The following is a 144,179-nucleotide window of genomic DNA, read 5'->3' as shown; positions in this document are numbered from 1 at the left end:
CAGCCGGTGCTTTGAGCATTCCCTGTGAGACCAGTATTAGTTTCCGATTCACCACTGCAGGTTCAATGTATTCCTTGGACCTCCACATTGACGATGAAACACAGAAATCGCATCGGAATTAAATACAAAAGGCACAATGCCGCATTAAGTACAAGAATAGAGACTCTTCTTACAGTCTGTGCTTTGATCATTTCCTGTGAGACCAGAATTAGTTTCCGATACACCACTGCAGGTTCAATGTATTCCTTGGACCTTCACATTGACGATGAAACACAGAAATCGCATCGGAATGAAATACAAAAGGCAAACTGCCGCGTACGTACATGAATGGAGACTCTTCTTACAGTCGGTGCTTTCAGCATTTCCTTTGAGTCCAGTATTAGTTTCCGATACACCTCAGCAGGTTCAATGTATTCCTAGGACCTTCACATTGACGATGAAACACAGAAATCGCATCGGAATTAAATACAAAAGGCACAATGTCGCCTTAAGTACAAGAATAGAGACTCTTCTTACACTCGGTGCTTTGAGCATTCCCTGTGAGACCAGTATTAGTTTCTGATACACCACTGCAGGTTCAATGTATTCCTTGGACCTTCACATTGACGATGAAACACAGATATCGCATCGGAATTAAATACAAAAGGCGCAATGCCGCCTTAAGTACAAGTATAGAGACTCTTCTTACAGTCGGTGATTTGAGCATTCCCTGTGAGACCAGTATTAGTTTCTGATACACCACTGCAGGTTCAATGTATTGCTTGGACCTTCACATTGACGATGAAACACAGAAATCGCATCCGAGTTAAATACAAAAGGCACAATGCCACCTTAAGTGCAAGAATAGAGACTCTTCTTACTGTCGGTGCTTTAAGAATTCCCTGTGAGACCAGTAACAGTTTCCGATACACCACTGCAAGTTCAATGTATTCCTTGGAGCTTCACATTGACGTTGAAACACAGAAATCGCATCGGAATTAAATACAAAAGGCGCAATGCCGCCTTAAGTAAAAGAATAGAGACTCTTCTTACGGTCGGTGCTTTGAGCATTCCCTGTGAGACCAGTATTAGTTTCTGATACACCACTGCAGGTTCAATGTATTCCTTGGACCTTCACATTGACGATGAAACACAGAAATCGCATCGGAATTGATTACAAAAGGCACAATGCCATCATAAGTACAAGAATAGAGACTCTTCTTGCAGTCTGTGCTTTGAGCATTTCCTGTGAGACCAGTATTAGTTTCCGATACACCACTGCAGGTTCAATGTATTCCTTGGACCATCACATTGACGATGAAACACAGAAATCGCATCGGAATTAAGTACAAAAGGTGCAATGCCGCCTTAAGTACAAGAATAGAGACTCTTCTTACAGTCGGTGCTTTGAGCATTCCCTGTGAGACCAGTAATAGTTTTCGATACACCACTGCAAGTTCAATGTATTCCTAGGACCTTCACATTGACGATGAAACACAGAAATCGCGTCGGAATTAAATACAAAAGGCACAATGCCGCATTAAGTACAAGAATAGAGACTCTTCTTACAGTCGGTGCTTTGATCATTTCCTGTGAGACCAGAATTAGTTTCCGATACACCACTGCAGGTTCAATGTATTCCTTGGACCTTCACATTGACGATGAAACACAGAAATCGCATCGGAATGAAATCCAAAAGGCAAACTGCCGCGTACGTACAAGAATAGAGACTCTTCTTACAGTCGGTGCTTTCAGCATTCCCTGTGAGACCAGTATTAGTTTCCGATACACCTCAGCAGGTTCAATGTATTCCTAGGACCTTCACATTCACGATGAAACACAGAAATCGCATCGGAATTAAATACAAAAGGCACAATGTCGCCTTAAGTACAAGAATAGAGACTCTTCTTACACTCGGTGTTTTGAGCACTCCCTGTGAGACCAGTATTAGTTTCTGATACACCACTGCAGGTTCAATGTATTTCTTGGACCTTCACATTGACGATGAAACACAGATATCGCATCGGAATTAAATATAAAAGGCGCAATGCCGCCTTAAGTACAAGTATAGAGACTCTTCTTACAGTCGGTGATTTGAGCATTCCCTGTGAGACCAGTATTAGCTTCTGATACACCACTGCAGGTTCAATGTATTGCTTGGACCTTCACATTGACGATGAAACACAGAAATCGCATAGGAGTTAAATACAAAAGGCACAATGCCACCTTAAGTGCAAGAATAGAGACTCTTCTTACTGTCGGTGCTTTAAGAATTCCCTGTGAGACCAGTAATAGTTTCCGATACACCACTGCAGGTTCAATGTATTCCTTGGACCTTCACATTGACGTTGAAACACAGAAATCGCATCGGAATTAAATACAAAAGGCGCAATGCCGCCTTAAGTAAAAGAATAGAGACTCTTCTCACGGTCGGTGCTTTGAGCATTCCCTGTGAGACCAGTATTAGTTTCTGATACACCACTGCAGGTTCAATGTATTCCTTGGACCTTCACATTGACGATGAAACACAGAAATTGCATCGGAATTAATTACAAAAGGCACAATGACATCATAAGTTCAAGAATAGAGACTCTTCTTACTGTCTGTGCTTTGAGCATTCCCTGTCAGACCAGTATTAGTTTCCGATACACCACTGCAGGTTCAATGTATTCCTTGGACCATCACATTGACGATGAAACACAGAAATCGCATCGGAATTAAGTACAAAAGGTGCAATGCCGCCTTAAGTACAAGAATAGAGACTCTTCTTACAGTCGGTGATTTGAGCATTCCCTGTGAGACCAGTATTAGTTTCCGATACACCACTCCAGGTTCAATGTATTCCTAGGACCTTCACATTGACGATGAAACACAGAAATCACATCGGAATTAAATACAAAAGGCACAATGTCGCCTTAAGTACAAGAATAGACACTCTTCTTACAGCCGGTGCTTTGAGCATTCCCTGTGAGACCAGTATTAGTTTCCGATACACCACTGCAGGTTCAATGTATTCCTTGGACCTTCACATTGACGATGAAACACAGAAATCGCATCGGAATTAAATACAAAAGGCACAATGCCGCATTAAGTACAAGAATAGAGACTCTTCTTACAGTCGGTGCTTTGAACATTTCCTGTGAGACCAGAATTAGTTTCCGATACACCACTGCAGGTTCAATGTATTCCTTGGACCTTCACATTGACGATGAAACACAGAAATCGCATCGGCATGAAATACAAAAGGCAAACTGCCGCGTACGTACAAGAATTGGGACGCTTCTTACTGTCGGTGCTTTCAGCATTCCCTGTGAGACCAGTATTAGTTTCCGATACACCTCAGCAGGTTCAATGTATTCCTAGGACCTTCACATTCACGATGAAACACAGAAATCGCATCGGAATTAAATACAAAAGGCACAATGTCGCCTTAAGTACAAGAATAGAGACTCTTCTTACACTCGGTGCTTTGAGCACTCCCTGTGAGACCAGTATTAGTTTCTGATACACCACTGCAGGTTCAATGTATTTCTTGGACCTTCACATTGACGATGAAACACAGATATCGCATCGGAATTAAATATAAGAGGCGCAATGCCGCCTTAAGTACAAGTATAGAGACTCTTCTTACAGTCGGTGATTTGAGCATTCCCTGTGAGACCAGTATTAGCTTCTGATACACCACTACAGGTTCAATGTATTGCTTGGACCTTCACATTGACGATGAAACACAGAAATCGCATAGGAGTTAAATACAAAAGGCACAATGCCACCTTAAGTGCAAGAATAGAGACTCTTCTTACTGTCGGTGTTTTAAGAATTCCCTGTGAGACCAGTAATAGTTTCCGATACACCACTGCAGGTTCAATGTATTCCTTGGACCTTCACATTGACGTTGAAACACAGAAATCGCATCGGAATTAAATACAAAAGGCGCAATGCCGCCTTAAGTAAAAGAATAGAGACTCTTCTTACGGTCGGTGCTTTGAGCATTCCCTGTGAGACCAGTATTAGTTTCTGATACACCACTGCAGGTTCAATGTATTCCTTGGACCTTCACATTGACGATGAAACACAGAAATTGCATCGGAATTAATTACAAAAGGCACAATGACAGCATAAGTTCAAGAATAGAGACTCTTCTTACTGTCTGTGCTTTGAGCATTCCCTGTGAGACCAGTATTAGTTTCCGATACACCACTGCAGGTTCAATGTATTCCTTGGACCATCACATTGACGATGAAACACAGAAATCGCATCGGAATTAAGTACAAAAGGTGCAATGCCGCCTTAAGTACAAGAATAGAGACTCTTCTTACAGTCGGTGCTTTGAGCATTCCCTGTGAGACCAGTATTAGTTTCCGATACACCACTCCAGGTTCAATGTATTCCTAGGACCTTCACATTGACGATGAAACACAGAAATCACATCGGAATTAAATACAAAAGGCACAATGTCGCCTTAAGTACAAGAATAGACACTCTTCTTACAGCCGGTGCTTTGAGCATTCCCTGTGAGACCTGTATTAGTTTCCGATAAACCACTGCAGGTTCAATGTATTCCTTGGACCATCACATTGACGATGAAACACAGATATCGCATCAGAATTAAATACAAAAGGTGCAATGCCGCCTTAAGTACAGGAATAGAGACTCTTCTTACAGTCGGTGCTTTGAACATTTCCTGTGAGACCAGAATTAGTTTCCGATACACCACTGCAGGTTCAATGTATTCCTTGGACCTTCACATTGACGATGAAACACAGAAATCGCATCGGCATGAAATACAAAAGGCAAACTGCCGCGTACGTACAAGAATTGGGACTCTTCTTACAGTCGGTGCTTTCAGCATTCCCTGTGAGACCAGTATTAGTTTCCGATACACCTCAGCAGGTTCAATGTATTCCTAGGACCTTCACATTGACGATGAAACACAGAAATTGCCTCGGAATTAAATACAAAAGGCACAATGTCGCCTTAAGTGCAAGAATAGAGACTCTTCTTACACTCGGTGCTTTGAGCACTCCCTGTGAGACCAGTATTACTTTCTGATACACAACTGCAGGTTCAATGTGATCTTTGGACCTTCACATTGACGATGAAACACAGAAATCGCATCGCAATTAAGTACAAAAGGCACAATGCCGTCATCAGTACAAGAATAGAGACTCTTCTTACAGTCGGTGCTTTGAGCATTCCCTGTGAGACTAGAATTAGTTTCCGATACACCACTGCAGGTTCTATGTATTCCTTGGACATTCACATTGACGATGAAACCCAGAAATCGCATCGGAATTAAATACAAAAGGCGCAATGCCACCTTAAGTACAAGCATAGAGACTCTTCTTACAGTCGATGCTTTGAGCATTCTCTGTGAGACCAGTATTAGTTTCCGATACACCACTGCAGGTTCAATGTATTCCTTGGACCTTCACATTGACGATGAAACACAGAGATCGCATCCGAATTAAATACAATTGGCACAATGCCGTCTTAGGTACAAGAATAGAGACTCTTCTTACAGTCGGTGCTATGAGCATTCCCTGTGAGACCTGTATTAGTTTCCGATAAACCACTGCAGGTTCAATGTATTCCTTGGACCTTCACATTGACGATGAAACACAGAAATCGCATCGGAATTAAATACAAAAGGCACAATGCCGCATTAAGTACAAGAATAGAGGCCCTTCTTACAGTCGGTGCTTTTGAGCATTCCCTGTGAGACCAGTATTAGTTTAAGATACACCACTGCAGGTTCAATGTATTCCTTGGACCTTCACATTGACGATGAAACACAGAAATCGCATCGGCATGAAATACAAAAGGCACAATGCCGTCTTAAGTACAAGAATAGAGACTCTTCTTACTGTCGGTGCTTTGAGCATTCCCTGTGGGACCAGTATTAGTTTCCGATACAGCACTGCAGGTTCAATGTATTCCTAGGACCTTCACATTGACGATGAAACACAGTAATCGCATCGGAATTAAATACAAAAGGCACAATGTCGCCTTAAGTACAAGAATAGAGACTCTTCTTACAGTCGGTGCTTTGCGCATTCCCTGTGAGACCAGTATTAGTTTCCGATACACCACTCCAGTTTCAATGTATTCCTAGGACCTTCACATTGACGATGAAACACAGAAATCGCATCTGAATTAAATACAAAAGGCAATATGTCGCCTTATGCACAAGAATAGAGACTCTTCTTACAGTCGGTGCTTTGAGCATTCCCTGTGAGACCAGTATTAATTTCCGATACACCACCCCAGGTTCAATGTATTCCTTGGACGTTCACATTGACGATGAAACACAGAAATCGCATCGGAATGAAATACAAAAGGAAAACTGCCGCGTAAGTACACGAATAGAGACTCTTCTAACAGTCGGTGCTTTCAGCATTCCCTGTGAGACCAGTATTAGTTTCCGATACACATCAGCAGGTTCAATGTATTCCTAGGACCTTCACATTGACGATGAAACACAGAAATCGCATCGGAATTAAATACAAAAGGCACAATGTCGCCTTAAGTACAAGAATAGAGACTCTTCTTACAGTCGGTCCTTTGAGCATTCCCTGTGGGACCACAATTAGTTTCCGATACACCACTCCAGGTTCCATGTATTCCTTGGACCTTCACATTGACGATGAATCACAGAAATCACATCGGAATGAAATACAAAAGGCAAACTGCCGCGTAAGTACAAGAATAGAGACTCTTCTTACAGTCGGTTCTTTCAGCATACCCTGTGAGACCAGTATCAGTTTCCGATACACCTCAGCAGGTTCAATGTATTCCTAGGACCTTCACATTGACGATGAAACACAGAAATGGCATAGGAATTAAATACAAAAGGCACAATGTTGCCTTAAGTACATGAATAGAGACTCTTCTTACACTCGGTGCTTTGAGCATTCCCTGTGAGACCAGCATTAGTTTGCGATACACCTCAATAGGTTCAATGTATTCCTAGGACCTTCACATTGATGATGAAAGACAGAAATCGCATCGGAATTATTTACATAAGGCGCAATGCCGCCTTAAGTACAAGAATAGAGACCCTTCTTACAGTCGGTGCTTTGAGCATTCCCTGTGGGACCAGTATTAGTTTCCGATACAGCACTGCAGGTTCAATGTATTCCTAGGACCTTCACATTGACGATGAAACACAGTAATCGCATCGGAATTAAATACAAAAGGCACAATGTCGCCTTAAGTACAAGAATAGAGACTCTTCTTACAGTCGGTGCTTTGCGCATTCCCTGTGAGACCAGTATTAGTTTCCGATACACCACTCCAGTTTCAATGTATTCCTAGGACCTTCACATTGACGATGAAACACAGAAATCGCATCTGAATTAAATACAAAAGGCAATATGTCGCCTTATGCACAAGAATAGAGACTCTTCTTACAGTCGGTGCTTTGAGCATTCCCTGTGAGACCAGTATTAATTTCCGATACACCACCCCAGGTTCAATGTATTCCTTGGACGTTCACATTGACGATGAAACACAGAAATCGCATCGGAATGAAATACAAAAGGAAAACTGCCGCGTAAGTACACGAATAGAGACTCTTCTAACAGTCGGTGCTTTCAGCATTCCCTGTGAGACCAGTATTAGTTTCCGATACACATCAGCAGGTTCAATGTATTCCTAGGACCTTCACATTGACGATGAAACACAGAAATCGCATCGGAATTAAATACAAAAGGCACAATGTCGCCTTAAGTACAAGAATAGAGACTCTTCTTACAGTCGGTCCTTTGAGCATTCCCTGTGGGACCACAATTAGTTTCCGATACACCACTCCAGGTTCCATGTATTCCTTGGACCTTCACATTGACGATGAATCACAGAAATCACATCGGAATGAAATACAAAAGGCAAACTGCCGCGTAAGTACAAGAATAGAGACTCTTCTTACAGTCGGTTCTTTCAGCATACCCTGTGAGACCAGTATCAGTTTCCGATACACCTCAGCAGGTTCAATGTATTCCTAGGACCTTCACATTCACGATGAAACACAGAAATCGCATCGGAATTAAATACAAAAGGCACAATGTCGCCTTAAGTACAAGAATAGAGACTCTTCTTACACTCGGTGCTTTGAGCACTCCCTGTGAGACCAGTATTAGTTTCTGATACACCACTGCAGGTTCAATGTATTTCTTGGACCTTCAGATTGACGATGAAACACAGATATCGCATCGGAATTAAATATAAGAGGCGCAATGCCGCCTTAAGTACAAGTATAGAGACTCTTCTTACAGTCGGTGATTTGAGCATTCCCTGTGAGACCAGTATTAGCTTCTGATACACCACTACAGGTTCAATGTATTGCTTGGACCTTCACATTGACGATGAAACACAGAAATCGCATAGGAGTTAAATACAAAAGGCACAATGCCACCTTAAGTGCAAGAATAGAGACTCTTCTTACTGTCGGTGCTTTAAGAATTCCCTGTGAGACCAGTAATAGTTTCCGATACACCACTGCAGGTTCAATGTATTCCTTGGACCTTCACATTGACGTTGAAACACAGAAATCGCATCGGAATTAAATACAAAAGGCGCAATGCCGCCTTAAGTAAAAGAATAGAGACTCTTCTTACGGTCGGTGCTTTGAGCATTCCCTGTGAGACCAGTATTAGTTTCTGATACACCACTGCAGGTTCAATGTATTCCTTGGACCTTCACATTGACGATGAAACACAGAAATTGCATCGGAATTAATTACAAAAGGCACAATGACATCATAAGTTCAAGAATAGAGACTCTTCTTACTGTCTGTGCTTTGAGCATTCCCTGTGAGACCAGTATTAGTTTCCGATACAACACTGCAGGTTCAATGTATTCCTTGGACCATCACATTGACGATGAAACACAGAAATCGCATCGGAATTAAGTACAAAAGGTGCAATGCCGCCTTAAGTACAAGAATAGAGACTCTTCTTACAGTCGGTGCTTTGAGCATTCCCTGTGAGACCAGTATTAGTTTCCGATACACCACTCCAGGTTCAATGTATTCCTAGGACCTTCACTATGACGATGAAACACAGAAATCACATCGGAATTAAATACAAAAGGCACAATGTCGCCTTAAGTACAAGAATAGACACTCTTCTTACAGCCGGTGCTTTGAGCATTCCCTGTGAGACCTGTATTAGTTTCCGATAAACCACTGCAGGTTCAATGTATTCCTTGGACCATCACATTGACGATGAAACACAGATATCGCATCAGAATTAAATACAAAAGGTGCAATGCCGCCTTAAGTACAGGAATAGAGACTCTTCTTACAGTCGGTGCTTTGAACATTTCCTGTGAGACCAGAATTAGTTTCCGATACACCACTGCAGGTTCAATGTATTCCTTGGACCTTCACATTGACGATGAAACACAGAAATCGCATCGGCATGAAATACAAAAGGCAAACTGCCGCGTACGTACAAGAATTGGGACTCTTCTTACAGTCGGTGCTTTCAGCATTCCCTGTGAGACCAGTATTAGTTTCCGATACACCTCAGCAGGTTCAATGTATTCCTAGGACCTTCACATTGACGATGAAACACAGAAATTGCCTCGGAATTAAATACAAAAGGCACAATGTCGCCTTAAGTGCAAGAATAGAGACTCTTCTTACACTCGGTGCTTTGAGCACACCCTGTGAGACCAGTATTACTTTCTGATACACAACTGCAGGTTCAATGTGATCTTTGGACCTTCACATTGACGATGAAACACAGAAATCGCATCGCAATTAAGTACAAAAGGCACAATGCCGTCATCAGTACAAGAATAGAGACTCTTCTTACAGTCGGTGCTTTGAGCATTCCCTGTGAGACTAGAATTAGTTTCCGATACACCACTGCAGGTTCTATGTATTCCTTGGACATTCACATTGACGATGAAACCCAGAAATCGCATCGGAATTAAATACAAAAGGCGCAATGCCACCTTAAGTACAAGCATAGAGACTCTTCTTACAGTCGATGCTTTGAGCATTCTCTGTGAGACCAGTATTAGTTTCCGATACACCACTGCAGGTTCAATGTATTCCTTGGACCTTCACATTGACGATGAAACACAGAGATCGCATCCGAATTAAATACAATTGGCACAATGCCGTCTTAGGTACAAGAATAGAGACTCTTCTTACAGTCGGTGCTATGAGCATTCCCTGTGAGACCTGTATTAGTTTCCGATAAACCACTGCAGGTTCAATGTATTCCTTGGACCTTCACATTGACGATGAAACAAAGAAATCGCATCGGAATTAAATACAAAAGGCACAATGCCGCATTAAGTACAAGAATAGAGGCCCTTCTTACAGTCGGTGCTTTTGAGCATTCCCTGTGAGACCAGTATTAGTTTAAGATACACCACTGCAGGTTCAATGTATTCCTTGGACCTTCACATTGACGATGAAACACAGAAATCGCATCGGCATGAAATACAAAAGGCACAATGCCGTCTTAAGTACAAGAATAGAGACTCTTCTTACTGTCGGTGCTTTGAGCATTCCCTGTGGGACCAGTATTAGTTTCCGATACAGCACTGCAGGTTCAATGTATTCCTAGGACCTTCACATTGACGATGAAACACAGTAATCGCATCGGAATTAAATACAAAAGGCACAATGTCGCCTTAAGTACAAGAATAGAGACTCTTCTTACAGTCGGTGCTTTGCGCATTCCCTGTGAGACCAGTATTAGTTTCCGATACACCACTCCAGTTTCAATGTATTCCTAGGACCTTCACATTGACGATGAAACACAGAAATCGCATCTGAATTAAATACAAAAGGCAATATGTCACCTTATGCACAAGAATAGAGACTCTTCTTACAGTCGGTGCTTTGAGCATTCCCTGTGAGACCAGTATTAATTTCCGATACACCACCCCAGGTTCAATGTATTCCTTGGACGTTCACATTGACGATGAAACACAGAAATCGCATCGGAATGAAATACAAAAGGAAAACTGCCGCGTAAGTACACGAATAGAGACTCTTCTAACAGTCGGTGCTTTCAGCATTCCCTGTGAGACCAGTATTAGTTTCCGATACACATCAGCAGGTTCAATGTATTCCTAGGACCTTCACATTGACGATGAAACACAGAAATCGCATCGGAATTAAATACAAAAGGCACAATGTCGCCTTAAGTACAAGAATAGAGACTCTTCTTACAGTCGGTCCTTTGAGCATTCCCTGTGGGACCACAATTAGTTTCCGATACACCACTCCAGGTTCCATGTATTCCTTGGACCTTCACATTGACGATGAATCACAGAAATCACATCGGAATGAAATACAAAAGGCAAACTGCCGCGTAAGTACAAGAATAGAGACTCTTCTTACAGTCGGTTCTTTCAGCATATCCTGTGAGACCAGTATCAGTTTCCGATACACCTCAGCAGGTTCAATGTATTCCTAGGACCTTCACATTGACGATGAAACACAGAAATCGCATAGGAATTAAATACAAAAGGCACAATGTTGCCTTAAGTACATGAATAGAGACTCTTCTTACACTCGGTGCTTTGAGCATTCCCTGTGAGACCAGCATTAGTTTGCGATACACCTCAATAGGTTCAATGTATTCCTAGGACCTTCACATTGATGATGAAAGACAGAAATCGCATCGGAATTATTTACATAAGGCGCAATGCCGCCTTAAGTACAAGAATAGAGACCCTTCTTACAGTCGGTGCTTTGAGCATTCCCTGTGAGGCCAGTATTAGTTTCTGATACACCATTGCAGGTACAATGTATTCCTTGGACCTTCACATTGACGATGAAACACAGAAATCGCATCGGAATTAAATACAAAATGCAGAATGCCGTCATAAGTACAAGAATAGAGACTCTTCTTACAGTCGGTGCTTTGAGCATTTCCTGTGAGACCAGTATTAGTTTCCGATACACCACTGCAGCTTCAATGTATTCCTTGGACCTTCACGTTGACAATGAAACACAGAAATCGCATCGGAAATAAATACAAAAGGCACAATTCAACCTTAAGTACAAGAATAGAGCCTCTTCTTACAGTCGGTGCTTTGAGCATTCCCTGTGAGACCAGTATTAGTTTCCGATACACCACTGCAGGCACAATGTATTCCTTGGTCCTTCACATTGACGATGAAACACAGATATCGCAAGGGAATGAAATACAAAAGGCAAACTGCCGCGTAAGTACAAGAATAGAGACTCTTCTTACAGTCGGTTCTTTCAGCATACCCTGTGAGACCAGTATCAGTTTCCGATACACCTCAGCAGGTTCAATGTATTCCTAGGACCTTCACATTGACGATGAAACACAGTAATCGCATCGGAATTAAATACAAAAGGCACAATGTCGCCTTAAGTACAAGAATAGGGGCTCTTCTTTCAGTCGGTGCTTTGAGCATTCCCTGTGAGACCAGTATTAGTTTCCGATACACCACTCCAGTTTCAATGTATTCCTAGGACCTTCACATTGACGATGAAACACAGAAATCGCATCTGAATTAAATACAAAAGGCACAATGTCGCCTTAAGCACAAGAATAGAGACTCTTCTTACAGTCGGTGCTTTGAGCATTCCCTGTGAGACCAGTATTAATTTCCGATACACCACTCCAGGTTCAAAGTATTCCTTGGACATTCACATTGACGATGAAACACAGAAATCGCGTCTGAATTAAATACACAAGGCCCAATGTCGCCTTAAGCACAAGAATAGAGACTCTTCTTACGGTCGGTGCTTTGAGCATTCCCTGTGAGACCAGTATTAATTTCCGATACACCACTCCAGGTTCAATGTATTCCTTGGACATTCACATTGACGATGAAACACAGAAATCGCATCGGAATGAAATACAAAAGGAAAACTGCCGCGTAAGTACACGAATAGAGACTCTTCTAACAGTCGGTGCTTTCAGCATTCCCTGTGAGACCAGTATTAGTTTCCGATACACATCAGCAGGTTCAATGTATTCCTAGGACCTTCACATTGACGCTGAAACACAGAAATCGCATCGGAATTAAATACAAAAGGCACAATGTCGCCTTAAGTACAAGAATAGAGACTCTTCTTACAGTCGGTCCTTTGAGCATTCCCTGTGAGACCACAATTAGTTTCCGATACACCACTCCAGGTTCCATGTATTCCTTGGACCTTCACATTGACGATGAAACACAGAAATCGCATCGGAATGAAATACAAAAGGCAAACTGCCGCGTAAGTACAAGAATAGAGACTCTTCTTACAGTCGGTTCTTTCAGCATACCCTGTGAGACCAGTATCAGTTTCCGATATACCTCAGCAGGTTCAATGTATTCCTAGGACCTTCACATTGACGATGAAACACAGAAATCGCATAGGAATTAAATACAAAAGGCACAATGTTGCCTTAAGTACAAGAATAGAGACTCTTCTTACACTCGGTGCTTTGAGCATTCCCTGTGAGACCAGTATTAGTTTGCGATACACCTCAATAGGTTCAATGTATTCCTAGGACCTTCACATTGACGATGAAGGACAGAAATCGCATCGGAATTATTTACATAAGGCGCAATGCCGCCTTAAGTACAAGAATAGAGACCCTTCTTACAGTCGGTGCTTTGAGCAATTCCTGTGAGACCAGTATTAGTTTCTGATACACCATTGCAGGTTCAATGTATTCCTTGGACCTTCACATTGACGATGAAACACAGAAATCGCATCGGAATTAAATAGAAAAGGCAGAATGCCGTCATAAGTACAAGAATAGAGACTCTTCTTACAGTCGGTGCTTTGAGCATTCCCTGTGAGACCAGTATTAGTTTCCGATACACCACTGCAGCTTCAATGTATTCCTTGGACCTTCACGTTGACAATGAAACACAGAAATCGCATCAGAAGTAAATACAAAAGGCACAATTCAACCTTAAGTACAAGAATAGAGCCTCTTCTTACAGTCGGTGCTTTGAGTATTCCCTGTGAGACCAGTCTTAGTTTCCGATACACCACTGCAGGCACAATGTATTCCTTGGTCCTTCACATTGACGATGAAACACAGATATCGCATCGGAATGAAATACAAAAGGCCACTGCCGCGTAAGTACAAGAATAGAGACTCTTCTTACAGTCGGTGCTTTCAGCATTCCCTGTGAGACCAGTATTGGTTTCCGATACTCCTCAGCAGGTTCAATGTGTTCTCAGGACCTTCATATTGACGATGAAACACAGAAATCGCATCGGAATTAAATACAAAAGGCACAATGTCGCCTTAAGTACAAGAATAGAGACTCTTCTCACTGTCAGTGCTTTGAGCATTTAGTGTGAGACCAGTATTAGTTTCCGATACACCACTGCAGGTTCAATGTATTCGTAGGACCTTCATATTGACGATGAAACACAGAAATCGCATCGGAATTAAATACAAAAGGCACAATGTCGCCTTAAGTACAAGAATAGAGACTCTTCTTACAGTCGGTGCTTTGAGCATTCCCTGTGAGACCAGTATTAGTTTTCGATACACCACTCCAGGTTCAATGTATTCCTTGGACATTCACATTGACGATGAAACACAGAAATCGCATCGGAATGAAATACAAAAGCCAAACTGCCGCGTAAGTACAAGAATAGAGACTCTTCTTACAGTCGGTGCTTTCAGCATTCCCTGTGAGACCAGTAATAGTATCCGATTCACCTCAGCAGGTTCAATGTATTCCTAGGACCTTCACATTGACGATGAAAGACAGATATCGCATCGGAATTAAATACAAATGCGCAATGCCGAATTAAGTACAAGAATAGAGGCTCTTCTTACAGTCGGTGCTTTCAGCATTCCCTGTGAGACCAGTATTAGGTTCCGAAACACCACTGCAGGTTCAATGCATTCCTAGGACCTTCATATTGACGATGAAACACAGAAATCGCATCGGAATTAAATACAAAAGGCACAATGTCGCCTTAAGTACAAGAATAGAGACTCTTCTTACAGTCGGTGCTTGGAACATTCCCTGTGAGACCAGTATTAGTTTTCGTTACACCACTCCAGGTTCAATGTATTCCTTGGACATTCACATTGACGATGAAACTCAGAAATCGCATCGGAATGAAATACAAAAGGCAAACTGCCGCGTAAGTACAAGAATAGAGACTCTTCTTACAGTCGGTGCTTTCAGGTTTCCCTGTGAGTCTAGTATTAGTTTCCGATACACCTCAGCAGGTTCAATGTATTCCTAGGACCTTCACATTGACGATGAAACACAGAAATAGCATCGGAATTAAATACAATACGCACAATGTCGCCTTAAGTACAAGAATTGAGACTCTTCTTACAGTCGCTGCTTTGAGCATTCCCTGTGAGACCAGAATTAGTTTCCGATATACCACTACAGGTTCAATGTATTCCTTTGACTTTCACATTGACGATGAAACACAGAAATCGCAACGGAATGAAATACAAAAGGCAAACTGCCACGTAAGTACAAGAATAGAGACTCTTCTTACAGTCGGTGTTTTCAGCATTCCCTGTGAGACCAGTATTAGTTTCCGATACACCTCAGCAGTTTCAATGTATTCCTAGGACCTTCAAATTGACGATGAAACACAGAAATCGCATCGGAATTAAATACAAAAAGCACAATGTCGCCTTAGGTACAAGAATTGAGACTCTTCTTACAGTCGGTGCTTTGAGCATTCCCTGTGAGGCCAGAATTAGTTTCCGATATACCACTCCAGGTTCAATGTATTCCTTTCACTTTCACATTGACGATGAAACACAGAAATCGCAACGGAATTAAATACAAAAGGCACAATGTCGCCTTAAGTACAAGAATAGTGACTCTTCTTACTGTCGGTGCTTTGAGCATTCCCTGTGAGACCAGTATTAGCTTCCGATACACCACTGCAGGTTCAATGTATTCCTTGGACCTTCATATTGACGATGAAACACAGAAATCACTTCGGAAAGAAATACAAAAGGCAAACTGCCGCATAAGTACAAGAATAGAGACTCTTCTTACAGTCGGTGCTTTCAGCATTCCCTGTGAGACCAGAATTATTTTCCGATACACCACTCGAGGTTCAATGTATTCCTTGGACCTTCAATTTGACGATGAAACATAGAATTCGCATAGGAATGAAATACAAAAGGCAAACTGCCGCATAACTACAAGAATAGTGACTCTTCTTACAGTCGGTGCTTTGAGCATTCCCTGTGAGACCAGTATTAGTTTCCGATACACCACTGCAGGTTCAATGTATTCCTTGGACCTTCATATTGACGATGAAACACAGAAATCACATCGGAATGAAATACAAAAAGCAAACTGCCGCATAAGTACAAGAATAGAGACTCTTCTTACAGACGGTGCTTTCAGCATTCCCTGTGAGGCCAGTATCAGTTTCCGATACACCTCAGCAGGTTCAATGTATTCCTAGGACCTTCACATTGACGATGAAACACAGAAATCGCATAGGAATTAAATACAAAAGGCACAATGTTGCCTTAAGTACATGAATAGAGACTCTTCTTACACTCGGTGCTTTGAGCATTCCCTGTGAGACCAGCATTAGTTTGCGATACACCTCAATAGGTTCAATGTATTCCTAGGACCTTCACATTGATGATGAAAGACAGAAATCGCATCGGAATTATTTACATAAGGCGCAATGCCGCCTTAAGTACAAGAATAGAGACCCTTCTTACAGTCGGTGCTTTGAGCATTCCCTGTGAGGCCAGTATTAGTTTCTGATACACCATTGCAGGTTCAATGTATTCCTTGGTCCTTCACATTGACGATGAAACACAGATATCGCAAGGGAATGAAATACAAAAGGCAAACTGCCGCGTAAGTACAAGAATAGAGACTCTTCTTACAGTCGGTTGTTTCAGCATACCCTGTGAGACCAGTATCAGTTTCCGATACACCTCAGCAGGTTCAATGTATTCCTAGGACCTTCACATTGACGATTAAACACAGTAATCGCATCGGAATTACATACAAAAGGCACAATGTCGCCTTAAGTACAAGAATAGGGGCTCTTCTTACAGTCGGTGCTTTGAGCATTCCCTGTGAGACCAGTATTAGTTTCCGATACACCACTCCAGTTTCAATGTATTCCTAGGACCTTCACATTGACGATGAAACACAGAAATCGCATCTGAATTAAATACAAAAGGCACAATGTCGCCTTAAGCACAAGAATAGAGACTCTTCTTACAGTCGGTGCTTTGAGCATTCCCTGTGAGACCAGTATTAATTTCCGATACACCACTCCAGGTTCAAAGTATTCCTTGGACATTCACATTGACGATGAAACACAGAAATCGCGTCTGAATTAAATACACAAGGCCCAATGTCGCCTTAAGCACAAGAATAGAGACTCTTCTTACAGTCGGTGCTTTGAGCATTCCCTGTGAGACCAGTATTAATTTCCGATACACCACTCCAGGTTCAATGTATTCCTTGGACATTCACATTGACGATGAAACACAGAAATCGCATCGGAATGAAATACAAAAGGAAAACTGCCGCGTAAGTACACGAATAGAGACTCTTCTAACAGTCGGTGCTTTCAGCATTCCCTGTGAGACCAGTATTAGTTTCCGATACACATCAGCAGGTTCAATGTATTCCTAGGACCTTCACATTGACGCTGAAACACAGAAATCGCATCGGAATTAAATACAAAAGGCGCAATGTCGCCTTAAGTACAAGAATAGAGACTCTTCTTACAGTCGGTCCTTTGAGCATTCCCTGTGAGACCACAATTAGTTTCCGATACACCACTCCAGGTTCCATGTATTCCTTGGACCTTCACATTGACGATGAAACACAGAAATCGCATCGGAATGAAATACAAAAGGCAAACTGCCGCGTAAGTACAAGAATAGAGACTCTTCTTACAGTCGGTTCTTTCAGCATACCCTGTGAGACCAGTATCAGTTTCCGATATACCTCAGCAGGTTCAATGTATTCCTAGGACCTTCACATTGACGATGAAACACAGAAATCGCATAGGAATTAAATACAAAAGGCACAATGTTGCCTTAAGTACAAGAATAGAGACTCTTCTTACACTCGGTGCTTTGAGCATTCCCTGTGAGACCAGTATTAGTTTGCGATACACCTCAATAGGTTCAATGTATTCCTAGGACCTTCACATTGACGATGAAACACAGAAATAGCATCGGAATTAAATACAAAACGCACAATGTCGCCTTAAGTACAAGAATTGAGACTCTTCTTACAGTCGCTGCTTTGAGCATTCCCTGTGAGACCAGAATTAGTTTCCGATATACCACTACAGGTTCAATGTATTCCTTTGACTTTCACATTGACGATGAAACACAGAAATCGCAACGGAATGAAATACAAAAGGCAAACTGCCACGTAAGTACAAGAATTGAGACTCTTCTTACAGTCGGTGTTTTCAGCATTCCCTGTGAGACCAGTATTAGTTTCCGATACACCTCAGCAGGTTCAATGTATTCCTAGGACCTTCAAATTGACGATGAAACACAGAAATCGCATCGGAATTAAATACAAAAAGCACAATGTCGCCTTAGGTACAAGAATTGAGACTCTTCTTACAGTCGGTGCTTTGAGCATTCCCTGTGAGGCCAGAATTAGTTTCCGATATACCACTCCAGGTTCAATGTATTCCTTTCACTTTCACATTGACGATGAAACACAGAAATCGCAACGGAATTAAATACAAAAGGCACAATGTCGCCTTAAGTACAAGAATAGTGACTCTTCTTAAAGTCGGTGCTTTGAGCATTCCCTGTGAGACCAGTATTAGCTTCCGATACACCACTGCAGGTTCAATGTATTCCTTGGACCTTCATATTGACGATGAAACACAGAAATCACTTCGGAAAGAAATACAAAAGGCAAACTGCCGCATAAGTACAAGAATAGAGACTCTTCTTACAGTCGGTGCTTTCAGCATTCCCTGTGAGACCAGAATTATTTTCCGATACACCACTCGAGGTTCAATGTATTCCTTGGACCTTCAATTTGACGATGAAACATAGAATTCGCATAGGAATGAAATACAAAAGGCAAACTGCCGCATAACTACAAGAATAGTGACTCTTCTTACAGTCGGTGCTTTGAGCATTCCCTGTGAGACCAGTATTAGTTTCCGATACACCACTGCAGGTTCAATGTATTCCTTGGACCTTCATATTGACGATGAAACACAGAAATCACATCGGAATGAAATACAAAAAGCAAACTGCCGCATAAGTACAAGAATAGAGACTCTTCTTACAGACGGTGCTTTCAGCATTCCCTGTGAGACCAGTAATAGTTTCCGATACACCTCAGCAGGTTCAATGTATTCCTAGGACCTTCACATTGACGATGAAACACAGAAATCGCATCGGAATTAAATACAAAAGGCGCAATGCCGCCTTAAGTACAAGAATAAAGACTCTTCTTACAATCGGTGCTTTGAGCATTCCCTGTGAGACCGGTATTAGTTTCTGATACACCACTGCAGGTTCAATGTATTCCTCGGACCTTCACATTGACGATGAAACACAGAAATCGCATCGGAATTAAGTACAAAAGGCACAATGTTGCCTTAAGTACAAGAATAGAGACTCTTCTTACTGTCAGTGCTTTGAGCATTTAGTGTGAGACCAGTATTAGTTTCCGATACACCACTGCAGGTTCAATGTATTCGTAGGACCTTCATATTGACGATGAAACACAGAAATCGCATCGGAATTATATACAAAAGGCACAATGTCGCCTTAAGTACAAGAATAGAGACTCTTCTTACAGTCGGTGCTTTGAGCATTCCCTGTGAGACCAGTATTAGTTTTCGATACACCACTCCAGGTTCAATGTATACCTTGGACATTCACATTGACGATGAAACACAGAAATCGCATCGGAATAAAATACAAAAGCCAAACTGCCGCGTAAGTACAAGAATAGAGACTCTTCTTACAGTCGGTGCTTTCAGCATTCCCTGTGAGACCAGTAATAGTATCCGATTCACCTCAGCAGGTTCAATGTATTCCTAGGACCTTCACATTGACGATGAAACACAGAAATCGCATCGGAATTAAATACAAAATGCACAATGTCGCCTTAAGTACAAGAATAGAGACTCTTCTTACAGTCGGTGCTTTGAGCATTCCATGTGAGACCAGTATTAGTTTCCGATATACCACTGCATGCTCAATGTATTCCCTGGACCTTCACATTGACGATGAAACACAGAAATCGCATCGGAATGAAATACAAAAAGCAAACTGCCGCGTAAGTACAAGTATAGAGACTCTTCTTAGAGTCGGTGCTTTCAGCATTATCTGTGAGACCAGTATTAGTTTCCGATACACCTCAGCAGGTTCAATGTATTCCTAGGACCTTCACATTGACGATGAATGACAGAAATCGCATCGCAATTAAATACAAATGCGCAATGCCGAATTAAGTACAAGAATAGAGGCTCTTCTTACAGTCGGTGCTTTCAGCATTCCCTGTGAGACCAGTATTAGTTTCCGAAACACCACTGCAGGTTCAATGTATTCCTAGGACCTTCATATTGACGATGAAACACAGAAATCGCATCGGAATTAAATACAAAAAGCACAATGTCGCCTTAAGTACAAGAATAGAGACTCTTCATACAGTCGGTGCTTTGAACATTCCCTGTGAGACCAGTATTAGTTTTCGATACACCACTCCAGGTTCAATGTATTCCTTGGACATTCACATTGACGATGAAACACAGAAATCGCATCGGAATGAAATACAGAAGGCAAACTGCCGCGTAAGTACAAGAATAGAAACTCTTCTTACAGTCGGTGCTTTCAGGTTTCCCTGTGAGTCTAGTATTAGTTTCCGATACACCTCAGCAGGTTCAATGTATTCCTAGGACCTTCACATTGACGATGAAACACAGAAATCGCATCGGAATTAAATACAAAAAGCACAATGTCGCCTTAAGTACAAGAATTGAGACTCTTCTTACAGTCGGTGCTTTGAGCATTCCCTGTGAGACCAGAATTATTTTCCGATATACCACTACAGGTTCAGTGTATTCCTTTGACTTTCACATTGACGATGAAACGCAGAAATCGCAACGGAATGAAATACAAAAGGCAAACTGCCACGTAAGTACAAGAATAGAGACATTTCTTACAGTCGGTGTTTTCAGCATTCCCTGTGAGACCAGTATTAGTTTCCGATACACCTCAGCAGGTTCAATGTATTCCTAGGACCTTCACATTGACGATGAAACACAGAAATCGCAAAGGAATTAAATACAAAAGGAACAATGTCGCCTTAAGTACAAGAATAGTGACTCTTCTTACAGTCGGTGCTTTGAGCATTCCCTGTGAGACCAGTATTAGCTTCCGATACACCACTGCAGGTTCAATGTATTCCTTGGACCTTCATATTGACGATGAAACACAGAAATCACATCGGAAAGAAATACAAAAGGCAAACTGCCGCATAAGTACAAGAATAGAGACTCTTCTTACAGTCGGTGCTTTCAGCATTCCCTGTGAGACCAGTAATAGTTTCCGATACACCTCAGCAGGTTCAATGTATTCATAGGACCTTCACATTGGCGATGAAACACAGAAATCGCATCGGAATTAAATACAAAAGGCGCAATGCCGCCTGAAGTACAAGAATAGAGACTCTTCTTACGGTCGGTGATTTGAGCATCCCCTGTGAGACCAGTATTAGTTTCCGATACACCACTGCAGGTTTATTGTATTCCTTGGACCTTCACATTGACGATGAACACAGAAATCGCTTCGGAATTAAATACAAAAGGCACAAAGCCGCCTTAAGTACAAGATTATAAACTTTTCTTACAGTCGGTGCTTTGAACATTCCCTGTGAGACTAGTATTAGTTTCCGATACACCACTGCAGGTTCAGTGTATTCCTTGGACCTTCACATTGACGATGAAACACAGTAATCGCATCGAAATTAAATACAAAAGGCACAATGCCACCATAAGTACAAGAATAGAGACTCTTCTTACAGTCGGTGCTTTGAGCATTCCCTGTGAGACCAGTGTTAGTTTCCGATACACCACTGCAGGTTCAATGTATTCCTTGGACATACACATTGACGATGAAACACTGGAATTACATCGAAATTAAATACTAAAGACTCAATGCCGCCTTAAGTACAAGAAGAGTGAGACTTCTTAGAGTCTGTGTTTTTATCCTTTCCTGTGAGACCAGTATTAGTTTCCGATACAACACTGCAAGTTCAATGTATTCCTTGGACATACACATTGACGATGGAACACTGAAATTACATCGGAATTAAATACAAAAGGCACAATGCCGCCTTCATTTCAAGAATAGAGACTCTTCTTACAGTCGGTGCTTTGAGCATTCCCTGTGAGACCAGAATTACTTTCTGATACACCACTCGAGGTTCAATGTATTCCATGGACCTTCAATTTGACGATGAAACATAGAAGTCGCATCGGAATGAAATACAAAAGGCAAACTGCCGCGTAACTACAAGAATAGAGACTCGCCTTACAGTCGGTGTTTTGAGCATTCCCTGTGAGACCAGTATTAGTTTCCGATACACCACTGCAGGTGCAATGTATTCCTCGGACCTTCACATTGACGATGAAACACAGAAATCGCATCGGAATTAAATACAAAAGGCACAAAGCCGCCTTAAGTACAAGATTATAAACTTTTCTTACAGTCGGTGCTTTGAGCATTCCCTGTGAGACTAGTATTAGTTTCCGATACACCACTGCAGGTTCAGTGTATTCCTTGGACCTTCACATTGACGATGAAACACAGTAATCGCATCGAAATGAAATACAAAAGGCACAATGCCACCATAAGTACAAGAATAGAGACTCTTCTTACACTCGGTGCTTTGAGCATTCCCTGTGAGACCAGAATTATTTTCCGATACACCACTCGAGGTTCAATGTATTCCTTGGACCTTCAATTTGAGGATGAAACATAGAATTCGCATAGGAATGAAATACAAAAGGCAAACTGCCGCATAACTACAAGAATAGTGACTCTTCTTACAGTCGGTGCTTTGAGCATTCCCTGTGAGACCAGTATTAGTTTCCGATACACCACTGCAGGTTCAATGTATTCCTTGGACCTTCATATTGACGATGAAACACAGAAATCACATCGGAATGAAATACAAAAGGCAAACTGCCGCATAAGTACAAGAATAGAGACTCTTCTTACAGACGGTGCTTTCAGCATTCCCTGTGAGACCAGTAATAGTTTCCGATACACCTCAGCAGGTTCAATGTATTCCTAGGACCTTCACATTGACGATGAAACACAGAAATCGCATCGGAATTAAATACAAAAGGCGCAATGCCGCCTTAAGTACAAGAATAAAGACTCTTTTTACAATCGGTGCTTTGAGCATTCCCTGTGAGACCGGTATTAGTTTCTGATACACCACTGCAGGTTCAATGTATTCCTCGGACCTTCACAATGACGATGAAACACAGAAATCGCATCGGAATTAAATTCAAAAAGCACAATGTCGTCTTAAATACAAGTATAGAGACTCTTCTTACAGTCGGTGCTTTTAGCATTCCCTGTGAGACCAGTATTAGTTTCCGATACACCTAAGCAGGTTCAATGTATTACTAGGACCATTACATTGACGATGAAACACAGAAATCGCATCGGAATTAAATACAAAATGCACAATGCCGCCATAAGTACAAGAATAGAGACTCCTCTTACGGTCGGTGCTTTGAGCATCCCCTGTGAGACCAGTATTAGTTTCCGATACACCACTGCAGGTTCAATGTATTCCTCGGACGTTCACATTGACGATGAAACACAGAAATCGCATCGGAATTAAATACAAAAGGCACAATGCCGCCTTAAATACAAGAATAGAGACTCTTCTTACAGTCGATATTTTGAGTAATCCCTGTGAGACCAGTATTAGTTTCCGATACACCACTGCAGGTTCAAAGTATTCCTTGGACATACACATTGACGATGAGACACTGAAATTACATTGGAATTAAATAGAAAAGACTCAATGCCGCCTTAAGTACAAGAGGAGTGAGACTTCTTAGAGTCTGTGTTTTTATCCTTTCCTCTGAGACCAGTATTAGTTTCCGATACACCACTGCAAGTTCAATGTATTCCTTGGTCCTTCACATTGACGATGAAATACAGAAATCGAATCGGAATTAAATACAAAAGGCACAATGCCGCCATAGGTACAAGAATATAGACTCATCTTACAGTCGGTGCTTTGAGCATTCCCTGTGAGACCAGTATTAGTTTCCGATACACCACTGCAGGTTCAATGTATTCCTTGGATCTTCACAATGACGATGAAAAAGAGAAATCGCATCGGTAGTCAATACAAAAGGCACAATGCCGCCTCAAGTACAAGAATAGTGACTCTTCGTACAGTCGGTGCTTTGAGCATTCCCTGTGAGACCAGTATTAGTTTCCGATACACCACTGCAGGTTCAATGAATTGACTGGGCATACGCATTTACGATGAAACACTGAAATTACATCGGAATTAAATACAAAAGGCACAATGCCGCCTTAAGTACAAGAATAGAGACTCATCTTACAGTCGGTGCTTTGAGCATTCCCTGTGAGACCAGCATTAGTTTCCAATACACCACTGCAGGTTCAATGTATTTTTTGGACATACACATTGCCGATGAAAAACAGAAATTATATCGGAATTACATACAAAATGGCACAATGCCGCCTTAAGTGCAAGAATAGAGACTCTTCTTACAGTGTGTGCTTTGAGAATTCCCTGTGAGACCAGTATTAGTTTCTTATAGACCACTGCAGGTTCAATGTATTCCTAGTACCTTCACATTGACGAAGAAACACAGAAATCGCTGCGGAATTAAATACAAAAGGGAAAATGCCGCCTTAAGTACAAGAATACAGACTCTTCTTACAGTCGGGGTTTTGCGAATTCCTTGTGAGACCAGTATTAGTTTCCGATACACCAGTGCAGGTTTATTGTATTCCTTGGACCTTCACATTGACGATGAACACAGAAATCGCATCGGAATTAAATACAAAAGGCACAAAGCCGCCTTAAGTACAAGATTATAAACTTTTCTTACAGTCGGTGCTTTGAGCATTCCCTGTGAGACTAGTATTAGTTTCCGATACACCACTCCAGGTTCAGTGTATTCCTTGGACCTTCACATTGACGATGAAACACAGTAATCGCATCGAAATTAAATACAAAAGGCACAATACCACCATAAGTACAGGAATAGAGACTCTTCTTACAGTCGGTGCTTTGAGCATTCCCTGTGAGACCAGCGTTAGTTTCCGATACACCACTGCAGGTTCAATGTGTTCCTTGGACATACACATTGACGATGAAACACTGGAATTACATCGAAAATAAATACAAAAGACTCAATGCCGCCTTAAGTACAAGAAGTGTGAGACTTCTTAGAGTCTGTGTTTTTGTCCTTTCCTGTGAGACCAGTATTAGTTTCCGATACACCACTGCAGGTTCAATGTATTCCTTGGACATACACATTGACGATGGAACACTGAAATTACATCGGAATTAAATAGAAAAGGCACAATGCCGCCTTGATTTCAAGAATAGAGACTCTTCTTACAGTCGGTGCTTTGAGCATTCCCTGTGAGACCAGAATTATTTTCCGATACACCACTCGAGGTTCAATGTATTCCATGGACCTTCAATTTGACGATGAAACATAGAATTCGCATCGGAATGAAATACAAAAGGCAAACTGCCGCGTAACTACAAGAATAGAGACTCGCCGTACAGTCGGTGTTTTGAGCATTCCCTGTGAGACCAGTATTAGTTTCCGATACACCACTGCAGGTGCAATGTATTCCTTGGACCTTCACATTGACGATGAAACACAGAAATCGCATCGGAATTAAATACAAAAGGGAAAATGAGGCCTTATGTACAAGAATACAGACTCTTCTTACAGTCGGGGCTTTGCGAATTCCTTGTGAGACCAGTATTAGTTTCCGATACACCACTGCAGGCATATTGTATTCCTCGGACCTTCACATTGACGATGAACACAGAATTCGCATCGGAATTAAATACAAAATGCACAAAGCCGCCTTAAGTACAAGATTATTAACTTTTCTTACAGTCGGTGCTTTGAGCATTCCCTGTGAGACTGGTATTAGTTTCCGATACACCACTGGAGTTTCAGTGCATTCCTTGGACCTTCACATTGACGATGAAACACAGTAATCGCATCGAAATTAAATACAAAAGGCACAATGCCACCATAAGTACAAGAATAGAGACTCTTCTTACAGTCGGTGCTTTGAGCATTCCCTGTGAGAACAGTGTTAGTTTCCGATACACCACTGCAGGTTCAATGTATTCCTTGGACATACACATTGACGATGAAACACTGGAATTACATCGAAATTAAATACAAAAGACTCAATGCCGCCTTAAGTACTAGAAGAGTGAGACTTCTTAGAGTCTGTGTTTTTATCCTTTCCTGTGAGACCAGTATTAGTTTCCGATACACCACTGCAGGTTCTATGTATTCCTTGGACATACACATTGACGATGGAACACTGAAATTACGTCGGAATTAAATACAAAAGTCACAATACCGCCTTGATTTCAAGAATAGAGACTCTTCTTACAGTCGGTGCTTTGAGCATTCCCTGTGAGACCAGAATTATTTTCCGATACACCACTCGAGGTTCAATGTATTCCTTGGACCTTCAATTTGACGATGAACCACAGAAATCGCATTGGATTTAAGTACAAAAGGCACAATGCCGCCTTATGTAAAAGAATAGAGACTCTTGTTACGGTCGATGCTTTGAGCATTCCCTGTGGGACCAGTATTAGTTTCCGATACACCACTGCAGGTTCAATGTATTCCTTGGACCTTGTCATTGACGATGAACCACAGAAATCGCATCGGATTTAAATACAAAAGGCACAATGCCGCCTTATGTAAAAGAATAGAGACTCTTGTTACGGTCGGTGCTTTGAGCATTCCCTTTGAGACCAGTATTAGTTTCCGATACACCACTGCAGGTACAATGTATTCCATGGAAATTCACATTGACGATGAAAAACAGAAGTCGCATCGGAATGAAATACAAATGGCAAACTGCCGCGTAAGTACAGGAATAGAGACTCGTCTTACAGTCAGTGTTTTGAGCATTCTCTGTGAGACCAGTATTAGTTTCCGGTACACAACTGCAGGTTCAATGTATTCCTCGGAGCTTCACATTGACGATGAAACACAGAAATCGCATCGGAATTAAATACAAAAGGCAAAATGCCGCCTTAAATACAAGAATACAGACTCATCTTACAGTCGGTATTTTGGGTATTCCCTGTGAGACCAGTATTAGTTTCCGATACACCACGGCAAGTTCAATGAATTCCTTGGACATGCACATTGACAATGAAACACAGAAATCGCATCGGAATTAAATACAAAAGGCACAATGCCGCCTTAAGTACAAGTAGAGTGAGACTTCTTAGAGTCAGTGTTTTGACCTTTCCTGTGAGACCAGTATTAGTTTCCAATACACCACTGCAAATTCAATGTATTCCTTGGTCCTTCACATTGACGATGAAATACAGAAATCGCATCGGAATTAAATACAAAAGGCACAATACCACCATAAGTACAGGAATAGAGACTCTTCTTACAGTCGGTGCTTTGAGCATTCCCTGTGAGACCAGCGTTAGTTTCCGATACACCACTGCCGGTTCAATGTGTTCCTTGGACATACACATTGACGATGAAACACTGGAATTACATCGAAATTAAATACAAAAGACTCAAACCGCCTTAAGTACAAGAAGTGTGAGACTTCTTAGAGTCTGTGTTTTTATCCTTTCCTGTGAGACCAGTATTAGTTTCCGATACACCACTGCAGGTTCAATGTATTCCTTGGACATACACATTGACGATGGAACACTGAAATTACATCGGAATTAAATACAAAGGGCACAATGCATCCTTGATTTCAAGAATAGAGACTCTTCTTACAGTCGGTGCTTTGAGCATTCCCTGTGAGACCAGAATTATTTTCCGATACACCACTCGAGGTTCAATGTATTCCATGGACCTTCAATTTGACGATGAAACATAGAATTCCCATCGGAATGAAATACAAAAGGCAAACTGCCGCGTAACTACAAGAATAGAGACTCGCCGTACAGTCGGTGTTTTGAGCATTCCCTGTGAGACCAGTATTAGTTTCCGATACACCACTGCAGGTGCAATGTATTCCTTGGACCTTCACATTGACGATGAAACACAGAAATCGCATCGGAATTAAATACAAAAGGGAAAATGCCGCCTTATGTACAAGAATACAGACTCTTCTTACAGTCGGGGCTTTGCGAATTCCTTGTGAGACCAGTATTAGTTTCCGATACACCACTGCAGGCATATTGTATTCCTCGGACCTTCACATTGACGATGAACACAGAATTCGCATCGGAATTAAATACAAAATGCACAAAGCCGCCTTAAGTACAAGATTATTAACTTTTCTTACAGTCGGTGCTTTGAGCATTCCCTGTGAGACTGGTATTAGTTTCCGATACACCACTGGTGTTTCAGTGCATTCCTTGGACCTTCACATTGACGATGAAACACAGTAATCGCATCGAAATTAAATACAAAAGGCACAATGCCACCATAAGTACAAGAATAGAGACTCTTCTTACAGTCGGTGCTTTGAGCATTCCCTGTGAGAACAGTGTTAGTTTCCGATACACCACTGCAGGTTCAATGTATTCCTTGGACATACACATTGACGATGAAACACTGGAATTACATCGAAATTAAATACAAAAGACTCAATGCCGCCTTAAGTACAAGAAGAGTGAGACTTCTTAGAGTCTGTGTTTTTATCCTTTCCTGTGAGACCAGTATTAGTTTCCGATACACCACTGCAGGTTCTATGTATTCCTTGGACATACACATTGACGATGGAACACTGAAATTACGTCGGAATTAAATACAAAAGTCACAATGCCGCCTTGATTTCAAGAATAGAGACTCTTCTTACAGTCGGTGCTTTGAGCATTCCCTGTGAGACCAGAATTATTTTCCGATACACCACTCGAGGTTCAATGTATTCCTTGGACCTTCAATTTGACGATGAACCACAGAAATCGCATTGGATTTAAGTACAAAAGGCACAATGCCGCCTTATGTAAAAGAATAGAGACTCTTGTTACGGTCGATGCTTTGAGCATTCCCTGTGGGACCAGTATTAGTTTCCGATACACCACTGCAGGTTCAATGTATTCCTTGGACCTTCACATTGACGATGAACCACAGAAATCGCATCGGATTTAAATACAAAAGGCACAATGCCGCCTTATGTAAAAGAATAGAGACTCTTGTTACGGTCGGTGCTTTGAGCATTCCCTTTGAGACCAGTATTAGTTTCCGATACACCACTGCAGGTACAATGTATTCCATGGAAATTCACATTGACGATGAAAAACAGAAGTCGCATCGGAATGAAATACAAATGGCAAAATGCCGCCTTAAATACAAGAATACAGACTCATCTTACAGTCGGTATTTTGGGTATTCCCTGTGAGACCAGTATTAGTTTCCGATACACCACGGCAAGTTCAATGAATTCCTTGGACATGCACATTGACAATGAAACACAGAAATCGCATCGGAATTAAATACAAAAGGCACAATGCCGCCTTAAGTACAAGAAGAGTGAGACTTCTTAGAGTCAGTGTTTTGACCTTTCCTGTGAGACCAGTATTAGTTTCCAATACACCACTGCAAGTTCAATGTATTCCTTGGTCCTTCACATTGACGATGAAATACAGAAATCGCATCGGAATTAAATACAAAAGGCACAATGCCGCCTTAGGTACAAGAATATAGACTCTTCTTACAGTCGGTGCTTTGAGCATTCCCTGTGAGGCCAGTATTAGTTTCCGATACACCACTGCCGATTCAATGTAATGACTTGACATACACATTGACGATGAAACACTGAATTTACATCGGAATTAAATACAAGAGGCACAATGCCGTCTTAAGTGCAAGAATAGAGACTCTTCTTACAGTCGGTGCTTTGAGCATTCCCTGTGAGACCAGTATTAGTTTCCGATACACCACTGCAGGTTCAATGTATTCCTAGGACCTTCACATTGACGAAGAAACACAGAAATCGCATCGGAATTAAATATAAAAGTCAAAATGCCGCCTTAAGTACAAGAATACAGACTCGTCTTACAGTCGGTGCCTTGCGCATTCCCTGTGAGACGAGTATTAGTTTCTGATACACCACTGCAGGTTCAAAGTGTTCCTTGGACATACACATTGACGATGAAACACTGAAATTACATCGGAATTGAATACAAAACGAACAATTCTGCCATAAGTGCAAGAAGAGTGAGACTTCTTAGAGTCTGTGTTTTTATCCATTCCTGTGAGACCAGTATTAGTTTCCGATACACCACTGCAAGTTCAATGTATTCCTTGGTCCTTCACATTGACGATGAAATACAGAAATCGAATCGGAATTAAATACAAAAGGCACAATGCCGCCTTAGGTACAAGAATAGTGACTCTTCTTATAGTCGGTGATTTGAGCATTCCCTGTGAGACCAGTATTAGTTTCCGATACACCACTGCAGGTTCAATGTATTCCTTGGATCTTCACAATGACGATGAAAAAGAGAAATCGCATCGGAATTAAATACAAAAGGCACAATGCCGCCTCAAGTATAAGAATAGTGACTCTTCGTACAGTCGGTGCTTTGAGCATTCCCTGTGAGACCAGTATTAGTTTCCGATACACCACTGCAGGTTCAATGAATTGACTGGACATACGAATTTACGATGAAACATTGAAATTACATCGGAATTAAATACAAAAGGCACAATGCCGCCTTAAGTACAAGAATAGAGACTCATCTTACAGTCGGTGCTGTGAGCATTCCCTGTGAGACCAGTATTAGTTTCCAATACACCACTGCAGGTTCAATGTATTTTTGGGACATACACATTGCCGATGAAAAACAGAAATTATATCGGAATTAAATACAAAAGGCACAATGCCGCCTTAAGTGCAAGAATAGAGACTCTTCTTACAGTCTGTGCTTTGAGCATTCCCTGTGAGACCAGTATTAGCTTCTGATAGACCACTGCATGTTCAATGTATTCCTAGTACCTTCACATTGACGAAGAAACACAGAAATCGCATGGGATTTAAGTACAAAAGGCACAATGCCGCCATATGTACAAGAAAAGAGACTCTTCTTACGGTCGGTGCTTTGAGCATTCCCTGTGAGGCCAGTATTAGTTTCCGATACACCACTGCAGGTTCAATGAATTGACTGGACATACGCATTTACGGTGAAACACTGAAATTACATCGGAATTAAATACAAATGGCACAATGCCGCCTTAAGTACAAGAATACAGACTCATCTTACAGTCGGTGCTTTGAGCATTCCCTGTGAGACCAGTATTAGTTTCCAATACACCATTGCAGTTTTAATGTATTTTTTGGACATACACATTGCCGATGAAAAACAGAAATTATATCGGAATTAAATACAAAAGGGAAAATGCCGCCTTAAGTACAAGAATACAGACTCTTCTTACAGTCGGGGCTTTGCGCATTCCTTGTGAGACCAGTATTAGTTTCCGATACACCACTGCAGGTTTATTGTATTCCTTGGACCTTCACATTGACGATGAACACAGAAATCGCATCGGAATTAAATACAAAAGGCACAAAGCCGCCTTAAGTACAAGATTATAAACTTTTCTTACATTCGGTGCTTTGAGCATTCCCTGTGAGACTAGTATCAGTTTCCGATACACCACTGCAGGTTCAGTGTATTCCTTGGACCTTCACATTGACGATGAAACACAGAAATCGCATCGGAATTAAATACAAAAGGCACAATGCCACCATAAGTACAAGAATAGAGACTCTTCTTACAGTCGGTGCTTTGAGCATTCCCTGTGAGACCAGTGTTAGTTTCCGATACACCACTGCAGGTTCAATGTATTCCTTGGACATACTCATTGACGATGAAACACTGGAATTACATCGAAATTAAATACAAAAGACTCAATGCCGCCTTAAGTACAAGAAGAGTGAGACTTCTTAGAGTCTGTGTTTTTATCCTTTCCTGTGAGACCAGTATTAGTTTCCGATATACCACTGCAGGTTCAATGTATTACTTGGTCCTTCACATTGACTATGAAACACAGAAATCGCATCGGAATTAAATACAAAAGGCACAATGGCGCCTTAAGTACAAGAATAGAGACTCTTCTTACAGTCGGTGCCTTGAGCATTCCCTGTGAGACCAGTATTAGTTACCGATACACCACTGCAGGTTCAATGTATTCCTTGGACATACACATTGACGATGGAACACTGAAATTACATCGGAATTAAATACAAAAGGCACAATGCCGCATTAACTACAAGAATAGAAACTCTTCTTACAGTCGGTGTTTGAGCATTCCCTGTGAGACCAGTATTAGTTTCCGATACACCACTGCAGGCACTATGTATTCCTTGGACCTTCAAATTGACGATGAAACACAAAAATCGCATCGGAATTAAATTCAAAAGGCACAATGCCGCATTAAGTACAAGAATAGAGACCCTTCTTACAGTCGGTGCTTTGAGCATTCCCTGTGGGACCAGTATTAGTTTCCGATACACCACTGCAGGTTCAATGTATTCCTTGGACCTTCACATTGACGATGAACCACAGAAATCGCATCGGATTTAAGTACAGAATGCACAATGCCGCTTTATGTACAAGAATAGAGACTCTTCTTACGGTCGGTGCTTTGAGCATTCCCTGTGAGACCTGTATTAGTTTCCGATACACCACTGCAGGTACAATGTATTCCATGGAAATTCACATTGATGATGAAAAACAGAAATCGCATCGGAACGAAATACAAAAGGCAAACTGCCGCTTAAGTACAGGAATAGAGACTCGTCTTACAGTCAGTGTTTTGAGCATTCTCTGTGAGACCAGTATTAGTTACCGATACACCACTGTGAGTTCAATGTATTCCATGGACCTTCACATTGACGATGAAACACAGAAATCGCATCGGAATTAAATACAAAAGGCACAATGCCGCCTTAAGTACAAGAATGGAGACTCTTCTTACAGTCGGTGCTTAAAGCATTCCCTGTGAGACCAGTATTAGTTTCCAATACACCACTGCAGGTTCAATGTATTCCTTGGACATACACATTGCCGATGAAAATCGGAAATTATATCGGAATTAAATACAAGAGGCACAATGCCATCTTAAGTGCAAGAATAGAGACTCTTCTTACAGTCGGTGCTTTGAGCATTCCCTGTGAGACCAGTATTAGTTTCCGATACACCACTGCAGATTAAATGTATTCCTAGGACCTTCACATTGACGAAGAAACACAGAAATCGCATCGGAATTAAATACAAAAGGCACAATGCCGCCCTAAGTACAAGAATAGAGACTCTTCTTACAGTCGGTGCTTTAAGCCTTCCCTGTGAGACCAGTATTAAGTTCCGATACACCACTGCAAGTTCAATGTATTACTTGGACCATCACATTGACGATGAATCACAGAAATCGCATCGGAATTAAATACTAAAGGCACAATGCCGCCTTAAGTACAAGAATATAGACTCTTCTTACAGTCGGTGCTTTGAGCATTCCGTGTGAGACCAGTACTAGTTTGCGATACACCGCTGCAGGTTCAATGTATACCTTGGATGCTCACATTGACGATGAAACACAGAAATTGCATCGGAATTAAATACAAAAGGCACAATGTCGCCTCAAGTACAAGAATAGTGACTCTTCGTACAGTCGGTGCCTTGAGCATTCCCTGTGAGACCAGTATTAGTTTCCGATACACCAGTGCCGGTTCAATGTATTGCCTGGACATACACATTGACGATGAAACACTGAATTTACATCGGAATTAAATACAAAAGGCACAATGCCGCCTTAAATACAAGAATAACGACTCTTCTTACAGTCGGTGCCTTGCGCATTCCCTGTGAGACCAGTATAAGTTTCCGATACACCACTGCAGGTTTAATGTATTCCTTGGACCTTCTCATTGACGATGAAACACAGAAATCGCATCGGAATTAAAAACAAAGAGCACAAAGCCGCCTCAAGTACAAGATTAGAAACTTTTCTTACAGTTGGTGCTTTGAGCATTCCCTGTGTGAACAGTATTAGTTTCCGATACACCACTGCAGGTTCAGTGTATTTCTTGGACCTTCACATTGACGATGAAACACAGAAATCGCATCGGAATTAAATACAAAAGGCACAATGCCACCATAAGTACAAGAATAGAGACTCTTCTTACAGTCGGTGCTTTCAGCATTCCGGGTGAGACCAGAATTAGTTTCCGATAAACCACTGCAGGTTCAATGTATTCCTAGGGCCTTCACATTGACGAAGAAACATAGAAATCGCATCGGAATTAAATAGAAAAGGCAAAATGCCGCCTTAAGTACAGCAATACAGACTCTTCTTACAGTCGGTGCTTTGCGCATTCCCTGTGAGACCAGTATTAGTTTCCGATACACCACTGCAGGTTCAATGTATTCCTTGGACCTTCACATTGACGATGAAACACAGAAATCGCATCAGAATTGAATACAAAAGGCACAAAGCCGCCGTAAGTACAAGATTAGAAAATTGTCTTCAATCGGTGCTTTGAGCATTCCCTGTGAGACCAGTATTAGTTTCCGATACACCACTGCAGGCTCAGTGTATTCTTCGGACCTTCACATTGACGATGAAACACAGAAATCGCATTGGAATTAAATACAAAAGGCACAATGCCGCCTTAAATACAGGAATAGAGACTCTTCTTACAGTCGGTGCTTTGAGCATTCCCTGTGAGACCAGTATTAGTTCCCGATACACCACTGCAGGATCAGTGTATTCTTTGGACATACACATTGACGATGAAACACTGAAATTACATCGGAATTAAATACAAAACGAACAATTCCGCCATAAGTGCAAGAAGAGTGAGGCTTCTTAGAGTGTGTGCTTTGATCCTTTCCTGTGAGACCGGTATTAGTTTCCGATACACCACTGCAGGTTCAATGTATTCCTTGGTCCTTCACATTGACGATGAAACACTGAAATCGGATCGGAATTAAATACAAAAGGCACAATGCCGCCTTAAGTACAAGAATAGAGACTCTTCTTACAGTCGGTGCTTTGAGGATTCCCTGTGAGACCAGTATTAGTTTCCGATACACCACTGCAGGTTCAATGTATTCCTTGGACATACACATTGACGATGGAACACTGAAATTACATCGAAATTAAATACAAAAGGCACAATGCCGCAAGTGCAAGAAGAGTAACACTTCTTGGAGTCTGTGCTTTGATCCTTTCCTGTGTGACCAGTATTAGTTTCCGACACACCACTGCAGGTTCGATGTATTCCTTGGACCTTCAAATTGACGATAAAACACAGAAATCGCATCGGAATTAAAAACAAAAGGCACAGCGCCGCCTTAAGTACAAGAATAGAGACTCTACTTACAGTCGGTGCTTTGAGCATTCCCTGTGAGACCAGTATTATTTTCCGATACACCACTGCAGGTTCAGTGTATTAACTGGACATACACATTGACGTTGAAACACTGAAATCGCATCGGAATTAAATACAAAATGCACAATGCCGCCTTAAGTACAAGAATAGTGACTCTTCTTACAGTCGGTGTTTTGAGCATACCCAGTGAGACCAGTTTTAGTTTCCGATACACCACTGCAGGTTCAATGTATTCCTTGGACATACACATTGACGATGGAACACTGAAATCACATCGGAACTAAATACAAAAGGCACAATGCAGCCTTAAGTGCAAGAAGAGTGAGACTTCTTAGAGTCTGTGCTTTGATCATTTCCTGTGAGACCAGTATTAGTTTCAGATACACCACTGCAGGTTCAATGTATTCCTTCGATCATCACAGTGACGATAAAACAGGGAAATCGCATCGGAATAAAATACAAATGTCACTATACCGCCTTAAGTACAAGAATAGAGGCTCTTCTTACAGTCGGTGCTTTGAGCATTCCCTGTGGACCAGTATTAGTTTCCGATACACCACTGCAGGTTCAATGTATTCCTTGGACCTTCAAATTGACGATAAAACACCGAAATAGCATCGGAATTAAGTACAATTAGCACAGTGCCGCCTTCAGTACAAGAATAGAGACTCTTCTTACAGTCGGTGCTTTGAGCATTCCGTGTGGACCAGAATAAGTTTCCGATACACCACTGGAGGTTCAATGCATTCCTTGGACATACACATTGACGATGAAACACAGAAATCGCATCGGAATTAAATACAAAAGGCACAATGCCGCCTTAAGTACAGGAATAGAGACACTTCTTACAGTCGGTGCTTTGAGCATTCCCTGTGAGACCAGTATTAGTTTCCGATACACCATTGCAGGTTCAGTGTATTCCTCGGACCTTCACATTCACGATGAAACACAGAAATCGCATCGGAATTAAATACAAAAGGCACAATGCCACCATAAGTACAAGAATAGAGACTGTTCTTACAGTCGGTGCTTTCAGCATTCCCTTTGAGACGAGTATTAGTTTCCGACACAACACAGCAGGTTCAATGTATTGCTTGGACATACACATTGACGATGGAACACAGAAACTACATCGGAATTAAATACAAAAGACTCAATGCCGCCTTATGTACAAGAAGAATGAGTCTTCTTATAGTCTGTGCTTTTATCCTTTCCTGTGAGACAAGAATTAGTTTCCGATACACCACTGCAGGTTCAGTGTATTCCTTGGCCCTTCATATTGACGATGAATTACAGAAATCGATTCGGAATTAAATACAAAAGGCACAATGCCGCCTTAAGTACAAGAATAGAGACTCTTCTTTCAGTCGGTGCTTTGAGCATTCCCTGTGAGACCAGTATTAGTTTCCGATACAATACTGCAGGTTCAATGTATTCCTTGGATCTTCACATTGACGATGAAACAGGGAAATCGCATCGGAATTAAATATAAAAGGCACAATGCCGCCACAAGTACAAGAATAGTGACTCTTCGTACAGTCGGTGCTTAGAGCATTCCCTGTGAGACCAGTGTTAGTTTCCGATACACCACTGCAGGTTCAATGTATTAACTGGACATACACATCGACGATGAAACACTGAAATCGCATCGGACTTAAATACAAAATGTACAATGCCACCTTAAGTACAAGAACAGAGGCTCTTCTTACAGTCGGTGCTTTGAGCATACCCTGTGAGACCAGTATTAGTTTCCGATACACCATTGCAGGTTCAATGTATTCCTTGGACCATCACATTGACGATGAAACACTGAAATCGCATCGGAATTAAATACATAAGGCACAATGCCGCCTTAAGTGCAAGAAGAGTGATACTTCTTAGAGTCTGTGCTTTGATCCTTTCCTGTGAGACCAGTATTAGTTTCCGATACAGCACTGCAGGTTCAATGTATTCCTCGGACTTACCTATTGACGATGAAACACTGTAATCGCATCGGAATTAAATACAACAGGCACAATGCCGCCTTAAGTGCAAGAAGAGTGACAATTCTTGGAGTCTGTGCCTTGATACTTTCCTGTGAGACCAGTATTAGTTTCCGATACACCACTGCAGGTTCAATGTATTCCTTGGTCCCTCGGATTGACGAATAAACACAGAAATCGCATCGGAATTAAATACAAAAGGCACAATGCCGCCTTAAGTACAAGAATAGAGACTCTTCTTACAGTCGGTGCTTTGAGCATTCCCTGTGACACCAGTATTAGTTTCCGTTACACCACTGCCGGTTCAATGTATTCCCTGGACATACACATTGACGATGCAACACTGAAATTACATCGGAATTAAATACAAAAGGTACAATGGCGCCTTGAGTGCAAGAAAAGAGACTCTTCTTACAGTCGGTGATTTGAGCATTCCCTGCGAGACGAGTATTTGTTTCCGATACACCACTGCAGGTTCAATGTATTCCTTGGACCTTCACATTGACGATGAAACACAGAAATCGCATCGGAATTAAATACAAAAGGCACAAAGCCTCTTTATGTACATGATTAGATACTTTCCTTACAGTGGGTGCTTTGAGTATTCCCTGTGAGACCAGTATTAGTTTCCGATACACCATTGCAGGTTCAGTGTATTCCTCGGACCTTCACATTGACGATGAAACATTGAAATCGCATCGGAATTAAATACAAAAGGCACAATGCCACCATAAGTAGAAGAATAGAGACTGTTCTTACAGTCGGTGCTTTGAGCATTCCCTATGAGACCAGTATTAGATTCCGATACACCAATGCAGGTTCAATGTATTCCTTGGATCTTCACATTGACGATGAAACAGGGAAATCGCAACGGAATTAAATACAAAAGGCACAATGCCGCCACAAGTACAAGAATACTGACTCTTCGTACAGTCGGTGCTTTGAGCATTCCCTGTGAGACCAGTATTAGTTTCCGATACACCACTGCAGGTTCAATGTATTAACTGGACATACACATCGACGATGAAACACTGAAATCGCATCGGAAATAAATACAAATTGTACAATGCCACCTTCAGTACAAGAAAAGAGACTCTTCTTACAGTCGGTGCTTTGAGCATACCCTGTGAGACCAGTATTAGTTTCCGATACAACATTGCAGGTTCAATGTATTCCTTGGATCATCACATTGACGATGAAACACAGAAATCGCATCGGAATTAAATACATAAGGCACAATGCCGACTTAAGTACAAGAATAGAGACTCTTCTTACAGTCGGTGCTTTGAGCATTCCCTGTGAGACGAGTATTAGTTTCCGATACACCACTGCAGGTTCAATGTATTCCTTGGACATACACATTGGCGATGGAACACTGAATTTACATCGGAATTAAATTCAAAAGGCACAATTCCGCCTTAAGTGCAAGAAGAGTGAGACATCTTAGAGTCTGTGCTTTGATCCTTTCCTGTGAGACCAGTATTAGTTTCCGATACACCACTGCAGGTTCAGTGTATTCCTTGGCTCTTCATATTGACGATGAAATACAGAAATTAATCGGAATTAAAAACATAAGGCACAATGCCGCCTTAAGTACAAGAATATAGACTCTTCTTACTGTCAGTGATTTGAGCATTCTGTGTGAGACCAATATTAGTTTCTGATACACGACTGCAGGTTCAATGTATTCCTTGGAACTTCACATTGACGATGAAACAGGGAAATCGCATCGGAATTAAAAACATAAGGCACAATGCCGACTTAAGTACAAGAATAGAGACTCTTCTTACAGTCGGTGCTTTGAGCATTCCCTGTGAGACGAGTATTAGTTTCCGAAACACCACTGCAGTTTCAATGTATTCCTTGGACATACACATTGACGATGGAACACTCAAATTACATCGGAATTAAATACAAAAGGCACAATGCCGCCTTAAGTGCAAGAAGAGTGAGACTTCTTAGAGTCTGTGCTTTGATCCTTTCCTGTGAGACCAGTATTAGTTTCCGATACAGCATTGCAGGTTCAATGTATTCCTCGGACTTACACATTGACGATGAAACACTGACATCGCATCGGAATTAAATACATAAGGCACAATGACGCCTTAAGAACAAGAATTGAGATTCTGCTTACAGTCGGTGCTTTGAGCATTCCCTGTGAGACCAGTATTTGTTTCCGATACACCACAGCAAGTTCAATGTATTCCTTGGACCATCACATTGACGATGAAACACAGAAATCGCATCGGAATTAAATACAAAAGGCACAATGCCGACTTAAGTACAAGAATAGAAACTCTTCTAACAGTCGGTGCGTTGAGCATTCCGTGTGAGACCAGTATTAGTTTCCGAAACACCACTGCAGTTTCAATGTATTCCTTGGACATACACATTGACGATGAAACACCGAAATTACATCGGAATTAAATATAAAAGGCACAGTGCCGCCTTAAGTGCAAGAAGAGTGAGATTTCTTATAGTCTGTGCTTTGACTCTTTCCTGTGAGACCAGTATTAGTTTCCGATACCCCACTGTAGGTTCAATGTATTCCTTGGACCTTCACATTGACGATAAAACACAGAAATAGCATCGGAATTAAATACAAAAGGCACAGTGACGCCTTAAGTACAAGAATAGAGACTCTTCTTACAGTAGGTGATTTGAGCATTCCCTGTGAGACCAGTATTAGTTTCCGACACCCCACTGCAGGTTCAGTGTATTCTTTGGACATACACATTGACAATGAAACACTGAAATTACATCGGAATTAAATACAAAACGAACAATTCCGCCGTAAGAGCAAGAAGAGTGAGACTTCTTAGAGTCTGTGCTTTGATCCTTTCCTGTGAGACCAGTATTAGTTTCCGATACACCACTGCAGGTTCAATGTATTCCTTGGACATGCAGATTGACGATGAAACACTGAAATTACATCGGAATTAAATACAAAAGACTAAATGCCGCCTTAAATACAAGAAGAATGAGACTTCTTAGAGTCTGTGCTTTTATCCGTTCCTGTGAGACCAGTATTACTTTCCGATACACCACCGCAGGTTCAATGTATTCCTTGGCCCTTCATATTGACGATGAAATACAGAAATCGCATCGGAATTAAATACAAAAGGCACAATGACGCCTAAGTACAAGAATAGAAATTCTGCTTACAGTCGGTGCTTTGAGCATTCCCTGTGAGACCAGTGTTAGTTTCCGATACACCACTGCAGGTTCAATGTATTCCTTGGAACTTCACATGGACGATGAAACACAGAAATCGCATCGCAATTAAATACAAAAGGCACAAAGCCGCCTTAAGTACAAGATTAGAAACTTTTCTTACAGTGGGTGCTTTGAGCATTGCCTGTGAGACCAGTATTAGTTTCCGATACAGCACTGCAGGTTCAGTGTATTCCTCGGACATTCACATTGACGATGAAACACAGAAATAACATCGGAATAAAATACAAAAGGCACAATGCTACCATAAGTAAAAGAATAGAGACTGTTCTTACAGTCGATGCTTTGAGCATTCCCTGTGAGACCAGTATTAGTTTCCGATACACCACTACAGGTTCAATGTATTCCTTGGACATACATATTGATGATGAAACACTGAAATTCAATCGGAATTAAATACAAAAGACTCAATGCCGCCTTAAATGCAAGAAGAGTGAGACTTCTTAGAGTCTGTGCTTTGATCCTTTCCTGTGAGACCAGTATTAGTTTCCGATACAGCACTGAACGTTCAATGTATTCCTCGGACTTACACATTGACGATGAAACACTGAAATCGCATCATAATTAAATACAAAAGGCACAATGCCGCCTTAAGTGCAAGAAGATGGACTCTTCTTGGAGTCTGTGCTTGGATCCATTCCTGTGAGACCAGTATTAGTTTTCGAAACACCACTGCAGGTTCAATGTATTCCTTGGACCTTCACATTGACGATGAAACACAGAAATCGCATCGGAATAAAATACAAAAGGCACTATGCCACCTTAAGTACAAGAATAGAGAGTCTTCTTACAGTCGGTGCTTTGAGCATTCCCTGTGGACCAGTATTAGTTTCCGATACACCACTGCAGGTTCAATGTATTCCTTGGACCTTTACATTGACGATGAAACACAGAAATCGCATCGCAATTAAATACAAATGGCACAATGACGCCTTAAGTACAAGAATTGAGATTCTGCTTACAGTCGGTGTTTTGAGCATTCCCTGTGAGACCAGTATTAGTTTCCGATACACCACAGCAGGTTCAGTGTATTCCTTGGACATACACAATGACGATGAAACACCGAAATTACATCGGAATTAAATGTAAAAGGCACATTGCCGCCTTAAGTGCAAGAAGAGTGAGACTTCTTAGAGTCTGTGCTTTGATCTTTTCCTGTGAGACGAGAATTACTTTCCGATACATCACTGCAGGTTCAATGTATTCCTTGGACCTTCACATTGACGATAAAACACAGAAATAGCATCGGAAGTAAATACAAAAGGCACAGTGATGCCTTAAGGACAAAAATAGAGACTCTCCTTACAGTCGGTGCTTGGGGCATTCTGTGTGAGACCAGTATTAATTTCCGAAACACCACTGCAGGTTCAATGTATTCCTTGGACATACACATTGACGATGAAACACAGAAATCTCATCGGAATTAAATACAAAAGCCACAATGCCGCCTTAAGTACAAGAATAGAGATTCTGCTTACCGCCGTTGCTTTGACCATTCCCTGTGAGACCAGTATTAGGTTCCGATACATCACAGCAGGTTCAATGTATTCCTTGGACATACACATTGACGATGAAACACCTAAATTACATCGGAATTAAATATAAAAGGCATAATGAAGCCTTAAGTGCAAGAAGAGTGAGACTTCTTAGAGTCTGTGCTTTTATCTTTTCCTGTGAGACCAGTATTAGTTTCCGATACACCACAGCATGTTCTATGTTTCCTTGGACCTTTACATTGCCGATAAAACACAGAAATAGCATCGGAATTAAATACAAAAGGCACAGTGACGCCTTAAGTACAAGAATAGAGACTCTTCTTACAGTAGGTGATTTGAGCATTCCCTGTGGGACCAGTATTAGTTTCCGATACCCCACTGCAGGTTCAGTGTATTCTTTGGACATATACATTGACAATGAAACACTGAAATTACATCGGAATTAAATACAAAACGAACAATTCCGCCGTAAGAGCAAGAAGAGTGAGACTTCTTAGAGTCTGTGCTTTGATCCTTTCCTGTGAGACCAGTATTAGTTTCCGATACACCACAGCAGGTTCAGTGTATTCCTTGGACATACACATTGACGATGAAACACCGAAATTACATCGGAATTAAATGTAAAAGGCACATTGCCGCCTTAAGTGCAAGAAGAGTGAGACTTCTTAGAGTCTGTGCTTTGATCTTTTCCTGTGAGACGAGTATTAGTTTCCGATACATCACTGCAGGTTCAATGTATTCCTTGGACATTCACATTGACGATAAAACACAGAAATAGCATCGGAAGTAAATACAAAAGGCACAGTGATGGTTAAGGACAAAAATAGAGACTCTCCTTACAGTCGGTGCTTGGGGCATTCCGTGTGAGACCAGTATTAATTTCCGAAACACCACTGCAGGTTCAATGTATTCCTTGGACATACACATTGACGATGAAACACAGAAATCTCATCGGAATTAAATACAAAAGGCACAATGCCGCCTTAAGTACAAGAATAAAGATTCTGCTTACCGCCGGTGCTTTGAGCATTCCCTGTGAGACCAGTATTAGGTTCAGATACATCACAGCAGGTTCAATGTATTCCTTGGACATACACAATGACGATGAAACACCTAAATTACATCGGAATTAAATATAAAAGGCATAATGAAGCCTTAAGTGCAAGAAGAGTGAGACTTCTTAGAGTCTGTGCTTTGATCTTTTCCTGTGAGACCAGTATTAGTTTCCGATACACCACAGCATGTTCTATGTATTCCTTGGACCTTTACATTGCCGATAAAACACAGATATAGCATCGGAATTAAATACAAAAGGCACAGTGCCGCCTTAAGTACAAGAGTAGAGACTCTTCTTACAGTCGGTGCTTTGAGCATTCCGAGTGAGACAAGTATTAATTTCCGATACACCACTGCAGGTTCAGTGTATTCCTTGGACCTTCACATTGACGATGAAGCACAGAAATCGCATCGGAATTAAAACCAAAAGGCACAATGCCGCCTTAAGTACAAGAATAGAACTTCTGCTTACAGTCGGATTTTGAGCATTCCCTGTGAGACCAGTATTAGTTTCCGATACACCACAGCAGGTTCAATGTATTCCTTGGACATACACATTGACGAAGAAGCACAGAAACCGTATCGGAATTAAATACAAAAGGCACAATGCCGCCTTAAGTAAAAGAATAGAGACTCTTCCTACAGTCGGTGCTTTGAGCATACCCTGTGAGACCAGTATTAGTTTTCGATACACCACTGCAGGTTCAATGTATTTCCTGGACATACACATTGACGATGAAACACTGAAATTACATCGTAATTAAAGACAAAAGGTACAATGCCGCCTTAAGTACAAGAATAGAGACTCTTCTTACAGTCGGTGCTTTGAGAATTCCCTGTGAGATCAGTATTAGTTTCCGATACCACTGCAGGTTCAATGTATTCCTTGGACATACACATTGACAATGAAACACTGAAATTAAATCCGTCTTAAGTGCAAGAAGAGTGAAACTTCTTAAAATCTGTGCTTTGATCCTTTCCTGTGAGACCAGTATTAGTTACCGATACACAACTACAGGATCAATGTATTCCTTGGACCTTCACATTGACGATGAAACACCGAAGTCGCATCGGAATTAAATACAAAAGGCACAACGCCGACTTAAGTAAATTAATAGAGACTCTTCTTACAGTCGGTGATTTGAGCATTCCCTGTGAGACCAGTATTAGTTTCCGATACAGCACTGCAGGTACAATGTATTCCTTGGACATACACATTGACGATGAAACACTGAAATTACATCGGAATTAAATACAAAAGGCACAATGCCGCCTTAAGTGCAAGAAGAGTGAGTCTTCTTAGAGTCTGTGCTTTGATCCTCTCCTGTGAGACCGGTATTACATTCCGATACACCACGTCAGGTTCAATGTATTCCTAGGACCTTCACATTGACGAAGAAGCTCAGAAACCGTATCGGAATTAAATACAAAATGCACAATGCCGCCTTAGGTAAAAGAATAGAGACTCTTCTTATAGTCGGTGCTTTGAGCATACCCTATGAGACCAGGATTAGTTTTCGATACACCACTGCAGGTTCAATGTATTTCCAGGACATACACATTGACGATGAAACACTGAAATTACATTGTAATTAAAGACAAAAGCACAATGCCGCCTTAAGTACAAGTCTAGAGACTCTTCTTACAGTCGGTGCTTTGAGCATTCCGAGTGAGACAAGTATTAATTTCCGATACACCACTGCAGGTTCAATGTATTCTTTGGATCTTCACATTGACGATGAAGCACAGAAATCGCATCGGAATTAAATACAAAAGTTTCAATGCAGCCTTAAGTACAAGAATGGAGACTCTTCTTACAGTCGGTGCTTTGAGCATACCCTGTGAGACCAGTATTAGTTTTCGATACACCACTGCAGGTTCAATGTATTCCCTGGACATACACATTGACGATGAAACACTGAAATTACATCGTAATTAGAGGCAAAAGATACAATGCCACCTTAAGTACAAGAATAAAGACTCTTCTTACAGTCGGTGCTTTGGGCATTTAGTGTGAGACCAGTATTAATTTCCGATACACCACTGCAGGTTCAATGTATTCCTTGGACCTTCACATTGACGATGAAACACAGAAATCGCTTCGGAATTAAATACAAAAAGCACAATGCCGCCTTAAGTACAAGAATAGAGACTCTTCATAAAGTCGGTGCTTTGAGCATTCCGTGTGAGACCAATATTATTTTCCGATACACCACTGCAGGTTCAATGTATTCCTTGGACATACACATTGACAATGAAACACTGAAATTAAATCCGCCTTAAGTGCAAGAAGAGTGAGTCTTCTTAGAGTCTGTGCTTTGATCCTTTCCTGTGAGAACAGTATTAGTTTCCGATACTCCACAGCAGGTTCAATGTATTCCTTGAACATACACATTGACGATGAAACACAGAAATCGCATCGGAATTAAATACAAAAGGCACAATGCCGCCTTAAGTACAAGAATAGAGACTCTTCTTGAAGTCGGTGCTTTGAGCATTCCGTGTGAGCCCAGTATTAGTTTCCGATACACAACTGCAGATTCAATGTACTCCTTGGACATACACATTGACAATGAAACACTGAAATTACATCGGAAGTATATACAAAAGGAACAATGCCGCCTTAAGTGCAATATATGTGAGACTTCTTAGAGTCTGTGCTTTCATCCTTTCCTGTGAGACCAGTGTTAGTTTCCGATACATCACTGCTGGTTCAATGTGTTCCTTGGACCTTCACATTGACGATGAAACACAGATATCGCATTGTAATTCAATACAAAAGGCTCAATGCCACCCTAAGTACCAGAATAGAGACTCTTCTTACAGTCGGTGTTTGAGCATTCCCTGTGGGACCAGTATTAGTTTCCGATACACCACTGGAGGTTCAATGTATTCCTTGGACTTACACGTTGACGATGAAACACTGAAATAACATCGGAATTAAATACAAAAGCACAATGCCGCCTTAAGTGCAAGAGTAGAGACTCTTCTTACAGTGGGTGTTTGAGCATTCCCTGCGGGACCAGTATTAGTTTCCGATACACCACTGCACGTTCAATTTATTCCTTGGACATACACATTGACGATGAAACACTGAAATTACATCGTAATTAAATACAAAAGGTACAATGCCGCCTTAAGTGCAAGAAGAGAGAGACTTATTAGAGTTTTTGCATTTATCCTTTCCTGCGCGACCAGTATCATTTTCCGATACCCCACTGCAGGTTCAATGTATTCCTTGGACCTTCACATTGACGATGAAACACAGAGACCGCATCGGAATTAAATACAAATGGCACAATGCCGCCTTAAGTACAAGAATAGAGACTCTTCTTGCAGTCGGTGCTTTGAGCATTCACTGTGAGACCAGTATTAGTTTCCGCTACACCACTGCAGGTTCAATGTATTCTTTGGACCTCCACATTGACGATGTAACACAGAAGTCGCATCGGAATTCAATACAAAAGGCACAAAGCCGCCTTAAGTACAAGAATAGAGACTCTTCTTGCAGTCGGTTCTTTGAGCATTCCCTTTGAGGCCAGTATTAGTTTCCGTTACACCATAGCAGGTTCAGTGTATTCCTTGGACCTTCACATTGACGATGTAACACAGGAATCGCATCGGAATTAAATACAAACGGCACAATGCCGCCTTAAGTACAAGAATAGAGACTCTTCTTACAGTCGGTGCTTTGAGCATTCCCCGTGGGACCAGTATTACCTTGAGATACACCACTGGAGGTTCAATGTATTCCTTGGACAAACACATTGACGATGAAACACTGAAATTACACCGGAATTAAACACAAAACGCACAATGCCGCCTTAAGTGCAAGAAGAGTGAGACTTCTTAGAGTCTGTGCTTTGATCCATTCCTGTGAGACCAGTATTAGATTACGATACGCCACTGCAGGTTCAATGTATTCCTTGGACATACACATTGACGATGAAACACAGAAATCGCATCGGAATGAAATACAAAAGGCACAATGCCGCCTTAAGTACAAGAATAGAGACTTTTCTTACAGTCGGTGTTTGAGCATTCCCTGTGAGACCAGTATTTGTTTCCGATACACCACGGCAGGTTCAATGTATTCCTTGGACCTTCACATTGGCGATGAAACACAGAAACGCATCTGTATTAAATACATAAGGCACAATGCCGCCTTAAGTACAAGAATAGAGACTCTTCTTACAGTCGGTGCTTTGAGCATTCCCTGTGAGACCAGTATTAGTTTCCGATACACCACTGCAGGTACAATGTATTCCTTGGACATACACATTGACGATGAAACACTGAAATTACATCGGAATTAAATACAACAGGAACAATGCCGCCTTAAGTGCAAGATATGTGAGACATCTTAGAGTCTGTGCTTTGATCCATTCCTGTGAGACCAGTATTAGTTTCCGATACATCATTGCAGGTTCAATGTGTTCCTTGGACCTTCACATTGACGATGAAACACAGAAATCGCATTGGAATTAAATACAAAAGGCACAATGCCGCCCTAAGTACAAGAATAGAGGCTCTTCTTACAGTCGGTGTTTTCAGCATTCCCTGTGAGACCAGTATTAGTTTCCGATGCACCACTGCAGGTTCAATGTATTCCTTGGACATACACGTTGACGATGAAGCACTGAAATAACATCGGAATTAAATACAAAAGGCACAATGCCGCCTCAAGTGCAAGAGTAGAGACTCTTCTTACAGTCGGTGCTTTGAGCGTTCCCTGTGAGACCAGTATTAGTTTCCGATACTCCACTGCAGGTACAATGTATTCCTTGGACATACACATTGACGATGAAACACTGAAATTACATCGGAATTAAATACAAAGGGCACAATGCCTACTTAAGTGCAAGAAGAGTGAGTCTTCTTAGAGTCTGTGCTTTGATTCTATCCTGTAAGGCCAGTATTAGTTTCCGATACAACACTGCAGATTCAATGTATTCCTTGGACCTTCAGATTGACGATGAAACACAGAAATCGCATCCTAATTAAATACAAAAGTCACAATTAAGCCTTAAGTACAAGAATAGAGACTCCTCTTACAGTCGGGGCTTTGAGCATTAAGTGTGAGTCCAGTATTAGTTTCCGATATACCACTGCCAGTTCAATGTATTCCTTCAACATACACATTGACGACGAAACACTGAAATTACATGGGAATTAAATACAAAAGGAACAATTCCGCCTTAAGTGCAGGAAGAGTGAAACTTCTTGAAATCTGTGCTTTGATCCTTTCCTGTGAGACCAGTATTAGTTCCCGATACACCACTACAGGTTCATTGTATTCTTTGGACCTTTACATTGATGATGTAACACAGAAATCGCATCGGAATTAAATACAAAAGGCACAATGCTGCCCTAAGTGCAAGAATAGAGACTCTTCTTACAGTCGGTTCTTTGAGCATTCCCTTTGAGACCAGTATTAGTTTCCGATGCACCATAGCAGGTTCAGTGTATTCCTTGGACCTTCACATTGACGATGAAACACAGAAATCGCATCGGAATTAAATACAAACGGCACAATGCCGCCTTAAGTACAAGAATAGAGACCCTTCTTACAGTCGGTGCTTTGAACATTCCCCGTGAGACCAGTATTAGCTTGCGATACACCACTGCAGGTTCAATGTATTCCTTGGACATACACATTGACGATGAAACACTGAAATTACATCGGAATTAAATACAAAAGTCACAATGCCGACTTAAGTGCAAGACGAGTGAGTCTTCTTAGAGTCTGTGCTTTGATTCTTTCCTGTGAGACCAGTATTAGTTTCCGATACACCACTGCAGACTCAATGTATTCCTTGGACCTTCACACTGACGAAGAAACACAGAAATCGCATCTGAATTAAATACAAATGTCACAATTAAGCCTTAAGTACAAGAATAGAGACTCTTCTTACAGTCGGGGCTTTGAGCATTCCGTGTGAGACCAGTATTAGTTTCCGATATACCACTGCCAGATCAATGTATTCCTTGAACATACACATTGACGATGAAACACTGAAATTACATGGGAATTAAATACAATAGGCACAATGCCGCCTTAAGTGCAAGAATAGAGACTCCTCTTACAGTCGGTGCTTTGAGCATTCTCTGTGAGACTAGTATTTGTTTCCGATACACCACTGCACGTTCAATGTATTCCTTGGACCTTCACATTGACGATGAAACACAGAAATCGCATCGGAAGAAAATACAAAAGGCACAATGCAGCCTTAAGTACAAGAATACAGAATCTTCTTACAGTCGGTGATTTGAGCATTCCCTGTGAGACCAGTATTAGAGTCCAATACACCACTGCAGGTTCAATGTATTCCTTGGACATACACATTGACGATGAAACACTGAAATTACATTGGAATTAAATACAAAATGTACTATGCCGCCTTAAGTGCAAGAAGAGTGAGACTTCTTAGAGTCTGTGCTTTTATCCTTTCCTGTGCGACCAGTATTAGTTTCCGATACGCCACTGCAGGTTCAATGTATTCCTTGGACCTTCACATTGTCGATGAAACACAGATATCGCATCGGAATTAAATACAAATGGCACAATGCCGCATTAAGTACAAGAAAACAGACTCCTCTTACAGTCGGTGCTTTGAGCATTTCCTGTGACACCAGTATTAGTTTCCGATACACCACTGCAGGTTCAATGTTTCCCTTGGACATACACATTGACGATGAAACACTGAAATTACATCGGAATTAAATACAAAACGAACAATGCCGCCTTAAGTGCAAGAAGAGTGAGACTTCTTAGAGTCTGTGCTTTGATCCATTCCTGTGAGTCCAGTATTAGCATCCGATACGCCACTGCAGGTTCAATGTATTCCTTGGACATACGCATTGACGATGAAACACAGAAATCGCATCGGAATTAAATACAAAGGGCACAATGCCGCCTCAAGTGCAAGAGTAGAGACTCTTCTTACAGTCGGTGCTTTGAGCGTTCCCTGTGAGACCAGTATTAGTTTCCGATACTCCACTGCAGGTACAATGTATTCCTTGGACATACACATTGATGATGAAACACTGAAATTACATCGGAATTAAATACAAAGGGCACAATGCCTACTTAAGTGCAAGAAGAGTGAGTCTTCTTAGAGTCTGTGCTTTGATTCTATCCTGTAAGGCCAGTATTAGTTTCCGATACAACACTGCAGATTCAATGTATTCCTTGGACCTTCAGATTGACGATGAAACACAGAAATCGCATCCTAATTAAATACAAAAGTCACAATTAAGCCTTAAGTACAAGAATAGAGACTCCTCTTACAGTCGGGGCTTTGAGCATTAAGTGTGAGTCCAGTATTAGTTTCCGATATACCACTGCCAGTTCAATGTATTAATTCAACATACACATTGACGACGAAACACTGAAATTACATGGGAATTAAATACAAAAGGAACAATTCCGCCTTAAGTGCAAGAAGAGTGAAACTTCTTAAAATCTGTGCTTTGATCCTTTCCTGTGAGACCAGTATTAGTTCCCGATACACCACTACAGGTTCATTGTATTCTTTGGACCTTTACATTGATGATGTAACACAGAAATCGCATCGGAATTAAATACAAAAGGCACAATGCTGCCCTAAGTGCAAGAATAGAGACTCTTCTTACAGTCGGTTCTTTGAGCATTCCCTTTGAGACCAGTATTAGTTTCCGATACACCATAGCAGGTTCAGTGTATTCCTTGGACCTTCACATTGACGATGAAACACAGAAATCGCATCGGAATTAAATACAAACGGCACAATGCCGCCTTAAGTACAAGAATAGAGACCCTTCTTACAGTCGGTGCTTTGAACATTCCCCGTGAGACCAGTATTAGCTTGCGATACACCACTGCAGGTTCAATGTATTCCTTGGACATACACATTGACGATGAAACACTGAAATTACATCGGAATTAAATACAAAAGTCACAATGCCGACTTAAGTGCAAGACGAGTGAGTCTTCTTAGAGTCTGTGCTTTGATTCTTTCCTGTGAGACCAGTATTAGTTTCCGATACACCACTGCAGACTCAATGTATTCCTTGGACCTTCACACTGACGAAGAAACACAGAAATCGCATCGGAATTAAATACAAATGTCACAATTAAGCCTTAAGTACACGAATAGAGACTCTTCTTACAGTCGGGGTTTTGAGCATTCCGTGTGAGACCAGTATTAGTTTCCGATATACCACTGCCAGATCAATGTATTCCTTGAACATACACATTGACGATGAAACACTGAAATTACATGGGAATTAAATACAATAGGCACAATGCTGCCTTAAGTGCAAGAATAGAGACTCCTCTTACAGTCGGTGCTTTGAGCATTCTCTGTGAGACTAGTATTTGTTTCCGATACACCACTGCACGTTCAATGTATTCCTTGGACCTTCACATTGACGATGAAACACAGAAATCGCATCGGAAGAAAATACAAAAGGCACAATGCAGCCTTAAGTACAAGAATACAGAATCTTCTTACAGTCGGTGCTTTGAGCATTTCCTGTGACACCAGTATTAGTTTCCGATACACCACTGCAGGTTCAATGTTTCCTTTTTACATAAACATTGACGATGAAACACTGAAATTACATCGGAATTAAATACAAAACGCACAATGCCGCCTTAAGTGCAAGAAGAGTGAGACTTCTTAGAGTCTGTGCTTTGATCCATTCCTGTGAGTCCAGTATTAGCATCCGATACGCCACTGCAGGTTCAATGTATTCCTTGGACATACGCATTGACGATGAAACACTGAAATCGCATCGGAATTAAATACAAAGGGCACAATGCCGCCTTAAGTACAAGAATAGAGACTCTTCTTACAGTCGGTGTTTGAGCATTCTCTGTGAGGCCAGTATTAGTTTCCGATACACCACAGCAGGTTCTATGTATTCCTTGGACCTTCAGATTGACGATGAAACACAGAAATGCATCGGTATTAAATACAAAAGGCACAATGCCCCCTTAAGTGCAAGAATAAAGTCTCTTCTTACAGTCGGTGCTTTGAGCATTCCCTGTGATACCAGTATTAGTTTCCGATACACCACTGTAGGTTCAATGTACTCCTTCTACATACACATTGACGATGAAACACCGAAATTACATCGGAATTTTATACAAAAGGCACAATGCCGCCTTAAGTGCAAGAAGAGTGAGACTTCTTAGAGTCTGTGCTTTGATCCTTTCCTGTGAGACCAGTATTAGTTTCCGATACACCACTGCAGGATTAATGTATTTCTTGGACCTTCACATTGACGATGAAACACAGAAATCACATCGGAGTTAAATACAAAGGGCACAATGCCGCCTTAAGTACAAGAATAGAGACTCTTCTTACAGTCGTTGCTTTGAGCATTCCCTTTGAGACCAGTATTAGTTTCCGATACTCCACTGCAGGTTCAATGTATTCCTTGGACACACACATTGACGATGAAACACAGATATCGCATCGGAATTAAATACAAAAGGCCCAATGCCGCCTTACGTACAAGAATAGAGACTCTTCTTACAGTCGGTGCTTTGAGCAGTCCCTATGAGACCAGTATTAGTTTCTGATACACCACTGCAGGTTCAATGTATTCCTCAGAAATACACATTGACGATGAAACACTGAAATTACATCGGAATTAAATACAAAAGGCACAATGCCGCCATAAGTGCAAGAATAGAGACTCTTCTTACAGTTGGTGCTTTGAGCATTCCACTGCAGGTTCAATGTATTCCTTGGACATACACATTGACGAGTAAACACAGATATCGCATCGGAATTAAATACAAAATGCACAATGCCGCCTTAAGTACAAGAATAGAGACTCTTCTTACAGTCGGTGTTTTGAGCATTCCCTGTGACACCAGTATTAGTTTCCGATACACCACTGCAGGTTCAATGTATTCCTTGGACATACACCTTGAAGATGAAACACAGAAATCGCATCGGAATTAAATACAAAAGGCACAATGCTGACTTAAGTACAAGAATAGAGACTCTTCTTACAGTCTTACAGTCGGTGTTTTGAGCATTCCCGGTGAGACCATGAAATAAGTACAAGTATAGCTACTCTTCTTACAGTCGGAGCTTTGAGCATTCCCTGTGAGACCAGTATTAGTTTTCGACACACCACTCCAGGTTCAATGTATTCCTTGGACATACACATTGACGATGAAACACTGAAATTACATCGGAATTAAATACAAAAGGCACAATGCCGCCGTAAGTACAAGAATAGAGACTCTTCATACGGTCGGTACTTAGGCATTCCGTGTGAGACCAGTATTAATTTCCGATACACCACTGCAGGTTCAATGTATTCCTTGGACATACACCTTGACGATGAAGCACAGAAATTGCATCGGAATTAAATACAAAAGTCACAATGCCGCCTTAAGTACAAGAATAGAGACTCTTCTTACAGTCGGTGCTTTGAGCATTCCGTGTGAGACCAGTATTAATTTCCGATACACCACTGCAGGTTCAATGTATTGCTTGGACATACACCTTGACGATGAAGCACAGAAATCGCATCGGAATTGAATACAAACGGCACAATGCCTCCTTAAGTACAAGAATAATGACCCTTCTTACAGTCGGTGCTTTGAACATTCCCCGTGAGACCAGAATTAGCTTGCGATACACCACTGCAGGTTCAATGTATTCCTTGGACATACACGTTGACGATGAAACACTGAAATTACATCGAAATTAAACAAAAAACGCACAATGCCGTCCTAAGTGCAAGAAGAGTGAGTCTTCTTAGAGTCTGTGCTTTGATTCTTTCCTGTGAGACCAGTATTAGTTTCCGATACACCACTGCAGATTCAATGTATTCCTTGGACCTTCACATTGACGATGAAACACAGAAATGCATCGGAACTATATACAAAAATCACAATGCCGACTTAAGTACTAGAATAGATACTCTTCTAACAGTCGGTGCTATGAGCATTCCCTGTGAGACCAGTATTAGTTTCCGATACACCACTGCAGGTTCAATGTATTTCTTGGACGTACACATTGACGATGGAAAACTGAAATTACATCGGAATTAAGTACAAAAGGCACAATGCCGCCTTAAGTGCAAGAAGAGTGAGACTTCTTAGAGTCTGTGCTTTGATCCTTTCCTGTGAGACCAGTATTAGTTTCCGATACAGCACTGCAGGTTCAATGTATTCCACTGACTTTCAAATTGACGATGAAACACTGAAATCGCTTCGGAATTAAATACAAAAGGCACAATACCGCCTTAAGTGCAAGAAGAGTGACACTTCTTACAGTCGGTGCTTTGAGCATTACCTGTGAGACCAGTATTAGTTTCCTATACACCACTGCAGGTTCAATGTATTCCATGGAAATTCACATTGACGATGAGACACAGAAATCGGATCGGAATTAAATACAAAAGACACAATGCCCCCTTAAGCACAAGAATAGAGACTCTTTTTACAGTCGGTGCTTTGAGCATTCCCTGTGAGACCAGTATTAGTTTCCGATATACCGCAGCAGGTTCAATGTATTCCTTGGACATACACATTGACGATCAACCACTGAAATTACATCGGAATTAAATACAAAAGGGACAATGCCGCCTTAAGTGGAAGATGGGTCAGGCTTCTTAGAGTCCGTGCTTTAATCCTTTCCTGTGAGACCAGTATTAGTTTCCGATACATCACTGCAGGTTCAATGTGTTCCTTGGACCTTCACATTGACGATGATACACAGAAATCGCATTGGAATTAAATACAAAAGGCACAATGCCGCCTTAAGTACAAGAATAGAGACTCTTCTTACAGTCGGTGTTTTGAGCATTCCCTGTAAGACCAGTATTAGTTTCCGATACACCACTGCAGGTTCAATGTATTCCTTGGATATACACGTTGACGATGAAACACTGAAATTACATCAGAATTAAATACAAAAGGCACAATGCCGCCTTAAGTGCAAGAGTAGAGACTCTTCTTACTGTCGGTGCTTTGAGCATTCCCTGCGGGACCAGTGTTAGTTTCCGATACACCACTGCAGGTTCAGTGTATTCCTTGGACCTTCACATTGACGACGAAACACAGAAATCGCAACGGAATTAAATACAAAAGACACAATGCGGCCTTAAGTATAAGAATAGAGACTCTTCTTACAGTCGGTTCTTTAAGCATTCCCTTTGAGACCAGTATTAATTTCCGATACACCATAGCAGGATCAGTGTAATCCTTGCACCTACACGTTGACGATGAAACACAGAAATCGCATCGGAATTAAATACAAACGGCACAATGCCGCCTTAAGTGCAGGAAGAGTGAGACTTCTTAGAGTCTGTGCTTTGATCCATTTCTGTGAGACCAGTATTAGCTTCCGATACGCCACTGCAGGTTCAATGTATTCCTTGGACATACACGTTGACGATGAACCACAGAAATCGCATCGAAATTAAATACAAAGGGCACAATGCCGCCTTAAGTACAAGAATAGGGACTCTTCTTACAGTCGGTGCTTTGAGCATTCCCTTTGAGGCCAGTATTAGTTTCCGATACTCCACTGCAAGTTCAATGTATTCCTTGGACATACACATTGACGATGAAACACAGATATCGCATCGGAATTAAATACAAAAGGCACAATGCCGCCTTACGGACAAGAATAGAGACTCTTCTTACAGTCGGTGCTTTGAGCAGTCCACTGCAGGTTCAATGTATTCCTTGGACATACACATTGACGATGTAACACAGAAATCGCATCGGAATTAAATACAAAAGTCACAATGCCGCATTAAGTACAAGAATAGAGACTCTTCTTGAAGTCGGTGCCTTGAGCATTCCCTGTGAGACCAGTATTAGTTTCCGATACATCACAGCAGGTTCAATGTATTCCTTGGACATACACATTGACGATCAAACACTTCAATTACATCGGAATTAAATACAAAAGGCACAAAGCCGCTTTAAGTGCGAAAAGAGTGAGACTTCTTAGAGTCTGTGCTTTGATCCTTTCCTGTGAGAACCGTATTAGTTTCCGATACACCACTGCAGGTTTAATGTATTCCTTGGACATAAACATTGACGATGAAACACAGAAATCGCATCGGAATTAAATACAAAAGTCACAATGCCGCATTAGGTACAAGAAAGAGACTCTTCTTAAAGTCGGTGCTTTGAGAATTCCGTGTGAGATCAGTATTAGTTTCCCATACACCACTGCAGGTTCAATGTATTCCTTGGACATACACATTGACGATGAAACACAGAAATCGCATCGGAATTAAATACAAAAGGCACAATGCCCCCTTAAGTACAAGAATAGATACTCTCCTTACAGGCTTACAGTCGGTGTTTTGAGCATGCCCTGTGAGACCATGAAATTAGTACAAGTAAGGAGACTCTTCTTATAGTCGGTACTTTGAGCATTCCCTGTGAAACCAGTATTAGTTTCCGACACAACACTACAGGTTCAATGTATTCCTTGGACATACACATTGACGATGCAACACTGAAAATACATCGGAATTAAATACAAAAGGGACAATGCCGCCTTAAGTGCAAGATGTGTCAGACTTCTTAGAGTCCGTGCTTTAATCCTTTCCTGTGATACCAGTATTAGTTTCCGATACATCACTGCAGGTTCAATGTGTTCCTTGGACCTTCACATTGACGATAATACACAGAAATCGCATTGGAATTAAATACAAAAGGCACAATGCCGCCTTAAGTACAAGAATAGAGACCCTTCTTACAGTCGGTGCGTTGAGCATACCCTGTGAGACCAGTATTAGTTTCCGATACACCACTTCAGGTTCAATGTATTCCTTGGACCTTCACATTGACGATAAAACACAGAAATCGCAACGGAATGAAATACAAAAGACACAATGCGGCTTTAAGTATAAGAATAGAGACTCTTCTTACAGTCGGTTCTTTAAGCATTCCCTATGAGACCAGTATTAGTTTCCGATACACCATAGCAGGTTCAGTGTATTCCTTGGACCTTCACATTGACGATGAAACACAGAAATCGCATCGGAATCAAATACAAAAGGCACAATGCCGCCTTAAGTACAAGAATAGAGACTCTTCTTACAGTCGGTGTTTGAGCATTCCCTGTGAGACCAGTATTAGTTTCCGTAAAACCACAGCAGGTTCAATGTATTCCTTGGACCTTTACATTAACGATGAAACACAGAAACGCATCGGAATTAAATACAAAAGGCACAATGCCGCCTTCAGTGCATGAATAAAGTCTCTTCGTACAGTCGGTGCTTTGAGCATTCCCTGTGAGACCAGTATTAGTTTCCGTTGCACCACTGCAGGTTCAATGTATTCCTTAGACTTACACATTGACGATGAAACACTGAAATTACATCGGAATTAAATACAAAATTCACAATGTCGCCTTAAGTACAAGAAAAGTGAGACTTCTATGAGTCTGTGCTTTGATCCTTTCCTGTGAGACCCGTATTAGTTTCCGAATCACCACTGCAGGTTCAATGTATTCCTTGGACCTTCACATTGACGATGAAACACAGAGGTCACATCGGAATTAAATACAAAAGGCACAATGCCGCCTTAAGTACAAGAATAGAGACTCTTTTTACAGTCGGTGATTTGAGCATTCCCTGTGAGACCAGTATTAGTTTCCGATACACCACTGCAGGTTCAATGTATTCCTTAGACATACACATTGACGATGAAACACTGAAATTACATCGGATTAAATACAAAAGGCACAATGCCGCCATAAGTGCATGAATACAGACTCTTCTTACAGCCGGTGCTTTGAGCATTCCCTGTGAGGCCAGTATTAGTTTCCGATGCACCACTGCAGGTACAATGTATTCCTTGGACCTACAAATTGACGATGAAACACAGAAATCGAATCTGAATTAAATACAAAATGCTCAATGCCACCTTAAGTACAAGAATAGAGACTCTCCTTACAGTCGGAGATTTGAGCATTCCCTTTGAGACCAGTATTGGTTTCCGATGCACCACTGCAGGTTCAATTTATTCCTTGGACATACAAATTGACAATGAAACACAGAAATCGCATCGGAATTAAACACAAAAGGCACAATACCGCCATAAGTGCCAGAATAGAGACCCTTCGTACAGTCGGTGCTTTGAGCATTCCCTGTGAGATCAGTATTGGTTTCCGATACACTACAGCAGGTGCAATGTATTCCTTGGAACTTCCCATTGATGATGAAACACAGAAATCGCATCGGAATTAAATACAAAAGGCACAATGCCACCATAAGTGCAAGAATAGAGGCTCCTCTTACAGTCGGTGCTTTGAGCATTCCCTGTGAGACCAGTATTAGTTTCCGATACACCACTGCAGGTACAATGTATTCCTTGTACCTTCACATTGACGATGAAACACAGAAATCGCATCGGAATTAAATGCAAAATGCACAATGCCGCCTTAAGTACAAGGATAGAGACTCTTCTTACAGTCGATGCTTTGAGCATTCCCTGTGAGACCAGTATTAGTTTCCGATACACAACTGCAGGTTCAGTGTATTCCTTGGACATACACATTGACGATGAAACACAGAAGTCGCATCGGAATTAAATAAAAAAGGCACAACGCCGCCTTACGTACAAGAATAGAGACTCTTCTTACAGTCGGTGCTTTGAGCATTCCCTGTGAGACCAGTATTAGTTTCCGATACACAACTGCAGGTTCAGTGTATTCCTTGGACATACACATTGACGATGAAACACAGAAGTCGCATCGGAATTAAATAAAAAAGGCACAACGCCGCCTTACGTACAAGAATAGAGACTCTTCTTACAGTCGGTGCTTTGAGCATTCCCTGTGAGACCAGTATTAGTTTCCGATACACCACTCCAGGTTCAATGTATTCCTTGGACATACTCATTGACGATGAAACTCTGAAATTACATCGTAATTAAATACAAAAGGGACAATGCCGCCTTAACGGCAATGTGAGTGAGACTTCTTAGAGTCTGTGCTTTGATCCTTTCCTGTGAGACCAGTATTAGTTTCCGATACACCACTGCAGGTTCAATGTATTCCTTGGACCTTCGCATTGATGATGAAACACAGTAATCGAATCGGAACTAAATAGAAAAGGCACAATGCCGGAATAAGTACAAGAATAGAGACTCTCCTTACATTCGGTGCTTTGAACTTTCCGTGTAAGACCAGTATCAGTTTGCGATACACCACTGCAGGTTCAATGTATTCCTTGGACATACACATTGACGATGAAACACAGATATTGCATCGGAATTTAATAAAAAAGGCACAATGCCGATTTTAGTACAAGAATAGAGACCCTTCTTACATTCGGTGTTTGAGCATTCACTGTGAGACCAGTATTAGTTTCCGATACACCACTGCAGGTTCAATATATTCATTGGACCTTCACATTGACGATGAAAAACAGATATCGCATCGGAATTAAATACAAAGGCACAATGCCGCCTTAAGTACACGAATAGAGACTCTTCTTACAGTCGGTGCTATGAGCATTCCCTGTGAGACCAGTATTAGTTTCCTATACACCACTGCAGGTTCAATGTATTCCTTCGACATACACATTGAAGACGAAACACCGAAATTACATCGGAATTAAATACAAAAGGCACAATGCCGCCTTAAGTGCAAGAAGAGTGAGACTTCTTAGAGTCTGTGCTTTGATCCTTTCCTGTGAGACCAGTATTGGTTTCCGATACACCACAGCAGATACGATGTATTGCTTGGAACTTCCCATTGATGATGAAACACAGAAATCGCATCGGAATTAAATACAAAAGGCACAATGCCGCTTTAAGTACAAGAATTGAGACTCTTCCTACAGTCGATGCATTGAGCATTCCCTGTGAGACCGGTATTAGTTTCCGATAAACCACTGCAGGTTCAAAGTATTCCTTGGACCTTTGCATTAACGAAGAAACACAGAAATCGCAGTGGAACTAAATACAAAAGGCACAATGCCGCAATAAGTACAAGAATAGAGACCCTTCTTACAGTCTGTGCTTTGAGCATTCCCTGTGAGACCAGTATTAGTTTCCGATACACCACTGCAGGTTCAATGTATTCCTTGGACCTTCACATTGACGATGAAACACAGAAATCGCAACGGAATGAAATACAAAAGACACAATGCGGCTTTAAGTATAAGAATAGAGACTCTTCTTACAGTCGGTTCTTTGAGCATTCCCTATGAGACCAGTAGTAGCTTCCGATACACCATAGCCGGTTCAGTGTAATCCTTGGACCTTCACATTGACGATGAACACAGAAACCGCATCGGAATTAAATACAAAAGGCACAATGCCGCCTTAAGTACAAGAATAGAGACTCTTCTTACAGTCGGTGTTTGAGCATTCCCTGTGAGACCAGTATTAGTTTCCGTAAAACCACAGCAGGTTCAATGTATTCCTTGGACCTTCACATTGACGATGAAACACAGAAACGCATCGGAATTAAGTGCAAAAGGCACAATGCCGCCTTCAGTGCAAGAATAAAGTCTCTTCTTACAGTCGGTGCTTTGAGCATTCCCTTTGAGACCAGTATTAGTTTCCGTTGCACCACTGCAGCTTCAATGTATTCCTTAGACTTACACATTGACGATGAAATACTGAAATTACATCGGAATTAAATACAAAATTCACAATGTCGCCTTAAGTACAAGAAAAGTGAGACTTCTTTGAGTCTGTGCTTTGATCTTTTCCTGTGAGACCAGTATTAGTTTCCGAATCACCACTGCAGGTTCAATGTATTCCTTGGACCATCACATTGACGATGAAACACAGAAATGCATCGGAACTATATACAAAAATCACAATGCCGACTTAAGTACTAGAATAGATACTCTTCTAACAGTCGGTGCTATGAGCATTCCCTGTGAGACCAGTATTAGTTTCCGATACACCACTGCAGGTTCAATGTATTTCTTGGACGTACACATTGACGATGGAAAACTGAAATTACATCGGAATTAAGTACAAAAGGCACAATGCCGCCTTAAGTGCAAGAAGAGTGAGACTTCTTAGAGTCTGTGCTTTGATCCTTTCCTGTGAGACCAGTATTAGTTTCCGATACAGCACTGCAGGTTCAATGTATTCCACTGACTTTCAAATTGACGATGAAACACTGAAATCGCTTCGGAATTAAATACAAAAGGCACAATACCGCCTTAAGTGCAAGAAGAGTGACACTTCTTACAGTCGGTGCTTTGAGCATTACCTGTGAGACCAGTATTAGTTTCCTATACACCACTGCAGGTTCAATGTATTCCATGGAAATTCACATTGACGATGAGACACAGAAATCGGATCGGAATTAAATACAAAAGACACAATGCCCCCTTAAGCACAAGAATAGAGACTCTTTTTACAGTCGGTGCTTTGAGCATTCCCTGTGAGACCAGTATTAGTTTCCGATATACCGCAGCAGGTTCAATGTATTCCTTGGACATACACATTGACGATCAACCACTGAAATTACATCGGAATTAAATACAAAAGGGACAATGCCGCCTTAAGTGGAAGATGGGTCAGGCTTCTTAGAGTCCGTGCTTTAATCCTTTCCTGTGAGACCAGTATTAGTTTCCGATACATCACTGCAGGTTCAATGTGTTCCTTGGACCTTCACATTGACGATGATACACAGAAATCGCATTGGAATTAAATACAAAAGGCACAATGCCGCCTTAAGTACAAGAATAGAGACTCTTCTTACAGTCGGTGTTTTGAGCATTCCCTGTAAGACCAGTATTAGTTTCCGATACACCACTGCAGGTTCAATGTATTCCTTGGATATACACGTTGACGATGAAACACTGAAATTACATCAGAATTAAATACAAAAGGCACAATGCCGCCTTAAGTGCAAGAGTAGAGACTCTTCTTACTGTCGGTGCTTTGAGCATTCCCTGCGGGACCAGTGTTAGTTTCCGATACACCACTGCAGGTTCAGTGTATTCCTTGGACCTTCACATTGACGACGAAACACAGAAATCGCAACGGAATTAAATACAAAAGACACAATGCGGCCTTAAGTATAAGAATAGAGACTCTTCTTACAGTCGGTTCTTTAAGCATTCCCTTTGAGACCAGTATTAATTTCCGATACACCATAGCAGGATCAGTGTAATCCTTGCACCTACACGTTGACGATGAAACACAGAAATCGCATCGGAATTAAATACAAACGGCACAATGCCGCCTTAAGTGCAGGAAGAGTGAGACTTCTTAGAGTCTGTGCTTTGATCCATTTCTGTGAGACCAGTATTAGCTTCCGATACGCCACTGCAGGTTCAATGTATTCCTTGGACATACACGTTGACGATGAACCACAGAAATCGCATCGAAATTAAATACAAAGGGCACAATGCCGCCTTAAGTACAAGAATAGGGACTCTTCTTACAGTCGGTGCTTTGAGCATTCCCTTTGAGGCCAGTATTAGTTTCCGATACTCCACTGCAAGTTCAATGTATTCCTTGGACATACACATTGACGATGAAACACAGATATCGCATCGGAATTAAATACAAAAGGCACAATGCCGCCTTACGGACAAGAATAGAGACTCTTCTTACAGTCGGTGCTTTGAGCAGTCCACTGCAGGTTCAATGTATTCCTTGGACATACACATTGACGATGTAACACAGAAATCGCATCGGAATTAAATACAAAAGTCACAATGCCGCATTAAGTACAAGAATAGAGACTCTTCTTGAAGTCGGTGCCTTGAGCATTCCCTGTGAGACCAGTATTAGTTTCCGATACATCACAGCAGGTTCAATGTATTCCTTGGACATACACATTGACGATCAAACACTTCAATTACATCGGAATTAAATACAAAAGGCACAAAGCCGCTTTAAGTGCGAAAAGAGTGAGACTTCTTAGAGTCTGTGCTTTGATCCTTTCCTGTGAGAACCGTATTAGTTTCCGATACACCACTGCAGGTTTAATGTATTCCTTGGACATAAACATTGACGATGAAACACAGAAATCGCATCGGAATTAAATACAAAAGTCACAATGCCGCATTAGGTACAAGAAAGAGACTCTTCTTAAAGTCGGTGCTTTGAGAATTCCGTGTGAGATCAGTATTAGTTTCCCATACACCACTGCAGGTTCAATGTATTCCTTGGACATACACATTGACGATGAAACACAGAAATCGCATCGGAATTAAATACAAAAGGCACAATGCCCCCTTAAGTACAAGAATAGATACTCTCCTTACAGGCTTACAGTCGGTGTTTTGAGCATGCCCTGTGAGACCATGAAATTAGTACAAGTAAGGAGACTCTTCTTATAGTCGGTACTTTGAGCATTCCCTGTGAAACCAGTATTAGTTTCCGACACAACACTACAGGTTCAATGTATTCCTTGGACATACACATTGACGATGCAACACTGAAAATACATCGGAATTAAATACAAAAGGGACAATGCCGCCTTAAGTGCAAGATGTGTCAGACTTCTTAGAGTCCGTGCTTTAATCCTTTCCTGTGATACCAGTATTAGTTTCCGATACATCACTGCAGGTTCAATGTGTTCCTTGGACCTTCACATTGACGATAATACACAGAAATCGCATTGGAATTAAATACAAAAGGCACAATGCCGCCTTAAGTACAAGAATAGAGACCCTTCTTACAGTCGGTGCGTTGAGCATACCCTGTGAGACCAGTATTAGTTTCCGATATACCACTTCAGGTTCAATGTATTCCTTGGACCTTCACATTGACGATAAAACACAGAAATCGCAACGGAATGAAATACAAAAGACACAATGCGGCTTTAAGTATAAGAATAGAGACTCTTCTTACAGTCGGTTCTTTAAGCATTCCCTATGAGACCAGTATTAGTTTCCGATACACCATAGCAGGTTCAGTGTATTCCTTGGACCTTCACATTGACGATGAAACACAGAAATCGCATCGGAATTAAATACAAAAGGCACAATGCCGCCTTAAGTACAAGAATAGAGACTCTTCTTACAGTCGGTGTTTGAGCATTCCCTGTGAGACCAGTATTAGTTTCCGTAAAACCACAGCAGGTTCAATGTATTCCTTGGACCTTTACATTAACGATGAAACACAGAAACGCATCGGAATTAAATACAAAAGGCACAATGCCGCCTTCAGTGCATGAATAAAGTCTCTTCGTACAGTCGGTGCTTTGAGCATTCCCTGTGAGACCAGTATTAGTTTCCGTTGCACCACTGCAGGTTCAATGTATTCCTTAGACTTACACATTGACGATGAAACACTGAAATTACATCGGAATTAAATACAAAATTCACAATGTCGCCTTAAGTACAAGAAAAGTGAGACTTCTATGAGTCTGTGCTTTGATCCTTTCCTGTGAGACCCGTATTAGTTTCCGAATCACCACTGCAGGTTCAATGTATTCCTTGGACCTTCACATTGACGATGAAACACAGAGGTCACATCGGAATTAAATACAAAAGGCACAATGCCGCCTTAAGTACAAGAATAGAGACTCTTTTTACAGTCGGTGATTTGAGCATTCCCTGTGAGACCAGTATTAGTTTCCGATACACCACTGCAGGTTCAATGTATTCCTTAGACATACACATTGACGATGAAACACTGAAATTACATCGGATTAAATACAAAAGGCACAATGCCGCCATAAGTGCATGAATACAGACTCTTCTTACAGCCGGTGCTTTGAGCATTCCCTGTGAGGCCAGTATTAGTTTCCGATGCACCACTGCAGGTACAATGTATTCCTTGGACCTACAAATTGACGATGAAACACAGAAATCGAATCTGAATTAAATACAAAATGCTCAATGCCACCTTAAGTACAAGAATAGAGACTCTCCTTACAGTCGGAGCTTTGAGCATTCCCTTTGAGACCAGTATTGGTTTCCGATGCACCACTGCAGGTTCAATTTATTCCTTGGACATACAAATTGACAATGAAACACAGAAATCGCATCGGAATTAAACACAAAAGGCACAATACCGCCATAAGTGCCAGAATAGAGACCCTTCGTACAGTCGGTGCTTTGAGCATTCCCTGTGAGATCAGTATTGGTTTCCGATACACTACAGCAGGTGCAATGTATTCCTTGGAACTTCCCATTGATGATGAAACACAGAAATCGCATCGGAATTAAATACAAAAGGCACAATGCCACCATAAGTGCAAGAATAGAGGCTCCTCTTACAGTCGGTGCTTTGAGCATTCCCTGTGAGACCAGTATTAGTTTCCGATACACCACTGCAGGTACAATGTATTCCTTGTACCTTCACATTGACGATGAAACACAGAAATCGCATCGGAATTAAATGCAAAATGCACAATGCCGCCTTAAGTACAAGGATAGAGACTCTTCTTACAGTCGATGCTTTGAGCATTCCCTGTGAGACCAGTATTAGTTTCCGATACACAACTGCAGGTTCAGTGTATTCCTTGGACATACACATTGACGATGAAACACAGAAGTCGCATCAGAATTAAATAAAAAAGGCACAACGCCGCCTTACGTACAAGAATAGAGACTCTTCTTACAGTCGGTGCTTTGAGCATTCCCTGTGTGTCCAGTATTAGTTTCTGATACACCACTGCAGGTTCAATGTATTCCTTAGACATACACATTGACAATGAAACACTGAAATTACATCGCAATTAAATACAAAAGTCACAATGCCGCCATAAGTGCAAGAACATAGACCCTTCTTACAGTCGGTGCTTTGAGCATTCCCTGCGAGACCAGTACTAGTTTCCGACACACAACTGCAGGTACAATGTATTCCTTGGACCTTCACATTGACGATGGAACACAGAAATGGCATCGGAATTAAATACAAATGGCACAATGCCGCCTTAAGTACAAGAATAGAGAGTCTTCTTACAGTCGGTACTTTGAGCATTCCCTGTGAGACCAGTATTAGTTTCCCATACACCACTGCAGAGTCTATGTATTCCTTGGACCGTCACATTGACGATGAAACACAGAAATCGCATCGGAATTAAATACAAAAGACACAATGCCGCCTTAAGTGCAAGAAGAATGAGACTTCTTAGAGTCTGTGCTTTGGTCCTTCCTGTGAGACCAGTAATTGTATCCGATACACCACTGCAGGTGCAATGTATTCCTTGGACCTTCACATTGACGATGAAACACAGAAATCACATTGGAATTAAATACAAAACTCACAATTCCGCCTTTAGTACAAGAATAGAGACTCTTCTTACAGTCGGTGCTTTGAGCATTCCCTGTGAGACCAGTATTAGTTTCCGATACACCACTCCAGGTTCAATGTATTCCTTGGACATACTCATTGACGATGAAACTCTGAAATTACATCGTAATTAAATACAAAAGGGACAATGCCGCCTTAACGGCAATGTGAGTGAGACTTCTTAGAGTCTGTGCTTTGATCCTTTCCTGTGAGACCAGTATTAGTTTCCGATACACCACTGCAGGTTCAATGTATTCCTTGGACCTTCGCATTGATGATGAAACACAGTAATCGAATCGGAACTAAATAGAAAAGGCACAATGCCGGAATAAGTACAAGAATAGAGACTCTCCTTACATTCGGTGCTTTGAACTTTCCGTGTAAGACCAGTATCAGTTTGCGATACACCACTGCAGGTTCAATGTATTCCTTGGACATACACATTGACGATGAAACACAGATATTGCATCGGAATTTAATAAAAAAGGCACAATGCCGATTTTAGTACAAGAATAGAGACCCTTCTTACATTCGGTGTTTGAGCATTCACTGTGAGACCAGTATTAGTTTCCGATACACCACTGCAGGTTCAATATATTCATTGGACCTTCACATTGACGATGAAAAACAGATATCGCATCGGAATTAAATACAAAGGCACAATGCCGCCTTAAGTACACGAATAGAGACTCTTCTTACAGTCGGTGCTATGAGCATTCCCTGTGAGACCAGTATTAGTTTCCTATACACCACTGCAGGTTCAATGTATTCCTTCGACATACACATTGAAGACGAAACACCGAAATTACATCGGAATTAAATACAAAAGGCACAATGCCGCCTTAAGTGCAAGAAGAGTGAGACTTCTTAGAGTCTGTGCTTTGATCCTTTCCTGTGAGACCAGTATTGGTTTCCGATACACCACAGCAGATACGATGTATTGCTTGGAACTTCCCATTGATGATGAAACACAGAAATCGCATCGGAATTAAATACAAAAGGCACAATGCCGCTTTAAGTACAAGAATTGAGACTCTTCCTACAGTCGATGCATTGAGCATTCCCTGTGAGACCGGTATTAGTTTCCGATAAACCACTGCAGGTTCAAAGTATTCCTTGGACCTTTGCATTAACGAAGAAACACAGAAATCGCAGTGGAACTAAATACAAAAGGCACAATGCCGCAATAAGTACAAGAATAGAGACCCTTCTTACAGTCTGTGCTTTGAGCATTCCCTGTGAGACCAGTATTAGTTTCCGATACACCACTGCAGGTTCAATGTATTCCTTGGACCTTCCCATTGACGATGAAACACAGAAATCGCAACGGAATGAAATACAAAAGACACAATGCGGCTTTAAGTATAAGAATAGAGACTCTTCTTACAGTCGGTTCTTTGAGCATTCCCTATGAGACCAGTAGTAGCTTCCGATACACCATAGCCGGTTCAGTGTAATCCTTGGACCTTCACATTGACGATGAACACAGAAACCGCATCGGAATTAAATACAAAAGGCACAATGCCGCCTTAAGTACAAGAATAGAGACTCTTCTTACAGTCGGTGTTTGAGCATTCCCTGTGAGACCAGTATTAGTTTCCGTAAAACCACAGCAGGTTCAATGTATTCCTTGGACCTTCACATTGACGATGAAACACAGAAACGCATCGGAATTAAATGCAAAAGGCACAATGCCGCCTTCAGTGCAAGAATAAAGTCTCTTCTTACAGTCGGTGCTTTGAGCATTCCCTTTGAGACCAGTATTAGTTTCCGTTGCACCACTGCAGCTTCAATGTATTCCTTAGACTTACACATTGACGATGAAATACTGAAATTACATCGGAATTAAATACAAAATTCACAATGTCGCCTTAAGTACAAGAAAAGTGAGACTTCTTCGAGTCTGTGCTTTGATCTTTTCCTGTGAGACCAGTATTAGTTTCCGAATCACCACTGCAGGTTCAATGTATTCCTTGGACCTTCACATTGACGATGAAACACAGAAATCGCATCGGAATTAAATACAAAAGGCACAATGCCGCCTTAAGTACAAGAATAGAGACTCTTCTTACAGTCGGTGTTTGAGCATTCCCTGTGAGACCAGTGTTAGTTTCCGTAAAACCACAGCAGGTTCAATGTATTCCTTGGACCTTCACATTGACGATGAAACACAGAAACGCATCGGAATTAAATGCAAAAGGCACAACGCCACCTTCAGTGCAAGAATAAAGTCTCTTCTTACAGTCGGTGCTTTGAGCATTCCCTTTGAGACCAGTATTAGTTTCCGTTGCACCACTGCAGCTTCAATGTATTCCTTAGACATACACATTGACAATGAAACACTGAAATTACATCGCAATTAAATACAAAAGTCACAATGCCGCCATAAGTGCAAGAACATAGACCCTTCTTACAGTCGGTGCTTTGAGCATTCCCTGCGAGACCAGTACTAGTTTCCGATACACAACTGCAGGTACAATGTATTCCTTGGACCTTCACATTGACGATGGAACACAGAAATGGCATCGGAATTAAATACAAATGGCACAATGCCGCCTTAAGTACAAGAATAGAGAGTCTTCTTACATTCGGTGCTTTGAGCATTCCCTGTGAGACCAGTATTAGCTTCCGATACACCACTGCAGATTCCATGCATTCCTAGGACATACACATTGACGATGAAACACTGAAATTACATCGGAATTAAATACAAAAGGCACAATGCCGCCTTAAGTGCAAGAAGAATGAGACTTCTTAGAGTCTGTGCTTTGGTCCTTCCTGTGAGACCAGTAATTGTATCCGATACACCACTGCAGGTGCAATGTATTCCTTGGACCTTCACATTGACGATGAAACACAGAAATCACATTGGAATTAAATACAAAAGGCACAATGCCGCCATAAGTGCATGAATACAGACTCTTCTTACAGCCGGTGCTTTGAGCATTCCCTGTGAGGCCAGTATTAGTTTCCGATGCACCACTGCAGGTACAATGTATTCCTTGGACCTTCAAATTGACGATGAAACACAGAAATCGCATCTGAATTAAATACAAAATGCTCAATGCCACCTTAAGTACAAGAATAGAGACTCTCCTTACAGTCGGAGCTTTGAGCATTCCCTTTGAGACCAGTATTGGTTTCCGATGCACCACTGCAGGTTCAATTTATTCCTTGGACATACAAATTGACAATGAAACACAGAAATCGCATCGGAATTAAACACAAAAGGCTCAATACCGCCATAAGTGCCAGAATAGAGACCCTTCTTACAGTCGGTGCTTTGAGCATTCCCTGTGAGATCAGTATTGGTTTCCGATACACTACAGCAGGTGCAATGTATTCCTTGGAACTTCCCATTGATGATGAAACACAGAAATCGCATCGGAATTAAATACAAAAGGCACAATGCCACCATAAGTGCAAGAATAGAGGCTCCTCTTACAGTCGGTGCTTTGAGCATTCCCTGTGAGACCAGTATTAGTTTCCGATACACCACTGCAGGTACAATGTATTCCTTGTACCTTCACATTGACGATGAAACACAGAAATCGCATCGGAATTAAATGCAAAAGGCACAATGCCGCCTTAAGTACAAGGATAGAGACTCTTCTTACAGTCGGTGCTTTGAGCATTCCCTGTGAGACCAGTATTAGTTTCCGATACACAACTGCAGGTTCAGTGTATTCCTTGGACATACACATTGACGATGAAACACAGAAGTCGCATCGGAATTAAATACAAAAGGCACAACGCCGCCTTACGTACAAGAATAGAGACTCTTCTTACAGTCGGTGCCTTGAGCATTCCCTGTGTGACCAGTATTAGTTTCTGATACACCACTGCAGGTTCAATGTATTCCTTAGACATACACATTGACTATGAAACACTGAAATTACATCGCAATTAAATACAAAAGTCACAATGCCGCCATAAGTGCAAGAACATAGACCCTTCTTACAGTCGGTGCTTTGAGCATTCCCTGCGAGACCAGTACTAGTTTCCGATACACAACTGCAGGTACAATATATTCCTTAGACCTTCACATTGACGATGGAACACAGAAATGGCATCGGAATTAAATACAAATGGCACAATGCCGCCTTAAGTACAAGAATAGAGAGTCTTCTTACAGTCGGTACTTTGAGCATTCCCTGTGAGACCAGTATTAGTTTCCCATACACCACTGCAGAGTCTATGTATTCCTTGGACCGTCACAGTGACGATGAAACACAGAAATCGCATCGGAATTAAATACAAAAGACACAATGCCGCCTTAAGTACAAGAATAGAGACTCTTCTTACAGTCGGTGCTTTGAGCATTCCCTGTGAGACCAGTATTAGCTTCCGATACACCACTGCAGATTCCATGTATTCCTAGGACATACACATTGACGATGAAACACTGAAATTACATCGGAATTAAATACAAAAGGCACAATGCCGCCTTAAGTGCAAGAAGAATGAGACTTCTTAGAGTCTGTGCTTTGGTCCTTCCTGTGAGACCAGTAATTGTATCCGATACACCACTGCAGGTGCAATGTATTCCTTGGACCTTCACATTGACGAAGAAACACAGAAATCACATTGGAATTAAATACAAAACTCACAATGCCGCCTTTAGTACAAGAATAGAGACTCTTCTTACAGTCGGTGCTTTGAGCATTCCCTGTGAGACCAGTATTAGTTTCCGATACACCACTCCAGGTTCAATGTATTCCTTGGACATACTCATTGACGATGAAACTCTGAAATTACATCGGAATTAAATACAAAAGGGACAATGCCGCCTTAACGGCAAGATGAGTGAGACTTCTTAGAGTCTGTGCTTTGATCCTTACCTGTGAGACCAGTATTAGTTTCCGATACACCACTGCAGGTTCAATGTATTCCTTGGACCTTCGCATTGACGATGAAACACAGTAATCGAATCGGAACTAAATAGAAAAGGCACAATGCCGCAATAAGTACAAGAATAGAGACTCTCCTTACAGTCGGTGCTTTGAACTTTCCGTGTATGACCAGTATCAGTTTGCGATACACCACTGCAGGTTCAATGTATTCCTTGGACATACACATTGACGATGAAACACAGATATTGCATCGGAATTTAATAAAAAAGGCACAATGCCGATTTTAGTACAAGAATAGAGACCCTTCTTACATTCGGTGTTTGAGCATTCACTGTGAGACCAGTGTTAGTTTCTGATACACCACTGCAGGTTCAATGTATTCCTTGGACCTTCACATTCACGATGAAAAACAGAATTCGCAACGGTATTAAATACTAAAGGCATAATGCCGCTTTCAGTACAAGAATAGAGACTCTTCTTACAGTCGGTGCTTTGAGCATTTCCTGTGTAACCAGTATTAGTTTCCGATACACCACTGCAGGTTCAATGCATTGCTTGGACATACACATTGACGATGAAATACAGAAATCGCATCGGAATTAAATACAAAAGGCACAATTCCGCCTTACGTAAAAGAATAGAGACTCTTCTTACAGTCGGTGCTTTGAGCATTCCCTGTGAGACCAGTATTAGTTTCCGATACACCACTCCAGGTTCAATGTATTCCTTGGACATACTCATTGACGATGAAACTCTGAAATTACATCGGAATTAAATACAAAAGCAAGAATGCCGCCTTAACGGCAAGATGCGTGAGACTTCTTAGAGTCTGTGCTTTGATCTTTTCCTGTGCGACCAGTATAAGTTTCCGATACACCACTGCAGGTTCAATGTATTCATTAGACATACACATTGACGATGAAACACTGAAATTACATCGGAATTAAATACAAATGGCACAATGCCGCCATATGTGCAAGAATAGAGACTCTTCTTACAGTCGGTGCTTTGAGCATTCCCTGTGAGACCAGAATTAGTTTCTGATACACCACTGCAGGTTCAATGTATTCCTTGGACATACACATTGACGATGAAACACAGAAATCGCATCGGAATGAAATACAAAAGGCACAATGCCGCCTTACGTACAAGAATAGAGACTCTTCTTATAGTCGGTGCTTTGAGCATTTCCTGTGAGACAAGTATTAGTTTCCGATAGACCACTCCAGGATCAATGTATTCCATGGACATACTCAATGACGATGAAACACTGAAATTACATCGGAATTAAATACAAAAGCAAGAATGCCGCCTTAACTGCAAGATGAGTGAGACTTCTTAGAGTCTGTGCTTTGATCCTTTTCTGTGAGACCATTTTTAGTTTCCGATTCACCACTGCAGGTTCAATGTATTCCTTCGACCTTCACATTGACTATCAAACACAGATATCGCATCGGAATTAAATACAAAAGGCACAATGCCGCCTTAAGTACAAGATTAGAGACTCATCTTACAGTCGGTGATTTGAGCATTCACTGTGAGACCAGTATTAGATTCCGATACACCACTGCAGGTTCAATATATTCCTTGGACCTTCACATTGACGATGAAAAACAGATATCGCATCGGAATTAAATACAAAGGCACAATGCCGCCTTAAGTACACGAATAGAGACTCTTCTTACAGTCGGTGCTATGAGCATTCCCTGTGAGACCAGTATTAGTTTCCTATACACCACTGCAGGTTCAATGTATTCCTTCGACATACACATTGAAGACGAAACACCGAAATTACATCGGAATTAAATACAAAAGGCACAATGCCGCCTTAAGTGCAAGAAGAGTGAGACTTCTTAGAGTCTGTGCTTTGATCCTTTCCTGTGAGACCAGTATTAGTTTACGGTACACAACTGCAGGTTTAATGTATTCCTTGGACCTTCACATTGACGATGAAACTCAGAAGTCACATCGGAATTAAATACAAAAGGCACAATGCCGCCGTAAGTACAAGAATAGAGACTCTTCTTACAGTCGGTGCTTTGAGCATTCCCTGTGAGACCAGTATTAGTTTCTGATATACCACTGCAGGTTCAATGTATTCCTTGGACATACGCATTGACGATGAAACACAGAAATCGCATTTGAATTAAATACAAAAGGCACAATGCCGCCTTCAGTACAAGAATAGAGACCCTTCTTACAGTCGGTGCTTTGAGCAATCCCTGTGAGACCAGTATTGGTTTCCGATACATCACAGCAGATACAATGTATTGCTTGGAACTTCCCATTGACGATGAAACACAGAAATCGCATCGGAATTAAATACAAAAGGCACAATGCCGCTTTAAGTACAAGAATTGAGACTCCTCCTACAGTCGATGCTTTGAGCATTCCCTGTGAGACCAGTATTAGTTTCCGATAAACCACTGCAGGTTCAATGTATTCCTTGGACCTTTGCATTAACGAAGAAACACAGAAATCGCAGTGGAACTAAATACAAAAGGCACAATGCCGCAATAAGTACAAGAATAGAGACCCTTCTTACAGTCTGTGCTTTGAGCATTCCCTATGAGACCAGTATTAGTTTCCGATACACCACTCCAGGTTCAATGTATTCCTTGGACATACTCATTGACGATGAAACTCTGAAATTACATCGGAATTAAATACAAAAGGGACAATGCCGCCTTAACGGCAAGATGAGTGAGACTTCTTAGAGTCTGTGCTTTGATCCTTTCCTGTGAGACCAGTATTAGTTTCCGATACACCACTGCAGGTTCAATGTATTCCTTGGACCTTCGCATTGACGATGAAACACAGTAATCGAATCGGAACTAAATAGAAAAGGCACAATGCCGCAATAAGTACAAGAATAGAGACTCTCCTTACAGTCGGTGCTTTGAACTTTCCGTGTATGACCAGTATCAGTTTGCGATACACCACTACAGGTTCAATGTATTCCTTGGTCATACACATTGACGATGAAACACAGATATTGCATCGGAATTTAATAAAAAAGGCACAATGCCGATTTTAGTACAAGAATAGAGACCCTTCTTACATTCGGTGTTTGAGCATTCACTGTGAGACCAGTGTTAGTTTCTGATACACCACTGCAGGTTCAATGTATTCCTTGGACCTTCACATTCACGATGAAAAACAGAATTCGCAACGGTATTAAATACTAAAGGCATAATGCCGCCTTCAGTACAAGAATAGAGACTCTTCTTACAGTCGGTGCTTTGAGCATTTCCTGTGAAACCAGTATTAGTTTCCGATACACCACTGCAGGTTCAATGCATTGCTTGGACATAAACATTGACGATGAAATACAGAAATCGCATCGGAATTAAATACAAAAGGCACAATTCCGCCTTACGTAAAAGAATAGAGACTCTTCTTACAGTCGGTGCTTTGAGCATTCCCTGTGAGACCAGTATTAGTTTCCGATACACCACTCCAGGTTCAATGTATTCCTTGGACATACTCATTGACGATGAAACTCTGAAATTACATCGGAATTAAATACAAAAGCAAGAATGCCGCCTTAACGGCAAGATGCGTGAGACTTCTTAGAGTCTGTGATTTGATCTTTTCCTGTGAGACCAGTATAAGTTTCCGATACTCCACTGCAGGTTCAATGTATTCATTAGACATACACATTGACGATGAAACACTGAAATTACATCGGAATTAAATACAAATGGCACAATGCCGCCATATGTGCAAGAATAGAGACTCCTCTTACAGTCGGTGCTTTGAGCATTCCCTGTGAGACCAGTATTAGTTTCCGATACACCACTGCAGGTACAATGTATTCCTTGTACCTTCACATCGACGATGAAACACAGAAATCGCATCGGAATGAAATACAAAAGGCACAATGCCGCCTTACGTACAAGAATAGAGACTCTTCTTATAGTCGGTGCTTTGAGCATTTCCTGTGAGACAAGTATTAGTTTCCGATAGACCACTCCAGGATCAATGTATTCCATGGACATACTCAATGACGATGAAACACTGAAATTACATCGGAATTAAATACAGAAGGAACAATGGCGCCTTAACTGCAAGATAAGTGAGACTTCTTAGAGTCTGTGCTTTGATCCTTTTCTGTGAGACCAGTTTTAGTTTCCGATTCACCACTGCAGGTTCAATGTATTCCTTCGACCTTCACATTGACTATCAAACACAGATATCGCATCGGAATTAAATACAAAAGGCACAATGCCGCCTTAAGTACAAGATTAGAGACTCATCTTACAGTCGGTGATTTGAGCATTCACTGTGAGACCAGTATTAGATTCCGATACACCACTGCAGGTTCAATATATTCCTTGGACCTTCACATTGACGATGAAAAACAGATATCGCATCGGAATTAAATACAAAGGCACAATGCCGCCTTAAGTACACGAATAGAGACTCTTCTTACAGTCGGTGCTATGAGCATTCCCTGTGAGACCAGTATTAGTTTCCTATACACCACTGCAGGTTCAATGTATTCCTTCGACATACACATTGAAGACGAAACACCGAAATTACATCGGAATTAAATACAAAATGCACAATGCCGCCTTAAGTGCAAGAAGAGTGAGACTTCTTAGAGTCTGTGCTTTGATCCTTTCCTGTGAGACCAGTATTAGTTTACGGTACACAACTGCCGGTTTAATGTATTCCTTGGACCTTCACATTGACGATAAAACTCAGAAGTCACATCGGAAATAAATACAAAAGGCACAATGGCGCCGTAAGTACAAGAATAGAGACTCTTCTTACAGTCGGTGCTTTGAGCATTCCCTGTGAGACCAGTATTAGTTTCTGATATACCACTGCAGGTTCAATGTATTCCTTGGACATACGCATTGACGATGAAACACAGAAATCGCATTTGAATTAAATACAAAAGGCACAATGCCGCCTTACGTACAAGAATAGAGACTCTTCTTACAGTCGGTGCTTTGAGCATTCCCTGTGAGACCAGTATTAGTTTCCGATACACCACTGCAGGTTCAATGTATTCCTTAGACATACACATTGACGATGAAACACTGAAATTACATCGGAATTAAATACAAAATGCACAATGCCGCCATAAGTGCATGAATAGAGACTCTTCTTACAGTCGGTGCTTTGAGCATTCCCTGTGAGGCCAGTATTAGTTTCCGATACACCACTGCAGGTACAATGTATTCCTTGGACCTTCAAATTCACGATGAAACACAGTAATCGCATCGGAATTAAATACAAAATGCACAATGCCGCCTTAAGTACAAGAATAGAGACCCTTCTTACAGTCGGTGCTTTGAGCATTCCCTGTGAGACCAGTATTGGTTTCCGATACATCACAGCAGATACAATGTATTGCTTGGAACTTCCCATTGACGATGAAACACAGAAATCGCATCGGAATTAAATACAAAAGGCACAATGCCGCTTTAAGTACAAGAATTGAGACTCCTCCTACAGTCGATGCTTTGAGCATTCCCTGTGAGACCAGTATTAGTTTCCGATAAACCACTGCAGGTTCAATGTATTCCTTGGACCTTTGCATTAACGAAGAAACACAGAAATCACAGAGGAACTAAATACAAAAGGCACAATGCCGCAATAAGTACAAGAATAGAGACCCTTCTTACAGTCTGTGCTTTGAGCATTCCCTGTGAGACCAGTATTAGTTTCCGATACACCACTGCAGGTTCAATGTATTCCTTGGACCTTCACATTGACGATGAAACACAGAAATCGCAACGGAATGAAATACAAAAACAACACTGCGGCTTTAAGTATAAGAATAGAGACTCTTCTTACAGTCGGTTCTTTGAGCATTCCCTATGAGACCAGTAGTAGCTTCCGATACACCATAGCCGGTTCAGTGTAATCCTTGGACCTTCACATTGACGATGAAACACAGAAATCGCATCGGAATTAAATACAAAAGGCACAATGCCGCCTTAAGTACAAGAATAGAGACTCTTCTTACAGTCGGTGTTTGAGCATTCCCTGTGAGACCAGTATTAGTTTCCGTAAAACCACAGCAGGTTCAATGTATTCCTTGGACCTTCACATTGACGATGAAACACAGAAACGCATCGGAATTAAATGCAAAAGGCATAATGCGGCCTTCAGTGCAAGAATAAAGTCTCTTCTTACAGTCGGTGCTTTGAGCATTCCCTTTGAGACCAGTATTAGTTTCCGTTGCACCACTGCAGCTTCAATGTATTCCTTAGACTTACACATTGACGATGAAATACTGAAATTACATCGGAATTAAATACAAAATTCACAATGTCGCCTTAAGTACAAGAAAAGTGAGACTTCTTTGAGTCTGTGCTTTGATCTTTTCCTGTGAGACCAGTATTAGTTTGCGAATCACCACTGCAGGTTCAATGTATTCCCTGGACCTTCACATTGACGATGAAACACAGAAATCGCTTCGGAATTAAATACAAAAGGCACAATGCCGCCTTAAGTACAAGAATAGAGACTCTTCTTACAGTCGGTGTTTGAGCATTCCCTGTGAGACCAGTATTAGTTTCCGTAAAACCACAGCAGGTTCAATGTATTCCTTGGACCTTCACATTGACGATGAAACACAGAAACGCATCGGAATTAAATGCAAAAGGCACAATGCCGCCTTCAGTGCAAGAATAAAGTCTCTTCTTACAGTCGGTGCTTTGAGCATTCCCTTTGAGACCAGTATTAGTTTCCGTTGCACCACTGCAGCTTCAATGTATTCCTTAGACATACACATTGACAATGAAACACTGAAATTACATCGCAATTAAATACAAAAGTCACAATGCCGCCATAAGTGCAAGAACATAGACCCTTCTTACAGTCGGTGCTTTGAGCATTCCCTGCGAGACCAGTACTAGTTTCCGATACACAACTGCAGGTACAATGTATTCCTTGGACCTTCACATTGACGATGGAACACAGAAATGGCATCGGAATTAAATACAAGTGGCACAATGCCGCCTTAAGTACAAGAATAGAGAGTCTTCTTACATTCGGTGCTTTGAGCATTCCCTGTGAGACCAGTATTAGCTTCCGATACACCACTGCAGATTCCATGCATTCCTAGGACATACACATTGACGATGAAACACTGAAATTACATCGGAATTAAATACAAAAGGCAAAATGCCGCCTTAAGTGCAAGAAGAATGAGACTTCTTAGAGTCTGTGCTTTGGTCCTTCCTGTGAGACCAGTAATTGTATCCGATACACCACTGCAGGTGCAATGTATTCCTTGGACCTTCACATTGACGATGAAACACAGAAATCACATTGGAATTAAATACAAAACTCACAATGCCGCCTTTAGTACAAGAATAGAGACTCTTCTTACAGTCGGTGCTTTGAGCATTCCCTGTGAGACCAGTATTAGTTTCCGATACACCACTCCAGGTTCAATGTATTCCTTGGACATACTCATTGACGATGAAACTCTGAAATTACTTCGGAATTAAATACAAAAGGGACAATGCCGCCTTAACGGCAAGATGAGTGAGTCTTCTTAGAGTCTGTGCTTTGATCCTTTCCTGTGAGACCAGTATTAGTTTCCGATACACCACTGCAGGTTCAATGTATACCTTCGACCTTCACATTGACTATCAAACACAGATATCGCATCGGAATTAAATACAAAAGGCACAATGCCGCCTTAAGTACAAGATTAGAGACTCATCTTACAGTCGGTGATTTGAGCATTCACTGTGAGACTAGTATTAGATTCCGATACACCACTGCAGGTTCAATATATTCCTTGGACCTTCACATTGACGATGAAATACAGATATCGCATCGGAATTAAATACAAAGGCACAATGCCGCCTTAAGTACACGAATAGAGACTCTTCTTACAGTCGGTGCTATGAGCATTCCCTGTGAGACCAGTATTAGTTTCCTATACACCACTGCAGGTTCAATGTATTCCTTCGACATACACATTGAAGACGAAACACCGAAATTACATCGGAATTAAATACAAAAGGCACAATGCCGCCTTAAGTGCAAGAAGAGTGAGACTTCTTAGAGTCTGTGCTTTGATCCTTTCCTGTGAGACCAGTATTAGTTTACGGTACACCACTGCAGGTTTAATGTATTCCTTGGACCTTCACATTGACGATTAAACTCAGAAGTCACATCGGAAATAAATACAAAAGGCACAATGCCGCCGTAAGTACAAGAATAGAGACTCTACTTACAGTCGGTGCTTTGAGCATTCCCTGTGAGACCAGTATTAGTTTCTGATATACCACTGCAGGTTCAATGTATTCCTTGGACATACGCATTGACGATGAAACACAGAAATCGCATTTGAATTAAATACAAAAGGCACAATGCCGCCTTACGTACAAGAATAGAGACTCTTCTTACAGTCGGTGCTTTGAGCATTCCCTGTGAGACCAGTATTAGTTTCCGATACACCACTGCAGGTTCAATGTATTCCTTAGACATACACATTGACGATGAAACACTGAAATTACATCGGAATTAAATACAAAATGCACAATGCCGCCATAAGTGCATGAATAGAGACTCTTCTTACAGTCGGTGCTTTGAGCATTCCCTGTGAGGCCAGTATTAGTTTCCGATACACCACTGCAGGTACAATGTATTCCTTGGACCTTCAAATTCACGATGAAACACAGAAATCGCATCGGAATTAAATACAAAATGCACAATGCCGCCTTAAGTACAAGAATAGAGACCCTTCTTACAGTCGGTACTTTGAGCATTCCCTGTGAGACCAGTATTGGTTTCCGATACACCACAGCAGATACAATGTATTGCTTGGAACTTCCCATTGACGATGAAACACAGAAATCGCATCGGAATTAAATACAAAAGGCACAATGCCGCTTTAAGTACAAGAATTGAGACTCTTCCTACAGTCGATGCTTTGAGCATTCCCTGTGAGACCAGTATTAGTTTCCGATAAACCACTGCAGGTTCAATGTATTCCTTGGACCTTTGCATTAACGAAGAAACACAGAAATCGCAGTGGAACTAAATACAAAAGGCACAATGCCGCAATAAGTACAAGAATAGAGACCCTTCTTACAGTCTGTGCTTTGAGCATTCCCTGTGAGACCAGTATTAGTTTCCGATACACCACTGCAGGTTCAATGTATTCCTTGGACCTTCACATTGACGATGAAACACAGAAATCGCAACGGAATGAAATACAAAAGACACAATGCGGCTTTAAATATAAGAATAGAGACTCTTCTTACAGTCGGTTCTTTGAGCATTCCCTATGAGACCAGTAGTAGCTTCCGATACACCATAGCCGGTTCAGTGTAATCCTTGGACCTTCACATTGACGATGAAACACAGAAATCGCATCGGAATTAAATACAAAAGGCACAATGCCGCCTTAAGTACAAGAATAGAGACTCTTCTTACAGTCGGTGTTTGAGCATTCCCTGTGAGACCAGTATTAGTTTCCGTAAAACCACAGCAGGTTCAATGTATTCCTTGGACCTTCACATTGACGATGAAACACAGAAACGCATCGGAATTAAATGCAAAAGGCACAATGCCGCCTTCAGTGCAAGAATAAAGTCTCTTCTTACAGTCGGTGCTTTGAGCATTCCCTTTGAGACCAGTATTAGTTTCCGTTGCACCACTGCAGCTTCAATGTATTCCTTAGACTTACACATTGACGATGAAATACTGAAATTACATCGGAATTAAATACAAAATTCACAATGTCGCCTTAAGTACAAGAAAAGTGAGACTTCTTTGAGTCTGTGCTTTGATCTTTTCCTGTGAGACCAGTATTAGTTTCCGAATCACCACTGCAGGTTCAATGTATTCCTTGGACCTTCACATTGACGATGAAACACAGAAGTCACATCGGAATTAAATACAAAAGGCACAATGCCGCCTTAAGTACAAGAATAGAGACTCTTTTTACGGTCGGTAATTTGAGCATTCCCTGTGAGACCAGTATTAGTTTCCGATACACCACTGCAGGTTCAATGTATTCCTTAGACATACACATTGACGATGAAACACTGAAATTACATCGGAATTAAATACAAAAGGCACAATGCCGCCTTAAGTACAAGAATAGAGACTCTCCTTACAGTCGGAGCTTTGAACATTCCCTTTGAGACCAGTATTGGTTTCCGATGCACCACTGCAGGTACAATGTATTCCTTGTACCTTCACATCGAGGATGAAACACAGAAATCGCATTGGAATTAAATACAAAAGGCACAATCCTGCCTTAAGTACAAGAATAGAGAGTCTTCTTACAGTCGGTACTTTGAGCATTCCCTGTGAGACCAGTATTAGTTTCCCATACACCACTGCAGAGTCTATGTATTCCTTGGACCTTCACATTGACGATGAAACACAGAAATCGCATCGGAATTAAATACAAAAGACACAATGCCGCCTTAAGTACAAGAATAGAGACTCTTCTTACAGTCAATGCTTTGAGCATTCCCTGTGAGACCAGTATTAGCTTCCGATACACCACTGCAGATTCCATGTATTCCTAGGACATACACATTAACGATGAAACACTGAAATTACATCGGAATTAAATACAAAAGGCACAATGCCGCCTTAAGTGCACGAAGAATGAGACTTCTTAGAGTCTGTGCTTTGCTCCTTCCTGTGAGACCAGTAATTGTATCCGATACACCACTGCAGGTGCAATGCATTCCTTGGACCTTCACATTGACGATGAAACACAGAAAGCACATTGGAATTAAATACAAAAGGCACAATGCCACCTTAAGTACAAGAATAGAGACTCTTCCTACAGTCGGTGCTTTGAGCTTTCCCTGTAAGACCAGTATTAGTTTCCGATACACCACTGCAGGTTCAATGTATTCCTTGGACATACAAATTGACGATGAAACACAGATATTGCATCGGAATTTAATAAAAAAGGCACAATGCCGATATTGGTGCAAGATTAGAGACTCTTCTTACAGTCGGTGTTTGAGCATTCACTGTGAGACCAGTATTAGTTTCTGATACACCACTGCAGGTTCAATGTATTCCTTGGACCTTCACATTCACGATGAAACACAGAATTCGCATCGGTATTAAATACTAAAGGCATAATGCCGCCTTCAGTACAAGAATAGAGACTCTTCTTACAGTCGGTGCTTTGAGCATTCCCTGTGAGACCAGTATTAGTTTCCGATACACCACTCCAGGTTCAATGTATTCCTTGGACATACTCATTGACGATGAAACTCTGAAATTACATCGGAATTAAATACAAAAGGTACAATGCCGCCTTAACGGCAAGATGAGTGAGACTTCTTAGAGTCTGTGCTTTGATCCTTTCCTGTGAGACCAGTATTAGTTTCCGATACACCACTGCAGGTTCAATGTATCCCTTGGGCCTTCGCATTGACGATGAAACACAGTAATCGAATCGGAACTAAATAGAAAAGGCACAATGCCGCAATAAGTACAAGAATAGAGACTCTTCTTACAGTCGGTGCTTTGAGCATTCCCTGTGAGACCAGTATTGGATTCCGATACACCACAGCAGGTACAATGTATTCCTTGGAACTTCCCATTGACGATGAAACACAGAAATCGCATCGGAATTAAATGCAAAAGGCACAATTCCGCCTTAACTACAAGGATAGAGACTCTTCTTACAGTCGGTCCTTTGAGCATTCCCTGTGAGACCAGTATTAGTTTCCGATACACCACTGCAGGTTCAGTGTATTCCTTGGACATACACATTGACGATGAAGCACAGAAATCGCATCGGAATTAAATACAAAAGGCACAATGCCGCCTTACGTACAAGAATAGAGACTCTTCTTACAGTCGGTGCTTTGAGCATTCCCTGTGAGACCAGTATTAGTTTCCCATACACCACTGCCGAGTCTATGTATTCCTTGGACCTTCACATTGACGATGAAACACAGAAATCGCATCGGAATTAAATACAAAAGACGCAATGCCGCCTCAAGTACAAGAATAGAGAGTCTTCTTACATCGGTGCTTTGAGCATTCCCTGTGAGACCAGTATTAGCTTCCGATACACCACTGCCGATTCCATGTATTCCTAGGACATACACATTGACGATGAAACACTGAAATTACATCGGAATTAAATACAAAAGGCACAATGCCGCCTTAAGTGCAAGAAGAATGAGACTTCTTAGAGTCTGTGCTTTGATCCATACTGTGAGACCAGTAATTGTTTCCGATACACCACTGCAGGTGCAATGTATTCCTTGGACCTTCACATTGACGATGAAACACAGAAATCGCATCGCAATTAAATACAAAAGGCACAATGCTGCCTTAAGTACAAGAATAGAGACTCTTCTTACAGTCGGTGCTTTGAGCATTCCCTGTGAGACCAGAATTAGTTTCTGATACACCACTGCAGGTTCAATGTATTCCTTGGACATACACATTGACGATGAAACACAGAAATCGCATCGGAATTAAATACAAAAGGCACAATGCCACCTTACGTACAAGAATAGAGACTCTTCTTATAGTCGGTGCTTTGAGCATTTCCTGTGAGACCAGTATTAGTTTCCGATAGACCACTGCAGGTTCAATGTATTCCTTGGACCTTCACATTGACGATGAAACACAGAAGTCACATCGGAAATAAATACAAAAGGCACAATGCCGCCTTAAGTACAAGAATAGAGCCTCTTCTTACAGTCGGTGCTTTGAGCATTCCCTGTGAGACCAGTATTAGTTTCTGATATACCACTGCAGGTTCAATGTATTCCTTGGACATACGCATTGACGATAAAACACAGAAATCGCATTTGAATTAAATACAAAAGGCACAATGCCGCCTTACGTACAAGAATAGAGACTCTTCTTACAGTCGGTGCTTTGAGCATTTCCTGTGGGACCAGTATTAGTTTCCGATACACCACTGCAGGTTCAATGTATTCCTTAGACATACACATTGACGATGAAACACTGAAATTACATCGGAATTAAATACAAAATGCACAATGCCGCCATAAGTGCATGAATAGAGACTCTTCTTACAGTCGATGCTTTGAGCATTCCCTGTGAGGCCAGTATTAGTTTCCGATACACCACTGCAGGTACAATGTATTCCTTGGACCTTCAAATTCACGATGAAACACAGAAATCGCATCGGAATTAAATACAAAATGCACAATGCCGCCTTAAGTACAAGAATAGAGACTCTTCTTACAGTCGGTGCTTTGAGCATTCCCTTTGAGACCAGTATTGGTTTCCGATACACCACTGCAGGTTCAATGTATTCCTTGGACATACACATTGACAATGAAACACAGAAATCGCATCGGAATTAAACACAAAAGGCACAATACCGCCATAAGTGCCAGAATAGAGACTCTCTACCAGTCGGTGCTTTGAGCATTCCCTTTGAGACCAGTATTGGTTTCCGATACACCACAGCAGATACAATGTATTGCTTGGAACTTCCCATTGACGATGAAACACAGAAATCGCATCGGAATTAAATACAAAAGGCACAATGCCGCTTTAAGTACAAGAATTGAGACTCTTCCTACAGTCGATGTTTTGAGCATTCCCTGTGAGACCAGTATTAGTTTCCGATACACCACTGAAGGTTCAATGTATTCCTTGGACCTTCGCATTAACGAAGAAACACAGAAATCGCAGTGGAACTAAATACAAAAGGCACAATGCCGCAATAAGTACAAGAATAGAGACTCTTCTTACAGTCGGTGCTTTGAGCATTCCCTGTGAGACCAGTATTAGTTTCCGATACACCACTGCAGGTTCAATGTATTCCTTGGACATACACATTGACGATGAAACACTGAAATTACATTGGAATTAAATACAAAAGGCACAATGCCACCATAAGTGCAAGAATAGAGACTCCTCTTACAGTCGGTGCTTTGAGCATTCCCTGTGAGACCAGTATTAGTCTCCGATACACCACTGCAGGTACAATGTATTCCTTGTACCTTCACATTGAAGACGAAACACAGAAATCGCATCGGAATTAAATGGAAAAAGCACAATGCCGCCTTAAGTACAAGGATAGAGACTCTTCTTACAGTCGGTGCTTTGAGTATTCCCTGTGAGACCAGTATTTGTGTCCGATACACCACTGCAGGTTCAGTGTTTTCCTTGGACATACACATTGACGATGAAACACAGAAATCGCATCGGAATTAAATACAAAAGGCACAATGCCGCCTTACGTACAAGAATAGAGACTCTTCTTACAGTCGGTGCTTTGAGCATCCCCTGCCAGACCAGTACTAGTTTCCGATACACAACTGCAGGTACAATGTATTCCTTGCACCTTCACATTGACGATGGAACACAGAAATGGCATAGGAATTAAATACAAATGGCAAAATGCCGCCTTAAGTACAAGAATAGAGAGTCTTCTTACAGTCGGTGATTTGAGCTTTCCCTGTGAGACCAGTATTAGTTTCCGATACACCACTGCAGATTCCATGTATTCCTAGGACATACACGTTGACGATGAAACACTGAAATTACATCGGAATTAAATACAACAGGCACAATGCCGCCTTAAGTACAAGAAGAATGAGACTTCTTAGAGTCTGTGCTTTGATCTTTCCTGTGAGACCAGTAATTGTTTCCGATACACCACTGCAGGTTCAATGTATTCCTTCGACCTTCACATTGACTATCAAACACAGAAATCGCATCGGAATTAAATACAAAAGGCACAGTGCCGCCTTAAGTACAAGATTAGAGTCTCTTCTTACAGTCGGTGATTTGAGCATTCCCTGTGAGACCAGTATTAGTTTCCGATAGACCACTGCAGGTTCAATATATTCCTTGGAACTTCACATTGGCGATGAAATACAGATATCGCATCGGAATTAAATACAAAAGGCACAATGCCGCCTTAAGTACAAGAATAGAGACTCTTCTTACAGTCGGTGCTTTGAGCATTCCCTGTGAGACCAGTATTAGTTTCCGATACACCACGGCAAGTTCAATGTATTCCTTCGACATACACATTGAAGACGAAACACCAAAATTACATCGGAATTAAATACAAAAGGCACAATGCCGCCTTAAGTGCAAGAAGAATGAGACTACTTAGAGTCTGTGCTTTGATCCTTCCTGTGAGACCAGTAATTGTTTCCGATACTCCACTGCAGGTGCCATGTATTCCTTGGACCTTCACATTCACGATGAAACACAGAAATCGCAATGGAATTAAATACAAAAGGCATAATGCCGCCTTAAGTACAAGAATAGAGACTCTTCTTCCAGTCGGTGCTTTGAGCTTTCCCTGTGAGACCAGTATTAGTTTCCGATACACCACTGCAGGTTCAATGTATTCCATGGACATACACATTGACGATGAAACACAGATATTGCATCGGAATTTAATAAAAAAGGCACAATGCCGATTTTAGTACAAGAATGGAGACTCTTCTTACAGTCGATGCTTTGAGCATTCACTGTCAGACCAGTATTAGTATCTGATACACCACTGCAGGTTCAATGTATTCCTTGGACCTTCATATTCACGATGAAACACAGAATTCGCATCGGAATGAAATACTAAAGGCATAATACCGCCTTCAGTACAAGAATAGAGACTCTTCTTACAGTCGGTGCTTTGAGCATTTCCTGTGAGACCAGTATTAGATTCCGATACACCACTGCAGGTTCAATGTATTGCTTGGACATACACATTGACGATGAAACACAGATATCGCATCGGAAATAAATACAAAAGGCACAATGCCGCCTTACGTACAAGAATAGAGACTCTTCTTACGGTCGGTGCTTTGAGCATTCCCTGTGAGATAAGTATTAGTTTCCGATACACCACTCCAGGTTCAATGTATACCTTGGACATACTCATTGACGATGAAACACTGAAATTACATCGGAATTAAATACAAAAGGAACAATGCCGCCTTAACGGCAAGATGAGTGAGACTTCTTAGAGTCTGTGCTTTGATCCTTTCCTGTGAGACCAGTATTAGTTTCCGATACACCACTGCAGGTTCAATGTATTCCTTGTACCTTCGCACTGACGATGAAACACAGAAATCGAATCGGACCTAAATACAAAGGGCACAATGCCGCAATAAGTACAAGAATAGAGACTCTTCTTACAGTCGGTGCTTTGAGCATTCCCTGTGTGACCAGAATTAGTTTCCAAAACACCACTGCAGGTTCAATGTATTCCTTAGACATACACATTGACGATGAAACACTGAAATTACATCGGAATTAAATACAAATGGCACAATGCTGCCATAAGTGCAAGAATAGAGACTCCTCTTACAGTCGGTGCTTTGAGCATTCCCTTTGAGACCAATATTAGTTTCCGATACACCTCTGCAGGTACAATGTATTCCTTGTACCTTCACATTGACGATGAAACACAGAAATCGCATCGGAATTAAATACAAAAGGCACAATGCCGCCTTAAGTACAAGAATAGAGACTCTTCTTGCAGTCGGTGCTTTGAGCATTCCCTGTGAGACCAGTATTAGTTTCCGATACACGACTCCAGGTTCAATGTATTCCTTGGACATACTCGTGACGATGAAACACTGAAGTTACATCGGAATTAAATACAAAAGGAACAATGCCGCCTTAACTGCAAGATGAGTGAGACTTCTTACAGTCTGTGTTGTGATCCTTTCCTGTGAGACCAGTATTAGTTTCCGATACACCACTGCAGGTTCAATGTATTCCTTGGACCTTCGCAATGACGATGAAACACAGAAATCGCATCGGAACTAAATACAAAATGCACAATGCCAACTTAAGTACAAGATTAGAGACTCTTCTTACAGTCGGTGCTTTGAGCATTTCCTGTTAAACCAGTATTAGTTTCCGATACACCACTGCAGGTTCAATGTATTGCTTGGACATACACATTGACGATGAAACACAGAAATCGCATCGGAATTAAATACAAAAGGCACAATGCCGCATTACGTACATGAATGGAGACTCTTCTTACAGTCGGTGATTTGAGCATTCCCTGTGAGACCAGTATTTGTTTCCGATACACGACTCCAGGTTCAATGTATTCCTTGGACATACTCGTGACGATGAAACACTGAAGTTACATCGGAATTAAATACAAAAGGAACAATGCCGCCTTAACTGCAAGATGAGTGAGACTTCTTAGAGTCTGTGTTGTGATCCTTTCCTGTGAGACCAGTATTAGTTTCCGATACACCACTGCAGGTTCAATGTATTCCTTGGACCTTCGCATTGACGATGAAACACAGAAATCGCATCGGAACTAAATACAAAATGCACAATGCCAACTTAAGTGCAAGATTAGAGACTCTTCTTACAGTCGGTGCTTTGAGCATTTCCTGTGAAACCAGTATTAGTTTCCGATACACCACTGCAGGTTCAATGTATTGCTTGGACATACACATTGACGATGAAACACAGAAATCGCATCGGAATTAAATACAAAAGGCACAATGCCGCCTTACGTACAAGAATAGATACTCTTCTTACAGTCGGTTCGTTGAGCATTCCCTGTGAGACCAGTATGAGTTTCCGATACACCACTCCAGGTTCAATGTATTTCTTGGACATACTCATTGACGATGAAACTCTGAAATTACATCGGAATTAAATACAAAAGCAACAATGCCGCCTTAACGGCAAGATGCGTGAGACTTCTTAGAGTCTGTGCTTTGATCCTTTCCTGTGAGACCAGTATTAGTTTCCGATACACCACTGCAGGTTCAATGTATTCCTTGGACCTTCGCATTGACGATGAACCACAGTAATCGAATCGGAACTAAATACAATAGGCACAATGCCGCAATAAGTACAAGAATAGAGACTCTTCTTACAGTCGGTACTTTGAGCATTCCCTGTGTGACCAGTATTAGTTTCCGATAGACCACTGCAGGTTCAATGTATTCTTTAGACATACACATTGACGATGAAACACTGAAATTACATCGGAATTAAATACAAATGGCACAATGCCGCCATATGTGCAAGAATAGAGATTCCTCTTACAGTCGGTGGTTTGAGCATTCCCTGTGAGACCAGTATTAGTTTCCGATACACCACTGCAGGTACAATATATTCCTTGTACCTTCACATTGACGATGAAACACAGAAATCGCATCGGAATTAAATACAAAAGGAACAATGCCGCCTTACGTACAAGAATAGAGACTCTTCTTACAGTCGGTGCTTTGTGCATTCCCTGTGAGACCAGTATTAGTGTCCGATACACCACTGCAGGTTCAGTGTTTTCCTTGGACATACACATTGACGATGAAACACAGAAATCGCATCGGAATTAAATACAAAAGGCACAATGCCGCCTTAGGTACAAGAATAGAGACCCTTCTTACAGTCGGTGCTTTGAGCATTCCCTGTGAGACCAGTATTAGTTTCTGATACACCACTGCAGGTTCAATGTATTCCTTAGACATACACATTGACAATGAAACACTGAAATTACATCGGAATTAAATACAAAAGTTACAATGCCGCCATAAGTGCAAGTACATAGACTCTTCTTACAGTCGGTGCTTTGAGCATTCCCTGCCAGACCAGTACTAGTTTCCGATACACAACTGCAGGTACAATGTATTCCTTGGACCTTCACATTGACGATGGAACACTGAAATTACATCGGAATTAAATACAACAGGCACAATGCCGCCTTAAGTGCAAGAAGAATGAGACTTCTTAGAGTCTGTGCTTTGATCTTTCCTGTGAGACCAGTAATTGTTTCCGATACACCACTGCAGGTGCAATGTATTCCTTGGACCTTCACATTGACGATGAAACACAGAAATCGCACTGGAATTAAATACAAAAGGCACAATGCCGCCTTAAGTACAAGAATAGAAACTCTTCTTACTGTCGGTGCTTTGAGCTTTCCCTGTGAGACCAGTATAGGTTTCCGATACACCACTGCAGGTTCAATGTATTCCATGGACATACACATTGACGATGAAACACAGATATTGCATCGGAATTTAATAAAATAGGCACAATGCCGATTTTAGTACAAGAATAGAGTCTCTTCGTACAGTCGGTGCTTTGAGCATTCCCTGTGAGACCAGTATTAGTTTCCGTTGCACCACTGCAGGTTCAATGTATTCCTTAGGCTTACACATTGACGATGAAACACTGAAATTACATCGGAATTAAATACAAAAGGCACAATGCCGCCTTAAGTACAAGAAAAGTGAGCCTTCTTTGAGTCTGTGCTTTGATCCTTTCCTGTGAGACCAGTATTAGTTTCCGATTCACCACTGCAGGTTCAATGTATTCCTGCGACCATCACATTAACTATCAAACACAGAAATCGCATCGGAATTAAATACAAAAGGCACAATGCCGCCTTAAGTACAAGTATAGAGACTCTTCTTACAGTCGATGCTTTTAGCATACACTGTGAGACCAGTATTAGTATCTGATACACCACTGCAGGTTCAATGTATTCCTTGGACCTTCACATTCACGATGAAACACAGAATTCGCATCGGAATAAAATACTAAAGGCATAATGCCGCCTTCAGTACAAGAATAGAGACTCTTCTTACAGTCGGTGCTTTGAGCATTTCCTGTGAGACCAGTATTAGTTTCCGATACACCACTGCAGGTTCAATGTATTGCTTGGACATACACATTAACGATGAAACACAGATATCACATCGGAAATAAATACAAAAGGCACAATGCCGCCTTACGTACAAGAATAGAGACTCTTCTTACAGTCGGTGCTTTGAGCATTCCCTGTGAGACCAGTATGAGTTTCCGATACACCACTCCAGGTTCAATGTATTCCTTGGACATACTCATTGACGATGAAACACTGAAATTACATCGGAATTAAATACAAAAGGAACAATGCCGCCTTAACGGCAAGTAGAGTGAGACTTCTTAGAGTCTGTGCTTTGATCCTTTCCTGTGAGACCAGTATTAGTTTCCGATACACCACTGCAGGTTCAATGTATTCCTTGGACCTTCGCATTGACGATGAAACACAGAAATCGAATCGGACCTAAATACAAAAGGCACAATGCCGCAATAAGTACAAGAATAGAGACTCTTCTTACAGTCGGTGCTTTGAGCATTCCCTGTGTGACCAGAATTAGTTTCCGATACACCACTGCAGGTTCAATGTATTCCTTAGACATACACACTGACGATGAAACACTGAAATTACATCGGAATTAAATACAAATGGCACAATGCCGCCATAAGTGCAAGAATAGGGACTCCTCTTACAGTCGGTGCTTTGAGCGTTCCCTGTGAGACCAGTATTAGTTTCCGATACACCTCTGCAGGTACAATGTATTTCTTGTACCTTCACACTGACGATGAAACACAGAAATCGCATCGGAATTAAATACAAAAGGCACAATGCCGCCTTAAGTACAAGAATAGGGACTCTTCTTACAGTCGGTGCTTTGAGCATTCCCTGTGTGACCAGTATTAGTTTCTGATACACCACTGCAGGTTCAATGTATTGCTTGGACATACACATTGACGATGAAACACAGAAATCGCATCTGAATTAAATACAAAAGGCACAATGCCGCCTTACGTACAAGAATAGAGACTCTTCTTATAGTCGGTGCTTTGAGCATTTCCTGTGAGACCAGTATTAGTTTCCGATAGACCACTCCAGGTTCAATGTATTCCTTGGACATAGTGAATGACGATGATACACTGAAATTACATCGGAATTAAATACAAAAGGAACAATATCGCCTTAACTGCAAGATGATGAGACTTCTTAGAGTCTGTGCTATGATTCTTTCCTGTGAGACCAGTATTAGTTTCCGATACACCACTGCAGGTTCAATATATTCCTTGGACCTTCAGATTGACGATGAAATACAGATATCGCATCGGAATTAAATACAAAGGGCACAATGCCGCCTTAAGTACACGAATAGAGACTCTTCTTACAGTCGGTGCTATGACCATTCCCTGTGAGACCAGTATTAGTTTCCGTTACACCACTGCAGGTTCAATGTATTCCTTCGACATACACATTGAAGACGAAACACCGAAATTACATCGGAACTGAATACAAAAGGCACAATGCCGCCTTAAGTGCGACAAGAGTGAGACTTCTTAGAGTCTGTGCTTTGATCCTTTCCTGTGAGACCAGTATTAGTTTCCGGTACACCACTGCAGGTTCAATGTATTCCTTGGACCTTCACATTGACGATGAAACACAGAAGTCACATCGGAAATAAATACAAAAGGCACAATGCCGCCTTAAGTACAAGAATAGAGACTCTTCTTACAGTCGGTGCTTTGAGCATTCCCTGTGAGACCAGTATTAGTTTGTGATATACCACTGCAGGTTCAATGTATTCCTTGGACATACGCATTGACGATGAAACACAGAAATCGCATTTGAATTAAATACAAAAGGCACAATGGCGCCTTACGTACAAGAATAGAGACTCTTCTTACAGTCGGTGCTTTGAGCATTCCCTGTGAGACCAGTATTAGTTTCCGATACACCACTGCAGGTTCAATGTGTTCCTTAGACATACACATTGACGATGAAACACTGAAATTACATCGGAATTAAATACAAAATGCACAATGCCGCCATAAGTGCATGAATAGAGACTCTTCTTACAGTCGGTGCTTTGAGCATTCCCTGTGAGACCAGTATTAGTTTCCGATACACCACTGCAGGTACAATGTATTCCTTGGACATACACATTGATAATGAAACACAGAAATCGCATCGGAATTTAACACAAAAGGCACAATACAGCCATAAGTGCCAGAATAGAGACCCTTCTTACAGTCGGTGCTTTGAGCATTCCCTGTGAGACCAGTATTGGTTTCCGATACACCACAGCAGATACAATGTATTGCTTGGAACTTCCCATTGACGATGAAACACAGAAATCGCATCGGAATTAAATACAAAAGGCACAATGCCGCTTTAAGTACAAGAATTGAGACTCTTCCTACAGTCGACGCTTTGAGCATTCCCTGTGAGACCAGTATTAGTTTCCGATACACCACTGCAGGTTCAAAGTATTCCTTGGACCTTCGCATTAACGAAGAAACACAGAAATCACAGTGGAACTAAATACAAAAGGCACAATGCCGCAATAAGTACAAGAATAGAGACACTTCTTACAGTCGGTGCTTTGAGCATTCCCTGTGAGACCAGTATTAGTTTCCGAAACACCACTGCAGGTTCAATGTATTCCTTAGATATACACATTGACGATGAAACACTGAAATTACTTTGGAATTAAATACAAAAGGCACAGTGCCACCATAAGTGCAAGAATAGAGACTCCTCTTACAGTCGGTGCTTTGAGCATTCCCTGTGAGACCAGTATTAGTTTCCGATACACCACTGCAGGTACAATGTATTCCTTGTACCTTCACATTAAAGATGAAACATAGAAATCGCATCGGAATTAAATGGAAAAGGCGCAATTCCGCCTTAAGTACAAGAATAGAGACTCTTCCTACAGCCGGTGCTTTGAGCATTCCCTGTGAGACCAGTATTAGTGTCCGATACACCACTGCAGGTTCAGTGTTTTCCTTGGACATACACATTGACGATGAAACACAGAAATCGCATAGGAATTAAATACAAAAGGCACAATGCCGCCTTACGTACAAGAATAGAGACTCTTCTTACAGTCGGTGCTTTGAGCATTCCCTGTGAGACCAGTTTTAGTTTCTGATACACCACTGCAGGTTCAATGTATTCCTTAGACATACACATTGAGAATGAAACACTGAAATTACATCGGAATTAAATACAAAAGTTACAATGCCGGTTTAAGTACAAGAATAGAGACTCTTCATACAGTCGGTGCTATGAGCATTCCCTGTGAGAGCAGTATTAGCTTCCGATACACCACTGCAGATTCCATGTATTCCTAGGACATACACATTGACGATGAAACACAGATATTGCATCGGAATTTAATAAAAAAGGCACAATGCCGATTTTAGTACAAGAATAGAGACCCTTCTTACAGTTGGTGATTTGAGCTTTCCCTGTGAGACCAGTATTAGTTTCCGATACACCACTGCAGGTTCAATGTATTCCATGGACATACACATTGACGATGAAACACAGAAATCGTATTGGAATTAAATACAAAAGGCACAATGCCGCCTTAAGTACAAGAATAGAGACCCTTCTTACAGTCGGTGCTTTGAGCATTCCCTGTGAGACCAGTATTAATTTCCGTTGCACCACTGCAGGTTCAATGTATTCCTTAGGCTTACACATTGACGATGAAACACTGAAATTACATCGGAATTAAATACAAATGGCACAATGCCGCCTTAAGTACAAGAAAAGAGAGACTTCTTTGAGTCTGTGCTTTGATCCTTTCCTGTAAGACCAGTATTAGTTTCCGATTCACCACTGCAGGTTCAATGTATTCCTTCGACCTTCACATTGACTATCAAACACAGAAATCGCATCGGAATTAAATACAAAAGGCACAATGCCGCCTAAAGTACAAGATTAGAGACTCTTCTTACAGTCGGTGATTTGAGCATTCCCTGTGAGACCAGTATTAGTTTCCGAGAGACCACTGCAGGTTCAATATATTCCTTGGACCTTCACATTGACGATGAAATACAGATATCGCATCGGAATTAAATACAAGAGGCACAATGCCGCCTTAAGTACAAGAATAGAGACTCTTCTTACAGTCGGTGCTTTGAGCATTCCCTGTGAGACCAGTAATAGTTTCCGATACACCACGGCAAGTTCAATGTATTCCTTCGACATACACATTGAAGACGAAACACCAAAATTACATCGGAATTAAATACAAAAGGCACAATGCCGCCTTAAGTGCAAGAAGAATGAGACTTCTTAGAGTCTGTGCTTTGATCTTTCCTGTGAGACCAGTAATTGTTTCCGATACAACACTGCAGGTGCCATGTATTCCTTGGACCTTCACATTCACTATGAAACACAGAAATCGCATTGGAATTAAATACAAAAGGCACAATGCCGCCTTAAGAACAAGAATAGATATTCTTCTTCAAGTCGGTTATTTGAGCTTTCCCTGTGAGACCAGTATTAGTTTCCGATACACCACTGCAGGTTCAATGTATTCCATGGACATACACATTGACGATGAAACACAGATATTGCATCGGAATTTAATAAAAAAGGCACAATGCCGATTTTAGTACAAGTATAGAGACTCTTCTTACAGTCGATGCTTTGAGCATACACTGTGAGACCAGTATTAGTATCTGATACACCACTGCAGGTTCAATGTATTCCTTGGACCTTCACATTCACGATGAAACACAGAATTCGCATCGGAATGAAATACTAAAGGCATAATGCCCCCTTCAGTACAAGAATAGAGACTCTTCTTACAGTCGGTGCTTTGAGCATTTCCTGTGAGACCAGTATTAGTTTCCGATACACCACTGCAGGTTCAACGTATTGCTTGGACATACACATTGACGATGAAACACAGATATCGCATCGGAAATAAATACAAAAGGCACAATGCCGCCTTACGTACAAGAATAGAGACTCTTCTTACAATCGGTGCCTTGAGCATTCCCCTTCGAGACCAGTATTAGTTTCCGATACACCACTGCAGGTTCAATGTATTCCTTGGACCTTCGCATTGACGATGAAACACAGAAATCGAATCGGACCTAAATACAAAAGGCACAATGCCGCAATAAGTATAAGAATAGAGACTCTTCTTACAGTCGGTGCTTTGAGCATTCCTTGTGTGACCAGAATTAGTTTCCGATACACCACTGCAGGTTCAATGTATTCCTTAGACATACACATTGACGATGAAACACTGAAATTACATCGGAATTAAATACAAATGGCACAATGCCGCCATAAGTGCAAGAATAGAGACTCCTCTTACAGTCGGTGCTTTGAGCACTCCCTGTGAGACCAGTATTAGTTTCCGATTCACCACTGCAGGTTCAATGTATTCCTTGGACCTTCGCATTGACGATGAAACACAGAAAACGAATCGGAACTAAATACAAAAGGCACAATGCCGCAATAAGTACAAGAATAGAGACTCTCCTTACGGTCGGTGCTTTGAGCATTCCCTGTGAGACCAATATTAGTTTCCGATACACTACTGCAGCTTCAATGTATTCCTTAGACATACACATTGACGATGAAACACAGAAATCGCATCGGAATTAAACACAAAAGGCACAATACCGCCATAAGTGCCAGAATAGAGACCCTTCTTACAGTCGGTGCTTTGAGCATTCCCTGTGAGACCAGTATTTATTCCGATACACCACAGCAGGTACAATGTATTCCTTGGAACTTCCCATTGACGATGAAACACAGAAATTGCATCGGAATTAAATACAAAAGGCACAATGCCGCCTTAAGTACAAGAATTGAGACTCTTCCTACAGTCGATGCTTTGAGCATTCCCTGTGAGACCAGTACTAGTTTCCGATTCACCACTGCAGGTTCAATGTATTCCTTGGACCTTCGCATTGACGACGAAACACAGATATCGCATTGGAACTAAATACAAAGGGCACAATGCCGCAATAAGTACAAGAATAGAGACTCTTCTTACAGTCGGTGTTTTGAGCATTCCCTGTGAGACCAGTATTAGTTTCCGATACACCACTGTAGTTTCAATGTATACCTTAGACAAACACATTGACGATGAAATACTGAAATTACATTGGAATTAAATACAAAAGGCACAATGCCGCCTTAAGTGCAAGAAGAATGAGACTTCTTAGAGTCTGTGCTTTGATCTTTCCTGTGAGACCAGTAATTGTTTCCGATACACCACTGCAGGTACAATGTATTCCTTGTACCTTCACATTGACGATGAAACACAGAAATCACATCGGAATTAAATGCAAAAGGCACAATACCGCCTTAAGTACAAGGATAGAGAATCTTCTTACAGTTGGCGCTTTGAGCATTCCCTGTGAGACCAGTATTAGTTTCCGTTACACCACTGCAGGTTCAGTGTATTCCTTGGACACACACATTGACGATAAAACACAGAAATCGAATCGGAATTAAATACAAAAGGCACAATGCCGCCTTACGTACAAGAATAGAGAGTCTTCTTACAGTCGGTACTTTGACCATTCCCTGTGAGACCAGTATTAGTTTCCCATACACCACTGCAGAGTCTATGTATTCCTTGGACCTTCACATTGACGTTGAAACACAGAATTCGCATCGGAATTAAATACAAAAGGCACAATGCCGCCTTAAGTACAAGAATAGAGACTCTTCTTACAGTCGGTGCTTTGAGCATTCCCTGTGAGACCAGTATTAGCTTCCGATACACCACTGCAGATTCCATGTACGCCTATGACATACACATTGACGATGAAACACTGAAAATACATCGGAATTAAATACAAAAGGCACAATGCCGCCTTAAGTGCAAGAAGAATGAGACTTCTTAGAGTCTGTGCTTTGATCTTTCCTGTGAGACCAGTAATTGTTTCCGATACACCACTGCAGGTGCAATGTATTCCTTGGACCTTCACATTGACGATTAAACACAGAAATCGCATTGGAATTAAATACAAAAGGCACAATGCCGCCTTAAGTACAAGAATATAGACTCTTCTTACAGTCGGTGCTTTGAGCTTTCCCTGTGAGACCAGTATTAGTTTCCGATACACCACTGCAGGTTCAATGTATTCCATGGACATACACATTGACGATGAAACACAGATATAGCATCGGAATTGAATAAAAAAGTCACAATGCCGATTTTAGTTCAAGAATAGAGACTCTTCTTACAGTCGGTGCTTTGAGCATTCACTGTGAGACCAGTATCAGGTTATGATACACCACTGCAGGTACAATGTATTCCTTGGACCTTTACATTCACGATGTAACACAGAATTCGCATCGGAGTTAAATACTAAAGGCATAATGCCGCCTTCAGTACAACAATAGAGACTCTTCTTACAGTCGGTGCTTTGAGCATTTCCTGTGAGACCAGTATTAGTTTCCGATACACCACTGCAGGTTCAATGTATTGCTTGGACATACACATTGACGATGAAACACAGAAATCGCATCGGAATTAAATACTAAAGGCACAATGCCGCCTTACGTACAAGAATAGAGACTTTTCTTACAGTCGGTGCTTTGAGCATTCCCTGTTAGACCAGTATTAGCTTCCGATACACCACTGCAGTTTCCATGTATTCCTAGGACATACACATTGACGATGAAACACTGAAATTACATCGGAATTAAATACAAAAGGCACAATGCCGCCTTAAGTGCAAGAAGAATGAGACTTGTTAAAGTCTGTGCTTTGATCTATCCTGTGAGACCAGTAATGGTTTCCGATACACCACTGCAGGTGCAATGAAATCTTTGGACCTTAGCATTGACGATGAAACACCGAAATCGAATCGGAACTAAATGCAAAAGGCACAATGCCGCAATAAGTACAAGAATAGAGACTCTTCTTACAGTCGGTGCTTTGAGCATTCCCTGTGTGACCAGTATTAGTTTCCGATACACCACTGCAGGTTCAATGTATTCCTTAGACATACACATTGACGATGAAACACTGAAATTACATCGGAATTAAATATACATGGCACAATGCCGCCATAAGTGCAAGAATAGAGACACCTCTTACAGTCGGAGCTTTGAGCATTCCCTGTGAGACCAGTATTAGTTTCCGATACACCAATGCAGGTACAATGTATTCCTTGTACCTTCACATTGACGATGAAACACAGAAATCGCATCGGAATTAAATACAAAAGGCACAATGCCGCCATAAGTACAAGAATAGAGACTTGTCTTACAGTCGGTGCTTTGAGCATTCCCTGAGAGACCAGTATTAGTTTCTGATACACCACTGCAGGTTCAATGTATTCTTTGGACCTTCACATTCACGATGAAACACAGATTTCGCATCGGAATTAAATACTAAAGGCATAATGCCGCCTTCAGTACAAGAATAGAGACTCTTCTTACAGTCGGTGCTTTGAGCATTTCCTGTGAGACCAGTATTAGTTTCCGATACACCACTGCAGGTTCAATGTATTGCTTGGACATACACATTGACGATGAAACACAGAAATCGCATCGGAATTAATTACAAAAGGCACAATGCCGCCTTACGTACAAGAATAGAAACTCTTCTTACAGGCGGTGCATTGAACACTCCCTGTGAGACCAGTATTAGGTTCCGATACACCACTCCAGGTTCAATGTATACCTTGGACATACTCATTGACGATGAAACACTGAAATTACATCGGAAATAAATACAAAAGGAACAATGCCGCCTTAACGGCAAGATGAGTGAGACTTCTTAGAGTCTGTGCTTTGATCCTTTCCTGTGAGACCAGTATTAGTTTCCGGTACACCACTGCAGGTTTAATGTATTCCTTGGACCTTCGCATTGACGATGAAACACAGAAATCGAATTGGAACTAAATACAAAAGGCACAATGCCGCAATAAGTACAAGAATAGAGACTCTTCTTACAGTCGGTGCTTTGAGCATTCCCTGTGTTACCAGTATTAGTTTCCGATACACCACTGCAGGTTCAATGTATTTCTTAGACATACACATTGACGATGAAACACTGAAATTACATTGGAATTAAATATAAATGGCACAATGCCGCCATAAGTGCAAGAATAGAGACGCCTCTTACAGTCGGTGCTTTGAGCATTCCCTGTGATACTTGTATTAGTTTCTGATACACCACTGCAGGTTCAATGTATTCCTCGAACATACACATTGTCGATGAAACACAGAAATCGCATCGGAAATAAATACAAAAGGCACAATGCCGCCTTACGTAAAAGAATAGAGACTCTTCTTACAGTCGGTGCTTCGAGCATTCCCTGTGAGACCAGTATTAGTTTCCGATACACCACTCCAAGTTCAATGCATTCCTCGGACATACTCAAAGACGATAAAACACTGAAATTACATCGGAATTAAATACAAAAGGAACTATGCCGCCTTAACTGCAAGATGAGTGAGACTTCTTAGAGTCTGTGCTTTGATCCTTTCCTGTGAGACCAGTATTAGATTCCGATACACCACTGCAGGTTTAATGTATTCCTTGGACCTTCGCATTGACGATGAAACACAGAAATCGCATCGGAACTAAATACAAAATGCACAATGCCGCAATAAATACAAGAGTAGAGACTCTTCTTACAGTCGGTGCATTGAGCATTCCCTGTGAGACCAGTATTAGTTTCCGATACACCACTGCAGGTTCAATGAATTCTTTAGACAAACACATTGACGATGAAACACTGAAATTACATCGGAATTAAATACAAAAGGCACAATGCCGCCATAAGTGCAAGAATAGAGACTCTTCTTACAGTCGGTGCTTTGAGCTTTCCCTGTGAGACCAGTATTAGTTTCCGGTACACCACTGCAGGTTCAATGTATTCCTTGGACATACTCAATGACGATGAAACACTGAAATTACATCGGAATTAAATACAAAAGGAACAATGCCGCCTTAACGGCAAGATGAGTAAGACTTCTTAGAGTCAGTGCTTTGATCCTTTCCTGTGAGACCAGTATTAGTTTCCGATACACCACTGCAGGTTCAATGTATTCCTTGGACCTTCGCATTGACGATGAAACACAGAAATCGAATCGGAACTAAATACAAAAGGCACAATGCCGCCTTAAGTACAAGAATTGAGACTCTTCCTACAGTCGATGCTTTGAGCATTCCCTGTGAGACCAGTATTAGTTTCCGATTCACCACTGCAGGTTCAATGTATTCCTTGGACCTTCGCATTGACGACGAAACACAGATATCGCAGTGGAACTAAATACAAAGGGCACAATGCCGCAATAAGTACAAGAATAGAGACTCTTCTTACAGTCGGTGTTTTGAGCATTCCCTGTGAGACCAGTATTAGTTTCCGATACACCACAGTAGTTTCAATGTATACCTTACACAAACACATTGACGATGAAATACTGAAATTACATTGGAATTAAATACAAAAGGCACAATGCCACCGTAAGTGCAAGAATAAAGGCTCCTCCTACAGTCTGTGCTTTGAGCATTCCCTGTGAGACCAGTATTAGTTTCCGATACACCACTGCAGGTACAATGTATTCCTTGTACCTTCACATTGACGATGAAACACAGAAATCACATCGGAATTAAATGCAAAAGGCACAATACCGCCTTAAGTACAAGGATAGAGACTCTTCTTACAGTTGGCGCTTTGAGCATTCCCTGTCAGACCAGTATTAGTTTCCGTTACACCACTGCAGGTTCAGTGTATTCCTTGGACACACACATTGACGATAAAACACAGAAATCGAATCGGAATTAAATACAAAAGGCACAATGCCGCCTTACGTACAAGAATAGAGAGTCTTCTTACAGTCGGTACTTTGACCATTCCCTGTGAGACCAGTATTAGTTTCCCATACACCACTGCAGAGTCTATGTATTCCTTGGACCTTCACATTGACGTTGAAACACAGAATTCGCATCGGAATTAAATACAAAAGGCACAATGCCGCCTTAAGTACAAGAATAGAGACTCTTCTTACAGTCGGTGCTTTGAGCATTCCCTGTGAGACCAGTATTAGCTTCCGATACACCACTGCAGATTCCATGTACGCCTATGACATACACATTGACGATGAAACACTGAAAATACATCGGAATTAAATACAAAAGGCACAATGCCGCCTTAAGTGCAAGAAGAATGAGACTTCTTAGAGTCTGTGCTTTGATCTTTCCTGTGAGACCAGTAATTGTTTCCGATACACCACTGCAGGTGCAATGTATTCCTTGGACCTTCACATTGACGATTAAACACAGAAATCGCATTGGAATTAAATACAAAAGGCACAATGCCGCCTTAAGTACAAGAATATAGCCTCTTCTTACAGTCGGTGCTTTGAGCTTTCCCTGTGAGACCAGTATTAGTTTCCGATACACCACTGCAGGTTCAATGTATTCCTTGGACATACACATTGACGATGAAACACAGATATTGCATCGGAATTTAATAAAAAAGTCACAATGCCGATTTTTGTTCAAGAATAGAGACTCTTCTTACAGTCGGTGCTTTGAGCATTTCCTGTGAGACCAGTATTAGTTTCCGATACACCACTGCAGGTTCAATGTATTGCTTGGACATACTCATTGACGATGAAACACAGAAATCGCATCGGAATTAAATACTAAAGGCACAATGCCGCCTTACGTACAAGAATTGAGACTCTTCTTACAGTCGGTGCTTTGAGCATTCCCTGTGTGACCAGTATTAGTTTCCGATACACCACTGCAGGTTCAATGTATTCCTTAGACATACACATTGACGATGAAACACTGAAATTACATCGGAATTAAATATACATGGCACAATGCCGCCATAAGTGCAAGAATAGAGACACCTCTTACAGTCGGTGCTTTGAGCATTCCCTGTGTGACCAGTATTAGTTTCCGATACACCAATGCAGGTACAATGTATTCCTTGGACATACACATTGACGATGAAACACAGAAATCGCATCGGAACTAAATACAAAATGCACAATGCCGCAATAAGTACAAGAATCGACACTCTTCTTACAGTCGGTGCTTTGAGCATTCCCTGTGAGACCAGTATTAGTTTCCGATACACCACTGCAGGTTCAATGAATTCTTTAGACATACACATTGACGATGAAACACTGAAATTACATCGGAATTAAATACAAAAGGCACAATGCCGCCATAAGTGCAAGAATAGAGACTCTTCGTACAGTCGGTGCTTTGAGCTTTCCCTGTGAGACCAGTATTAGTTTCCGGTACACCACTGCAGGTTCAATGTATTTCTTGGACATACTCATTGACGATGAAACACTGAAATTACATCGGAATTAAATACAAAAGGAACAATGCCGCCTTAACGGCAAGATGAGTAAGACTTCTTAGAGTCTTTGCTTTGATCCTTTCCTGTGAGACCAGTATTAGTTTCCGATACACCACTGCAGGTTCAATGTATTCCTTGGACCTTCGCATTGACGATGATACACAGAAATCGAATCGGAACTAAATACAAAAGGCACAATGCCGCAATAAGTACAAGAATAGAGACTCTTCTTACAGTCGGTGCTTTGAGCATTCCCTGTGAGTCCAGTATTAGTTTCCGATACCCCACTGCAGGTTCAATGTATTCCATAGACATACACATTGACGATGAAACACTGAAATTACATCGGAATTAAATACAAATGGCACAATGCCGCCATAGGTGCAAGAATAGAGGCTCCTCTTGCAGTCGGTGCTTTGAGCATTCCCTGTGAGACCAGTATTAGTTTCCGAAACACCACTGCAGGTACAATGTATTCCTTGTACCTTCACATTGACGATGAAACACAGAAATCGCATCGGAATTAAATACAAAAGGCACAATGCCGCCTTAAGTACAAGAATAGAGACTCTTCCTACAGTCGGTGTTTTGAGCATTCCCTGTTAGACCAGTATTAGCTTCTGATACACCACTGCAGGTTCAATGTATTCCTTGGACATACACATTGACGATGAAACACAGAAATCGCATCGGATTTAAATACAAAAGGCACAATGCCGCCTTTCGTACAAGAATAGAGACTCTTCTTACAGTCGGTGCTTTGAGCATTCCCTGTGAGACCAGTATTAGCTTCCGATACACCACTGCAGATTCCATGTATTCCTAGGACATACGCATTGACGATGAAACACTGAAATTACATCGGAATTAAATACAAAAGGCACAATGCTGCCTTATGGGCAAGAAGAATGAGACTTCTTAGAGTCTTTGCTTTGATCTTTCCTGTGAGACCAGTATTAGTTTCCGATACACCACTGCAGGTTCAATGTATTCCTTGGACATACACATTGACGATGAAACACAGATATTGCATCGGAATGTAATAAAAAATGCACAATGCCGATTTTTGTAGAAGAATAGAGACTCTTCTTACAGTCGGTGTTTTGAGCATTCACTGTGAGACCAGGATTAGTTTCTGATACTCCTCTGCAGGTTCAATGTATTCCTTGGACCTTCACATTCACGATGAAACACAGAATTCGCATCGGAATTAAATACTAAAGGCATAATGCCGCCTTCAGTACAAGAATAGAGACTCTTCTTACAGTCGGTGCTTTGAGCATTTCCTGTGAGACCAGTATTAGTTTCCGATACACCACTGCAGGTTCAATGTATTGCTTGGACATACACATTGACGATGAAACACAGAAATCGCATCGGAATTAATTACAAAAGGCACAATGCCGCCTTACGTACAAGAATAGAAACTCTTCTTACAGGCGGTGCATTGAACATTCCCTGTGAGACCAGTATTAGTTTCCGATACACCACTCCAGGTTCAATGTATACCTTGGACATACTCATTGACGATGAAACACTGAAATTACTTCGGAAATAAATACAAAAGGAACAATTCCGCCTTAACGGCAAGTTGAGTGAGACTTCTTAGAGTCTGTGCTTTGATCCTTTCCTGTGAGACCAGTATTAGTTTCCGGTACACCACTGCAGGTTTAATGTATCCCTTGGACCTTCGCATTGACGATGAAACACAGAAATCGAATCGGAACTAAATACAAAAGGCACAATGCCGCAATAAGTACAAGAATAGAGACTCTTCTTACAGTCGGTGCTTTGAGCATTCCCTGTGTTACCAGTATTAGTTTCCGATACACCACTGCAGGTTCAATGTATTTCTTAGACATACACATTGACGGTGAAACACTGAAATTACATCGGAATTAAATATAAATGGCACAATGCCGCCATAAGTGCAAGAATAGAGACGCCTCTTACAGTCGGTGCTTTGAGCATTCCCTGTGATACTAGTATTAGTTTCTGATACACCACTGCAGGTTCAATGTATTCCTTGAACATACACATTGACGATGAAACACAGAAATCGCATCGGAAATAAATACAAAAGGCACAATGCCGCCATAAGTGCAAGAATAGAGACTCTTCTTACAGTCGGTGCTTTGAGCTTTCCCTGTGAGACCAGTATGAGTTTCCGGTACACCACTGCAGGTTCAATGTATTCCTTGGACCTTCGCATTGACTATGAAACACAGAAATCGAATCGGAACTAAATACAAAAGGCACAATGCCGCAATAAGTACAAGAATAGAGACTCTTCTTACAGTCGGTGCTTTGAGCATTCCCTGTGAGAGCAGTATTAGTTTCCGATACACCACTGCAGGTTCAATATATTCCTTAGACATACACATTGACGATGAAACACTGAAATTACATCGGAATTAAATACAAATGGCACAATGCCCCCATAGGTGCAAGAATAGAGACTCCTCTTGCTGTCGGTGCTTTGAGCATTCCCTGTGAGACCAGTATTAGTTTCCGATACACCACTGCAGGTACAATGTATTCCTTGTACCTTCACATTGACGATGAAACACAGAAATCGCATCGGAATTAAATACAAAAGGCACAATGCCGCCTTAAGTACAAGAATTGAGACTCTTCCTACAGTCGGTGTTATGAGCATTCCCTGTGAGACCAGTATTAGTTTCTGATACACCACTGCAGGTTCAATGTATTCCTTGGACATACACATTGACGATGAAACACAGAAATTGCATCGGAATTAAATACAAAAGGCACAATGCCGCCTTTCGTACAAGAATAGAGACTCTTCTTACAGTCGGTGCTTTGAGCATTCCCTGTGAGACCAGTATTAGCTTCCGATACACCACTGCAGATTCCATGTATTCCTAGGACATACGCATTGACGATGAAACACAGAATTCGCATCGGAATTAAATACAAAAGGCACAATGCCGCCTTATGGGCAAGAAGAATGAGACTTCTTAGAGTCTGTGCTTTGATCTTTCCTGTGAGAAAAGTATTAGTTTCCGATACACCACTGCAGGTTCAATGTATTCCTTGGACATACACATTGACGATGAAACACAGAAATCGCATCGGAAATAAATACAAAAGGCACAATGCCGCCTTACGTACAAGAATAGAGACTCTTCTTACAGTCGGTGCTTCGAGCATTCCCTGTGAGACCAGTATTAGTTTCCGATACACCACTCCAAGTTCAATGCATTCGTCGGACATACTCAAAGACGATGAAACACTGATATTACATCGGAATTAAATACAAAAGGAACAATGCCGCCTTAACTGCAAGATGAGTGAGACTTCTTAGAGTCTGTGCTTTGATCCTTTCCTGTGAGACCAGTATTAGATTCCGATACACCACTGCAGGTTTAATGTATTCCTTGGACCTTCGCATTGACGATGAAACACAGAAATCGCATCGGAACTAAATACAAAATGCACAATGCCGCAATAAATACAAGAATAGAGACTCTTCTTACAGTCGGTGCATTGAGCATTCCCTGTGAGACCAGTATTAGTTTCCGATACACCACTGCAGGTTCAATGAAATCTTTAGACATACACATTGACGATGAAACACTAAAATTACATCGGAATTAAATACAAAAGGCACAATGCCGCCATAAGTGCAAGAATAGAGACTCTTCTTACAGTCGATGCATTGAGCTTTCCCTGTGAGACCAGTATTAGTTTCCGGTACACCACTGCAGGTTCAATGTATTCCTTGGACATACTCAATGACGATGAAACACTGAAATTACATCGGAATTAAATACAAAAGGAACAATGAAGCCTTAACGGCAAGATGAGTAATACTTCTTAGAGTCAGTGCTTTGATCCTTTCCTGTGAGACCAGTATTAGTTTCCGATAGACCACTGCAGGTTCAATGTATTCCTTGGACCTTCGCATTGACGATGAAGCACAGAAATCGAATCGGAACTAAATACAAAAGGCACAATGCCGCAATAAGTACAAGAATAGAGACTCTTCTTAGAGTCGGTGCTTTGAGCATTCCCTGTGAGAGCAGTATTACTTTCCGATACACCACTGCAGGTTCAATGTATTCCTTAGACATACACATTGACGATGAAACACTGAAATTACATCGGAATTAAATACAAATGGCACAATGCCGCCATAGGTGCAAGAATAGAGACTCCTCTTGCAGTCGGTGCTTTGAGCATTCCCTGTGAGACCAGTATTAGTTTCCGATACACCACTGCAGGTACAATGTATTCCTTGTACCTTCACATTGACGATGAAACACAGAAATCGCATTGGAATTAAATACAAAAGGCACAATGCCGCCTTAAGTACAAGAATAGAGACTCTTCCTACAGTCGGTGTTTTGAGCATTCCCTGTTAGACCAGTATTAGCTTCTGATACACCACTGCAGGTTCAATGTATTCCTTGGACATACACATTGACGATGAAACACAGAAATTGCATCGGAATTAAATACAAAAGGCACAATGCCGCCTTTCGTACAAGAATAGAGACTCTTCTTACAGTCGGTGCTTTGAGCATTCCCTGTGAGACCAGTATTAGCTTCCGATACACCACTGCAGATTCCATGTATTCCTAGGACATACGCATTGACGATGAAACACTGAAATTACATCGGAATTAAATACAAAAGGCACAATGCCGCCTTATGGGCAAGAAGAATGAGACTTCTTAGAGTCTGTGCTTTGATCTTTCCTGTGAGACCAGTATTAGTTTCCGATACACCACTGCAGGTTCAATGTATTCCTTGGACATACACATTGACGATGAAACACAGATATTGCATCGGAATTTAATAAAAAATGCACAATGCCGATTTTAGTACAAGAATAGAGACTCTTCTTACAGTCGGTGCTTTAAGCATTCACTGTGAGACCAGGATTAGTTTCTGATACACCACTGCAGGTTCAATGTATTCCTTGGACCTTCACATTCACGATGAAACACAGAATTCCCATCGGAATTAAATACTAAAGGCATAATGCCGCCTTCAGTACAAGAATAGAGATTCTTCTTACAGTCGGTGCTTTGAGCATTTCCTGTGAGACCAGTATTAGTTTCCGATACACCACTGCAGGTTCAATGTATTGCTTGGACATACACATTGACGATGAAACACAGAAATCGCATCGGAATTAATTACAAAAGGCACAATGCCGCCTTACGTACAAGAATAGAAACTCTTCTTACAGTCGGTGCATTGAACATTCCCTGTGAGACCAGTATTAGTTTCCGATACACCTCTCCAGGTTCAATGTATACCTTGGACATACTCATTGACGATGAAACACTAAAATTACATCGGAAATAAATACAAAAGGAACAATGCCGCCTTAACGGCAAGATGAGTGAGACTTCTTAGAGTCTGTGCTTTGATCCTTTCCTGTGAGACCAGTATTAGTTTCCGGTACACCACTGCAGGTTTAATGTATTCCTTGGACCTTCGCTTTGACGATGAAACACAGAAATCGAATCGGAACTAAATACAAAAGGCACAATGCCGCAATAAGTACAAGAATAGAGACTCTTCTTACAGTCGGTGCTTTGAGCATTCCCTGTGTGACCAGTATTAGTTTCCGATACACCACTGCAGGTTCAATGTATTTCTTAGACATACACATTGACGATGAAACACTGAAATTACATCGGAATTAAATATAAATGGCACAATGCCGCCATAAGTGCAAGAATAGAGACTCCTCTTACAGTCGGTGCTTTGAGCATTCCCTGTGATACTAGTATTAGTTTCTGATACACCACTGCAGGTTCAATGTATTCCTTGAACATACACATTGACGATGAAACACAGAAATCGCATCGGAAATAAATACAAAAGGCACAATGCCGCCTTACGTATAAGAATAGAGACTCTTCTTACAGTCGGTGCTTCGAGCATTCCCTGTGAGACCAGTATTAGTTTCCGATACACCACTCCAAGTTCAATGCATTCCTCGGACATACTCAAAGACGATGAAACACTGAAATTACATCGGAATTAAATACAAAAGGAACAATGCCGCCTTAACTGCAAGATGAGTGAGACTTCTTAGAGTCAGTGCTTTGATCCTTTCCTGTGAGACCAGTATTAGTTTCTGATACACCACTGCAGGTTCAATGAATTCTTTAGACATACACATTGACGATGAAACACTGAAATTACATCGGAATTAAATACAAAAGGCACAATGCCGCCATAAGTGCAAGAATAGAGACTCTTCTTACAGTCGGTGCTTTGTGCTTTCCCTGTGAGACCAGTATTAGTGTCCGGTACACCACTGCAGGTTCAATGTATTCCTTGGACATACTCAATGACGATGAAACACTGAAATTACATCGGAATTAAATACAAAAGGAACAATGCCGCCTTAACGGCAAGATGAGTAAGACTTCTTAGAGTCAGTGCTTTGATCCTTTCCTGTGAGACCAGTATTAGTTTCCGATACACCACTGCAGGTTCAATGTATTCCTTGGACCTTCGCATTGACGATGAAACACAGAAATCGAATCGGAACTAAATACAAAAGGCACAATGCCGCAATAAGTACAAGAATAGAGACTCTTCTTACAGTCGGTGCTTTGAGCATTCCCTGTGAGACCAGTATTAGTTTCCGATACACCACTGCAGGTTCTATGTATTCCTTAGACATACACATTGACGATGAAACACTGAAATTACATCGGAATTAAATACAAATGGCACAATGCCGCCATAGGTGCAAGAATAGAGACTCCTCTTGCAGTCGGTGCTTTGAGCATTCCCTGTGAGACCAGTATTAGTTTCCGATACACCACTGCAGGTACAATGTTTTCCATGTACCTTCACATTGACGATGAAACACAGAAATCGCATCGGAATTAAATACAAAAGGCACAATGCCGCCTTAAGTACAAGAATTGAGACTCTTCCTACAGTCGGTGTTTTGAGCATTCCCTGTGAGACCAGTTTTAGTTTCTGATACACCACTGCAGGTTCAATGTATTCCTTGGACATACACATTGACAATGAAACACAGATATTGCATCGGAATTTAATAAAAAATGCACAATGCCGATTTTAGTACAAGAATAGAGACTCTTCTTACAGTCGGTGCTTTGAGCATTCACTGTGAGACCAGGATTAGTTTGTGATACACCACTGCAGGTTCAATGTATTCCTTGGACCTTCACATTCACTGCAGATTCCATGTATTCCTAGGACATACACATTGACGAGGAAACACTGAATTTACATCGGAATAAAATACAAAAGGCACAATGCCGCCTTAAGGGCGGAATGAGACTTCTTAGAGTCTGTGCTTTGATCTTTCCTGTGAGACCAGTAATTGTTTCCGATACACCACTGCAGGTGCAATGTATTCCTTGGACCTTCACATTGACGATGAAACACAGAAATCGCATTGGAATTAAATACAAAAGGCACAATGCCGCCTCAATTACAAGAATAGAGGCTCTTCTTACAGTCGCTGCTTTGAGCTTTCCCTGTGAGACCAGTATTAGTTTTCGATACACCACTGCAGGTTCAATGTATTATTTGGACATACACATTGACAATGAAATACAGATATTGCATCGGAATTTAATAAAAAATGCACAATGCCGATTTTAGTACAAGAATAGAGACTCTTCTTACAGTCGGTGCTTTGAGCATTCACTGTGAGACCAGGATTAGTTTCTGATACACCACTGCAGGTTCAATGTATTCCTTGGACCTTCACATTCACGATGAAACACAGAATTAGCATCGGAATTAAATACTAATGGCATAATGCCTCCTTCAGTACAAGTATAGAGACTCTTCTTACAGTCGGTGTTTTGAGCATTCCCTGTGAGACCAGTATTAGTTTCCGATACACCACTCCAGGTTCAATGTATACCTTGGACATACTCATTGACGATGAAACACTGAAATTACATCGGAATTAAATACAAAAGGAACAATGCCGCCTTAACGGCAAGATGAGTGAGACGTCTTAGAGTCTGTGCTTTGATCCTTTCCTGTGAGACCAGTATTAGTTTCTGATACACCACTGCATGTTCAATGTATTCCTTGGACATAAACATTTACGATGAAACACAGAAATCGCATCGGAATTAAATACAAAAGGCACAATGCCGCCTCACGTACAAGAATAGAGACTCTTCTTACAGTCGGTGCTTTCAGCATTCCCTGTGAGAGCAGTATCAGTTTCCGATACACCACTGCAGGTACAATGTATTCCTTGTACCTTCACATTGACGATGAAACACAGAAATCGCATCGGAATTTAATACAAAAGGCACAATGCCGCCTTAAGTACAAGAATAGAGACTCTTCTTACAGTCGGTGCTTTGAGCTTTCCCTGTGAGACCAGTATTAGTTTCCGGTACACCACTGCAGGTTCAATGTATTCCTGGGACACACTCAATGACGATGAAACACTGAAATTACATCGGAATTAAATACAAAAGGAACAATGAAGCCTTAACGGCAAGATGAGTAAGACTTCTTAGAGTCAGTGCTTTGATCCTTTCCTGTGAGACCAGTATTAGTTTCCGATAGACCACTGCAGGTTCAATGTATTCCTTGGACCTTCGCATTGACGATGAAACACAGAAATCGAATCGGAACTAAATACAAAAGGCACAATGCCGCAATAAGTACAAGAATAGAGACTCTTCTTAGAGTCGGTGCTTTGAGCATTCCCTGTGAGAGCAGTATTACTTTCCGATACACCACTGCAGGTTCAATGTATTCCTTAGACATACACATTGACGATGAAACACTGAAATTACATCGGAATTAAATACAAATGGCACAATGCCGCCATAGGTGCAAGAATAGAGACTCCTCTTGCAGTCGGTGCTTTGAGCATTCCCTGTGAGACCAGTATTAGTTTCCGATACACCACTGCAGGTACAATGTATTCCTTGTACCTTCACATTGACGATGAAACACAGAAATCGCATTGGAATTAAATACAAAAGGCACAATGCCGTCTTAAGTACAAGAATTGAGACTCTTCCTACAGTCGGTGTTATGAGCATTCCCTGTGAGACCAGTATTAGTTTCTGATACACCACTGCAGGTTCAATGTATTCCTTGGACATACACATTGACGATGAAACACAGAAATCGCATTGGAATTAAATACAAAAGGCACAATGCCGCCTTAAGTACAAGAATAGAGACTCTTCCTACAGTCGGTGTTTTGAGCATTCCCTGTTAGACCAGTGTTAGCTTCTGATACACCACTGCAGGTTCAATGTATTCCTTGGACATACACATTGACGATGAAACACAGAAATTGCATCGGAATTAAATACAAAAGGCACAATGCCGCCTTTCGTACAAGAATAGAGACTCTTCTTACAGTCGGTGCTTTGAGCATTCCCTGTGAGACCAGTATTAGCTTCCGATACACCACTGCAGATTCCATGTATTCCTAGGACATACGCATTGACGATGAAACACTGAAATTACATCGGAATTAAATACAAAAGGCACAATGCTGCCTTATGGGCAAGAAGAATGAGACTTCTTAGAGTCTGTGCTTTGATCTTTCCTGTGAGACCAGTATTAGTTTCCGATACACCACTGCAGGTTCAATGTATTCCTTGGACATACACATTGACGATGAAACACAGATATTGCATCGGAATTTAATAAAAAATGCACAATGCCGATTTTAGTACAAGAATAGAGACTCTTCTTACAGTCAGTGCTTTAAGCATTCACTGTGAGACCAGGATTAGTTTCTGATACACCACTGCAGGTTCAATGTATTCCTTGGACCTTCACATTCACGATGAAACACAGAATTCCCATCGGAATTAAATACTAAAGGCATAATGCCGCCTTCAGTACAAGAATAGAGATTCTTCTTACAGTCGGTGCTTTGAGCATTTCCTGTGAGACCAGTATTAGTTTCCGATACACCACTGCAGGTTCAATGTATTGCTTGGACATACACATTGACGATGAAACACAGAAATCGCATCGGAATTAATTACAAAAGGCACAATGCCGCCTTACGTACAAGAATAGAAACTCTTCTTACAGTCGGTGCATTGAACATTCCCTGTGAGACCAGTATTAGTTTCCGATACACCTCTCCAGGTTCAATGTATACCTTGGACATACTCATTGACGATGAAACACTGAAATTACATCGGAAATAAATACAAAAGGAACAATGCCGCCTTAACGGCAAGATGAGTGAGACTTCTTAGAGTCTGTGCTTTGATCCTTTCCTGTGAGACCAGTATTAGTTTCCGGTACACCACTGCAGGTTTAATGTATTCCTTGGACCTTCGCTTTGACGATGAAACACAGAAATCGAATCGGAACTAAATACAAAAGGCACAATGCCGCAATAAGTACAAGAATAGAGACTCTTCTTACAGTCGGTGCTTTGAGCATTCCCTGTGTGACCAGTATTAGTTTCCGATACACCACTGCAGGTTCAATGTATTTCTTAGACATACACATTGACGATGAAACACTGAAATTACATCGGAATTAAATATAAATGGCACAATGCCGCCATAAGTGCAAGAATAGAGACTCCTCTTACAGTCGGTGCTTTGAGCATTCCCTGTGATACTAGTATTAGTTTCTGATACACCACTGCAGGTTCAATGTATTCCTTGAACATACACATTGACGATGAAACACAGAAATCGCATCGGAAATAAATACAAAAGGCACAATGCCGCCTTACGTATAAGAATAGAGACTCTTCTTACAGTCGGTGCTTCGAGCATTCCCTGTGAGACCAGTATTTGTTTCCGATACACCACTCCAAGTTCAATGCATTCCTCGGACATACTCAAAGACGATGAAACACTGAAATTACATCGGAATTAAATACAAAAGGAACAATGCCGCCTTAACTGCAAGATGAGTGAGACTTCTTAGAGTCAGTGCTTTGATCCTGTCCTGTGAGACCAGTATTAGTTTCTGATACACCACTGCAGGTTCAATGAATTCTTTAGACATACACATTGACGATGAAACACTGAAATTACATCGGAATTAAATACAAAAGGCACAATGCCGCCATAAGTGCAAGAATAGAGACTCTTCTTACAGTCGGTGCTTTGTGCTTTCCCTGTGAGACCAGTATTAGTGTCCGGTACACCACTGCAGGTTCAATGTATTCCTTGGACATACTCAATGACGATGAAACACTGAAATTACATCGGAATTAAATACAAAAGGAACAATGCCGCCTTAACGGCAAGATGAGTAAGACTTCTTAGAGTCAGTGCTTTGATCCTTTCCTGTGAGACCAGTATTAGTTTCCGATACACCACTGCAGGTTCAATGTATTCCTTGGACCTTCGCATTGACGATGAAACACAGAAATCGAATGGAACTAAATACAAAAGGCACAATGCCGCAATAAGTACAAGAATAGAGACTCTTCTTACAGTCGGTGCTTTGAGCATTCCCTGTGAGACCAGTATTAGTTTCCGATACACCACTGCAGGTTCTATGTATTCCTTAGACATACACATTGACGATGAAACACTGAAATTACATCGGAATTAAATACAAATGGCACAATGCCGCCATAGGTGCAAGAATAGAGACTCCTCTTGCAGTCGGTGCTTTGAGCATTCCCTGTGAGACCAGTATTAGTTTCCGATACACCACTGCAGGTACAATGTATTCCATGTACCTTCACATTGACGATGAAACACAGAAATCGCATCGGAATTAAATACAAAAGGCACAATGCCGCCTTAAGTACAAGAATTGAGACTCTTCCTACAGTCGGTGTTTTGAGCATTCCCTGTGAGACCAGTTTTAGTTTCTGATACACCACTGCAGGTTCAATGTATTCCTTGGACATACACATTGACAATGAAACACAGATATTGCATCGGAATTTAATAAAAAATGCACAATGCCGATTTTAGTACAAGAATAGAGACTCTTCTTACAGTCGGTGCTTTGAGCATTCACTGTGAGACCAGGATTAGTTTCTGATACACCACTGCAGGTTCAATGTATTCCTTGGACCTTCACATTCACTGCAGATTCCATGTATTCCTAGGACATACACATTGACGAGGAAACACTGAATTTACATCGGAATAAAATACAAAAGGCACAATGCCGCCTTAAGGGCGGAATGAGACTTCTTAGAGTCTGTGCTTTGATCTTTCCTGTGAGACCAGTAATTGTTTCCGATACACCACTGCAGGTGCAATGTATTCCTTGGACCTTCACATTGACGATGAAACACAGAAATCGCATTGGAATTAAATACAAAAGGCACAATGCCGCCTCAATTACAAGAATAGAGACTCTTCTTACAGTCGCTGCTTTGAGCTTTCCCTGTGAGACCAGTATTAGTTTTCGATACACCACTGCAGGTTCAATGTATTCCTTGGACATACACATTGACAATGAAATACAGATATTGCATCAGAATTTAATAAAAAATGCACAATGCCGATTTTAGTACAAGAATAGAGACTCTTCTTACAGTCGGTGCTTTGAGCATTCACTGTGAGACCAGGATTAGTTTCTGATACACCACTGCAGGTTCAATGTATTCCTTGGACCTTCACATTCACGATGAAACACAGAATTAGCATCGGAATTAAATACTAATGGCATAATGCCTCCTTCAGTACAAGAATAGAGACTCTTCTTACAGTCGGTGTTTTGAGCATTCCCTGTGAGACCAGTATTAGTTTCCGATACACCACTCCAGGTTCAATGTATACCTTGGACATACTCATTGACGATGAAACACTGAAATTACATCGGAATTAAATACAAAAGGAACAATGCCGCCTTAACGGCAAGATGAGTGAGACGTCTTAGAGTCTGTGCTTTGATCCTTTCCTGTGAGACCAGTATTAGTTTCTGATACACCACTGCATGTTCAATGTATTCCTTGGACATAAACATTTACGATGAAACACAGAAATCGCATCGGAATTAAATACAAAAGGCACAATGCCGCCTCACGTACAAGAATAGAGACTCTTCTTACAGTCGGTGCTTTCAGCGTTCCCTGTGAGAGCAGTATCAGTTTCCGATACACCACTGCAGGTACAATGTATTCCTTGTACCTTCACATTGACGATGAAACACAGAAATCGCATCGGAATTTAATACAAAAGGCACAATGCCGCCTTAAGTACAAGAATAGAGACTCTTCTTACAGTCGGTGCTTTGAGCATTCCCTGTGAGACCAGTATTAGTTTCTGATACACCACTGCAGGTTCAATGTATTCCTTGGACATACTCATTGACGATGAAACACTGAAATTACATCGGAATTGAATACAAATGGCACAATGCCGCCATAAGTGCAAGAATAGAGACTCCTCTTACAGTCGGTGCTTTGAGCATTCCCTGTGAGACCAGTATTAGTTTCCGATACACCTCTGCAGGTAGAATGTATTCCTTGTACCTTCACATTTACGATGAAACACAGAAATCGCATCGGAATTAAATACAAAAGGCACAATGCCGCCTTAAGTACAAGAATTGGGACTCCTCCTACAGTCGATGCTTTGAGCATTCCCTGTGAGACCAGTATTAGTTTCCGATACACCACTGCAGGTTCAATGGATTCCTTGGACATACGCATTGACGATGAAACACAGAAATCGCCTCGGAATTAAATACAAAAGGCACAATGCCGCCTTTCGTACACGAATAGAGACTCTTCTTACAGTCATTGCTCTGAGCATTCCCTGTGAGGCCAGTATTAGTTTCCCATACACCACTGCAGGGTCTATGTATTCCTTGGACCTTCACATTGACGATGAAACACAGAAATCGCATCGGAATTAAATACAAAAGGCACAATGCCGCCTTAAGTACAAGAATAGAGACTCTTCTTACAGTCGGTGCTTTGAGCATTCCCTGTGAGACCAGTATTAGCTTCCGATACACCACTGCAGATTCCATGTATTCCTAGGACATACACATTGACGAGGAAACACTGAATTTACATCGGAATAAAATACAAAAGGCACAATGCCGCCTTAAGGGCAAGAAGAATGAGACTTCTTAGAGTCTGTGCTTTGATCTTTCCTGTGAGACCAGTAATTGTTTCCGATACACCACTGCAGGTGCAATGTATTCCTTGGACCTTCACATTGACGATGAAACGCAGAAATCGCATTGGAATTAAATACAAAAGGCACAATGCCGCCTCACGTACAAGAATAGAGACTCTTCTTACAGTCGGTGCTTTCAGCATTCCCTGTGAGAGCAGTATTAGTTTCCGATACACCACTGCAGGTACAATGTATTCCTTGTACCTTCACATTGACGATGAAACGCAGAAATCGCACCGGAATTTAATACAAAAGGCACAATGCCGCCTTAAGTACAAGAATAGAGACTCTTCTTACAGTCGGTGCTTTGAGCATTCCCTGTGAGACCAGTATTAGTTTCCGATACACCACTGCAGGTTCAATGTATTCCTTAGACATACACATTGACGATGAAACACTGAAATTACATCGGAATTAAATACAAATGGCACAATGCCGCCATAGGTGCAAGAATAGAGACTCCTCTTGCAGTCGGTGCTTTGAGCATTCCCTGTGAGACCAGTATTAGTTTCCGATACACCACTGCAGGTACAATGTATTCCTTGTACCTTCACATTGACGATGAAACACAGAAATCGCACCGGAATTTAATACAAAAGGCACAATGCCGCCTTAAGTACAAGAATTGAGACTCTTCCTACAGTCGGTGTTTTGAGCATTCCCTGTGAGACCAGTATTAGTTTCTGATACACCACTGCAGGTTCAATGTATTCCTTGGACATACACATTGACGATGAAACACAGAAATCGCATCGGAATTAAATACAAAAGGCACAATGCCGCCTTTCGTACACGAATAGAGACTCTTCTTACAGTCATTGCTCTGAGCATTCCCTGTGAGACCAGTATTAGTTTCCCATACACCACTGCAGGGTCTATGTATTCCTTGGACCTTCACATTGACGATGAAACACAGAAATCGCATCGGAATTAAATACAAAAGGCACAATGCCACATTAAGTACAAGAATAGAGACTCTTCTTACAGTCGGTGCTTTGAGCATTCCCTGTGAGACCAGTATTAGCTTCCGATACACCACTGCAGATTCCATGTATTCCTAGGACATACACATTGACGAGGAAACACTGAATTTACATCGGAATAAAATACAAAAGGCAAAATGCCGCCTTAAGGGCAAGAAGAATGAGACTTCTTAGAGTCTGTGCTTTGATTTTTCCTGTGAGACCAGTAATTGTTTCCGATACACCACTGCAGGTGCAATGTATTCCTTGGACCTTCACATTGACGATGAAACACAGAAATCGCATTGGAATTAAATACAAAAGGCACAATGCCGCCTTAATTACAAGAATAGTGACTCTTCTTACAGTCGCTGCTTTGAGCTTTCCCTGTGAGACCAGTATTAGTTTTCGATACACCACTGCAGGTTCAATGTATTCCTTGGACATACACATTGACAATGAAACACAGATATTGCATCGGAATTTAATAAAAAATGCACAATGCCGATTTTAGTACAAGAATAGAGACTCTTCTTACAGTCGGTGCTTTGAGCATTCACTGTGAGACCAGGATTAGTTTCTGATACACCACTGCATTTTCAATGAATTCCTTGGACATACACATTGACGATGAAACACAGAAATCGCATCGGAATTAAATACAAAAGGCACAATGCCGCCTTTCGTACACGAATAGAGACTCTTCTTACAGTCATTGCTCTGAGCATTCCCTGTGAGACCAGTATTAGTTTCCCACACACCACTGCAGGGTCTATGTATTCCTCGGACCTTCACATTGACGATGAAACACAGAAATCGCATCGGAATTAAATACAAAAGGCACAATGCCACCTTAAGTACAAGAATAGAGACTCTTCTTACAGTCGGTGCTTTGAGCATTCCCTGTGAGACCAGTATTAGCTTCCGATACACCACTGCAGATTCCATGTATTCCTAGGACATACACATTGACGAGGAAACACTGAATTTACATCGGAATAAAATACAAAAGCACAATGCCGCCTTAAGGGCAAGAAGAATGAGACTTCTTAGAGTCTGTGCTTTGATCTTTCCTGTGAGACCAGTAATTGTTTCCGATACACCACTGCAGGTGCAATGTATTCCTTGGACCTTCACATTGACGATGAAACACAGAAATCGCATTGGAATTAAATACAAAAGGCACAATGCCGCCTTAATTACAAGAATAGAGACTCCTCTTACAGTCGCTGCTTTGAGCTTTCCCTGTGAGACCAGTATTAGTTTTCGATACACCACTGCAGGTTCAATGTATTCCTTGTACCTTCACATTGACGATGAAACACAGAAATCGCATCGGAATTAAATACAAAAGGCACAATGCCGCCTCACGTACAAGAATAGAGACTCTTCTTACAGTCGGTGCTTTCAGCATTCCCTGTGAGAGCAGTATTAGTTTCCGATACACCACTGCAGGTACAATGTATTCCTTGTACCTTCACATTGACGATGAAACACAGAAATCGCATCGGAATTTAATACAAAAGGCACAATGCCGCCTTAAGTACAAGAATAGAGACTCTTCTTACAGTCGGTGCTTTGAGCATTCCCTGTGAGACCAGTATTAGTTTCCGACACACCACTGCAGGTTCAATGTATTCCTTAGACATACACATTGACGATGAAACACTGAAATTACATCGGAATTAAATACAAATGGCACAATGCCGCCATAGGTGCAAGAATAGAGACTCCTCTTGCAGTCGGTGCTTTGAGCATTCCCTGTGAGACAAGTATTAGTTTCCGATACACCACTGCAGGTACAATGTATTCCTTGTACCTTCACATTGACGATGAAACACAGAAATCGCATCATACTTTAATACAAAAGGCACAATGCCGCCTTAAGTACTAGAATAGAGACTCTTCTTACAGTCGGTGCTTTCAGCATTCCCTGTGAGAGCAGTATTAGTTTCCGATACACCACTGCAGGTACAATGTATTCCTTGTACCTTCACATTGACGATGAAACACAGAAATCGCATCTTAATTAAATACAAAAGGCACAATGCCGCCTTAAGTACAAGAATTGAGACTCTTCCTACAGTCGGTGTTTTGAGCATTCCCTGTGAGACCAGTATTAGTTTCCCATACACCACTGCAGGGTCTATGTATTCCTTGGACCTTCACATTGACGATGAAACACAGAAATCGCATCGGAATTAAATAAAAAAGGCACAATGCCGCATTAAGTACAAGAATAGAGACTCTTCTTACAGTCGGTGCTTTGAGCATTCCCTGTGAGACCAGTATTAGCTTCCGATACACCACTGCAGATTCCATGTATTCCTAGGACATACACATTGACGAGGAAACACTGAATTTACATCGGAATAAAATACAAAAGGCACAATGCCGCCTTAAGGGCAAGAAGAATGAGACTTCTTAGAGTCTGTGCTTTGATTTTTCCTGTGAGACCAGTAATTGTTTCCGATACACCACTGCAGGTGCAATGTATTCCTTGGACCTTCACATTGACGATGAAACACAGAAATCGCATTGGAATTAAATACAAAAGGCACAATGCCGCCTTAATTACAAGAATAGAGACTCTTCTTACAGTCGCTGCTTTGAGCTTTCCCTGTGAGACCAGTATTAGTTTTCGATACACCACTGCAGGTTCAATGTATTCCTTGGACATACACATTGACAATGAAACACAGATATTGCATCGGAATTTAATAAAAAATGCACAATGCCGATTTTAGTACAAGAATAGAGACTCTTCTTACAGTCGGTGCTTTGAGCATTCACTGTGAGACCAGGATTAGTTTCTGATACACCACTGCAGGTTCAATGTATTCCTTGGACCTTCACATTCACGATGAAACACAGAATTAGCATCGGAATTAAATACTAATGGCATAATGCCTCCTTCAGTACAAGAATAGAGACCCTTCTTACAGTCGTTGTTTTGAGCATTCCCTGTGAGACCAGTATTAGTTTCTGCTACACCACTGCAGGTTCAATGTATACCTTGGACATACTCATTGACGATGAAACACTGAAATTACATCGGAATTAAATACAAAAGGAACAATGCCGCCTTAACGGCAAGATGAGTGAGACGTCTTAGAGTCTGTGCTTTGATCCTTTCCTGTGAGACCAGTATTAGTTTCTGATACACCACTGCATGTTCAATGAATTCCTTGGACATAAGCATTTACGATGAAACACAGAAATCGCATCGGAATTAAATACAAAAGGCACAATGCCGCCTCACGTACAAGAATAGAGACTCTTCTTACAGTCGGTGCTTTCAGCATTCCCTGTGAGAGCAGTATCAGATTCCGATACACCACTGCAGGTACAATGTATTCCTTGTACCTTCACATTGACGATGAAACACAGAAATCGCATCATACTTTAATACAAAAGGCACAATGCCGCCTTAAGTACTAGAATAGAGACTCTTCTTACAGTCGGTGCTTTGAGCATTCCCTGTGAGACCAGTATTAGTTTCTGATACACCACTGCATGTTCAATGTATTCCTTGGACATACACATTGGCGATGAAACACAGAAATCGCATCGGAATTAAATACAAAAGGCACAATGCCGCCTTAAGTACAAGAATTGGGACTCCTCCTACAGTCGATGCTTTGAGCATTCCCTGTGAGACCAGTATTAGTTTCCGATACACCACTGCAGGTTCAATGGATTCCTTGGACATACGCATTGACGATGAAACACAGAAATCGCCTCGGAATTAATACAAAGGGCACAATGCCGCCTTACGTACAAGAATAGAGACTCTTCTTACAGTCGGTCCTTTGAGCATTCGCTGTGCGACCAGTATTAGTTTCCGATACACCACTCCAGGTTCAATGTATTCCTTGGACATACTCATTGACGATGAAACACTGAAATTACATCGGTATTAAATACAAAAGGAACAATGCCGCCTTACCTGCAAGATGAGTGAGACTTTTTAGAGTCTGTGCTTTGATTCTTTCCTGTGAGACCAGTATTAGTTTCCGATACACCACTGCAGGTTCAATGTATTCCTTGGACCTTCGCATTGACGAAGAAACACAGAAATCGCATCGGAACTAAATATAAAAGCCACAATGCCGCAATAAGCACAAGAATAGAGACTCTTCTTACAGTCGCTGCTTTGAGCATTCCCTGTGAGACCAGTATTAGTTTCCGATACACCACTGCAGGTTCAATGTATTCCTTAGACATACACATTGACGATGAATCACTGAAATTACATTGGAATTAAATACAAAAGGCACAATGCCACCATAAGTGCAAGAATAGAGACTCCTCTTACAGTCGGTGCTTTGAGCATTCCCTGTGAGACCAGTATTAGTTTCCGATACACCACTGCAGGTACAATGTATTCCTTGTACCTTCACATTGACGATGAAACACAGAAATCGCTTCGGAATTAAATGCAAAAGGCACAATGCCGCCTTAAGTACAAGAATAGAGACTCTTCTTACAGTCGGTGCTTTGAGCATTCCCTGTGAGACCAGTATTAGTTTCCGATACACCACTGCAGGTTCAGTGTATTCCTTGGACGTACACATTGACGATGAAACACAGAAATCGCATCGGAATTAAATACAAAATGCACAATGCCGCCTTACGTACTACAATAGAGACTTTTCTTACTGTCGGTGCTTTGAGCATTCCCTGTGAGACCAGTATTAGTTTCTGATACACCACTGCAGGTTCAATGTATTCCTTAGACATACACATTGACAATGAAACACTGAAATTACATCGGTATTAAATACAAAAGGAACAATGCCGCCTTAAGTGCAAGAAGAATGAGACTTCTTAGAGTCTGTGCTTTGATCCTTTCCTGTGAGACCAGTATTAGTTTCCGATACACCACTGCAGGTGCAATGTATTCCTTGGACCTTCACATTGAAGATGAAACAGAGAAATCGCATTGGAATTAAATACAAAAGGCACAATGCCGCAATAAGTACAAGAATAGAGACTCTTACAGTCGGTGCTTTGAGCATTCCCTGTGAGACCAGTATTAGTTTCCGATACACCACTCCAGGTTCAATGTATTCCTTGGACATACACATTGACGATGAAACACAGAAAACTCATCGGAATTAAATTCAAGAGGCACAATGCCGCCTTACGTACAAGAATAGAGACTCTTCTTACAGTCGGTGCTTTGAGCATTCCCTGTGAGACCAGTACTAGTTTCCGATACACCATCCAGGTTCAATGTATTCCTTGGACATACTCATTGACGATGAAACACTGAAATTACATCGGAATTAAATTCAAAAGGAACAATGCCGCCTTAACGGCAAGATGAGTGAGACTTCTTAGAGTCTGTGCTTGATCCTTTCCTGTGAGACCAGTATTAGCTTCCGATACACCACTGCGGGTTCAATGTATTCCTTGGACCTTCGCATTGACGATTAAATACAGATATCGAATCGGAAATAAATACAAAAGGCACAACTCCGCAATAAGTACAAGAATAGAGACTCTTCTTACAGTCGGTGCTTTGAGCATTCCCTGTGTGACCAGTATTAGTTTCCGATACACCACTGCAGGTGCAATGTATTCCTTAGACATACACATTGACGATGAAACACTGAAATTACATCGGAATTAAATACAAAAGGCACAATGCCGCCTTAAGTACAAGAATAGAGCCTCTTCTTACAGTCGGTGCTTTGAGCATTCCCTGTGAGACCAGTATTAGTTTCCGATACACCACTCCAGGTTCAATGTATTCCTTGGACATACTCAATGACGATGAAACACTGAAATTACATCGGAATTAAATACAAAAGTAACAATGCCGCCTTATCTACAAGATGAGTGAGACTTCTTAGATTCTGTGCTTTGATCCCATCCTGTGAGACCAGTATTAGTTTCCGATACACCACTGCAGGTTCAATGTATTCCTTGGACCTTCGCATTGACGATGAAACACAGAAATCGCATCGGAACTAAATACAAAATGCACAATGCCGCAATAAGTACAAGAATAGAGACTCTTCTTACAGTCGCTGCTTTGAGCATTCCATGTGAGACCAGTATTAGTTTCCGATACACCACTGCAGGTTCAATGAATACCTTAGACATACACATTGACGATGAAACACTGAAATTACATCGGAATTAAATACAAAAGGCACAATGCCGCCATAAGTGCAAGAATAGAGACTCTTCTTACAGTCGGTGCTTTGAGCTTTCCCTGTGAGACCAGTATTAGTTTCCGGTACACCACTCCAGGTTCAATGTATTCCTTATACATACTCATTGACGATGAAACACTGAAATTACATCGGAATTAAATACAAACGGAACAATGCCGCCTTAACGGCAAGATGAGTAAGACTTCTTAGAGTCTGTGGTTTGATCCCTTCCTGTGAGACCAGTATTAGTTTCCGATACACCACTGCAGGTTCAATGTATTCCTTGGACCTTCGCATTGACGATGAAACACAGAAATCGAATCGGAACTAAATACAAAAGGCACAATGCCGCAATAAGTACAAGAATAGAGACTCTTCTTACAGTCGGTGCTTTGAGCATTCCCTGTGAGACCAGTATTAGTTACCGATACACCACTCCAGGTTCAATGTATTCCTTAGACATACACATTGTCGATGAAACACTGAAATTACATTGGAATTAAATACAAAAGGCACAATGCCACCGTAAGTGCGAGAATAGAGTATCCTCTTACAGTCGGTGCTTTGAGCATTCCCTGTGAGACCAGTATTAGTTTCCGATGCACCACTGCAGGTACAATGTATTCCTTGTACCTTCACATTGACGATGAAACACAGAAATCGCATCGGAATTAAATGCAAAAGGCACAATGCCGCCTTAAGTACAAGGATAGAGACTCTTCTTACAGTCGGTGCTTTGAGCATTCCCTGTGAGACCAGTATTAGTTTCCGATACAACACTGCAGGTTCAGTGTATTCCTTGGACATACACATTGACGATGAAACACAGAAATCGCATCGGAATTAAATACAAAAGGCACAATTCCGCCTTACGTAAAGCATAGGGACTCTTCTTACAGTCGGTGCTTTGAGCATTCCCTGTGAGACCAGTATAAGTTTCTGATACACCACTGCAGGTTCAATGTATTTCTTAGACATACACATTGACAATGAAACACTGAAATTACATCGGAATTATATACAAAAGTTACAATGCCGCCACAAGTGCAAGAACATAGACTCTTCTTACAGTCGGTGATTTGAGCATTCCCTGCGAGACCAGTACAAGTTTCCGATACACAACTGCAGGGACAATGTATTTCTTGGACGTTCACATTTACGATGAAACACAGAAATCGCATCGGGATTAAATACAAAAGACACAATGCCGCCTTAAGTACAAGGAAAGAGACTCTTCTTACAGTCGGTGCTTTGAGCATTCCCTGTGAGACCAGTATTAGCTTCCGATACACCACTGCAGATTCCATGTATTCCTAGGACATACACATTGACGATGAAACACTGAAATTACATCGGAATTAAGTACAAAAGGAACAATGCCGCCTTAACTGCAAGATGAGTGAGACTTCTTAGAGTCTGTGCTTTGATCCTTTCCTGTGAGACCAGTATTAGTTTCCGATACACCACTGCAGGATCAATGTATTCCTTGGACCTTCACATTGACGATGAAACACAGAAATCACATTGGAATTAAATACAAAAGGCACAATGCCGCCTTAAGTACAAGAATAGAGACTCTTCTTACAGTCGGTGCTTTGAGCTTTCCCTGTGAGACTAGTATTAGTTTCCGACACACCACTGCAGGTTCAATGTATTCCTTGGACATACACATTGACGATGAAACACAGATATTGCATCGGAATTTAATAAAAAAGGCACAATGCCGATTTTAGTACAAGAATAGAGACTCTTCTTACAGTCTATGCTTTGAGCATTCACTGTGAGACCAGTATTAGTTTCTGATACACCACTGCAGGTTCAATCTATTCTTTGGACCTTCACATTCACGATGAACCACAAAATTCGCATCGGAATTAAATACTAAAGGCATAATGCCGCCTTCAGTACAAGAATAGAGACTCTTCTTACAGTCGGTGCTCTGAGCATTTCCTGTGAGACCAGCATTAGTTTCCGATACACCACTGGAGGTTCAATGTATTGCTTGGACATACACTTTGACTATGAAACACAGAAATCGCATCGGAGTTAAATACAAAAGGCGAAATGCCGCCTTACGTACAAGAATTGAGACTCTTCTTACAGTCGGTGCTTTGAGCATTCCCTGTGAGACCAGTATTAGTTTCTGATACACCACTCCAAGTTCAATGTATTGCTTGGACATACTCATTGACGATTAAACTCTGAAATTACATCGGAATTAAATACAAAAGGAACAATGCCGCCTTAACGGCAAGATGAGTGAGACTTCTTAGAGTCTGTGGTTTGATCCTTTCCTGTGAGACCAGTATTAGTTTCCGATACACCACTGCAGGATCAATGTATTCCTTGGACCTTCGCATTGACGATGAAACAAAGAAATCGAATCGGAACTAAATACAAAAGGCACAATACCGAAATAAATACAAGAATAGAGACTCTTTTTACAGTCGGTGCTTTGAGCATTCCCTGTGTGACCAGTATTAGTTTCCGAAACACCACTGCAGGTTCAATGTATTCCTTAGACATACACATTGACGATGAAACACTGAAATTACATCGGAATTAAATACAAATGGCACAATGCCGCCATAAGTGCAGGAATAGAGACTCCTCTTACAGTAGGTGCTTTGAGCATTCCCTGTGAAACCAGTATTAGTTTCCGATACACCACTGCAGGTAAAATGTATTCCTTGTACCTTCACATTGACGATGAAACACAGAAATCGCATCGGAATTAAATACAAAAGGCACAATGCCGCCTTAAGTACAAGAATAGAGACTCTTCTTACAGTCGGTGCTTTGAGCATTCCCTGTGTGACCAGTATTAGTTTCCGATACACCACACCAGGTTCAATGCATTCCTTGGACATATTCAATGACGATGAAACACTGAAATTACATCGAATTAAATACAAAAGGAACAATGCCGCCTTAACTGCAAGATGAGTGAGACTTCTTAGAGTCTGTGCTTTGATCCTTTCCTGTGAGACCAGTATTAGTTTCCGATACAACACTGCAGGTTCAATGTATTCCTTGGACCTTCGCATTGACGATGAAACACAGAAATCGCATCGGAACTAAAAACAAAATGCACAATGCCGCAATAAGTACAAGAATAGAGACTCTTCTTACAGTCGGTGCTTTGAGCATTCCCCGTGAGTCCAGTATTAGCTTGCGATACACCACTGCAGGTTCAATGTATTCCTTGCACGTACACATTGACGATGAAAAACTGAAATTACATCGGAATTAAATACAAAACGCACAAAGCCGCCTTAAGTACAAGAAAAGTGAGACTTCTTTGAGTCTGTGCTTTGATCCTTTCCTGTGAGACCAGTATCAGCTTCCATACGCCACTGCAGGTTCAATGTATTCCCTGGACATACACATTGACGATGAAACACAGAAATCGCATCGGAATGAAATACAACAGGCACAATGCCGCCTTAAATACAAGAATAGAGACTCTTCTTACAGTCTGTGTTTGAGCATTCCCTGTGAGACCAGTATTAGTTTCCGTAACACCACAGCAGGTTCAGTGTATTCCTTGGACCTTCACATTGACGATGAAACACAGAAACCCATCGGAATTAAATACAAAAGGTACAATGCCGCCTTCAGTGCAAGAATAAAGTCTCTTCTTACAGTCGGTGCTTTGAGCATTCCCTGTGAGACCAGTATTAGTTTCCGTTGCACCACTGCAGGTTCAATGTATTCCTTAGACTTACACATTGACGATGAAACACTGAAATTACATCGGAATTAAATACAAAGGCACAAAGCCGCCTTAAGTACAAGAAAAATGAGACTTCTTTGAGTCTGTGCTTTGATCCTTTCCTGTGAGACCAGTATTAGTTTCCGATTCACCACTGCAGGTTCAATGAATTCCTTCGACCTTCACATTGACTATCAAACACAGAAATCGCATCGGAATTAAATACAAAAGGCACAATGCCGCCTTAAGTACAAGAATAGAGACTCATCTTACTGTCGGTGATTTGAGCATTCCCTGTGTGACCAGTATTAGTTTCCGATAGACCACTGCAGGTTCAATATATTTCTTGGACCTTCACATTGACGATGAAATACAGATATCGCATCGGAATTAAATACAAAAGGCACAATGCCGCCTTAAGTACAAGAATAGAGACTCTTCTTTCATTCGGTGCTTTGAGCATTCCCTGTGAGACCAGTATTATTTTCCGATACACCACTGCAGGTTCAATGTATTCCTTCGACATACACATTGAAGACGAAACACCGAAATTATATCGGAATTAAATACAAAAGGCACAATGCCGCCTTAAGTGCAAGAAGAGTGAGACTTCTTAGAGTCTGTGCTTTGATCCATTTCTGTGAGACCAGTATTAGTTTCCAATACACCACTGCAGGTTCAATGGATTCCTTGGACATACGCATTGACGATGAAACACAGAAATCGCCTCGGAATTAATACAAAAGGCACAATGCCGCCTTACGTACAAGAATAGAGACTCTTCTTACAGTCGGTCCTTTGAGCATTCGCTGTGAGACCAGTATTAGTTTCCGATACACCACTCCAGGTTCAATGTATTCCTTGGACATACTCATTGACGATGAAACACTGAAATTACATCGGTATTAAATACAAAAGGAACAATGCCGCCTTACCTGCAAGATGAGTGAGACTTTTTAGAATCTGTGCTTTGATTCTTTCCTGTGAGACCAGTATTAGTTTCCGATACACCACTGCAGGTTCAATGTATTCCTTGGACCTTCGCATTGACGAAGAAACGCGGAAATCGCATCGGAACTAAATATAAAAGGCACAATGCCGCAATAAGCACAAGAATAGAGACTCTTCTTACAGTCGGTGCTTTGAGCATTCCCTGTGAGATCAGTATTAGTTTCCGATACACCACTGCAGATTCAATGTATTCCGTAGACATACACATTGACGATGAATCACTGAAATTACAATGGAATTAAATACAAAAAGCACAATGCCACCATAAGTGCAAGAATAGAGACTCCTCTTACAGTCGGTGCTTTGAGCATTCCCTGTGAGACCAGTATTAGTTTCCGATACACCACTGCAGGTACAATGTATTCCTTGTACCTTCACATTGACGATGAAACACAGAAATCGCTTCGGAATTAAATGCAAAAGGCACAATGCCGCCTTAAGTACAAGAATAGAGACTCTTCTTACAGTCGGTGCTTTGAGCATTCCCTGTGAGACCAGTATTAGTTTCCGATACACCACTGCAGGTTCAGTGTATTCCTTGGACATACACATTGACGATGAAACACAGAAATCGCATCGGAATTAAATACAAAATGCACAATGCCGCCTTACGTACTACAATAGAGACTTTTCTTACTGTCGGTGCTTTGAGCATTCCCTGTGAGACCAGTATTAGTTTCTGATACACCACTGCAGGTTCAATGTATTCCTTAGACATACACATTGACAATGAAACACTGAAATTACATCGGTATTAAATACAAAAGGAACAATGCCGCCTTAAGTGCAAGAAGAATGAGACTTCTTAGAGTCTGTGCTTTGATCCTTTCCTGTGAGACCAGTATTAGTTTCCGATACACCACTGCAGGTGCAATGTAATCCTTGGACCTTCACATTGAAGATGAAACAGAGAAATCGCATTGGAATTAAATACAAAAGGCACAATGCCGCATTAAGTACAAGAATAGAGACTCTTCTTACAGTCGGTGCTTTGAGCATTCCCTGTGAGACCAGTATTAGTTTCCGATACACCACTCCAGGTTCAATGTATTCCTTGGACATACACATTGACGATGAAACACAGAAATCGCATCGGAATTAAATACAAGAGGCACAATGCCGCCTTACGTAAAAGAATAGAGACTCTTCTTACAGTCGGTGCTTTGAGCATTCCCTGTGAGACCAGTATTAGTTTCCGATACACCATCCAGGTTCAATGTATTCCTTGGACATACTCTTTGACGATGAAACACTGAAATTACATCGGAATTAAATTCAAAAAGGAACAATGCCGCCTTAACGGCAAGATGAGTGAGACTTCTTAGAGTCTGTGCTTTGATCCTTTCCTGTGAGACCAGTATTAGCTTCCGATACACCACTGCAGGTTCAATGTATTCCTTGGACCTTCGCATTGACGATTAAATACAGAAATCGAATCGGAACTAAATACAAAAGGCACAACGCCGCAATAAGTACAAGAATAGAGACTCTTCTTACAGTCGGTGCTTTGAGCATTCCCTGTGTGACCAGTATTAGTTTCCGATACACCACTGCAGGTTCAATGTATTCCTTAGACATACACATTGACGATGAAACACTGAAATTACATCGGAATTAAATACAAATGGCACAATGCCGCCATAAGTGCAAGAATAGAGAGTCCTCTTACAGTCGGTGCTTTGAGCATTCCCTCTGAGACCAGTATTAGTTTCCGATACACCACTGCAGGTACAAAGTATTCCTTGTACATTCACATTGACGATGAAACACAGAAATCGCATCGGAATTAAATACAAAAGGCACAATGCCGCCTTAAGTACAAGAATAGAGACTCTTCTTACAGTCGGTGCTTTGAGCATTCCCTGTGAGACCAGTATTAGTTTCCGATACACCACTCCAGGTTCAATGTATTCCTTGGACCTACTCAATGACGATGAAACACTGAAATTACATCGGAATTAAATACAAAAGTAACAATGCCGCCTTATCTACAAGATGAGTCAGACTTCTTAGATTCTGTGCTTTGATCCCATCCTGTGAGACCAGTATTAGTTTCCGATACACCACTGCCGGTTCAATGTATTCCTTGGACCTTCGCATTCACGATGAAACACAGAAATCGCATCGGGACTAAATACAAAATGCACAATGCCGCAATAAGTACAAGAATAGAGACTCTTCTTACAGTCGCTGCTTTGAGCATTCCATGTGAGACCAGTATTAGTTTCCGATACACCACTGCAGGTTCAATGAATACCTTAGACATACACATTGACGATGAAACACTGAAATTACATCGGAATTAAATACAAAAGGCACAATGCCGCCATAAGTGCAAGAATAGAGACTCTTCTTACAGTCGGTGCTTTGAGCTTTCCCTGTGAGACAAGTATTAGTTTCCGGTACACCACTCCAGGTTCAATGAATTCCTTGGACATACTCATTGACGATGAAACACTGAAATTACATCGGAATTAAATACAAACGGAACAATGCCGCCTTAACGGCAAGATGAGTAAGACTTCTTAGAGTCTGTGCTTTGATCCCTTCCTGTGAGACCAGTATTAGTTTCCGATACACCACTGCAGGTTCAATGTATTCCTTGGACCTTCGCATTGACGATGAAACACAGAAATCGAATCGGTACCAAATACAAAACGCACAATGCCGCAATAAGTACAAGATTAGAGACTCTTCTTGCATTCGGTGCTTTGAGCATTCCCTGTGAGACCAGTATTAGTTACCGATACACCACTCCAGGTTCAATGTATTCCTTAGACATACACATTGACGATGAAACACTGAAATTACATTGGAATTAAATACAAAAGGCACAATGCCACCGTCAGTGCAAGAATAGAGTATCCTCTTACAGTCGGTGCTTTGAGCATTCCCTGTGAGACCAGTATTAGTTTCCGATACACCACTGCAGGTACGATGTATTCCTTGTACCTTCACATTGACGATGAAACACAGAAATCGCATCGGAATTAAATGCAAAAGACACAATGCCGCCTTAAGTACAAGGATAGAGACCCTTCTTACAGTCGGTGCTTTGAGCATTCCCTGTGAGACCAGTAATAGTTTCCGATACACCACTGCAGGTTCAGTGTATTCCTTGGACATACATATTGACGATGAAACACAGAAATCGCATCGGAATTAAATACAAACGGCACAATTCCGCCTTACGTACAAGAATAGGGACTCTTCTTACAGTCGGTGCTTTGAGCATTCCCTGTGAGACCCGTATTAGTTTCTGATACACCACTGCAGGTTCAATGTATTTCTTAGACATACACATTGACAATGAAACACTGAAATTACATCGGAATTAAATACAAAAGTTACAATGCCGCCATAAGTGCAAGAACATAGACTCTTCTTACAGTCGGTGATTTGAGCATTCCCTGCGAGACCAGTACAAGTTTCCGATACACAACTGCAGGGACAATGTATTTCTTGGACCTTCACATTGACGATGGAACACAGATATGGCATCGGAATTAAATACAAAAGACACAATGCCGCCTTAAGTACAAGAAAAGAGACTCTTCTTACAGTCGGTGCTTTGAGCATTCCCTGTGAGACCAGTATTAGCTTCCGATACACCACTGCAGATTCCATGTATTCCTAGGACATACACATTGACGATGAAACACTGAAATTACATCGGAATTAAATACAAAAGGCACAATGCCGCCTTAAGTGCAAGAAGAATGAGACTTCTTAGAGTCTGTGCTTTGATCATTCCTGTGAGACCAGTAATTGTTTCCGATACACCACTGCAGGTGCAATGTATTCCTTGGACCTTCACATTGACGATGAAACACAGAAATCACATTGGAATTAAATACAAAAGGCACAATGCCGCCTTAAGTACAAGAATAGAGACTCTTCTTACAGTCGGTGCTTTGAGCTTTCCCTGTGAGACTAGTATTAGTTTCCGACACACCACAGCAGGTTCAATGTATTGCTTGGACATACACATTGACAATGAAACACAGAAATCGCATCGGAGTTAAATACAAAAGGCGAAATGCCGCCTTACGTACAAGAATTGAGACTCTTCTTACAGTCGGTGCTTTGAGCATTCCCTGTGAGACCAGTATTAGTTTCTGATACACAACTCCAGGTTCAATGTATTGCTTGGACATACTCATTGACGATGAAACTCTGAAATTACATCGGAATTAAATACAAAAGGAACAATGCCGCCTTAACGGCAAGATGAGTGAGACTTCTTAGAGTCTGTGCTTTGATCCTTTCCTGTGAGACCAGTATTAGTTTCCGATACACCACTGCAGGTTCAATGTATTCCTTGGACCTTCGCATTGACGATGAAACAAAGAAATCGAATCGGAACTAAATACAAAGGCACAATACCGCAATAAATACAAGAATAGAGACTCTTTTTACAGTCGGTGCTTTGAGCATTCCCTGTGAGACCAGTATTAGTTTCCGTTGCACCACTGCAGGTTCAATGTATTCCTTAGACTTACACATTGACGATGAAACACTGAAATTACATCGGAATTAAATACAAAGGCGCAAAGCCGCCTTAAGTACAAGAAAAGTGAGACTTCTTTGAGTCTGTGCTTTGATCCTTTCCTGTGAGACCAGTATTAGTTTTCGATACACCACTGCAGGTTCAATGTATTCCTTCGACCTTCACATTGACTATCAAACACAGAAATCGCATCGGAATTAAATACAAAAGGCACAATGCCGAATTAAGTACAAGAATAGAGACTCATCTTACAGTCGGTGATTTGAGCATTCCCTGTGTGACCAGTATTAGTTTCCGATAAACCACTGCAGGTTCAATATATTTCTTGGACCTTCACATTGACGATGAAATACAGATATCGCATCGGAATTAAATACAAAAGGCACAATGCCGCCTTAAGTACAAGAATAGAGACTCTTCTTTCATTCGGTGCTTTGAGCATTCCCTGTGAGACCAGTATTAGTTTCCGATACACCACTGCAGGTTCAATGTATTCCTTCGACATAGACATTGAAGACGAAACACCGAAATTATATCGGAATTAAATACAAAAGGCACAATGCCGCCTTAAGTGCAAGATGAGTGAGACTTCTTAGAGTCTGTGCTTTGATCCATTCCTGTTAGACCAGTATTAGTTTCCGGTACACCACTGCAGGTTCAATGTATTCCTTGGACCTTCACATTGACGATGAAACACAGAAGTCACATCGGAGATAAATACAAAAGGCACAATGCCGCCTTAAGTACAAGAATAGAGACTCTTCTTACAGTCGGTGCTTTGAGCATTCCCTGTGAGACCAGTATTAGTTTCCGATGCACCACTGCAGGTTTAGTGTATTCCTTAAACATACACATTGACGATGAAACACTGAAATTACATCGGAAGTAAATACAAAAGGCACAATGCCGCCATAAGTGCATGAATTGACACTCTTCTTACAGTCGGTGCTTTGAGCATTCCCTGTGAGACCAGTATTGGTTTCCGATACACCACTGCAGGTACAATGTATTCCTTGTACCTTCACATTGACGATGAAACACAGAAATCGCATCGGAATTAAATACAAAAGGCACAATGCCGCCTTAAGTACAAGAATAGAGACTCTTCTTACAGTCGGTGCTTTGAGCATTCCCTGTGTGACCAGTATTAGTTTCCGATACACCACACCAGGTTCAATGTATTCCTTGTACCTTCACATTGACGATGAAACACAGAAATCGCATCGGAATTAAATACAAAAGGCACAATGCCGCCTTAAGTACAAGAATAGAGATTCTTCTTACAGTCGGTGCTTTGAGCATTCCCTGTGTGACCAGTATTAGTTTCCGATACACCACACCAGGTTCAATGTATTCCTTGGACATATTCAATGACGATGAAACACTGAAATTACATCGAATTAAATGCAAAAGGAACAATGCCGCCTTAACTGCAAGATGAGTGAGACTTCTTATAGTCTGTGCTTTGATACTTTCCTGTGAGACCAGTATTAGTTTCCGATACAACACTGCAGGTTCAATGTATTCCTTGGACCTTCGCATTGACAATGAAACACAGAAATCGCATCGGAACTAAATACAAAATGCACAATGCCGCAATAAGTACAAGAATAGAGACTCTTCTTACAGTCGGTGCTTTGAGCATTCCCCGTGAGTCCAGTATTAGCTTGCGATACACCACTGCAGGTTCAATGTATTCCTTGCACGTACACATTGACGATGAAAAACTGAAATTACATCGGAATTAAATACAAAACGCACAAAGCCGCCTTAAGTACAAGAAAAGTGAGACTTCTTTGAATGTGTGCTTTGATCCTTTCCTGTGAGACCAGTATCAGCTTCCATACGCCACTGCAGGTTCAATGTATTCCCTGGACATACACATTGACGATGAAACACAGAAATCGCATCGGAATGAAATACAAATGGCACAATGCCGCCTTAAATACAAGAATAGAGACTCTTCTTGCAGTCTGTGTTTGAGAATTCCCTGTGAGACCAGTATTAGTTTCCGTAACACCACAGCAGGTGCAGTGTATTCCTTGGACCTTCACATTGACGATGAAACACAGAAACCCATCGGAATTAAATACAAAAGGCACAATGCCGCCTTCAGTGCAAGAATAAAGTCTCTTCTTACAGTCGGTGCTTTGAGCATTCCCTGTGAGACCAGTATTAGTTTCCGATACACCACTGCAGGTTATGTGTATTCCTTAGACATACACATTGACGATGAAACACTGAAATTACATCGGAATTAAATACAAAAGGCACAATGCCGCCATAAGTGCATGAATAGACACTCTTCTTACAGTCGGTGATTTGAGCATTCCCTGTGAGACCAGTATTAGTTTCCGATACGCCACTGCAGGTACAATGTATTCCTTGGACCTTCAAATTGACGATGAAACACAGAAATCGCATCGGAATTAAATACAAAATGCACAATGCCGCCTTAAGTACAAGAATAGAGACTCTTCGTACAGTCGGTGCTTTGAGCATTCCCTTTGAGACCAGTATTGGTTTCCGATACACCACTGCATGTCCAATGTATTCCTTGGACATACACATTAACAATGAAACACAGAAATCGCATCGGAATTAAACACAAAAGGCACAATACCGCCATAAGTGCCAGAATAGAGACCCTTCTTACAGTCGGTGCTTTGAGCATTCCCTGTGAGACCAGTATTGGTTTCCGATACACCACAGCATGTTCAATGTATTCCTTGGACCTTCGCATTGCCGATGAAACACTGAAATTACATTGGAATTAAATACAAAAGGCACAATTCCACCATAAGTGCAAGAATAGAGACTCCTCTTACAGTCGATGCTTTGAGCATTCCCTGTGAGACCAGTATTAGTTTCCGATACACCACTGCAGGTACAATGTATTCCTTGTACCTTCACATTGACGATCAAACACAGATATCGCACCGGAATTAAATGCAAAAGGCACAATGCCGCCTTAAGTACAAGAATAGATACTCTTCTTACAGTCGGTGCTTTGAGCATTCCCTGTGAGACCAGTATTAGTTTCCGATACACCACTGCAGGTTCAGTAAATTCCTTGGACATACACATTGACGATGAAACCCAGGAATCGCATCGGAAGTAGATACAAAAGGCACAATGCCGCCTTACGTACAAGAATAGAGACTCTTCTTACAGTCGGTGCTTTGAGCACTCCCTGTGAGACCAGTATTAGTTTCTGATACACCATTGCAGGTTCAATGTATTCCTTAGACATACACATTGACAATGAAACACAGAAATTACATCGGAATTAAATACAAAAGTCACAATGCCGCCATAAGTGCACGAACATAGACTCTTCTTACAGTCGGTGCTTTGAGCATTCCCTGCCAGACCAGTACTAGTTTCCGATACACAACTGCAGGTACAATGTATTACTTGGACCTTCACATTGACGATGGAACACAGAATTGGCATCGGAATTAAATACAAATGGCACAATGCCGCCTTAAGTACAAGAATAGAGAGTCTTCTTACAGTCGGTACTTTGAGTATTCGCTGTGAGACCAGTATTAGTTTCCCATACACCACTGCAGGGTCTATGTATTCCTTGGACCATCACATTGACGATGAAACACAGAAATCGCATCGGAATTAAATACAAAAGGCACAATGCCGGTTTAAGTACAAGAATAGAGTCTCTTCTTACAGTCGGTGCTTTGAGCATTCACTGTGAGACCAGTATTAGTTTCCGATAAACCACTGCAGGTTCAATGTATTCCTTGGACGTACGCATTGACGATGAAACACAGAAATCGCATCGGAATTGAATACAAAAGGCACAATGCCGCCTTACGTACAAGAATAGAGACTCTTCTTACAGTCGGTGCTTTGAGCATTCCCTGTGAGACCAGTATTAGTTTCCGATACACCACTGCGGAATCCATGTATTCCTAGCACATACACATTGACAATGAAACACTGAAATTACATCGGAATTAAATGCAAAATGCACAATGCCGCCTTAAGAGCAAGAAGAATGAGACTTCTTAGAGTCTGTGCTTTGATCTTTCCTGTGAGACCAGTAATTGTTTCCGATACACCACTGCAGGTGCAATGTATTCCTTGAACCTTCACATTGACGATGAAACACAGAAATCGCATTGGAATTAGATACAAAAGGCACAATGGCGCCTTAAGTACAAGAATGGAGACTCTTCTCACAGTCGGTGCTTTGAGCTTTCCCTGTGAGACCAGTATTAGTTTCCGATACACCACTCCATGTTCAATGTATTCCATGAACATACACATTGACGATGAAACACAGATATTGCATCGGAATTTAATAAAAAAGGCACAATGCCGAATTTAGTACAAGAATAGAGACTCTTCTTACAGTCGGTGCTTTGAGCGTTCCCTGTGAGACCAGTATTAGTTTCCGATAAACCACTGCAGGTTCAATGTATTCCTTGGAAATACGTATTGACGATGAAACACAGAAATCGCATCGGAATTGAATACAAAAGGCACAATGCCGCCTTACGTACAAGAATAGAGACTCTTCTTACAGTCGGTGCTTTGAGCATTCCCTGTGAGACCAGTATTAGTTTCCGATACACCACTGCAGGTTCAATGTATTCCTTAGACATATACATTGACGATGGATCACTGAAATTACATAGGAATTAAATACAAAAGGCACAATGCCGCCATAAGTGCATGAATAGAGACTCTTCTTACAGTCGGTGATTTGAGCATTCCCTGTGAGACCAGTATTAGTTTCCGATACAAAACTGCAGATTCCATGTATTCCTAGCACATACACATTGACGATGAAACACTGAAATGACATCGGAATTAAATACAAAAGGCACAATGCCGCCTTAAGTGCGAGAAGAATGAGACTTCTTAGAGTCTGTGCTTTGATCTTTCCTGTGAGACTAGTAATTGTTTCCAATACACCACTGCAGGTGCTATGTATTCCTTGGACCTTCACATTGACGATGAAACACAGAAATCGCATTGGAATTAAATACAAAAAGCACAATGCCGCCTTAAGTATAAGAATAGAGACTCTTCTTACAGTCGGTGCTTTGAGCTTTCCCTGTGAGACCAGTATTAGTTTCCGATACACCACTGCAGGTTCAATGTATTCCATGGACAGACACGTTGACGATGAAACACAGATATTGCATCGGAGTTTAATAAAAAAGGCACAATGCCGATTTTAGTACAATAATAGAGACTCTTCTTACAGTCGGTGCTTTGAGCATTCACTGTGAGACCAGTATTAGTTTCTGATACACCACTGCAGGTTCAATGTATTCCTTGGACCTTCACATTCACGGTGAAACACAGATTTCGCATCGGAATTAAATACTAAAGGTATAATGCCGCCTTCAGTACAAGAATAGAGACTCTTCTTACAGTCGGTGCTTTGAGCATTTCCTGTGAGACCAGTATTAGTTTCCGATACACCACTGCAGGTTCAATGTATTGCTTGGACATACACATTGACGATGAATCACAGAAATTGCATCGGAATTAAATACAAAAGGCGCAATGCCGCCTTACGTACAAGAATAGAGACTCTTCTTACAGTCGGTGCTTTGAGCATTCCCTGTGAGACCAGTATTAGTTTCCGATACACCACTCCAGGTTCAATGTATTCCTTGGACATACTCATTGACGATGAAACACTGAAATTACATTGGAATTAAATACAAAAGGAACAATGCCGCCTTAACGGCTAGATGAGTGAGACTTCTTAGAGTCTGTGCTTTGATCCTTTCCTGTGAGACCAGTATTAGTTTCCGATACACCACAGCAGGTTCAATGTATTTCTTGGACCTTCGCATTGACGATGAAACACAGAAATCGAATCGGAACTAAATATAAAAGGCACAATGCCGCAATAAGTACAAGAATAGAGGCTCTTCTTAGAGTCGGTGCTTTGAGCATTCCCTGTGTGACCAGTATTAGTTTCCGATACACAACTGCAGGTTCAATGTATTCCTTAGACATACACATTGACGATGAAACAAGGAAATTACATCGGAATTAAATACAAATGGCACAATGCCGCCATAAGTGCAAGAATAGAGTCTCCTCTTACAGTCGGTGCTTCGAGCATTCCCTGTGAGACCAGTATTAGTTTCCGATACACCACTGCAGGTACAATGTATTCCTTGTACCTTCACATTGACGATGAAACACAGAAATAGCATCGGAATTAAATACAAAAGGCACAATGCCGCCTTAAGTACAAGAATAGATACTCTTCTTACAGTCGGTGCTTTGAGTATTCCCTGTGAGACCAGTATTAGTTTCTGATACACCACTGCAGGTTCAATGTATTCCTTCGAGATACACATTGACGATGAAACACAGAAATCGCATCGGAATTAAATACAAAAGGCACAATGCCGCCTTACGTACAAGAATAGAGACTCTTCTTACAGTCGGTGCTTTGAGCATTCCCTGTGAGACCAGTATTAGTTTCCGATACACCACTCCAGGTTCAATGTATTCCTTGGACATACTCAATGATGATGAAACACTGAAATTGCATCGGAATTAAATACAAAAGGAACAATGCCGCCTTAACTGCAAGATGAGTGACACTTCTTAGAGTCTGTGCTTTGATCCTTTCCTGTGAGACCAGTATTAGTTTCCAATACACCACTGCAGGTTCCATGTTTTCCTTGGACCTTCGCATTGACGATGAAACACAGAAATCGCATCGGAACTAAATACAAAATGCACAATGCCGCCTTACGTACAAGAATAGGGACTCTTCTTACAGTCGGTGCTTTGAGCATTCCCTGTGAGACGAGTATTAGTTTCCGATACACCACTGCAGGTTCAATGAATTCCTTAGACATACATATTGACGATGAAACACTGAAATTACATCGGAATTAAATACAAATGGCACAATGCCGCCATAAGTGCAAGAAAAGAGACTCTTCTTTCAGTTGGTGCTTTGAGCTTTCCCTGTGAGACCAGTGTTAGTTTCCGGTACACCACTCCAGGTTCAATGTATTTCTTGGACATACTCATTGCCGATGAAACACTGAAATTACATCGGAATTAAATACAAAGGGAACAATGCCGCCTTAACGGCAAGATGAGTAAGACTTCTTAGAGTCTGTGCTTTGATCCTTTCCTGTGAGACCAGTATTAGTTCCCGATACACCACTGCAGGTTCAATGTATTCCTTGGACCTACGCATTGACGATGGAACACAGAAATCGAATCGGAGCTAAATACAAAGGTCACAATGCCGCAGTAAGTACGAGAATAGAGACTTTTCTTACAGTCGGTGCTTTGAGCATTCCCTGTGAGACCAATATTAGTTTCCGATACACGACTGCAGCTTCAATGTATTCCTTAGACATACACATTGACGATGAAACACAGAAATCGCATCAGAATTAAACACAAAAGGCACAATACCGCCATAAGTGCCAGAATAGAGACCCTTCTTACAGTCGGTGCTTTGAGCATTCCCTGTGAGACCAGTACTAGTTTCCGATACACCACTGCAGGTTCAATGTATTGCTTGGACATACACATTGACAATGAAACACCACAATCGCATCGGAATTAAATACAAAAGGCACAATGCCGCCTTACGTACAAGAATAGAGACTCTTCTTACAGTCGGTGCCTTGAGCATTCCCTGTGAGACCAGTATTAGTTTCCGATACACCACTCCAGGTTCATTGTATTCCTTGGACATACCCATTGACGATGAAACACTGAAATTTCATCGGAATTTAATACAAAAGGAACAATGCCGCCTTAACGGCAAGATGTGTGAGACTTCTTAGAGTCTGTGCTTTGATCCTTTCCTGTGAGACCAGTATTAGTTTCCGATACACCACTCCAGGTTCAATGTATTCCTTGGACATACACATTGCCGATGAAACACTGAAATTACATCGGAATTAAATACAAATGGCACAATGCCGCCATAAGTGCAAGAATAGAAACTCCTCTTACAGTCGGTGCTTTGAGCATTCCCTATGAGACCAGTGTTAGTTTCCGATACACCACTGCAGGTACAATGTATTCCTTGTACCTTCACATTGACGATGAAACACAGAAATCGCATCGGAATTAAATACAAAAGGCACAATGCCGCCTTAAGTACAAGAATAGAGACTCTTCTTACAGTCGGTGCTTTGAGCATTCCCTGTGAGACCAGTATTAGTTTCTGATTCACCACTGCAATTTCAATGTATTCCTTGTAGATACACATTGACGATGAAACACAGAAATCGCATCGGAATTAAATTCAAACGGCACAATGCCGCCTTACGTACAAGAATAGAGTCTATTCTTACAGTCGGTGCTTTGAGCATTCCCTGTGAGACCAGTATTAGTTTCCGATACAACACTGCAGGTTCAATGAATTCCTTAGGCATACTTATTGACGATGAAACACTGAAATTACATCGGAATTAAATACAAAAGGCACAATGCCGCCATAAGTGCAAGAATAGAGACTCTTCTTTCAGTCGGTGCTTTGAGCTTTCCCTGTGAGACCAGTGTTAGTTTCCGGTACACCACTCCAGGTTCAATGTATTCCTTGGACGCACTCATTGACGATGAAACACTGAAATTACATCGGAATTAAATAAAAAAGGAACAATGCCGCCTTAACGGCAAGATGAGTAAGACTTCTTAGAGTCTGTGCTTTGATCCTTTCACGTGAGACCAGTATTAGTTTCCGATACACCATTGCAGGTTCAATGTATTCCTTGGACCTACGCAGTGACGATGAAACACAGAAATCGAATCGGAACTAAATACAAAAGGCACAATGCCGCAATAAGTACAAGAATAGAGACTCTTGTTACAGTCGGTGCTTTGAGCATTCCCTGTGAGACCAATATTAGTTTCCGATACACCACTGCAGCTTCAATGTATTCCTTAGACATACACATTGACGATGAAACACAGAAATCGCATCGGAATTAAACAGAAAAGGCACAATACATCCATAAGTGCCAGAATAGAGACCCTTCTTACAGTCGGTGCTTTGAGCATTCCCTGTGAGACCAGTATTAGTTTCCGATACACCACAGCAAGTACAATGTATTTCTTGGAACTTCCCATTGACGATGAAACACAGAAATCGCATCGGAATTAAATACAAAAGGCACAATGCCGCCTTAAGTACAAGAATAGAGACTCTTCCTATAGTCGATGCTTTGAGCATTCCCTGTGAGACCAGTATTAGTTTCCGATACACCACTGCAGGTTCAATGTAATCCTTGGACCTTCGCATTGACGAAGAAACACAGATATCGCAGTGGAACTAAATACAAAAGGCACAATGCCGCAATAAGTACAAGAATAGAGACTCTTCTTACAGTCGGTGCTTTGAGCATTCCCTGTGAGACCAGTATTAGTTTCCGATACACCACTGCAGGTTCAATGTATTGCTTAGACATACACATTGACGATGAAACACTGAAATTACATTGGAATTAAATACAAAAGGCACAATGCCACAATAAGTGCAAGAATAGAGACTCCTCTTACAGTCGGTGCTTTGAGCATTCCCTGTGAGACCAGTATTAGTTTGCGATACACCACTGCAGGTACAATGTATTCCTTGTACCTTCACATTGACGATGAAACACAGAAATCGCATCGGAATTAAATGCAAAAGGCACAATGCCGCCTTAAGTACAAGGATAGAGACTCTTCTTACAGTCGTTGCTTTGAGCATTCCCTGTGAGACCAGTATTAGTTTCCGATACACCACTGCAGGTTCAGTGAATTCCTTGGACATACACATTGACGATAAAACACAGAAATCTCATCGGAATTAAATACAAAAGTAGAATGCCGCCTTACGTACAAGAATAGAGAGTCTGCTTACAGTCGGTACTTTGAGCAGCCCCTGTGAGATCAGTATTAGTTTCCCATACACCCCTGCAGGGTCTATGTATTCCTAGGATATACACATTGACGATTAAACACTGAAATTACATCGGAATTAAATACAAAAGGCACAATGCCGCCTTAAGTGCAAGAAGAACTAGACTTCTTAGAGTCTGTGCTTTGATCTTTCCTGTGAGACCAGTAATTGTTTCCGATACACCACTGCAGGTTCAATGTATTCCTTGGACATACTCATTGACGATGAAACACCGAAATTACATCGGAATTAAATACAAAAGGAACAATGCCGCCTTAACGGCAAGATGAGTGAGACTTCTTGGAGTCTGTGCTTTCATCCTTTCCTGTGAGACCAGTATTAGTTTCCGATACACCACTGCAGGTTCAATGTATTTCTTGGACCTTCGCATTGGCGATGAAACACAGAAACCGAATCGGAACTAAATACAAAAGGCACAATGCCGCAATAAGTACAAGAATAGAGACTCTTCTTACAGTCAGTGCATTGAGCATTCCCTGTGAGACCAGTATTAGTTTTCGATACACCACTGCAGGTTC

This window comes from Schistocerca americana, chromosome 7 (assembly GCF_021461395.2).
Source record: "Schistocerca americana isolate TAMUIC-IGC-003095 chromosome 7, iqSchAmer2.1, whole genome shotgun sequence".
NCBI lineage: Eukaryota > Metazoa > Arthropoda > Insecta > Orthoptera > Acrididae > Schistocerca > Schistocerca americana.
The sequence above is the reverse complement of the archived record's forward strand: the minus strand, read 5'-3'. Positions refer to the sequence as shown.